Raw genomic sequence first — 144179 nt, forward strand, 5'->3', positions numbered from 1 at the left:
CCGTACACCACCCACACCACTCAAAAAAGTCTGTCGGGGTACCCCCTCATAATGACTCCGCACGAGATGATCCTCTAAATTTTTAGCGCGTCTGAAAGTTATGCATGGTTTTTCAGACACATATCTCGTTAGAATCGGGTCATTCATGAGCACCGGCCATGCTTTCTCCAGTGCTCTCCTCATAGCCGGTGCTTGAGTGTGGTACTTAGTGATGAACCTAACGATCTCAGTGTTGGTATCATCTCTTGACCCATATAAGAGATCATCTCGTGCAGAGTATTTAGCCCTATTAAAGGCCTTTTTCACAGATCTACGGCTATAACCACGGGCATAAAACCTCTCCATTAACTCCCTGGACTGAGTGAGAAAATCACTGTCCGTTGAGCAGAGCCGTCTTAAACGCAGAAATTGGCCCACCGGAACCGACCTTATGTGTTGTGGGTGGGATGACGATGCATGCAGCAATGTATTGGTGGATGTGGGTTTCCTGAATATATTGGTCTTAATGCTCTGATTCGCTTCTCTATTAAGAGTCACGTCCAGAAATTCAGCCCTGTTGGGATCACACTGATATGTAACGTGGATATTTACGTTATTGCAATTGAGTTTGTCCATAAATTCAATTAAGCATTGCTGTGAGCCCTGCCAGATCAGGAAGATGTCGTCGATGTAGCGTGCCCAAAAGAGGACACGGTCCATCGACGACCCTAGATCTGACAGGGAGAGGTCTCTCTCCCACAGCCCCAGGAAGAGGTTAGCGTATGAAGGGGCGAAAGCCGCCCCCATCGCTGTCCCCTGGAGCTGTAGGTAGAAAGACCCCTTGAAAATAAAAAAATTGTGCGTCAGTGTGAAATCCAACAATTCCACCAGTAAGGACCTCATTTCTTCTGACAGGTTAGACCCCCCCAGGAAGAAAGCCACAGCCCGTAAACCGTCAGCATGCTTGATATTGGTATACAGGGATTCAATATCCACTGTTACCATCATAGTGTCATGATCTAAATAAAGGCCATCAACTCTCCTAAGGAGATCACCCGTATCACGTAGAAATGATGGGAGGTTCTCTACCAAAGGCTGCAATTTGGAATCAATCCAGCGGCTAACATTCTCGAGAAAGTTACCCCTTCCCGAAATTATCGGACGCCCAGGTGGTTTATTAATGTTTTTATGTAATTTCGGGAGTAGGTACATTGTAGGGATGGTAGGCTAAGTCACTCTCAATGCTGACGCTAGTTCACGGGTGATCACCCCCTCTCCACTCGCCCTATCCAAAATAGATTCCAATTGTACACAGAATGCCGACAAGGGGTTGAACGTAAGCTTCTTGTAGCAATTTTTATTGTGAAGCTGGCGGAATGCTTCGCATTCATACATATCAAGAGGCCAGATAACAACGTTTCCCCCCTTGTCGGCAGGCTTAATTACTACTCCTGGAAGTTCCCTAAGTACCTTTAATCTCCTCCTTTCATTCTTGGTCAGATTGTCACCAGATATGTATTTAGGAATTTTATGAAATTCTTTGCTGACAATCTGAACAAACATGTCCACATTGGTACAGGAGGATAATGGAGGGAATTTCTTTGATCTAGGGCGGATGGAAGGGGGTATCTTACCGCTTTCAGATGTATTATGATCTACTGCCAGTTCCTCCAGTGCCTTTAATGCCATTTGTTCTTTTTCTGAAGGAAATAATTTACAGGTATTATCATTATGAAAATGGCGCTTGAACAGCAATGATCGTGCAAACATATGTAGGTCCTTCACCGCGGTGAACTCATCGAACCCAGCAGACGGCGAAAAGGAAAGGCCCCTGCTGAGAAGCGACAGGTCCTCCGCAGAGAGTAAATGACCACTAAGGTTAACCACCTTATTATCAGAATCACTGCCTATGCACGTATGATGTACAACAGCACTGGAGGAACTGTTTACCTTAGCATTCCCAGAATCAGATTGTTCAGGAGGTCCACCATTACGACGTTTATACGGATGAAAATTACGGTACTTTCTGGTATACGTCCCAGGTCCCGTTGTAATCGATGAGGTGGACCCATCAGAAATATCACTTAGGGAAGACGTAGAAGCCGCAATTGACATACGAGGTACATTGGATCGTGCACTAGGGGATGGTCTCCATTTATACACTTGCTTCATTTGATAATCACGTGTATCCCTCTTGAGTTTAGCAGCATGGTTTATTTGAATTTTTTTGACAAGGTCATCAATCATCTGATCAGTCGTGGTTTCAAACTTGGTCAATCTATCAGACTTAGGGTCCAATTTAATAGAGGCCTGAGAGGCATCAATCAGACTGTCCAATTTGTCGATCATGTGGGTATTTAAACCTATTAATAATTTCATAAATCCAATTGAACAACTGTTGCCTAATTCCTCCCACTTTGCTACAAATTCGTCATCCTCCACATGAAAGGCCGGCACCACTCGAACACGTAACCCCCTTGGAATCAATTTTCTCGATATATAGGTTTCCAGCAGGGCACGGTTCCACCATAATTTAGTACGTCTACATAGTAGCCCCTGTAGATTATTAGATTCATCATCCCACTTCGCATCTCCGAACTGCTGTGAACCACCAGACTCTGCCCCAAAAACCTGCTCCGCTTGTAAATGCCAAGTACGTTCTTTGGCTCTGTAGTCCATGGTCTCAGTAGCCAAACCTGTGCTGAACACAGTAGATATATATAGTGAGAGACAGAAACTCAGATGCAAACAACACAGTGAAGATAAATCTAATCCCAATGGACCCATGTTATTGCATATAGGACTAATAAAGAGAACGGGCCATCATCTTGTAACAGTAAAGAAAAGGGGGGATTGTTCCTCTGTGAAGCAGAGAAACAAAAAGATGGCCACACAAGTTCAAAATTGTAAAGAAGTAAGAAAATTCCTTTATTAACACATGTAGTAAACACAAATTACAAAGATAAATGCGGACGACAGAGTAGACACAGAGTGCTGGATCCACATGAATAAAACAATGTTAAAAACTGTGACACAGCGCCCGAAAGGTCAGCCTATATAGCAAGTGGAAATATAAGGGGGACAGCGACAGGGTCACATGTATTAATAAATATATACCACCCATCATGAATACCTTTTCCAAATAGTACCCCCAAAACAATAATATCCCATCACAATCAAAATACCCAGAAACAAAAGGGTTAAAACCCTTATACAGATGGAAGTAATACAACCAATTGGTCATAAATAAGCTAAAATAGCTATGTACCTGGGAAAGGCCACCAGACAGGCTCTGCTACCGTCACCCCGACGCACGTTTCAGTAGGAAAACCTTTTTCAAGGGGTAATACTGCACACCAACCATCCACCTTTTATACCCCCACATCCATATCTGCAGCGTGCACATGTTGCACAGTAAAGCGGAAGTGCATGTAACTGACTTCCTGCCTCACTCACAGCGTCTCCATGGAGAGGCGTCAACAGCCCTGTCATTGTGGCTCCAGGCTCCACCCCCTCGCTTCACATGATCAAGCCCAAGTAACTGACTTCCTGTCTCACTCACTGCTTGTAACTGACTTCCTGCCACATTCACTACGTCTCCATGGCGAGGCATAAACAGCCCTATCATGTGGCTCCAAGTTCCACCCCCTCACTTCACATGATCAAGCCCGAGTAACTGGCTTCCTGTCTCACTCATTGCATGTGACTAACTTCCTGCCACTTCAGGCTACCTCTGGCGGGCACATGGAGGGCAGTGCGGCCCTCCAAAGAAATGCCACCCCACACCATTACTGACCCACTGCCAAACTGGTCATGCTGAAGGATGTTGCAGGCAGCAGATCGCTTTCCACGGCATCTCCATACTCTGTCACGTCTGTCACATGTGCTCAGTGTGAACCTGCTTTCATCTGTGAAGAGCACAAGGCGCCAGTGGCGACTTTGCCAATCCTGGTGTCCTATGGCAAATGGCAAGCGTCCTGCACGGTGTTGAGCTGTGAGCACAACCCCCATCTGAGGACGTCGGGCCCTCATACCACCCTCATGGAGTCGGTTTCTAACCATTTGTGCAGACACATGCACATTTGTGGCCTGCTGGAGGTCATTTTGCAGGGCTCTGGCAATGCTCCTCCTGTTTCTCCTTGCACAAAGGCAGAGGTAGCGGTCCTGCTGCTTGGTTGTTGCCCTCCTACGGCCCCCTCCACATCTCCTGGTGTACTGGCTTGTCTCCTGGTAGTGCCTCCAGCCTCTGGACCCTACGTTGCCAGACACAGCAAACCTTCTTGCCCCAGCTCGCATTGATGTGCCATCCTGGATGAGCTGCACTACCTGAGCAACTTCTGTGGGTTGTAGAGTCCGTCTCATGCTACCACGAGTGTGAAAGCACAACCAACATTCAAAAGTGACCAAAACATCAGCCAGAAAGCATTGGTACTGAGATGTGGTGTGTGGTCCCCACCTGCAGAAATACTCCTTTATTGAAGGTGTCTTGATAATTGCCAATAATTTCCATCTATTGTCTATCCCATTTGCACAACAGCATGTGAAATTGATTGTCAATCAGTGTTGCTTCCTAAGTGGACAGTTTGATTTCACAGAAGTTTAATTTACTTGGAGTTATATTCTGTTGTTTAAGTGTTCCCTTTATTTTTTTGAGCAGTGTATAATAAATTGGGTACAGTAGTTTAATGCAGAATGTGCTGAATATTTTTTCATAGGAATTTGGGAAAGTTATGAAATGTCCTATAAATAGCTGTTCTATTCCTGATCTAAGGCTACATTCACACACAGCGTTTTTGCTGTGTTTTTTGAGGATTAGTTTTTCAGCTGCAAAAGCAGATCAGCCTTTTAAAAAACCGCATCACATGAAAGGTTTTTGAGCTCATAGATAATGTTTTCAATAGCAAAAGCAGATTAGAAAAACGCCGCACAAACTGACATGCTCATTCTGTGTGAGGATACGTTTTTGAGCCCAAAAACGGATCCTCACAAAATGATGTGTCTGAATGTCATATCTTGTAACCCATTGACTTAGCTGGGATGCCCAGAGTCACTGCATTTTACTGCAAAAAACGGATCTGCAAAAACGCTGTGTGATTCATGGGCGTAGCCAGCGAGGGGCAGGGGAGGCAGCTGCCCCCCCCTAGAAGCAGGGGCACGCACCTATCAAAACTCACTTGTATGCTGCAGTGCTCCTGTCCTGCACCGGCTGCAGACTGCAGGGGGCAATCTCCCCTCCTCTGGCCTGTCTTCTGCCGTCTTCACCAGAGAGAGGAGGGGGAGGGGTGCCTGCCCTGCACAGGATCTGATTCTTGAACCCCGAGCTGGAGAATGTGAAAGTACTACTGCTCATCTGTCACAGGAAGGTAACTAATGCTAATATTGTAGGTGATTATTATGTGCTCTCTGTAAAATGTATGAACTATATGTGCAATGTACTATTTGCTGTCTGTAGTTGTCATCTATCACACTCTATCTATCCCTCCATTTATTCATCTATCTATCTATCCTTTCATTTATCCCTCTATCTATTCATCCATCTATCCATCCATCCTTTCATCTATCCATCCATATGGCTATCTATCATCTAACTATCCATTTATTTATCCATCCATCCCTGTATCTATCTATCTCTCCATCCCTCTATTTACCTATCCATCCTTCTATTAATCTATCTATTCCTCCATCTATCCCTCCATCTATCTATGACTTTATCTATCTTATCTATCTATCCATCCTTTCATCTATCCCTCCATCTATCCATCCATATGGCTATCTATCATCTATCTATCCATATATATATATATCCCTCCATCCCTGTATCTATCCATCTCTCCATCCCTCTATTTACCTATCCATCCCTTTATTAATCTATCTATTCCTCCATCTATCCCACTATCTATCTATCCATCCCTCTATGACTTTATCTATCTATTTAAATATAAGAAATATATATGGGAGTCGGAGTCGTGGAGTTGGAGTTGGTGTAAGGGAAATTGAGGAATCGGAGGTTTGTCTTACCGACTCCACAGCCCTGATGCTGCCACCACCATGTTTCAGTGTGGGATGGTGTTCTTGGGGTGATGAGCTGTGTTGGTTTGGTGCCAGACATAGCATTTACCTTGGTGGCCAAAATGTAAAATTTTGGTCTCATCTGACCACAGCAACTTCCTCCATACATTGGGGGAGTCTCCCACATGTCTTTTGGCAAACTCAAAATGAGCCTTACCATTTTTGTGTGGAAGTAAATGCTTTTTTCTGCCCATTCTTTTATAAAAGCCACCTCTATGGAATGGTTGTATGGACAGATACTCCAGTCTCTGCTTGGGAACCCTGCAGCTCCTTAAGTGTTACGTTTAGTCTCTGTGCTGCCTCTCTGATTAATACCCTTCTTGCCCTGGCTGAGAGTTTTGGTGGGCGCCCCTCACTTGGCAGGTTTTGTTGTGGCACCATGTTCTTTCCAATTGATGATAATAAATTTGATGGTGCTCCGGGGGATTATCAGAGATTGGGATATTTTTTTTTTAGAACCCAACCCTGACTTGTACTTCTCAACAGCTTTGTCTCTGATTTGTTTGGAGATCTCCTTGGTCTTCATGGTGTTGTTTGGTTAGTGGTGCCTCTTGCTTAATGGTGTTGCAGCCTCTGTGGCCTTTCAGAAAAGGTAAAGTGTATATACAGACAGGCCATGTGACTTAGATTGCACACAGGCGGACTTCCTTTCACTAAGCATGTGACTTATGAAGGTAATGGCTTGCACAAAAATTTGAAGGGACTTCATAGCAAAAGGGGTGAATACAAATGCACATGTAAATTTTTAGTTATTTGATCAAATAAATTTAATTTATGCCTACCGCAGGTTTTAACCCCCCCAGCAGCTTCCAAGGAACCCTTTAGGAAGGTGTCTGCTTTTTTTATCCATGGGGTCTTTTAAGACGCCCATGTCCTCAAATGGGAGGGAGAACTTCTTTGAGGCTTTAGCAATTGCGACATCCAGTTTTGGCGTTTTCTCCCAAAAGGAACACACAGGGTCATCGAACAGGTACTTTCTTTTTGGGGAAAGGAGGCCCTTCCTTTCCGGTATTTTCCACTCTTTTTTAATTAAAGAGTGAACTTGCTCATTAAGTGGAAAAGACATCCTGGATAGATCTTTTGGGCCGAGGATCTGCCACCCCCATGGTGGATCTGACGGCCTTAATGAGACTATTTCCTCAATAGGAAAATAGCTCCGTCCCCGATCTGTAGATGAGGAAGAGGATGACGAAGAATCGGACATGTTCGAATCTCCGCAGTTCCTTGAACTGCTAGACCCGGACTCGGGAGATATGTTTTTGGTTTTTTTCATTCCCTCCCCTCCCCCCCCCCCCCGAAGAGACTTAATGGTATCTTCAACCTGCGATTTTATCAGGTATCTAAGTTCTGAGTCAAATTTCGGAGTTTCCTTGCATATGGTCTGCTCTATACAGGAACTGCAGAGTCTTTTATCCCAAGCAAGTAGCGGGTAAAACTTCCGTGCACAGGTCCTATTGTTAGTTTTGCCTGTACTCTTTCTTCCCTAATAAGAGAAAAAGAGAGGGGGGCCCTAGTTACAAGGTGGACTTTCACGAAGATCACTTACCAATCTGATGGAAGAGAGGGTACCGGTTCAGGTGGTGGAGCCATCTTTGTAGACGGGATCCTCCTGGTAGATGATGAAGTGAAGTCTTTGGTGCGCTCTGATGATCTGCCAGAGCGCCCGCTTCCACTGTTATCCCGTTCTCGGCGATCCTGGTGTCCCATCTCTTCCGGTTTCCTTTTTTGCTGAGCAGGGGGAGACTGAGGATGCAGCACCTGCACCTCAATTAACTCCTGGTCACTCATCCTCCAAGACAGCATGCCAGAGCTTCAGAGAAGCATTTACTGGCAATCCCAGCTGTCTTTTAAAGCTCTGGGAGTCCCTCCCATAGCGCCTGCGGTGCTCCGGTGCACCCCTCCTCCCCCGCACCTGCAGGGGGGTGCTCCCAGTCATGCGTTGCGGCGCTGCGTCATCTGGAGGCGCCCGGCGCACCCGTGCATGCGCGGTAGCACCCAGAAGTTCCCAGACTGCCGCCGGGCAGCGCCACGATGACGCCTGCCGCCACCAGGGGGTCCAGCGCAGAAAGATTCGGCAGGCCCCAACAGGTCAATATTTTTCTTTGGAAAAAAAAAAATTTTTTTTTCACTTTGGCAACTGTTGATGCTGAACTTTCTTCTACAACCCCAATTCTGAAAAAGCTGTGACGTGTAAAATACAAGAATGCAATTATTTGGAAATCTTTTATGGGCACATTTTATTCACAACAGAACATAGATCAGAGTTCAGAAAAGGAAAGTTAGACATTTTTCCATTTCAGTTGAAAACAAGAACTAATTTAGAAATTGATGGCAGCAATACATCTCAAAAAAGTTGGGACCGGACCACGTCTACCATTGTGTAGTATCCCGTTTTCTTTTTACAATAGTCTGTAAACGTCTCAGAAGTGAGACTAATTGCTGGCGTTTTTTTGAGAGGAATTTTGTCTTTGTCTGATGTAGGATTCACGCTGCTCAACAGTCCTATGTCTTCTCTGCCAGATTTCATAATGCGCCAAATGTTTTCTATTGAAAGGTCTTCACTGCCGGCAGGCAAAGCGTGGAAGCGTTTTCAAAAGAAGGAGGGGAACAAACCTGGGTGGCAAATATCACCCTGATTATAAAAGATTTGAGGACTTAAGTTTAAAGGGGTTATCCACTACTCAGACAACCCCTTCTCAATTACTATATTCCCAAATAAAATAAAAACTGTCTATACTCACCTCTAGTGCCGCTCCAGTGATCTCTAAGGACATTAGGTCACATGAGCCCTGTAGCCAATCAGGGGCTGCTACTATTCGACTTAACTCTTAATTTTGTGAGACAAAACTGACATCCAGAAGAAGTGAGAACTGCTGTCGCTCTTGACTACATTTGGATATAAGTTACGTCAGAAGAAAGTTAAAGTGAAGCGGACCATTATTGACCACTGATTGGCTGCATGGCTCACATGACATGTCACAATAGCTCCCACACCAGAGGTGAGTACAGGCTGTTTTTATTTTTCGTGTGGGATATATAGTAATTGAGAAGGGTTTGTTTAAGTAGTGGAGAACCCCATTAAGATTCCATACACATAAGATAGCCAGTTGATCCCACTAAAATTGCTGGGTTCGGCTAACTTTTGCTCTAATTTAGTTGGGTGCCAACACTGTTAACGGAAACCTGTTAAGTAAAAAAGTGCTATTAACCTGCAGATATGGGATTAATCTGCAAGTTAATTGCGTTGTTCTAAAGCCATGCAGCCGCTGAACTGAAAGCCCTGCTGCCAGGAGGAAATTAACTTTAATATTCCTGGCTGCATTAGGCTTTCAGTCATAGAGGTACGGCTTCAGGCACCATTGAGTACATAGTGAGTGGCGGCTGTAACCACGCCCCTGGCACTGACTGACAGCCAGCTCTGTACTTATGCACTGCTGAAGCGACCGTCCGTCATTGCCGGAACGTGGGTACAGCTGTCGCTCACTATATACTGAGCAGTGACGAAAGCCACACTGACCGTGCCTCTCTGACTGAAAGCTGGAGGCTGCCGGTAGGAATAAAGTTAATTTCCTCCCGGTAGCCATGCTTTCAATGCGGTGGCTGCACGGTTTCAGAACACCATTAACCTGCAGATTAACCCCATATCTGCAGGTTAAAAGTGTTTTTGAAACAAAAAAGAAAAAATCCAGGTCAGATTGACAAAAAGTCAACACAAGTCGATTGATTTTACTTTAAGTTTATTATGTAAGAATGTGGAAGAACAGCAAAATAAGACGACCTTCTTTGACACATGCAATGCAAAACAATAAAATAATATTAGCTTTGATCGTGTTTATAGTCTACTACAAATTAAATAGTGTAGGCGTCCCAGTTCACAGACATTATTGCTTTTGTACTGAAGAGCAACATTCTCTTCCAAGACCGCGTAACCATTAACCTATTTAATAAGTAATGAACTGTGCCAAAGCAAAGGTATAGTATATTCTTCATGCCTTTCTACCAAAAACTGCAACAAGTTTACAGTATTCCAATATAGAATCACTACCAAAATAAACAAGGCACAATAAACACTGCCTGGAGTTTATGAAGACTTTGCCTGAAGAATGCATTCAAATGGTTTCCTGCGTTTAGCGGATTTACTGCAATTTCTAAATCGCTACATACAGAGCAGGTACATTTGTAATTCACAGTGTGGCTGTAGTTACCGTTCTAAACACTAGGTGGAGCTATCCTGTGGCCTGAATCACAGTATTCATGTGAATGCAGAATTTCATTACTAGGATCCAGTGCCTTAGAATTGTCATGTAGTGTGCATTGACTCAGGCCACAAGATGTCTAACCTAAGTCACATGTTCCTTCTAAATTTAAGGGCAATTTAAAAAATAAAAAAAAATGTAATTAAAATTAGCGCAATAGAAAAACCAACAATACGTTCACTTGTAACTATTTTCTTCCCACAAATGGTTTAATTCCCTTAAAATTGTAAAAGGATTAGAAAAACATCGCTAAGTTTCCAAAAATAGCGCCACTCCTGTCTATGGGTGGTGTCTGGTATTGCAATCCAGCTTCACTGAAGTAAATAGAGCTGATCTGCAATACCACACGCAACCTGTGGTCAGGTGTGGCGCTGTTTATAGAAGAAAACCATTGTTTTCTAATTCTGGATAAACCACTTTAAGTAAGGAAATAATCTAGTATCACTGTAGAGTGTCTACCTGCATCAGGTCAAAGATAATAACAGTTCACAGTGTAAAAGGGGTGGACTAGAGATGTAAAATTGAAAGGGGTTCTCAGAGGCTGAAAATATAGTTTACTAATGGGAAAAAAACTGCTCAAAATGAAATCTGTAGCAATGCAGTCCAGGTAAAATAATAGGACGGCCAGACAAGAATAGGACCCACTGGGCTCTGTGTCAGCATTCCTCAGCAATGTAGGAGCAGTGTAACACAGTGATCATGCATCCACAGACTGAGGCCACACAGGCAGTAGATAAAAGAAAGCCTCTCTAAAGCAAGAATCTTCTACATTTTTTTTTTTACTTTATTTCTTTGCAATAAAACAAGTACCATTGGTAAAGAAATGGCCCTCCATGGTGGCATCAAAGAATGCTGTTGAAGGAACTGGTGCCAAGATACACCACCGAGGTCTGGACTGATAAATCACTTAGCTAATGTGGTTTACTTAAAGAAAGCCATGTACCTGCCACGGCTCCAAGGGGCAAGAGAGATAGAGATGTATAAACTAAAGATGTATAAACTACCACTGCTCTCCCATAGACTGTGAATGGTGCGATGGTCACACATGTGTTACCACTGCTCCCCCATAGACTGTGAATGGTGCGATGGTCACACATGTGTTACCACTGCTCCCCCATAGACTGTGAATGGTGCGATGGTCACACATGCGTTACCACTGCTCCCCCATAGACTGTGAATGGTGCGATGGTCACACATGTGTTACCACTGCTCTCCCATAGACTGTGAATGGTGCGATGGTCACACATGTTACCACTGCTCCCCCATAGACTGTGAATGGTGCGATGGTCACACATGCGTTACCACTGCTCCCCCATAGACTGTGAATGGTGCGATGGTCACACATGCGTTACCACTGCTCTCCCATAGACTGTGAATGGTGCGATGGTCACACATGTGTTACCACTGCTCTCCCATAGACTGTGAATGGTGCGATGGTCACACATGTGTTACCACTGCTCCCCCATAGACTGTGAATGGTGCGATGGTCACACATGCGTTACCACTGCTCTCCCATAGACTGTGAATGGTGCGATGGTCACACATGTGTTACCACTGCTCCCCCATAGACTGTGAATGGTGCGATGGTCACACATGCGTTACCACTGCTCCCCCATAGACTGTGAATGGTGCGATGGTCACACATGCGTTACCACTGCTCTCCCATAGACTGTGAATGGTGCGATGGTCACACATGCTTTACCACTGTACAGAGCAATAGGGTGATTGAGTAATCACTGCGCTTGTAAACTGTGAATGATGAGACGTCACACTTGCGCACTACCGCTCTATTTAAACAGGGAACATGAGACCTCGACATTAGCGGTCTGACCCCACCAGGCATACATTAATTACCTATTCTATATAATGATGTAAAAGAGATATAGGTTATTAGAGAAAAAAAATCTACTTTTTCCATGAGAAAGAGTGCCTCTCCTGTCCATGGATTGTGTCCGGTGCGGTGTAGCCATTTTTATTTGACATTAATACTGAACACAGCCCATAGACCGGAATGGTGCACTTTTTTGGAGAAAAAAATATATATTTTCTTCATTTCTTTTTGTTAAATTCTCATACAACCGCCTTCATGCAGATCATGGATACTGTGGCTACAGGCTCTTATTTGGAGGAATATAACCCTGTGTCAGGAGCTAATGTACCACATAAGGTTTACTAACAAATGGAGATCACAATATTGGAAATTCATTACATTTTATTTATTTGTTACTCCGCAGAAGACATTTTGTTCTACTACCAATAACAGCCCTGGACAATTTTATCAAAATACCAACATTCAGCTGGAAATGGTTTCTTAAACGGGAACCCGTCTCTTAATTCAGATTTCCAAAAACCCAGGCCGCATGGATCAGAGCCCGGAAGCACGACTGCAATCCGGTATATTCTTCCTATGAAACACTCGGCCGGGCATGTCAGACAAAATACAGCGGTCTGCAATCGTGCAGCCGAGCTCGGATCCATGCGGATTGTGGTTTAGGCAACATGACTCAGTGCCAGGTCCTCTTTAAGAACGTAACCTACATTTCATTGGGTCTAAGCACCTGAATGCAGCAAATTAACCCCTGCTGTACTCCAGACTTTAAAGCAGCGCTAGATCATATTCTGGCCGGCTCCGTTGGAATACAGTCCCATGGTTTTAAGTATTCCTCCTTACTTTATTCTAGAATACTATAAAGGCAATTTGTTTCGCATTCTTCAGCACAAAGTCACAAAAGATTTCTTTTCCGAACTTGTAAAATAAAGACACAGTGACTACAACAAAACTCATTTCCCTCCGAAAAATGGAGAATAAAACCCTTAAAAAAAAAAAAAATAATAATAATAATTGAGAATGATCTCTGGAGCAAATGGAGTTCTAGAAAAACATCACCAACACAATATGCCATTCTTCAAAGAACAACATATTTCGGCTCATTTTCAGTTTCACACAAAGTAATGTGCTGCAAATAAAAACATACAGTATATAAAAAAAATTAAAATAAATTAGCAACCTAAAAAACACATCACACACAAAAAAATAGATTCTTGGCATCGGCTCCCTGACATTTAACACAGTTGGCACAGATATTTTGACAACCTGTATGTATGTAATGATATGTAGCTTTTATGATATATTATACAATAGAGATGCCATAGAATAAATCATACATCTACAATGATAGCGGGAATAACTGTACATTCTGCCCCATGGTGGCCAAGGCTGCATTCAATTAACCCATCACAGGTCCCTTGTCTCTTAGCGGCAAATACAACCAGTGGGAAATGAACCCGCCGTAGCAGACTTGTCTAGAAGGCCTTAAGCTCACAAACCATTATAACAGTTTTCAGTCATAGCTGGCCATTAGTTAGAAACACCTCCTTCATATTACACAAAGCTCAAACAGATTTGTAAAATTCTAATATTTACATGTTCCGTTTTCATGCAAATAAAGACAAGTCGTATTAAAAAAAAAAAAAAAATTAAAAATAATAATATAATAGTACAGTTATACAATAAAGACATGCAAAGGTGTAAAACAGGAGTCATTAAAAACCTTGGAATAACTTTACATCAATCCATGTGTGTATACATAAATGTATCTACACATATATACACACAAATATAACCAATGTATTTACAACAACTCAAAATGATATATACAGAAACATGTACACCTGTGGAATACAAAAATAAAATAAAATATGCCTAAAAAGGGGAAAAAAAAAATAGTAACTCAAGAAGCAGTAGATTGGTGCAAATAGAATAATGATAAGGAATTGTGTTCTCGAACTGAAAATCACTGCACTGTGGACTGAACGGTGAAAATGTAGAGCATTTGGTGAGACAAGGCTTTTGTCATGAGCAGTCTTCTGCTGTAAACATTGATGTAGCAGCTGCTGGCTTCAGATGTAGGTATGTCCACACATTCAGAGAAGTGGAATTAGATATCAGTCACTAGTTAGAGGTGGTCCGTTCCTCCCATCCGGACAGTGTTCCTGCTGCTCTAGTCGGCATCACGTTGGTGAGCCCCCCACCCCACCGTTAATAGTCTTTCACTGGAGCCAGCTCTGGCACTAGATTAACTGTGATGTTTTTATACAACTTGTCTATGATGATATTTGGAGCATATATCAAATTGTTTAATCCATCTAGGAACTGACGTTCTTTAGAATATCGCAGCAATTTGTACCTGTTCAGGGAAAAGAAAGGATAATGTAGTATTACACGACGGCCTGAGCAGGGTAGGGTCTAAAACAGGCGATCATGATAAAAGAGGCAGCATGTATGTATATATATATATATATATATATATTATCTATAATAACACAAGCTAGCATGTGCCATAGCACCTAACACAAGACTAACAAGTGCCATGGTTATGTAATACATGGCATTTTACCCCCGTGGGCAGAGATCATCCCTTCTTCTGTAATTGGAGTGGACATACATCTGCATGAATTAGTTCCATGGCATAACATTAAAGCTTCACTGTTGTAAATTCCATGCATAGACAGATATAAAATGTAATATGTGGCCTCTATGGACAGGGGTGCAGGAGTGCACTGCATTAGATTTCATTACTCAGCTCGATGAATAAACACTGAGCTTTTTAGCTCCCTCTAGTGGTGGGAGCAGGACACCAAAAGTTTATCTTTTTACTCTTTATATCAGTTTTAGAAAAAGTGAGCTCCAACCAATATAACGATATACTGCGTAATCATCACCGAATTATCTCCTAGTTATAACGATACTGACCGGCCTAAGAACTGCACCTCTCCTCTATGATGATGAGGAATTGACTTGTATTTCCCAAGGTCTCCTTCTGGTCGGGAAACATTGAAGCCAGCATAATGCACCCTGGAATCATAAATACAAGCAAATCAACAGATCTGTCAGGAGATCGAGACCACAGACATCGTCATTATAGGTCAATAAAGACACATAAATCATCATAAAGACAAATACAACTTAGGTCATTTTTCTTGGGCAAACACTCCGAAAGTAACACCAAAACTTTATCCCATGTACTAAAGCCTGCATGGTGGCACAGCAGTGGCGCTCAGACACAGAGTCACAATTTGTTGAAGTGGTTTTCCAGGGCTTTGATACTACTGGTTAATCCTTAAAGGGGTTGTCCCCTTTTAGAAAACTTTTCCTGATATGTACAATGCTTTACTTACCCTCCTGGGGTACAGCACACTACAGCACAGGCTCTTCACCGCTGCACTGATCTCCATTGCTTGATTGCAGTGGTGACATCTCAGCAATATAGCTGCAGCCAATCACTGAGCGTCTCATGCCTGTTGGACAAATTCTGAGCTCAGTGATTGGCTGCAGCATTGCTTACAAACAACATAGACCAGAGCAGCAGCGGAGACATTGTGTGGGATTCCCAGAAAAGGTTAAGTAAAGCAAAGTTTGAACAGATCAGGAAAATATTTCTGAAAGGGGAGAAGCCCTTTAAGATGGGCCCTCAACATCAGACCAGTGGGGTCTGTCTCTTGGCACCTAAAGATCAACTAATTAAAGGGTCTGTCTCATGTCCTCTTTATTTTGTTGTGGCTGTTCCTGGTCAACTCAATCCCATTCATTTGAATAGGACTCAGCAGCAAAGAGCTGCAGTACCTTCCACAGCCACTATTCGGTGTAAAATAGGCACTCTGGAGCACCGCTGCCCCTTTAATCAGCTGGTCAGTGGAGGTGTCGAGAGTCATATTCTTAACACTCTGACATTGATGGCCATGAAAGACCCGGAATATTTGAGGAAATGTAATTATCTAATATGTAACTAACAGAACCACCATCTGATACAGAAAGCAAGGATCCATTGACAACCCTGCAGTAACCACATTTTTGAGCAGTCCACTGACTATACAGGTTGCCATAACTGGCAATTGTGTGGGGAACCTTTCTGTGGCCCAAGACGGCTACTATTGTTACATTATCATACCAATCGAAGTGGCTTAAATATAACACAGGGTGCTGCACAATCAATTCTATGCCGAGCGATGTGTGCTTCTGTTTAGACGCTACACTATGGTGACAGATCTGAAGAAAATGAGATTCATAGTAATATGGAGATCTGTACAATGGCGGCTTTGTTCCCCTCAATGACACATTGTATGAACTGAATGAACCTGCTTACAGTTCTCGTCCTTGTGGCTGTGTACGCACCTGTTCCATAAATCATCGTCTTCACCTCCCCAGCCCCAGAACGCATTGGGAAATCCATTGATCTTCCGAAATTGCTCCACTGTCAAACCACTCACACCACCAAAGAACTCATTGTATGGTAGACTGAAAGAGATAGGAAGACAAGACGGGTCACTGAGCGGTATCGTGTCTATGGAAAGTAAAGGCCCATTCACACGAGAATTATCATGGGATTGGATTATACATTCTTGACAGCACATCGTCCTGTGAACACATATGAGGTGCTGCCAATAACCTGATGTTATACGCGCACAGAACGATCATATTAACCATTGTTCTGCGCATGTATAATGTTTATCAGCCCCTCTAATAAGGCTATCAATGACGGCTGATTGGCTTGTATGTAACCAATCGTCCGTTGTTTAATGGCCATGGTGTGCCGGTGTAAGTGCACCTTATGATCTCCATTCAACCAACTATCCCTACTAATAGGCACTACCAAATAATGGCACCTTACCTTTAGGGAACCTCATAAGGAAACGAGAGAAACTCCTACCAATATGACTGATGTGGAAATCTGTGCAAAGTGCGCAACCTTCCTTCATACTTGCATTTCATTGACCTTCTGTAATCCGGACAAGACACCAGTGATGGCGTCATAGGGTTGTCCAAACATGAAGAGAAGGACTACTTTGTTTTGCACAAACAGCGCCGCCCTTCTCAGTAGGCCATGTCTGGAGCCTGTGTCTTAACCAAGGAAAGATATTCTTGACTCAGCCTTTCTGCTCTGGGCAGGTGGCCTTCCAATATACTAATTCTATATACATATCTGTACAATTAGTGTGTGTATATATGTATATATCTCATTAGTTCTACTAGTCTTCTACTATATTCCATCCCAATTGTTAATACTATTATGTTATTAGATGCAAGAAAATTTTTACTCCTTTAAAGTATAATTTTTACAACTGACTTACATAAATGAGCATGCTCCAATCGGATCTCATTGTCTTTGATTTCGAAAAGGTTCTAATTGTTGCACTATTTTTATGGTTCTGAATATTTTCATATACATTAAAAGGGATTGCCCATTACTTTTATATTGATGACCTACCCTTTTCTATTTTATGCACATTATTAATATTGTGGCAGCCACCTTGCCTGAGCTGCTGTTAAAGGGGGCTATCCGCTACTGAACCTACTGCACGAGCGCTGGTCCAGTGATGTCCATGCCATTGTTCCCAGAGGGTTGTATCACATGCAGGCTGCAGTCACTCTGTGGCCGATCGTCAGCTGCAGGCTTTACAATTTTGTGTAAGCGGACGTCTGCTTTGATAGAATATTGATGATTTGCAGCTGACAAAGGGCCACAGCCAACATGTGACACCGATATCACTGCAACAGCGTCTCTGCGGGAGCTAAGTATATACTGTTTTTACTTTAATTGAGGTCCTGAATTGATTAAAATGGGGTAGCCCCGTAGTGGACAACCCCTTTAACATCACATAGAGATCCGCTTTATAATGGCCACGCGGATCATAGCTGCATATGTTCACGGTCTTCTATGAGGCCATGTGCTGGGCATGCTCTGTGTTCAGTGCAGAGGTCATTGTACTGGGAGGGGAAGGAGGAGAGTTGTGACCATCACTTATTGCAAATGCTGGATCCTGTGTTCTCTACATAAAGCTGTTACCTGTCATTGTAATGCTGGCTGTGAGGATAATGAGACTGCTGAGAAGTGGTCTCTACAGGATAGGCATTATAAGTCTATTAAAAGGCCAGCGTAAAATCTACAAGATTTCAGAATTTTTTTTCATATAGATTGTTACTTAGGGAAAAAAACAAAAACTTTTGATTTACAATAGGTTATTTTCTGATAACACATTCCCTTTAAGCCAGCCGTACACAAGATAGCCTGCTGAAGTTGCTTAATTTGCTATTTCACCTATCTCCCACTAGGTCAGAGGATCAGATATATTATAATGCTATCCCTATTTACCCTAAAAGTGCTGTCAATGAAGTATCAGGAGACCCCCAAACACATAAGACAGAGGTGCTGAAATTAGCATGGTCTGTCAATTTGTATGTAATCTGTATGACCAGCTATAGACATGATGTCAATACAACTACAACCGGGTTTTTGAAGCAAACTTTACTAAGTTCATAATTTACTGGAATATTTTGGATAAACTTGAGAACTTAAGACAAAGCACAGGGAGAATCCAGGGCCCATTCACTGCATGGATCACTCACCTAAGCAGTGGCGCATCTGTTTACGTCGCTCGACAGCAGCACATGCGAGGAAGGGTTTTGCATAATGTGTATACTGATGAAAAGCTTTCTTTGTTATTAATCAAATAATGCTATTTTTGGATGAATGGACCCTCAGGAGAACCAACCGAGGACACAAGAATATACCGGCGACTCATGTGACATCTAATACAAAACATGTTTGGTTAGAGAGCTCTTTGCATGTAGCAGAGGCATTGGTGAGGCTGAAGATTACAGGCTGAGCGGCTACTCATGTTCCAGTGGTTCCCAGGCACCGTCCGTGGTCCAATGACTCTACATGTTCTTCTATTACGGCACAAGAAATGTCAGCAGCTCTCGTCTCGGCACCTAAAGTTCCCGTCATTCTGATGATTCTCCTAAACATACATTTTCCATCCTTCTTGGACTTCTTCCACCTACAGGCTTTTCCAATACACTTTAACAATAAGTTAGCGGGAGAGGTGTTTCATCCAAAAATGGCATTAAGCTATTAATTCTGTGTATTGCACACACTATGTATAATCGCTGTATGTTTATGGACACAGCTGTGCTATGCGGCCTTTTAGATAAAAAGGAACGGATTACAGTGTGAAAGAGAGGTCTGTTCTCCCGACATAATGAAGAATGGATCTCCAGTACGTATACATAAAACACGGGCGCCTGGGAACAACATTTGCCATTGTAGCACTACACAGTAGTATACATCCAAGTTTTCCATCAGAGGTAAAGCACAGGAAATACTCCCACCATATACTTCTGACAGAAGGCTCACACAGGGGAGCAAACTTTTTAGGAAAATAAAAGGCTTTGTTTTTGTTTATTTTCAACTGTATGGTTAAGTAATGAAAACTACTTACATGTACATATATTTGTCAAGTTTTGTAGCAAAGTGACGCGGCATTTCCCCACATCCATAGTAATTTCTATCGTTTTCAGGAATGTGATCCACATCATGGAAAATGACACAATCCCATTTTCGATCCTTCATGGCTTCCTTAAACCCAACATTAAATAACATGGCTCGATTGAACGTCTGAGTGCCGGCCTAGAAACAAACAAAGTACTTACAAAATGCTGAATGGGAAACCTGTGCATAGATGTTACGCTCATTAGTCCTCAACATACAGTAACGGCAGCTATTTATGTGGATATAAACCAACAAAAACAACCTCACTCTCAGCTTGCGAAAGCATAGGCGAACACTGAATATACGAACTCTGAACTGCATTACTGCTATGTACTTAGAAGTCAGAGGTATTGAGCGCACACATTTGTGGGATCCTACCTGCCCTTTAAATTTGTAGGTTTAAAAGGGATATTCCCATCTCCAAGATCCTATCCCAATATGTAGTAGGTGTAATAATAATAATATTAGCAAATACCTCCAATTAGACATGTAGTACTGTTCTTCTGATTCAGTATGTCGCTTACCACATGTGCAGGGCATTGCAGTAGCTTAGGTATCCATGGTTACAGTTACTAAGCTGCTGCAATGCCCTGCACATGGGGTAAGCAACATATTATTATTATATCTACTACATGTTAGGATAGGATCTTGGAGATGGGAATATCCCTTTAAGTCCCCCACATACTTTAGAGATCTGTAGGCTGAACGATTGTTGAGCGGATCATTCAGTCAGCAGTTTGGTTTTCTTTGCAGCACATCAATGCATCATTTAACTTATGCCTTAGCAAAAACTATACAAATAAGTAGCTTCAATGTATGCTTATAAATAAGGCATCACGTATATTTCTTTTACTAATTAAAACCAGATAATATGACTATTTTATTGTTTAGTTGTTGTTAATTTTAGATTTCACTATTTTCTTATTTAATCTTCTGTTTATGATTATGGGGGCAGCCATAATGCTTGAGCTGTGAATAACAGCATTCTGACATTTGCTTTACATAACTCCCTTTTGGTGTCCTGTACATGCAATATATAGCATATTGACCAGTAAGCAGAAGTAAATACTAAAATAGTACAGTATCGTCCCCTGCTTCTTAGTGTTGAAGTGGAGGAAGCTACTTGCTGCCACTGAACAGCCCTGATATACACGTGGCACCCTTCCAGCATGCTTCCTTCTTTAGGGCAGCACAGAGAGGGCTCAGATGTCACTTCCAGCAAAAGAGACTCTTCCTCTTCTAGCTCTAAAACAGGAGAAGGTATCTAGACTGGTGCCGACATGTGAGCGGGCAAGGTGCTGCCTAATGGGCACTAAAGCTTCTGGAGAAGTAATGAGCGATGTCCCCGAACTCTCTAGGGAGGAGAAATCAACGGAAAGGAACACGCAAAATGTCAGTGGGAAGTTTTTTTTAATAGTGACCATGCAAACATAGCACAAAAGACCATAAACATAAAATTTCATTCCCATTTCATGCAGAAAAAAAATTTTGTTTAGCAGTAATAACCACATTCCCACATCTGATCACGCAGACCACATCATTGCAAAATGATGAAACATGCATTTTCTAAGTAATAATCGCCAATGTACCGCAATGGAATCAGTGTATCAGTATGCTGCTTACTCCTGTTGTAGGACGAGCACTTTTTTTTTGTTGTTGTTTGGCTGCGTGCCCACTATGCGTTTTTCAAGCGTTTTTGCCACGGAATTTCCGCAGCGAAAACGCTTGAAAAAAAGCTTAGTAATACGTGCCCCATGGCCCCCAATGATAATCTGCATGTGCTGTGCACATGCTGCGGAAATTTCCGCTGCAGATTATCATTGCGGAAAAATACGCAGCATGGCCATTAATTTTGCGGACACACAGCGTAATTGCCGCCATTGACTGGCATTGAATCGCTTAATATCCGCATCACTATATGTGCACATGCGGATATTAAACGATTCAATGTGCGGATGGTACCCGGGTCTGGAGAAGAGAAGAGGAGACTCGCCTCCAGACCCAGGTATCATAGAACCTGTTAAAAAAAGAATTTAAAATAAATATTATACTTGCCTTCTGATGACCCTCGGTCTTTTCTCTGCTGCGTCCGGTCTGTTGTACGGCTCGTGGTGGTGTGAAAGGACCTGCCATGATGTCATTTAGTCATGTGACAGGTCACGCGACCACTGACGGCGGTCGCGTGACCCATCACATGACTAAATGATGTCATGAAAGGTCCTTTCACACCACCACGAGCCGTACAACAGACCGGATGCAGCGGAGAAAAGACCGGGGGCCATCAGAAGGTAAGTATAATATTTATTTTTTACCATTTTTATTCTTTTTTTAACTATTAACTTGGTCACACTATATAAATCCATGCCTGTTGCATGGGTTTATATAGTGTGAGCAAGTTGTCAAGCACTTTTCCAAGTGATGCTAAAATCGCTTGGAAAAGCGCTTGATAACCCGCATGCAGAAATGCATGCAAAACCGCTTGACAAACGCTTCTACCTGGCGGGAAAAACGCATGTAAAATCCGCATGCGTTTTTCCTGCCAGGGAGATGCGGAAATAATCTTCAGCATTTCTGCATCATGGGCACTTAGCCTTAGTGCAGTTTTTAAGATTATTTGGGTATTATATAAAAGTGATATTTGTATCTAAGGGATGCCATATTCCGTGCTTGGCATTTTTACATTTGTTTACCAGTAGATGGCAATGCAAAAGAAAACTTCACAGTAAAAAAAAATCAGGTATCCATGAGATCTAAGGGATAAGGTTTCTCCTTGTGGAGAGTGACAAGCCACGCCCATCATGCCAGGGTGAGGAGACTTAACCGCCTTGCATGCTGCCTACTAAAGCAACTATTCAAAAAATCCAAACCTATTGTGTTATTGGTAGCAGTACACAACAGTTGCATGTTCCCATTATACTTCACATTTCAAGAGGTGTACGTCTAACTCCGTCTGTGATTTGTCTTGTTTTTTTAACAGATAAATCAGTTTCTTGTGAGGCAGAAAATGGCAGCCATATTTTTGATTGGATGATTTTGCCAAGAATTGCTATGTAGACTAAGGCAATGTATGATAGTGCCTTTTGTGTCATTCCAAATGAGTCCAACAAACAGGACAAGTCAATTAAATGACCCAATTACAGGTGACATATGGGCTTAACTTAAAGGGGTCATCCGGTTCAATTAAACGGATGGCGTACCATTAGGACAGGTAAGCCATATATGATTATGGGTGACTCTCAGCACCACCACTGAACAACTGTTTGCAAGCGCCATGACTCCTTTGTTTGGATGGGGCAAAGCTTCAATACCAAGCAAAGCTAATTCTAGAAATCTGATGTGCTACAGGGTCATGCAAAGAACAAAGGAAGCACCAATTAAAAAAGTGTCTTAGGTATACAAGAATAAAAATGCACAAGTATTTGGAGTCTTCGTAATATCCAGCACAGCCATTACTAAGGGTACAATCTAAACAAAGAGACCACAATTCACAGCCAAGCACTGTGGACCTTCAAACAAGCTGATCAGTAGGGGGGCAGAGAGCGGATCCCCTACTGATCTGGCACTAGTGCCTGATCCCAGAAAAACCTCTTTATATGAAAGCTCTGTAGCGGTCCACTAGTTGTCCACATGGTTCCAAAATAGTGTAAAAAAATAAAAAATAAAAAACACCAATACTCACCGTCAGGACTCTGCACTACTGATTGACTGCAGTGGTGCAGCTCCAAATAATCCTGAAAAGGAACCTGGGATACAGTAGCAGGGCATAGGCAGGCAGCAGTACAGATGAACGAAATTGCTTTTTTTTTCTTCTTTTATTTCAGAGCCACCAATAATGGAAATCCCTTTTCAGAGGGAGTTGCAAAACTTTTATCGGTAATGAAGTAATGGATTTCATACAAAGGCTTTCCTTCCAGTAATTTTTTTTTTAAAGGAAGTCATAACTCCATAATGTCTGGAGGGCTCAAACCTCAAATTGGATGCAAAACCTGTCTTTCAGCTTAAACCAGTCTACACTCTGTATTAGGAGTGGTCTTTGCATAAGCATTTTACCTTTACAGTAAGTATCACTTCTCTTCCTTAACTTCCTGCTTTTAACTTATGTGTAACAAAAGCAGAAAATGTCAATGTTTGTACAAGACAAACAAATGAGAAGACAGGAGATAGCAAAAATGTACTGTTTGAGCCTGATGAGTGGGACCTCGTCACTATCTCCTCTGATGTGTTCAACAATATGAATTCCAACCAAATTTTCCCTCCCAGGTAGAACCCAGTAACGGGCTCTGCGGCTCCCCTCCTCATACTGTGGGTGCAAGCAGACGAACGGATAAATCGGATATCACATGGACATCACACTGACCTACCCCTTTGGAAGTGCATTGAGGTGAAGGGTGCATTGCTGGAAAAGGGAAAAAAAAAAAAAATACTCTTTAAATCTCTTAATTTGCGAGTGTGAATGAGCCGAGTGTGACCGGAGTGTAAGTGCGAACGAAAGTAAGTGTGTGACTTGTTTTTCAGTGACTTTGGATTCAGGGAGTTTGGAAGGGAGGACTTTGGACTGAATTGCTGTCTGTATTTCATTAATTCTTTACTTTTCTTTTTACTTAACATTCTGTCTATTGCAATCCCCATTAGGAAATGAGCTTCATTATTGACAATGCTATCCAGTGTACATCTTGCCACATGTATGCATTCCTTGAACAGCCGGTCGGGGTTGCTTACTGCTGCGCGAGATGTGTGCACGTTGTGCGTTTGGAAGCCCAGATACTGGATCTAAATGAGCAGCTGGCAACACTGAGATCCATTGACAACATGGAAAGGAGTCTGCTGCTCACTGAGCAGCAGCTCACTGGGGTAGATGTGGGGGATGGTGGTAGTCGGGAGCAGCAGGACAGTGAGGCCGTTAGTTGGGTGACAGAAGGGGGGGTAGAGGGAAGAGTGCCAGGGAGGCTAGTCCTGATCTGGCACACCCCAATAAGTTTGCAAAGTTGGCAGATGAGGGGAGTGACGGTACAGGGGTAGCACTGCTTCAGCAAGGCATGTCCCCTGAAAGCTGGAGGAGTGTCAGCTCCAGTAAAGAGGGAAATAGGAGAGTAGGGCAGGCCAGGCAGGTGCTGGTAGTGGGGGACTCAATTATTAGGGGAACAGATAGGGCAATCTGTCACAAAGACAGGGATAATCGAACAGTGTGCTGCCTACCTGGCGCTCGAGTCCGGCACATCGCTGATCGGGTGGACAGATTACTGGGAGGGGCTGGTGAGGACCCAGTGGTCATGGTGCACATTGGCACAAATGACAAAGTTAAAGGTAGGTGGAAGGTCCTTAAAGATGATTTCAGGGAATTAGGCTGCAAGCTGAAAGCAAGGACCTCCAAGGTGGTATTCTCTGAAATACTACCGGTACCACGTGCCACGCCAGAGAGGCAACGGGAGATTAGGGAGATAATTAAGTGGCTCAAGAACTGGTGTAGGAAGGAGGGATTTGGGTTCCTGGAGAACTGGGCCGACTTCTCAGTTGGCTACAGACTCTACGCTAGGGACCGGCTGCACCTTAATGGGGAGGGTGCAGCTGTGCTGGGGGAGAAAATGGCTAGAAGGTTGGATGAGTGTTTAAATTAGGGATTGGGGAGGAGGGTATTCATTTTATAGGTGGGGAAAATAGTGCAGATAGTGACCTGGGCACAAATAAAGAAATTGGGGGTGGGGTTAGAACAGTCAATAAAGTAAGAAGGAATAGAGGTACAGAGAGATACATAAAATGCATACACTAATGCCAGAAGCCTCACCAACAAAATGGAGGAATTATAATTAATTTTGTTGGAAAATAATTATGACATGGTAGGGATATCTGAGACGTGGCTGGACGAGAGCCATGACTGGGCAGTTAATTTACAGGGCTATAGTCTGTTCAGAAATGACCGTACAAACAAGCGAGGGGGAGGGGGGGGGTGTTTATATGTAAAATCATCTTTAAAACCTGTCTTGCGGGAGGATATATGTGAATCTAATGAAAATGTAGAGTCCCTGTGGGTGGAGATAAGGGGAGGGGGAAAAATAATAAATTACTGATAGGGATTTGTTATAAAAGTCTCCAAAAATAATGGAAGTAGAGGAGAATATCCTCGTAAAGCAAATATATGAAGCAGCGACTCAAGGAGAAGTCATTATTATGGGAGACTTCAACTACCCTGAAATACATTGGGGGACAGAAACATGTAGTTCAAGCAAAGGTAATAGGTTTTTGACAACTATGAGGGACAATTACCTTTCACAACTGGTTCAGGACCCAACATGAAGGGGGGCACTGCTAGACCTAATATTAACCAATAGGCCAGACCGCATATCAAATATACGAGTTGGGGGTCACTTGGGTAATAGTGATCACAAAATAATACGTTTTCATGTAACCTTTAATAAGATGTGTAGTAGAGGGGTTACAAGGACACTAAACTTCAGGAAGGCAAATTTCCAACGGTTGAGAGATGATCTTAGTGCAATAAACTGGGACGATATCCTGAGACATAAAGCTACACAAAGCAAATGGGAGACATTTATTAACATCCTGAATAGGACCTGTGCACAATATATACCCTAAGGGAATAAACATGCTAGGAATAGGAGGAAACCACTATGGCTAAATAGAGCTGTAAGGGGCGCAATAAGTGACAAAAAGAAAGCATTTAGAGAACTAAAGCAAGTAGGTAGTGATGAGGCATTAAATAAATATAGAAAATTAAATAAATTATGTAAAAAACAAATCAAGGCAGCAAAGATGGATGCAGAGAGAATCATTGCCAGAGAAAGTAAAAATAACCCCAAAATATTCTGTAACTACATAAATAGTAAAAAACTAAAAAATGATAGTGTTGGCCCCCTTAAAAATAGTCTGGGTGAAATGGTGGATGAGGAAAAAGCCAATATGCTAAATTATTTTTTTTCAACCGTATTTACACAAGAAAATCGCATGACAGAAAACGTGATTAGTGATAACAAAAATTCTCCAGTAAATGTCACTTGCTTAACCCAGCAGGAAGTACGGCGGCGTGTAAAAATCACTAAAGTTGACAAATCCCTGGGCCCGGATGGGATACACCCGCGAGTACTGCAGGAATTAAGTAATGTCATAGATAGACCATTATTTTTAATCTTTAAAGATTCCATAATAACAGGGTCTGTACCACAGGACTGGCGTATAGCAAATGTGTTGCAAATATTCAAAAAGGGGACAAAAACTGAACTTGGAAATTCTAGGCCAGTAAGCTGAACCTCTACTGTGGGTAAAATCCTGGAGGGTTTCCTAAGAGATGCTATACTAGAGTATATGAAGAAGAATAACCTCATGACCCAATATCAACATGGGTTTACGAGGGACCGTTCCTGTCAGACTAATCTGATCAGTTTTTAGGAGGAGCCAAGTTCGGGACTGGACCAAGGAAATGCAGTGGATGTTGTGTATATGGACTTTTCAAAAGCTTTTGATACGGTTCCACACAAAAGGTTGATACATAAAATGAGAACAATGGGGATAGGGGAAAATATATGTATGTGGGTTAAGAATTGGCTCAGTGATAGGAAACAAAGGGTGGTTATTAATGGAGAACACTCAGACTGGGTCTCAGTTAACAGTGGGGTACCACAGGGGTCAGTATTGGGCCCCCTTCTTTTTAACATATTTATTAATGACCTTGTAGGGGGAATACATAGTAATATTTCAATATTTGCAGATGACACTAAACTCTGCAGGGTAATCAATACAGAGGAGGACAATTTTATATTACAGGAGGATCTATGTAAACTAGAAGCTTGGGCTGATAAATGACAAATGAGCTTTAATGGGGATAAATGTAAGGTAATGCACTTGGACAGAGGAAATAAAATGTATAATTATATGCTTAATTGTAAAACACTGGGCAAAACTGTAACTGAAAAAGACCTGGGTGTATTGGTGGACGACAAGCTCACGTTTAGTGGCCAGTGTCAGGCAGCTGCTGCAAAGGCAAATAAAATAATGGGATGCATTAAAAGAGGCATAGATGACGAGAACATAATTTTACCTCTATACAAGTCATTAGTGCGACCACACGTAGAATACTGTGTACAGTTCTGGTTTCCGGTGTATAAGAAAGACATAGCTGAACTAGAGCGGGTGCAGAGAAGAGCGACCAAGGTTATTAGAGGACTGGGGGGTCTGCAATACCAAGACAGGTGATTACACTTGGGGTTATTTACTGTGGAAAAAAGAAGGCTTAGGGGTGATCTTATTACTATGTACAAGTATATGAGGGGACAATACAAAGACCTTTCTACTGATCTTTTTACTCTGAGGCCTGAGACGGGGACAAGGGGGCATCTTCTACGTCTGGAGGAAAGAAGGTTTAATCATAATCACAGACGGGGATTCTTTACTGTAAGAGCAGTGAGACTATGGAACTCTCTGCCGCATGATGTTGTAATGAGTGATTCACTGTTAAAATTTAAGAAGGGCATGGATGCCTTTCTTGAAAAGTATAATATTACAGGTAAATACTAGATTCCTTGATAGGGCGTTGATCCAGGGAACTAATCTGATTGTCGTATGGAGTCGGGAAGGAATTTTTTTCCCCAATGTGGAGCTTAGTGTTTGCCACATGGGTTTTTTTGCCTTCCTCTGGATCAACATGTTAGGCTATGGGTTGAACTAGATGGACTTAGTCTTCCTTCGACCTTAAAAACTATGTTACTATGTTATTTAATAGTGCAGTTCTCAGTCTGAATGTCCGTGAGACATAAAAATAAATAAAAATAAAATATTGCAGCATGCACTACTTTCATCAGTGTTTTAGATGAGACTCATCCATTCAAGTCTATGGGTGCGAGAAAAAAAAAAATCGTATCTCACACAGACTGGCATCTGATTTATACAGACAGATTTCTATTATAAACCTAGGAAACTGTATGTGATCATGTACATGTTTTAATGTAGTTGCATGAAAGGGGATTGCACACAGATAGCACATGGATGAAAATCTAAAGAAAATTAGAAAAAAAATCGTCCAAGTTTAGTGGATGAAACTCAGAATATTCTTCACACGCTCGTCTGCAGGCACCCTTTATGTCCTCTTAATTCCAGTAAGTACCGTAACTGAAATTGAGGTTTAGAGACCAAATACAGAACTCTGAATTTGGTAAACTAGAGCCTGCAATTCAAGTGCATGTTGTTTGCTTCAGACCTGCCCCATGTACTGAAAAAAAAAAATGACACCACTCCAGAGCGCTGTGTGCGCGCGTGTATGTAGCAGAACAGTGTGTGTGTGCGCGCACGTGTATGTAGCAGAACAGTGTGTGTGTGCGCGCACGTGTATGTAGCAGAACAGTGTGTGTGTGCGCGCGCGTGTATGTAGCAGAACAGTGTGTGTGTGCGCGCGCGTGTATGTAGCAGAACAGTGTGTGTGTGCGCGCGCGTGTATGTAGCAGAACAGTGTGTGTGTGCGCGCGCGTGTATGTAGCAGAACAGTGTGTGTGTGCGCGCGTGTATGTAGCAGAACAGTGTGTGTGTGTGAAAGTGTATGTAGCAGAACAGTGTGTGTGTGCGCGCGCGCGCGCGTGTATGTAGCAGAACAGTGTGTGTGTGCGCGCGCGTGTGTATGTAGCAGAACAGTGTGTGTGTGTGTGTGTGTGTGTGTGTGTGTGTGTGTGTGTGTGTGTGTGTGTGTGTGTGTGTGTGTGTGTGTGTGTGTGTGTGTGTGTGTGTAGCAGATCTGTGCGTGTATATATACAGCAGAGATGAATGTGCTTGCAGCACTGTCGTGCATGTGTGCACGCTGTAGAGGGTATATAAATGTGCAAGCTGTAAAGCTATATCTGTATAATTCACGTGCAGCAGACAAAACAATAAAAGATAGATTACCTCCCTTTTATGCACTAGTGCACTAAAATTAGTGCTATTCACCCCTCTCCACTTTACACCGCCTGGAAAGTTCTAATTAGTAGAAAAAGTATGGTACATATGCTCAAATACTTTCCTCAGACTGTTGTGACTGCTAGATGCAGAAAGATAATTTTTTCCTTTTTATATTGTCTTAAAATTACAGCGAGTCAGTGGAGCTAGTTGCAAATGGCGATTGGACATTAAATTCCTGTCACTACTTCCAAATGCATTGGTGGCTATTTTATTTGCCATGTGGAGCCCTGAATGAGGTGTCACCCATCAAAGCAAGATATCTAACCATGGATAGCCAGCTTTGCTTTATACCCGCATAAAGCTTCGCACCTTGATTCGCTGTCTAGTAGAATAGTTACTGAAAATACAATTGTTAAACTTACAGAAAACTGAAGATGGAGCTTACCTGCTCAATGACATAGAAGGAGAACTCTAAGCGCTGCCTCTGGAGCATGGGGATTAGATGCCTGAAGAAGATCGGCAGGTGTTCATGGCGATTTCGGAATGGAATAAGGATTGCCACCTGTAATCATTCAAGAGGTAGAAGAGCAAGAAGATTATCCACTGACTTACATAAAGTATGTGACGTATAATTCGGAGTTACTTGCTGGTACTGTAACTGAAAATGAAGAGGAATGTGTCGGGCTTTTGTCCTTGGGGTGTCACAAGGCACAAACCTCTACGGATGACGTTATCTGACATGCCTTGGTGAACCTTGTGACTGAAACCTGAAACCATAGTTTGCTTGTTATACACAAGACCACTGAATTGGTCTATACGCAAGTGCCAGCTTCTAGTATCGTTTACCCGCCTTTAAGGCAGACAACAAAAAGCAGCCACTTTATAGTAAGGAGACCTTGCTGTAATTCTTTGTCTTGTTTCCTCACCAAGCTCCTCTCTGAGGCAGGGGTTCCCCATGGTGGGAAGGCCAATAATCCCTATTCTAATAGCAGGAGCCTTACTTCGATACCACAGCCGGCAAACTCAGCATTAGTATGTGACAGTATGTCATGTGTGTGCCTTCAGGAGGACTCCTCGCACTTCCGTGTACATACCCAGTCTGCACAGGCTGAAATACGCAATGACCTGGATGACTGAAGGCAACAAGTACAATTTTTGAAGTGGATTACTGACATACAGCCATGGGCCAACAAAGGCTAAATAGGTAGTTGAAATATAGGTTTCCCATACATACAGCCCAATTTTACTTTTTACACACCTTTACCTTGCAAAGAGCCTATGTATATTTCCACCTTTGCTCAGAGTGTGGAGTAAACTTGGGCACCTTTTATCTTCTACACCCATGCCAGAAGATTAATGGTAATTTGGGGCAAATGACTGTATATTTCAAGCCACCATGTGGCCATCAGTCCCTGACAATCGGGTAACGCATCTACGATTCTTACACCCTAAAAACATTTCTTCTAACTGAACAGATATTCATAGGTGAGGTCCTGTGCCAGGCTAAAAGGACTACGGGCAAGTACTGGAACCAACTCCTCAACTCATCCGATATTCACACAATTTCGTCTCCATGCTCCTGAAGTTTTCATTTCTACTGTTGAGTAAATGGTCAGTATTGCTTGCCCACATGGGACTACTTCAGGTCTGTAGACAATGCATCGTCCTTCTAATCTTTCTTTACAATATTCTGCCTATAGTCATTAAATGCAATTATCCACATGTTCATTCAGTCTTCAACCCTCATCTGACTTCATTATAAACAATGAAAGACAAAAATCCCACAGACCGAGGTCATAGGGATTCAAACAGTGCAATTGCTACGTCACCATTTATTAAAAAATATTCTTTATTGAACATATATTAAAATATACACAATAGTAATAAAAAGCAATATGGCCTCAGGGGGCGTGATGAAGCAGGGTGAAACGCCAGTGGGGGCTTGGGACAGCACTAGGTAAGCCTTTCTCTTGCAGGTTTGCATGTATAATCTCTTTACACTTGTTTTCCATATATATATTTCTGCTCTGAATATGTTCAGCATTCTATGGTTATTCGCATTGTATACACAGTCCATGGTTCCACTTCAACTTCCCCCTTTATTTTGGTGGTGAGACCATACTGTGTTGTACTGGGACATTGGTCTGTATTTTGGGACATCTGATTTATGGATAAGCTATCTCCATGTATAGATATATTTTTCACTAACTTGATTAATACTTGTTTCAGTATACAAGGGGGTGCCATGGCATTCATTGTGATTCTAGACTATATCCTGGGGGAATATACCCTATGCACTTTGGAATTATTTCACATATGATTAGACCATAATATCGACAGCCGCTCCCGCATCTGTTTGGTAGAACTATTTATTGCTTATACTTGCATGACATTTGGATGTTACTAATTCTCTACCAAATGGCTCTTTACTTTGTGCATTCTCTGAGGCAATCTTGCGTTTTATATTAAAACATACATGATTGTAATATGTTCAATAACGAATATTTTTTTTTAAAAAAAATAGTGGTATAGCAATTGCACCGTTTGAATCCCTATGACCTCTGTCTGTGGGATTTCTGTTTTTCATAGTTAAGTGGGTGCATCCCAGAATTTTGATATAGGTTGGTTTAAGGAGTGTTGTAAACGTATTCATTATAAACATGCAAGCTCTGACCGGCTGACCATGAATGTTTAACTCAATGTGGAGAATTTAGCCCTTTTCAAATCTGCATTTTTCCCATTGAAATGAGACACCATAGTGGACCATTTTAAAAGTTAATGGGGTCTGAGTGGCACAGATATTGTGGCTTCTGTTACAAACTGAAGAAGCAATACAGAAGTGAACAGGCTCTTATTTCTTATATCCAACATGCTCCATTCTTCCATTCCTCAATAGAAGACATGTAGGGACTGACATAGGCATTAGATTGCCGTCTTTTCTGCCATAATCAGGCTCCAGCAGACTGAGGTTTATTGGATTCCTAACACTTGTGACCAGATGTATTTTCTGGTGGACAGATTTATTGGACTACTGCCGCTCCTTTAGTTGCACATTGTGTTCCTCTGATGCTTTACTGTATGGAGGGTAATTTATCTAGACTTTTGGAATTTGCATGCAGTATTTCTCAGATTAGTTGGGTAAAGATAAAATTGCAACTGAATTGAAGGCAAATAATGGATACAATGGTTTTATCAGAACATAAAATATGTCTTTTACCATCATATAAAGAAAACAATAATTCAGGGATTATTAATACGGAATTTTGGCTCAGAGGACCCAGATTACCAATCACACTTTGCTCAGGAAATGACCAGTTTTTACTACAGCCAAAACCACAAAGTAATATTTATTAAACATCAGCGGTAAAAAGCCACAAAATACAGACGTGCTTTATAAATAATTCATTTTATGACCGGGATTGTGACATCAAAAATCAGATTAATGCAAAGACGGATCAAATACTTATACTAAGACCTTCCCTGGATTATTAGAGGGGAATATGACAGATAAACGGTAAATTGTGTAAAGGCAATTTGTTCTCATAAAATGTGCAGTACGGCTGCGAGCAGCAACAACAGCGCTAAGTCCAGATATCTGTATGGTAACAGCTGATGGGAGCCGCTCTCATCTGGCCTGGTCCCATATTACGCACCGAGCCGTGGGTAAGGCCTCAGCCGTGAGTTGCACATCCATTTCCTCGTGCAACCTTGTATAAAAGCCAAGAGGGATATTAACGGATTTTCTACAAGCTCAGCATGCTTTCCGTCACCAAGTATAAGCTCAGTAAGAATGAAGCTGCAGTAAAATCTTGAGTGCCTCATTGTAATTACCATGCTCATTGGAAACATTTTCGGATTACATAATGACCACCATTTTCATCATTATGCTTGCTATGCAGTACATTTTACAGGACACAATTACACCTCTGCTTATGAATGGAGACTGCAGCTGGTGGGTGACGGATGCATAACGGTGAGCACACACTGGTAGGACTAATGGTATGCCACCATATGGGTCTACGCTCCAGGAGACTGAAAAAACATGTCCGTCTCCGTTTTACGGACTTTACATCAGCCCAATACATGGTTGTGAGGCTGAAGAAACCATCCACTACTGTTCAGTCGGCCATGGGAGACCAGGTACTGCGACCTCAGCGCTTTCAATGGATTCAATGGGGAACTGGCTCCGACCAACAGAGATCTAATGTGGACAGCAAAAGGGCAAACAAGAAATCAGCATGCCACTAAACCTCTGCTGCCAATGGGGGCTTCTCTATTAATACACAGTATGGGGGATCCCAGCAAATCTAATTTAACCCCTTAACACCATCAGCCATAATAGTAGGACACGAGAACTATGCAGTTTTCTGCGAGTTGCCGTACCATTACAGCACAGGAGCTGTGCCATCACTTGGGGGTGACAGTTTTATTATATAGCAACCACAGTACCTAAGTGGTTTGAAATAGTGAGGGGGTACCCTGCACCCACCCAATGGGGTACTGATAAGTTGCTAAGGCAAACCGTTCATCCAACAATTGCCCCAGACTTTGGCATGTATGGAAAATCTTTTAGGTTATGGCCATGTGCTGGCAGTGACACTGGGCATGATGACAGCCATCATACACAGCAACGCCGGTTTGTATAACTGGCAGTCCTTAAAAAGAGTTTTCCAGTTTCAGGAAACCGCTATCCCTCAACTGCAATTTTTATGTTTTAAACAAACTGTACTTTACTCACCCTCCTCGGGTCCAGCACTGAGTCTCTGCCGCTGCTCCTGGTGACTGTTATTGTCTGCAGCGCTGACACTATTGCAACCAAATGGGTGAGCTCAGCGGTTACTGAGCACGTCATGTCATCAACTCCAGTAGAGCCACTGAGCTCCGTTACTGGCCGCAACGTGCCGTCAGCTCTGCACACAATGGCACTCCCCGGGAGGAGCAGCAGGGACTAAGCGTTACACCTGGTGAGGGACAGTAAAGTTAGTTTGCTTTTGTTGTTTGTTAAAAAAAAATAAAAAATGCAGCAGAGATTGGGGTTTACTGAAACCAAAAACCTCTTTTAAAGACCTTTTTTGCATTATGTTTTCTTAGTCAAGTATACAGTGCAAAATTCTATTTTTGTGGAGTCTAGATCTACAAAAAAATAAAAAAAATAAATAAAAAAAGAAGAGGTCTTAATACCAAAACTATACTATGCAAGTAAAGGAGTTGTCCAAACGTTCCTCCAAAATCACACCACACACGTTCAAATTGGGTTTGGTATTGCAGCTCTGCCCCTGAACCTCAACGGGGCACAGTACCAACACCAGATGGAGCCAGTGAATAGGTGCGGGCTTGTTTTTTGGAAGTAGGCAGCCATATTTTTGTAACTCGGGAACAGAAGAGAATAATTCGAACATCACAATGAGGGGCGGTAAGTAACTAAAGGATTTCTTACTCCATACAGCTCCATGAACATCTGAGCTTTGTGAATTCCCCGTGTTAACAGTGAATTATAAACTCTCCATTTCGCACATGTTGGGCCAATATACGGATACTCGTGTGTGTGTGTGTGTAATATATATATATATATGGGGCAATTTCTCCACTTCATAAAAGCAGAATTTTCAGCAAGTGTCTTAGTGCAAAAGATAATGGGTTATTTATTAAATTTTATGCAAGGGAAAAACAGCTGTATTGGCCACAGCAATCAATCAGGAACCTATCGGTAATCTGTAACCGGCGCTAGGAAAATAAGACTTGTCTGATCAGAACCTCCACTAGGTGTATATAAAAGCCTTCTGTGCAGAAGATCACCTGTACTTTGCCCTTGATTATAACGTACTGCGTCACTCCTGCCTTATATTATCCAGATTTTGCACAAGTTTATTCTATCAGCTGAAAATGAGCAGCGTGCGACTACGCACACAGCAATAAACTGCGCTGCCAAACGTGAAGCTCTCTTTCTATTCCGCACTGCTGTCATAAGTGAAGCGATTCCCACTTATAACCCATGTGTAGGTGGGCAATCTGACAGCACATACTTAATGGCTCACATCGCACTGTAATTTGCTCATATGCCGTTTGTGTAGTTGCCAACTGGTATAATTTCTTTTGGCTGCGGAGCGGATATTGGGGAGTGATGAGCAGTCAGTTACAGAGCCGCCATCTTTCCACGTCATCTCACCTTCCAGCGAGGAGTGCAGTCTGTAGGTTTCCAATGCCCTCCTGGCCCAATATTCATGGCAGAGAATTGCTGGTGAATTTCTTCTAACGTGATCTCACTCATATTGATGTCCGTGGGGCCACCTGCAGTGAAGAACAATTGCAATGAGTAGTTGAGATTTCACAACGTTTTTGCCCGTCTTCATTTTATAGCATGGGTTTGTGCTCTTGATAAGGAGTTTACCTTAGGTGAGGCAAATAAAAGCCTATGCTTGTAAATTAGTCATTTTATTAGAAACTAATATTTTTATGAGCTGCTTTATAATAAGAGAGGGAAGCTACAGGGCACTGAAATTTGCAGCAGCCATCATTATAGCCACCAGAAGACAGCCGTCACAACGGACGGAAACTGGGCATGTAACTCACACCTCTACCTCACAACCTAGCGCTGCTCAATTAGGACATCCCTCCAATATGTAACTCACACCTCTACCTCACAACCTAGCGCTGCTCAATTAGGACATCCCTCCAATATGTAACTCACACCTCCACCTCACAACATGGCGCCGCTCAATTAGGACATCCCTCCAATATGTAACTCACACCTCCACCTCACAACCTAGCGCTGCTCAATTAGGACATCCCTCCAATATGTAACGCACACCTCTACCTCACAACCTAGCGCTGCTCAATTAGGACATCCCTCCAATATGCAACTCACACCTCCACCTCACAACATGGCGCCGCTCAATTAGGACATCCCTCCAATATGTAACTCACACCTCCACCTCACAACCTAGCGCTGCTCAATTAGGACATCCCTCCAATATGTAACGCACACCTCTACCTCACAACCTAGCGCTGCTCAATTAGGACATCCCTCCAATATGTAACTCACACCTCCACCTCACAACATGGCGCCGCTCAATTAGGACATCCCTCCAATATGTAACTCACACCTCCACCTCACAACCTAGCGCTGCTCAATTAGGACATCCCTCCAATATGTAACTCACACCTCCACCTCACAACATGGCGCCGCTCAATTAGGACATCCCTCCAATATGTAACTCACACCTCTACCTCACAACCTAGCGCTGCTCAATTAGGACATCCCTCCAATATGTAACTCACACCTCCACCTCACAACATGGCGCCGCTCAATTAGGACATCCCTCCAATATGTAACTCACACCTCTACCTCACAACCTAGCGCTGCTCAATTAGGACATCCCTCCAATATGCAACTCACACCTCCACCTCACAACATGGCGCCGCTCAATTAGGACATCCCTCCAATATGTAACTCACACCTCCACCTCACAACCTAGCGCTGCTCAATTAGGACATCCCTCCAATATGTAACTCACACCTCCACCTCACAACCTAGCGCTGCTCAATTAGGACATCCCTCCAATATGTAACGCACACCTCTACCTCACAACCTAGCGCTGCTCAATTAGGACATCCCTCCAATATGTAACTCACACCTCCACCTCACAACCTAGCGCTGCTCAATTAGGACATCCCTCCAATATGTAACTCACACCTCTACCTCACAACCTAGCGCTGCTCAATTAGGACATCCCTCCAATATGCAACTCACACCTCCACCTCACAACATGGCGCCGCTCAATTAGGACATCCCTCCAATATGTAACTCACACCTCCACCTCACAACCTAGCGCTGCTCAATTAGGACATCCCTCCAATATGTAACTCACACCTCCACCTCACAACCTAGCGCTGCTCAATTAGGACATCCCTCCAATATGTAACGCACACCTCTACCTCACAACCTAGCGCTGCTCAATTAGGACATCCCTCCAATATGTAACTCACACCTCCACCTCACAACATGGCGCCGCTCAATTAGGACATCCCTCCAATATGTAACTCACACCTCCACCTCACAACCTAGCGCTGCTCAATTAGGACATCCCTCCAATATGTAACTCACACCTCCACCTCACAACATGGCGCCGCTCAATTAGGACATCCCTCCAATATGTAACTCACACCTCTACCTCACAACCTAGCGCTGCTCAATTAGGACATCCCTCCAATATGTAACTCACACCTCCACCTCACAACATGGCGCCGCTCAATTAGGACATCCCTCCAATATGTAACTCACACCTCCACCTCACAACCTAGCACTGCTCAATTAGGACATCCCTCCAATATGTAACTCACACCTCCACCTCACAACCTAGCGCTGCTCAATTAGGACATCCCTCCAATATGTAACTCACACCTCTACCTCACAACCTAGCGCTGCTCAATTAGGACATCCCTCCAATATGTAACTCACACCTCCACCTCACAACCTAGCGCTGCTCAATTAGGACATCCCTCCAATATGTAACTCACACCTCCACCCTCACAACCTAGCGCTGCTCAATTAGGACATCCCTCCAATATGTAACTCACACCTCCACCTCACAACCTAGCGCTGCTCAATTAGGACATCCCTCCAATATGTAACTCACACCTCCACCTCACAACCTAGCGCTGCTCAATTAGGACATCCCTCCTATATGTAACTCACACCTCCACCTCACAACCTAGCGCTGCTCAATTAGGACATCCCTCCAATATGTAACTCACACCTCCACCCTCACAACCTAGCGCTGCTCAATTAGGACATCCCTCCAATATGTAACTCACACCTCCACCTCACAACATGGCGCCGCTCAATTAGGACATCCCTCCTATATGTAACTCACACCTCCACCTCACAACCTAGCGCTGCTCAATTAGGACATCCCTCCAATATGTAACTCACACCTCTACCTCACAACCTAGCGCTGCTCAATTAGGACATCCCTCCAATATGTAACTCACACCTCCACCTCACAACATGGCGCCGCTCAATTAGGACATCCCTCCTATATGTAACTCACACCTCCACCTCACAACCTAGCACTGCTCAATTAGGACATCCCTCCAATATGTAACTCACACCTCCACCCTCACAACCTAGCGCTGCTCAATTAGGACATCCCTCCAATATGTAACTCACACCTCCACCTCACAACATGGCGCCGCTCAATTAGGACATCCCTCCTATATGTAACTCACACCTCCACCTCACAACCTAGCGCTGCTCAATTAGGACATCCCTCCAATATGTAACTCACACCTCCACCCTCACAACCTAGCGCTGCTCAATTAGGACATCCCTCCAATATGTAACTCACACCTCCACCTCACAACATGGCGCCGCTCAATTAGGACATCCCTCCTATATGTAACTCACACCTCCACCTCACAACCTAGCGCTGCTCAATTAGGACATCCCTCCAATATGTAACTCACACCTCCACCCTCACAACCTAGCGCTGCTCAATTAGGACATCCCTCCAATATGTAACTCACATCTCCACCTCACAACCTAGCGCTGCTCAATTAGGACATCCCTCCAATATGTAACTCACACCTCCACCTCACAACCTAGCGCTGCTCAATTAGGACATCCCTCCAATATGTAACTCACACGTCCACCTCACAACCTAGCGCTGCTCAATTAGGACATCCCTCCAATATGTAACTCACACCTCCACCCTCACAACCTAGCGCTGCTCAATTAGGACATCCCTCCAATATGTAACTCACACCTCTACCTCACAACCTAGCGCTGCTCAATTAGGACATCCCTCCAATATGTAACTCACACCTCCACCCTCACAACCTAGCGCTGCTCAATTAGGACATCCCTCCAATATGTAACTCACACCTCTACCTCACAACCTAGCGCTGCTCAATTAGGACATCCCTCCAATATGAAAATGGAGAAATGATGGAAATAGATTGCATATGCAATTACTCCCAGCACTCATCAGTTTAATGAAGGTCCCATGAGGCACTGACAATTTCATTGCGCCGTACATTGCGTCATGGCCATGAATTGATATTGCAGGTTTTCAAATGTGAGAGCGTGCAGCGCCATTCATACTCTGTAGCTGTGCCACTTCAGTCAGCTTACCACTTTGGGGGTGGGGGATGTCGCGGAGTCTCATCCCCATTGTTCTGATATGGAGGACCGATCTGAAGATTAGGTTACTAACATTAAAATCTTGGAAAACCCTTTTAATCTATAGTTTTGGCATAAAGCACAAAATAAAATGCTCATGGCCTTGTCTAAATCTGGTGCATTGTGCTATTAGTGTGTAAGTGATTCATTTTCCCAGGCTCCATTGTCTTCTATAGGAACATTAAGGCCTGTAAGAGACATCCTCTTTAAGAGCCGTTTCTAAAGTAATTTTAGTGTTACTAGCATGAAAGAAAAATTCCTTGCATTGAAAAGAGGGATTGAGCATGGGTCCTTGCAGTATTCAGCTTACAGGGTGGAAGTGCACATTGCTATCCATTTTGAACTCTAGGTGGCACCATACTATGTAAGTAATTGTAAGCACTCTTCAGTGATTTGGGGGTGGAGGTGGGGGTTATTACAATGTAAAAGGAAAAGGTTCAATATGTTCTCATCTATACAATGAAAATGACATTTGACGGTGGGACCACCCCTATGACTATGTAAGTTTGCTTCTATCAGGAAGTAGGGAGTATATTTTGCAGTGGAAAAAAGAACAATTATATGAGAATAACTGCTTCTTACTGCAAGAATCCCAGACCTTGGACCTGAAACAGGTGTTGGGTCAATATGGAGTTGTGCGTACATATATATGCTACTCTCACCAGGGCAGAAGACTTTAGAATAACTGCAGTAACTGACGATGCGGCCTGTATCATGGTACACTGCTCAAAAAAATAAAGGGAACACTTAAACAACAGAATATAACTCCAAGTCAATAACACTTCTGTGAAATCAAACTGTCCACTTAGGAAGCAACACTGATTGACAATCAATTTCACATGCTGTTGTGCAAATGGAATAGACAATAGATGGAAATTATTGAAAATTATCAAGACACCCTCAATAAAGGAGTGGTTCTGCAGGTGGGGACCACAGACCACATCTCAGTACCAATGCTTTCTGGCTGATGTTTTGGTCACTTTTGAATGTTGGTTGTGCTTTCACACTCGTGGTAGCATGAGACAGACTCTACAACCCACAGAAGTTGCTCAGGTAGTGCAGCTCATCCAGGATAGCACATCAATGTGAGCTGTGGCAAGAAAGTTTGCTGTGTCTGTCAGTGTAGTGTCCGGAGGCTGGAGGCGCTTCCAGGAAACAGGCCAGTACACCAGGAGACGTGGAGGGGGCCGTAGGAGGGCAACAACCCAGCAGCAGGACCGTTACCTCCGCCTTTGTGCAAGGAGGAACAGGAGGAGCACTGCCAGAGCCCTGCAAAATGACCTCCAGCAGGCCACAAATGTGCATGTGTCTGCACAAATGGTTAGAAACAGACTCCATGAGGGTGGAAGGAGGGCCCGACGTCCACAGATGGGGGTTTTGCTCACAGCCCAACACCGTGCAGGACACTTGGCATTTGCCACAGAACACCAGGATTGGCAAAGTCGCCACTGGCGCCCTGTGCTCTTCACAGATGAAAGCAGGTTCACACTGAGCACATGTGACAGACGTGACAGAGTCTGGAGACGCCGTGGAGAGCGATCTGCTGCCTGCAACATCCTTCAGCATGACCGGTTTGGCAGTGGGTCAGTAATGGTGTGGGGTGGCATTTCTTTGGAGGGCCGCACAGCCCTCCATGTGCTCGCCGGAGGTAGCCTGACTGCCGTTAGGTACCGAGATGAGATCCTCAGACCCCTTGTGAGACCATATGCTGGTGCGGTTGGCCCTGGGTTCCTCCTAATGCAGGTCAATGCCAGACCTCATGTGGCTGGAGTGTGTCAGCAGTTCCTGCAAGATGAAGGCATTGAAGCTATGGACTGGCCCGCCTGTTCCCCAGACCTGAATATGATTGAGCACATCTGGGACATCATGTCTCGCTCCATCCACCGTTAAATTGCACCACAGACTGTCCAGGAGTTGGTGGATGCTTTAGTCCAGGTCTGGGAGGAGATCATCCGCAATCTCATCAGGAGCATGCCCAGGCGTTGTAGGGAGGTCATACAGGCACGTGGAGGCCACACACAATACTGAGCCTCATTTTGACTTGTTTTAAGGACATTACGTCAAAGTTGGATCAGAATGTATTGTGTGTTTTTCCACTTTAATTTTGGGGGTGACTCCAAATCCAGGCCTCTATTGGTTAATAAATTTGATTTCCATTGATTATTTTTGTGTGATTTTGTTGTCAGCACATTCAACTTTGTACAGAACCAAGTATTCAATGAGAATATTTGATTCGTTCAGATCTAGGATGTGTTATTTGCGTGTTCCCTTTATTTTTTTGAGCAGTGTATATAGCCAAGTACTTAAACCTTTTTTCACATTTTAAAAGTTTTTTTTAAAAGACTTGAAAAATAATTTCAAAGATTTTTCTGGAACCTCAGTAGCAGCTCACCAACCAGCACATCCAAAGGCCTGACAAAAATGTTCAACTGGAGGTCAGCAGCGGTTGTATACCTAGGTTTGGCAGCAGCCACACTGTAAGTACCCTGCATCTGCTGCAGAACCTCTTCTTCAGTTACTGGCATAGCAGAATGCACTTCTTAGAAAAGTGATCTGAGCTGTCTGCAGGAAGACATGAGCGGCACCTGGATAGCACAACGGATCTTTGTATAATGGTCATGGTGTGACATCAGTGTGTGAGGTGAATGCAACTAATTACAGCCATGTCGATGAAACGCTTACAATGACAAGTGTTATACGTGTATTTAGCAGCTCTATGGAAAGGCTTTACTTTGATAACTACATGTATTTATCACTTAATGCTCCTTTAAGAACAGAAGGACTTACAACAAAATAACACAAAATTCCGGATCCAGATTCCGGTGAGTCGTTTTGCCTAAGATTAGGGCAGGGGTGGGCAGAATACCGTACGCTGTAGTAGCCAGCCAGATGAATCTAGCAGCCGGTTTGTCTATTTTCCGGGCAGACCGCTTCATTTTCATGCAGCTCTCCTGACTCGTTTCATTGTCTGTGCTAATCTTATAAAATATTATTCAGCATTTTCCGCAGACTCCAGGCAGAAGGACGTTTAATGACTTCTACAGATGGACATGAAAAGTTCAATATTTCAGCCAGATGCAGCCATCAGGCCTAGGATTACACTGGGACACAAAGCTCAAACGGATGAGTGTAAGAGCTCACCACATCACGTGCTGAAAAATCACCTTTGTGGTGACTCGGATTCTTCCCTTTTCTTGTAGAAAATAAATGGGGAGCTTTAGAGGGGCTTCCTCATTTCATACTTTGGTGGTCTGCTGACTACAATAATCTCTGGCACAGCCTGGTTTGCTGGGAGAGCCCAGGGATTAGTGGACCAAAGGCAGGAATAGTCCAGGGAATAGACACGTTGCAGGATTAGTCCTGCCTCATTAGGCTATGGCAAGCAATAAACGTACATTTATGTTATTGTGTCAATATTCGTATTACACATAAAATTTGGCATCAGAAAAAAGGAATAATGATTGATAGCAGAAGTTGGGGACAGGAGGGAGGTCTGACAGGTTCCCTTTAAAGTCTTACTGAAGTTTTTGAAAAATAATAACATTTTGCAATTTGTAGAGTTAAAATGCACAAAGCCAAACCTTAGCATTGTAATACATACGCATAAAAGGCAGCTTCTCGGGGCACGGGAGGTGTGGAGAGATCGTAAAGTTTTCTGGCAGGTACATGGTAGACTGTGCAGTGAAGTCTGTAGAGTTTGTCCCATCTGGATAATCTGTGGAGGAAAAAAACAAAAACACAGATCCAAACCTGAGAAAACTGCAGAATACTTTTGACCAACAATGTGAAAATGTCCCAGTGTCTGTAAAAATGAAGTAACGTAAAAAAAATATAGAAAAGTGATACCAAGCAGCCAGACATTATACACCTACAGCAAATTGTGATGGACTTCAGGATATCCCCACACTGAACGACCCTCTGATGATTAAACATATCTGATCGATTTGCCCTGATGACAGTCCTAAAGTGTGTCGCAGTGGTTAACTGCCTTTTCATTAAGAACACATGCACGCTCAGCAAAACCACTGTGCATGTGTATGGAGAAGCTACCTAGCCACTTTACTGGTTATTTCTCACTAGTGGGGAGATTTCTTATCTATATGCCTCAGGTGAATGACCCTACACAACTAAATGCAAACCATTAATTGTCAGGGAAGTTTAAAGGGAGTCTGTCACCTCATAACGCACATAAAATTTTTTACACGGTTATATAAAGGACTTAGCTCCTATAAAAGTTATACCAGCAATATACTTAAGCATTTTACTGCCTGGAAAATTACTTATTTCATATGCAAATGAGGAAGCTTCTGTGCACCCAAGGCCTGGGAAGGGCTCAGTGCACAGTTATGCCCCCTTCATTCACATTTTGAGCACTGTTTCTGACCCGGACAGAACTCAATTGTCCACCTAAACTCAATCCACGACACACAGACAGTGAATGAGTCCAGCGGCGCTCACACTGTCAGAGCAGGGGCACACACACTGTAGGTGCCAGTACACACTCAACCCTAGATCCTTCCTGCTTCCACCAGGTCCATGGGGGTCATATCTTACCATCTCAAAATATGTATCCTAATTCTACCTAGGAGTTACCCACTACTTCTCCCAAATGTTAGAAAACTTAGCCTTGTTTTCTGCTTCTTCTCCCCTTCCTCCGCTTTTCTTTTACTTTCCTTAAATATAAAATTTGTCATGGTCCTTGTCTTAAGATTATATCATTTGACCAGATTAGGTTCCCTTAGACTAGATGTTTAGTGTCTCTTAAAAAAAAAAAAAAAAAAAAAGTAAAAAATATATGCCATAACGGGGGTTGGTCAACACAAATTACTGTTGAAATTAGGCTCCGGCACTCGGGAGCACCCGTAGCATGGCCGAATAGTTCAGCACCTCGTCCCACCTACTTTATTTTTTACGCTTTCTGTTCTTCTCTGGCTAATGAGGCAAGACTGTAAAGTCAGAGCTGTCAATCATGGAAGAGGGCGGCGGAGGTATGTGGAATACAAGCAGGCTGGAAGGTTCACTGAACTGCTAGGCCACTCCAACAGGGCATCAAACAACTGTACTTAGCATTACCATTTTTAGCTGACAGATTCCCTTTAAGTAGCTTCATCTATGGACCTCACAATAAGACACGGTGCCTGACTGATATTACTACACTGCAGGCCAAGACACACTAAAAAGCTCAGGCTGCATTGCCATTGCTGAGTGGGAATAATGGCTAAGAGACTTACTGAACCTACAAATACTGACAAAGGATCAGACAGCAAACCTATCAATAAGGGATTGCTAAAACGTAAGAAGCAATTCCCATCTTATAAAGGGATAGCATATGGCTAGAGTATGCCATCAGCATATAACCCGTGGTGGTCCAACCAATAGATTCATCAATAATCCAGACAATGAAGGGTACACAGCACAGATTTACAGTGTTGTATTCAATGATTTCCACTGCATCGTGCAACTACCCAGGTCAATGTGTGGCCCTGCTAACGCTCCCCGGTCAGCCAGGTGTCTAGGTGTGTGCTGTTTGGAGGACAGTACAAAAAAAAATCAGTTTTAAATCAGCACTCCGACCCCATTATTCTTAGGTCAGTGGGGGCCAGATTCCGACCGATCACAATGTGCTGGATTACCCTAGTAATGCGCCACTAAAAGATGGGAAAACCCGATAATAAAAAGGTTATCACTTATGGTTAATTCACTTTGAAATGTAGAGAATTATCCTAGAACTTCTACTGTTTTGAAGCATGCACATAGAGATGTCCACAGTGGAGTCCACAGGCTGGCCCCCAGTATTCCAACTACTGGGCTACAGCATTATAAAAGCAGCAGTGTGAGCATGCTTCACAGGGAATGCTCACTAAACCCATTACTAGCAGCTCCATGCTCAAGCACGTCCAAGAAAACAGAGAAATAATTGTAGAGATTGGCCAGCAGAATGCTGCCACGTGAACTATTCACAGTACATGGAAAAAGTTACTGTTAGATCTATATCTATGACACAGGTGCACATACTCTTTAAAACCACCATGATTCAATGTTATTACACTGTAAACCAAGACAAAGTCCAAAGGGCAAAGGCTTTTTTTTCCCCTTTGTAAACCCTTTATCAACGATTGATATTAAATTTATTTTTTATCAAAATATCATTAAACCTGAGACAATTGACAAGCTATAAAATATCACACACACGCATGCAGCCAATAGAGGACAATAAACTCAAAGTTCATTTGGCACTGCCAAAATATGCAGCTATCTGGCATATGAGGTGAGGAGCACCATGGAAAATTCCTCATCATTAAACAAAGCTCCAGTGAAAAATTAGATATTCATATTTTGATGGCATTGAAAGGGGTCCCCCACCTATTCCCTAATTTACATGTTCCTAACAAATTAAAGCTGCACTCTACAGTATGTAAACATTCAACATATGAAATTGGAATTGCATTTCTGCTGTAGAAAAGAAGTTACAAAACGAAGGTACTTCGTACATGAATTGGCCAATTCATGTGTGCCCAACAGCCAGCGACAAGGCGTACCCCCTTTTTTGGCACCCTAACCAGGAAGAGGCATCATGTATTTCATATATTCAATGTTTACATACCATATCGTTTCAGAATGCAGCTTTAATTTGTTAGTTACATATAGAGTGTCTCTCTTAGCTGGCACCTGTTCACATTTGCCTGTTTGGAAGGGACAGTCTTAATATTCGTACTACTTTGTATGTTCAGCATACCCACTGAGGATAAAAGCAGGGTCTATCCTTTAAACCTGGAGCTTCTTCCAACAACACCCAAACTTCTATCCAACATTGCTCTACTTCTTGAATCAACTCCAGTAAAAATACTAACATGATTTGGAGTCTATTTTTAGGGAATTTTATTACAAACCATAAAAACAATGGCTCCAAATTTGGGCTTCACTTTAAACCACTATGCAATGCAGCGTAAATGTACAGTGTTGGCAACCACGGATCTGTCAGCTAAATACTGTACTCTAGGTAAGAGTAACCCATTACAAGGCCAGGTGTGTACTCCTAGAAGTCTGGTACTTGCAGCCGTTCCTGCCGCTCCCCTGTGGTCACACAAATACAGGAGCCATGCTCACGTCTTAACCTGTTGAGTTGAAGTTTAGTGTGTTTTCAGCCCACCTTCAGCCTGACACTGGAATTTATAGGGCTACCTTGAGATAATGCCTGTACGACTAGCAATAGCCTGTACAAATAAGATTATTCATACACCTCATACAGCTGAAAGGGGACGGCCAGGATTTAAAAAAAAGAAATTAAAAAAAGCGAGAATATCTTATGATTTACCCTAATCACTCCTCTGTTCTAGGGCCGTGGCTCTGGATGTCCAGCTGATTCAGCAGCGACAGTGACACTTCTATAATTCTACTGCTGCAGCCAATCACTGTCTTCAGCAGCCACCTGCCATACAAGCAAACTCTCCACTAAAACCAATGATTGGCTCCAGTGGTCATGTGAATGAGGACCATCAGCGAGGAATACCTGAGCGGCGGTGCTAGAGTGGCAGGTAATTTATTGGAAAATAAATGGTTGACCCAGTTTCAGTGGTCAGATGTGATACTGCACCCGGAGGCTGAGCTTCTACAATAGAACAAGTAGACATGAAGAGGGCCATATTTATAGTGCCACCCTGAATGGGTTAAAGGGTTGCTCAGATATGACAGATGGCGTTGGGCCATACAGAAAGGTAAAAGGTAAAGAAGTCTATTAAATATAACTAGTGACCTAGTTTTCACACCAGTGTCTCCTTCAGTGATATGGTTGTATCCCTAGGACCAAGTTTTAGTAACGCCAACACCAGTGCACAATACTACCAGTGTCCCACCTGCGGGGGTCCATGGGCCAGTGGTTGGGCAACACCTTTCTTTCTAGGAGCACACCAGGGCAGCTCCCCATACAGAAAACAAGAGGTGTTCTTAACAGGGGTATTTTAAATGACAGTTTAAGCCTCAGTTGTGATGGGGAATGGAGCTGGCTTAGCCATTAATAGTCCCGTCTCAATCACGGGAGTAAAAGGAGAGAGTGTCTGGGACCTTGGATCGAGCTGCGAACTACACATGGAGAAAAACCTGGCCTTATAGAAGTATATTAGCAGGTTATTTAACTTGCCACATAAAGTACATTTACATTCACTTTTTTTTTTTTAAAGGGGGCTGAAAATTCTCTTTAATAAATTTTTAATACACAACTCTCCGTGTGGCTGTGAACCTCGATTTAAAGTTCTCACTGTTAGAGTATATTGGGAATTAGGAGAACCTGCTTAAGAGATCCCTGTGGATAATATGGAGAAGACCAATCAGATCATCAGGAATAGCGTTAAAGTTACAACACTTTTCTTACTAAGAGCTCGTTAGGTTACTAATCTACGGGCTTCATCATACAAACTCTTCAACACTGCAATTACAATATCAAGAAACAAAATTTATGACATTATGGAGATCAAAGGATGGAAAGATATGTTAATGATATGCAAATGATGAAAGATATCGAGTATGAGAACCACAAGCAGAACTACACGCACTTACACGCCTTAGCTCCTACCAGTCAGGTCATTCATGGTTGTCTGAGGAATGTTCTCCCACGCTGAGCGCACTTGGACAAATCATCAAGATGCCATGGCAGAAGATTCCTCAGATAACCATTAACGTCATTAACAGCAGCAATGTGTGTAAGTGCAGGGATTTTGTTGCCTATCATTATGTCTATCCATTATGTGATTTTCATAATGCCATGACTTTTCCTTCTTGTGGCAGCAATTTCACTGTTGAGGAGTGTTATATGAGGGCATTTTAGCAATTTAATTTTATTGCCAAAAAATAATTCAAGCAAAAGCGATAACGTTTCAGGGTATGTGCGCACGATCAGTATTTTGTGCAGAAATTTCTGCACCTCTTGGCAGGAAAAACGCTGCGGAAATTCCGCAAGTTTTTACCATGCGTTTTTGCCAATGCATTACATAGGAAAAACGCAGGCAAAAACACACAAAGAATGGACATGCTGCATATTTAACCACTTCGCAACCCTGGGATTTTCCGTTTTTTTGCATTTTCGTTTTTTGCTCCCCTTGTTCCCAGAGCCATAGCGTTTTTATTTTTTGGTCAATATGGCCATGTGAGGGCTTATTTTTTGCGGGACGAGTTGTACTTTTGAACGACATTACTGGTTTTACCATATCGTGTACGGGAAAAAAATTCCAAGTGCGGTGAAATTGCAAAAAAAAGTGCAATACCACAGATTTTTTTTTTTTTTTTTTTTTTTTTTTTTTAGCACGTTCACTGAATGCTAAAACTGACCTGCCATTATTATTCTCCAGGTCATTACGAGTTTGTGGACACCAAACATGAACAGGTTCTTTTTTATTTAAGTGGTGAAAAAAAATCCAAAGTTTGCTAAAAAAATAAATAAATAAATAAAAAAAATGGCGCCATTTTCCAAGACCTGTAGCGTCTCCATTTTTCGGGTTCTGGGGCTGGGTGAGGGCTTATTTTTTGCGTGCCAAGCTGAAGTTTTTATTGATACCATTTTGGGGTAGATCCGATGTTTTGATCGCCCGTTATTGCATTTTATTACAATGTTGCGGCGACCAAAAAACGTAATTCTGGCGTTTAGAATTTTTTTTCTCGTCACGCCGTTTACCGGATTAATTTTTTTTTTATATTGATAGATCGAGCGATTCTGAAAGCGGCAATACCAAATATGTGTATGTGGGGGTTTTTTTATTATTATTTTATTTTGAATGGGGCGAAAGAGGGGTGATTTAAACTTTTATATATTTTTAAAAACATTTTTTTTCACTTTTTGCTTGCTTCTATAGTCTCCATAGGAGACTAGAAGCAGCACTTGTCTGATCGCCTCTGCTACATACAGATGATCAGCAGATCACCTCTATGTAGCAGAAATGCTCCTGTGCTAGGAGTGCCGACCACTAGGTGGCGCTCATAGCGATCAGCTCATGACAACCACTGGGGTCTGCTGCAGACCCTGGGTTGTCATGCCCACCCATCGGTGACCCGCGATCACGTGAAGGGGTCACCGATGGGCGGGGTAAGTGACACGCTTCCGGCGCAGCGATGTTAAATGCCGCTGTCAGAGATTGACAGTGGCATTTAACATGTTAACAGCCGCGGGTGGATTGCGATTCCACCCGCGGCTGTTGCGGGCACATGTCAGCTGATTCTTACAGCTGACATGTGCCCGGTTCAGTGTGGGCTCAGCACCGGAGCCCTCAATGAACCGGGGGTTACAGCCAGGTGCGTACTAATACGTCCCAGGCTGTAAAGGGGTTAAACGCACATGAAATCTTGTCAGAAAAATTCCTGATCATGTGCACAGATCTTCAAAATTCTCATAGGCAATGGTGGTATAAGGATTAACATGCATTTTGGGGGCCAATTCCGCATGGGAAAGAAAAAAAGCATAAAAAACACACCATGTGCACATAGGCTCACAGTTCTCCGCTCTGGCTTAAAGGAGGGATCACAAGTGGGAGAACAACCTTTAAATGTTGTGCATTGGTTCTATACAAGCTAAAATGGACAAGGCATGTCTTCACAACACGAAGACTTTAATACATAAAGGGTATTCATACCAACGCAAATCATTAAGTTATTGCCCAGACCACATCTACAATGCACTATAATACAAATTGGTGTACATTTCTGTCATTGATATCATGTGGCGACCAAAAAATAAAGCAGCAAAGACAAGAAAACCAGAGTGTTACACCATGACTCTGCCATGTATGGGACCCCAGCAGGACAAAAATTTTATTGACGGGACATTTGGATTGGAGAAACATAGATGCGTATGACAAATATTAAAGACTAACCATCACAAACAAAGAACAGGTCTGGACATCTTCATACTAAGAATAGCCATCTCCATATATAACTAACAAATAAAGTTCCACTCTGTAGCGCTATAGCATGAAAACATGAAATTGGAATTGCATTACTACTCTAGAAAATAGGAAAAAACAAAGTTACTTAGCGCATAAATTGGCCAATCCATGTGTGCCCAGCAGCCACAACAAGGCGATCCTCTTTGCTGGGAACCTATAATAATGTCATTCCTCTCCTGAGCGGATATCCTACATTTATATGGGTAGTTAGGATCCTGCTGTGATTAAAACCGCCACAGGCTGATGGACAGAGTGCTCGGTCAGAGAGCCTATGTACATAAATATCAAAGACTGACCATCACTTCCAAACAAAGAACAGGTGTGAACAGGTGCATACTAAGAGTAGCAATCTCCATATAGAGCTAACAAATAAAGTTGTTGTGGCTGCTGGGCACACATGGATTGGCCAATTTATGTGCTAAGTATCTTCCTTTTTTCTAGAGTAGTAACGCAATTCCAATTTCATATATTTCATGTTTGCATGCTATAGTGTTACAGAGTGCAGCTTTATCTGTTAGTTACATAGATGCATATATGCCTCATCAACTGTACGATTTTATATTAGCAATATATTTTTTTTTTTTAAATGAAAGTTTAAAGGGCATTAAAGAAAACCCATGTAAAGTTTATTTTTTCAAATTAAATCTACAAGAAAAGTTGAATAAGTGCTAACAGTTTGCTTTAATGTTTCCTATCTATTTTGCCATAAGTTTTCCATTCATACTCCGAGCTTCTACTGGCAGTCTTGGAAGGAGACTGAAGACAAAGTCCATTTTGTTGTCAGACCTTACCGTTTTAGTGGCGGTGTCATTTAAAAATGAAAGGAAAAAAAAAAACCTGAAGGTTCTGCTGCAGTTTTTTTAACCAAATGCAAGAAAGGATCCAGCAAGGAGAAATGTTAGGGCTTTTGTATTTCCCATTTCTTTTCAAACCACTTCAAGCTTTGGCTCAAAAAAAAAAAAAGTGAAACCAGTGTGACGGATGGTTGTACATGGGCTCAGACAGGGAAAGCTGGGGGCACATTTTAAGTAATTAAAAGGGTATTGTGCAAGGCTTGTAATAAATGACATAGTAAAGTCCCTCGTGCTCCAGAGATAGAGCAGAGTCATTTGTAGTCAGATTTGTGTTTATGAGAAGGCATACAGCCAGCAAATTCCACCTTAAAGGCATGACCACAAATGCATCCACGCCACATTTCATTCATTCATTATTCTACAGGAAATAATGCACAGGAAGACACTACAGAAGGCAGGATCTCCCGGGTGATGCTCCTTCCATGTTCCTTTTATATGCCATTTACGGTGAAAGTTTAAAGGGGGTTTCCCAATCAAAAAAATATTCAGTTTGATGTAAAAAAACAATACCTGTGATTTATTTTCCCTGCCCAGGTTTGCAGAGCTGACATCACGCGGACAGCGCTGCAGACTACCACGGAGCTCAGCGGCTTGTACCATTTACAAAGGCAGATCTGCTCTGCTCAGCAATTGGCTGCAGCGCTGTCGTCATGTTATCAGCTCTGCAGACAAAACAATGACAGGAGCAGTGGCGGAGTTCCAATGCTGGACCTGGGGAGCGTAAGAAAAGCCAAGTTTGAATTTTATTTTTGCAATGAACTGTGCCTGGGGAATAAAGCCATAAAACTCCTTTAAGAAGTATTATATCATGATCACTGCTTTTTATACTAAAGCAGATGATTGACACAGGGTTCGACTTCAGAAATTGCTGATAACAGATATGAAAATTCAGGCGACCCATATACGTATTTCTCATGTAAGAACCACTAGAGGGGAAAATCAGTATTACACACTGTACAGGCCAAAAAGGCCACAGTTTAATAAAAACCATGGTCTACAGGGGTTGCCTTAATCTGACAGCATGGTAATTATCTATTAGTATAGATGGCCTTGGGTTGTTTGGTCAATGTGACACGTTGTCTTCTCTTATTCATCTGTTAGTTAAGGGGTCATATACTTTCAATGGCTGTTGGCTGCTTGTTCAACTGATAGCTATTCCTCAGACACCTCCATGCACAGGCCAAGCATATGTGTTTCTATCAAAAGATACTAAATTAGACCTCTGGTGACAGCTTGCCTACCATAAGAACCAAGGATCAAGCATGTTGAAACTCAACATGCCCAATCCATTTTCTCCCTAGAATCTGTCAAACAAACGACAGCAGAACAGCTAATAATTTCATGTCTAGCAACTAACAATGACATCAAATCTAATTACTTGGGAGTTTGAACACTTCATTCGGAGGACAGGGGTGAATGGACTGTTTACTGCAAACACTGGAAAATCAAGGATTCCTCTAAATGTTTTGTCTGCAGCACAAAGTTTTACGCGGAGATCATCATCACCCATTTAGTCATGTTATCATGTTCAGTAGGAAATCCCTTTCAGCCACAGGCACTTCTTAATTAACAGGATTCGTGTCTCATGAGCTACATGTAATTCGGGTAAACCGTCAGTCTTACCTGTCCCGTTGAGTGCACCAGTGCCGTTTTTGTTGGTATACTGTCTTATCATATTTCCAATGGTTCGAACATTGTCCCTTAGCATTATACCTTGGGCTTGCACCATGAAGAGGTAGGTGTTTGCTGAAAGACAAAAGAAAAACTGAATTGTTGATGTGTGTTAGAGAGATGAAATGCTGAAAAGCATAAAGACGGTGGAGAAAGATGCATAGAAAATATACTGCAAACTAACAGCAGATGGATTTCCTTTGGACCATCACCTATGAAAGTCTCCGCTTTTCTAGCAGAAGCAGTGGATTGTAGGACGCGTCGTGTCTACATTTTTCTGCCTCTGCTCATGGCAGATACATACCATTACTGACAAATACCCTCACACAATTGCAACAGCAAGGAGGAACCTCAAAACAGATCAAGTCTTGTGGGATGACTGTGTGATGCCCCCAGTTGGTCAATGTGCCAGTTATTGCCACTTGTCACAAACAGAGGGACAGAATCCTTGGACTAAAAGACCTTGGTTTATCACCTCAGCAGATCGCTACATACGTAGGCAGAGAGGTCATCATTGTTCAACGTTGCGTGTCCCAGTGGGTGAGAGAACGACGATGAACTGGAATGACAGCAAGAGGTGCACAGAGGCGATCCTCTGCGCGGCTTGGTTGTCAGATTCGAAGAATGGCGCATAGTGATCCTTTCGGTACTACAGGTGAAACTGAACGTCACATACCAAACCTAAGGCGCAAACAGCGGCAATGCAAACCAACAAAAGACGTTTCATTCACCTCACACCACAGCTCTCAAAGGCTACCATGGTGCATAGCAAGACAGCAACGGAGCCAGAATGGATGTCTAGCCTCTTCAGCGATGAGTCTAGCTTTGCTTTGGATCCAATGATAGCCAAAGATTGGACTGGTAACCACATGGGCAACGCCATGAAGAGGCCTTTAAGAGGGAAAAATCACACCAGTCCTACTCCCAGGATTATGGTGTGGGGTGGCATAATGTACGGTAGCCGGACCCCTATATTCTTCAATCCAGGTACACTAACAGCTCAGCGTTACATTGATTTGAGTGGTACAGCCATTTTCCCCTTCGTGTCCCAATATCCTTTTTTTTTCAACACGATAACACCAGGTCGTATGTTGCTCATGCTACTGTGATCAGCGTACACAGAGTAAACATGCTACAATGACCTGCAGCTTCTCCAGACTCTTCTCCCCTCAAGCACATTTAAACACATCATTGGTCGGCAACTGCAAAAGGAGCTGCCAGCAGTGGATGTTGACGATGTGCATGCCCAGGTGCATTCAGAGAGGCAGAACATTGCTCTGACAACCATTAACCTCATGGCGTGTATTTCTGCATGTGGCGCTCATACTTGATACTGAATGTACACAACCTTTTCAAAACAATTTTTTTTATTATTATTATTTGCAGATCATTAACGTGTCTATTGACTCTTATTTTCATAGCTCCACAACTTTTCCTCCTTGGTGCAACAATTTCAATATTGAGAAGTAAATTACAAATTATTCCACCTAATTGTAGTTCTGAACAACTATTATGTAGGCCATTACTTCACATTGCTCTACATAACATGTATTCACATTCTATCATGTTTCCAGCAACTGCACAGAATAATTCCTTCTATTAACAGGGAAGAAGGGGGAACCCAAAGTTACAATGTCTGTTATACATTATGAATCAACACTGAATGAGCAATCACCACGCTAACACTAACAAACACACCAATTTAAAATAACAGATATGTGATGCATGCGACTGTGACTACCATTACCTTAGCCTACCATTTATGCCGTGGTAGCCATAACACACACTTAATGTTATTGGGTCTTTTTAACGATTTGCTGCAATATTCTGAGCCAGGTGCTCAAACCAAACTGCACAATATTGTTTGCGTGGTATTAGCCCACGGTACCGTGGTCCCATCACTCTCCTTATGTTGCCCATCACTGTAGTATGACGTCTGGCTCCAGCCATCACCGGCAAACTGCATATTCCGCAATAGTGGACGCCATGGCTGGCCATACATTTCTGCAAAATGTAGCATGACATGGTGGATCTTCTGCTGGTCTTGTACGGTGCACAGGAGTGCTGAGGAGTCCTCAGTATTCATGAGCTGTGAGCCAACACCTCCCATCCCCGCCCTCCTGCACTGATTGACAGCTTGCACTCTATGCAGAGTAATAAGGAGAAAGAGCCCTCACATTACGAGTACCAGGACTCCTACCTCACACGGCAAAGAGAGCGTCTGAGCTAACAGACAGCTGACTGCTGATTTCAGCATTGTCTATAGAAGGTGTATGGCCAATGGCCACCTTAAGTGAAAGGATGTTATCCAGTCTTGTTGACTTCTATTAGTACAAGCCAAGCTATAAGGGAAATGCAGTCAAACTCCTTAGAGATCATAGATACAAGTGAGAAAATTACACCTAAAAGCACTTAAACCCTATAACACTGCGCAGAGATTTCAGTTACTGAAAATCCAATACAACAATCTAAGCAAAGGCACGTTCACATCAATAGTGGAGAGCGGAGACTGCGCCAGGTTTCCACTACAAAGCTGAGCAGTGCGATGCAGAACTACACATAGGTAGATTACCATCGCATATACATTTTTATATTCTTTCAATCTAAAATGAAAAATAAAGTATCTTGACAAATTTCATTGTTCTGCGTCTACGGCTCTGATATGGGACTATATATTTCCATGGTAACAGAAAAACAAATCCTGTGTTATCTGATCCTGCAGTCACATTGTGCCGGGGCTTCGTTCCACATGCCAAAATATTTGAGTAGAAGACCCTTAAAAATCACATTAAAAAAAGTACATGGGTGCATCAAGCACTATCTATGTCCGTTGTGTGATGGATCCAGCCCTTCTTTTACTATGTAAAAAATATGTTTGTAGCCAAAGTTTGTGGCCCAGTGACCAGGATACAGTTACAGTCCTCATACACACAACTGAAAGGAGGCCAAACCCACCAAGTTCGGTAGGAGAGGCCGACCAGGTGATGTGTATGGAGACCTCCTGATAGATGATGTCAGGGAAGAGAAGGATCGGACAGGTGGCATCCAATCCTTTATTCAGGGGAGATAGGCCGCTGCCAAGCTAGTGGCAGATGTCACCTCCCTCCCTGTTGGAAATACATGAACACTGGGACCAATAAAGCCCTCACATGTATTGGGGAGTCAGGAGATATAGCTGCCTGCCGAATAAATGTTCGTCCAACAGGTATCTTGTACAGTCATGGCCAAAAGTTTTGAGAATGACACCAAAATTATATTTTCACATGATCTGCTGGCCTCTGGTTTTTATTAGTGTTTGCCTGATGTTTATATCACATACAGAAATATAATTGCAATCATATTATGAGTACCAATAGGTTATATTGACAGTTAGAATGAGTTAATGCAGCAAGTCAATATTTGCAGTGTTGCCCCTTCTTCTTCAAGACCTCTGTAATTCTCCCTGGCATGCTCTCAATCAACTTTTGGACCAAATCCTGACTGATAGCAGTCCATTCTTGCATAATCAATGCTTGCATTTTGCCAGAATTTGTTGGTTTTTGTTTGTCCACCCATCTCTTGATGATTGACCACAAGTTCTCAATGGGATTAAGATCTGGGGAGTTTCCAGGCCATGGACCCAAAATCTCTATGTTTTGTTCCATGAGCCATTTAGTTATCACCTTTGCTTTATGGCAAGGTGCTCCATCATGCTGGAAAAGGCATTGTTGGGCGCCAAACTGCTCTTGGACGGTTGGGAGAAGTTGCTCTTGGAGGACATTCTGGTACCATTCTTTATTCATGGCTGTGTTTTTAGGCAAGACTGTGAGTCAGCCGATTCCCTTGGCTGAGAAGCAACCCCACACATGAATGGTTTCAGGATGCTTTACAGTTGGCATGAGACAAGACTGGTGGTAGCGCTCACCTCTTCTTCTCCGAATAAGCTGTTTTCCAGATGTCCCAAACAATCGAAAAGGGGATTCATCAGAGAAAATGACTTTGCCCCAGTCCTCAGCAGTCCACTCCCTGTACCTTTTGCAGAATATCAGTCGTTCCCTGATGTTTTTTCTGGAGAGAAGTGGCTTCTTTGCTGCCCTCCTTGAAACCAGCCCTTGCTCAAAGAGTCTCCGCCTCACAGTGCGTGCAGAAGCACTCACACCAGCCTGCTGCCATTCCTGAGCAAGCTCGGCACTGCTGGTAGTCCGATCCCGCAGCTGAAACAGTTTTAAGATACGGTCCTGGCACTTGCTGGTCTTTCTTGGGCGCCCTGGAGCCTTTTTGACAACAATGGAAGCTCTCTCCTTGAAGTTCTTGATGATGCGATAGATTGTTGACTGAGGTGCAATCTTTGTAGCTGCGATACTCTTCCCTGTTAGGCCATTTTTGTGCAGTGCAATGATGGCTGCACGTGTTTCTTTAGAGATAACCATGGTTAACTGAAGAGAAACAATGATACCAAGAACCAGCCTCCTTTTAAAGTGTCCAGTGATGTCATTCTTACTTAATCATGACTGATTGATCACCAGCCCTGTCCTCATCAACACCCACACCTGTGTTAATGGATCAATCACTAAAACGATGTTAGCTGCTCCTTTTAAGGCAGGACTGCAATGATGTTGAAATGTGTTTTGGGGGTTAAAGTTCATTTTCTGGGCAAATATTGACTTTGCAAGTACAGTAATTGCTGTTAATCTGATCACTCTGACATTCAGGAGTATATGCAAATTGCCATTACAAAAAATGAAGCAGTAAACTTTGGAAAAATTACTATTTGTCTCATTCTCAATACTTTTGGCCATGACTGTATATGTCCAGCTATCCAGACGTTATATGCCATCAGCCTACAAAAATGGTTGCTAGTCTCCTCGGACAAAACTGCGATTTGACGTAGGCTTTACTTCCTGGATATTCTCTTAGACAAATGATGTTACTGCTCAGCTTCAGCCTCACCTCCCCTGGCTACTATTAGTTAGTACCTCAGAGACCATTGTTATTCGGAACAGGAAACCTTGGCATATGGCCCAGAAAAACAGAACTAACTCAATTACACGTCTCCCAAGGTGACCGATTCCATCCTAGCATAGAGAGAAACATAGAAGACTACTGTGTGTCAACGCAACTCCATACTTCCTACCATGGATGCCCTCACGTCAAAAGTATACTCCACAGATGAATCACACCGATAAAAATCTACTGATGGGGGAATATCAAACCCTTCACGTCACGTTCTCTGGAGAATCAGGCTCAGGTCTGATGGTTACTTCTTCTGGACTTATTGTATATCTTTGTATGGAATAGTGTAGTCTAGTACATTATTCCATCAGCATCTATCAGCCCCATGAATATGTTCAGAGTATACACTGGGACTTTTTAATGCATATATACCAAATGTAATGTGAACACAGCCTAAAGGAGCTTTTACTGCACTGGAACAAATAATTCTTGAATTATATAGTATAATAGATACGGGGCAGTAGAAATGGCTGCTCTGGTCTAGGATTATCTGATCGTCACAGCATCTCCTATATTAAAAAGGGTTATTTACACCTGTAAACAGTCAGACATTATATGTAAATCGGCTGTTCAGCCTGACCATCTGATGTGTATTGGGGCCTCCCAATTTTCTTCTCTCGACAATCATTTCCAGAGATGAGAAATGGATGGTTGTACTGGCCAATTCCTTTGTTCTCAGGGACATACAGAGATATCTGTCAGGCACTTACTCCCCTTGTCCTACTGTGAATACATGCACGCTTGTCTGAATCATGGGGAGAAAGAGGTCAGCCAAATGCTTTTTTGTTTTTTTACCAACAACTCAAGTCTTCTAACTCCTAAAAGGAAGTCGGTCAGCACATAACTGTTCAAACCAAGCACAGGCGTTTGGTGCACCTTTGGAGTGGACAAAAAAAAAAAAACAGTGCACTTCCCCACCTACTTGTTTTCCAGCCATCTCCAATCCTTCTCTGTCAATCAAGGTCAGAGCTGTCAATCGAGGAAGCGAAGAGTTAAATTCAATACAAGTAGATGGGAAGGTACTACACGGCCATACCAAGACAGCACTGAGCGCATGGGCTTGGTTTAAATAGTCATTTTATGCTGCCAGACTCCCTTACAAGGGAAGCAGTTGAATATTAGTATATGTTTTCAGTTCCTCAAAGAAATATTCAAGTGACTAGACAGCCAACATGAGCCTGTCCCGGGAGGGTATTCTGACACTAGTTTATGCAATGTTAACCACATAAAAGATTGTATCCAATACAGAGTCACTGCTTGGGGAACATGGCTGCAGCTGAATAGAAGACCCTATAACATTGCTTTGAGCAGGCTTACTAACCATGGGACTGTGACACTGAACAGTATAATAAATGAGAACTCATTCCTGTCTCACGCCATGTGCAAACCGTATTAAAAGCAACTTCTACAGACCGTGAACAGGAAGTCCATGACCAAACACATTCAGCTCTAAAGTGCTAACGTCAAAGAGAAGAAAGTGCTTATTGTTCAGGAGGCGAGGGAGAAGGTAATGTGCCCGCCAATACTTTATGGTGTCTAATGTAAAAACAGCAACACAACAACAGAAAAGATGCAGATGAAACGGTCTCAGAATAACAAAATATTATTTATTTCCATCTAAAAAATAATAAGTTACACAACAGCCACACATATAACCTTGGCATTACTATATAATATGCCGATGTGTTTTGAAGGTAATGGCTGCGTTTATTACATTTTACTACATCATTCCAAAAAAAAAAAAAAAAAAAAAAAGAGGCTGACCTCTATAAATTTGGAACAAAAATAAGTAAATTAGTTGATGCAATACCTAGTAGCTAACTGGGGGTAGAAAATCTACCCCATGGAAATAGTACATCATTCATGACTGCTAGGGTAAGTGCACACGGTAAGCAAACGCAAAGACTTGCAAATTTATACAAATCCCATACCCACTATGCGTTCCCGTTCTCCGTTCTCCTGCGGATCACCCGCGGAGACGGACATGCGGCGCGTCTTCACAGACCGCAGCACGTCAATTTCTCCTGCGGAGACGCTGGTCTCAAGAGAAATGCTATAGTGCAAAGGATAGGATGTGGTGAAGCCACGTGTTCAATGAACACATGCGGATTCACCTGTGTGCAGCGCTTTGGACGCAGCACAAGTATGCTGCGTTCAAAGCGCTGCCAAAAAAGGATCATGTGCACATACCCTTAGGGTATGATCAAACAATGTGTTCAATACAAAATTTCCAAGATTGCGGTAACACCAGCTCGATTTTGATGTGATTTTTGGAGAGAGAAAAATATCCTACAGTATGTAAATTGCAAGAAGCGAGCCATGTGGGTGGTCTGAGGCTACTGAGGAGTCATGCAGGCTTGATTGTCAGCTCACAGGTCGGGACACTTCAGCTCTGATCCAGGCATGTGCAGACGCGGTCATTTCAGCAGTATAGGGTGCATATGCTGGTTAATAGGACTGAACCGTTCTGGTGACATGTGGCCTGTACTTTAACAAACATTTTATCCAAATAAGGAACAGTGAGAGAAATAAATATTGTACAGGATTATCACGAGCAAAAGAATAAAAAGCTAGATAAATAAAGCTACGAGTAAATAATAAAACGCTAGTGTCAGAAGTCTATCCCAAGACACCAGAGGCACACCTTGGAAGCACCTGAAGCTTCCCTTGCACAAACATGTAGAATTTAGCTCAGTGGAAAAGATAATTACGCGCCACTGTGGGCAGAGGGTTTCCAAGCCCTTCAGAGCGGCATTTAATGCCTTTCTCCACTCTCTTTCCTTACAACCTCCATTACGGATATTACTACCTCCATTACTAATATTGCAGATATTTGTTTGGATACTGCCACATTTAATAACTGCACTGTCAGTGCTCTTATATTATGGGTCACCTGTCCTAAAATGTTATTTCCTTGACCAATTAGTATATTATTCTATATTCATCGACTATGTGGCATGGAGCATACCCATAAACAGGCCTTCCAAGCACATAGAACAGTACATTTACATAGGCAAGTTTCTGCCCAAGGAGCAAGGATCAATGATCTAAAGCGTCGATCTGATCCTGTGTCAACAGGTCTTTAAACAAGCACCTATCAACATATATACTGTAGATGGGCTCAATATAGGCTGGTCAGGAAGTGTCCCCTGGTGGGAACCACAGTAATTAGCTATAATCAGTGGGGAAACCTGCCAGTAATTGTTTAATTCTTCTACAGCATCACCTCGAGGGAAATCAAAAGGGGCTTCCCACTATAGACATCCTATAGATAGCTAGGCACAGATATGTATAATCTTTTTCAGTCCCAGTGCTCATGCTCTGTTCTAGTAAATGGTGGGAGCTCCAGCCCTGCAGCCCCCAATGATCAGATATTTATCAATTATCCTGTGAATAATGTCACCTGTAGAAATACACCTGTCAGACCCCCTTACTGCTTCTATAGTAGCATGGGTGAGAATTTCTTTAGTCTGATCAGGTCTTTTATGTAACTTACTAATGATGCACGGTTTGAAGAATTCACTTTTATTGCGAAGTGCCACATAAACTAAGGAGGCAGGACTAGCCCAGAGGGGAATCTCTTGCTTTATTCACGCCTTCCTGGCTGTGATTGACAGCTTCCATAAAGGCGCTATCAGAACCAGTATTATATGCAAGCAGCCTATTACACCCAGCCGGCAGAAGATTCATGCCAGGAGTAGTGTGGGGGGTGGGGGAGAAACCCCACCGGTCTAGTCCCACCTCATTAGCATATGCAGTGTAAGTGAGTTACATACATCACATGTTAAGACTAAAGGAATCTGCACCCATACTGGTATAACAGCGGATGGCAGCAGTCAGGGGGCCGGTCAGGTTACCGTATTACACAGTATCAATTCAAATCAATGGACTGTCCACGTAATGCACGGCAGGTCTGTAAAAAAAAAAAAAAAAGCCATGTTCATTGCAAATGCTCTCCACCTCGACTAAGCATAAAGGATTCTGGACAGGGGACCCTGATTCCCCCTATTTAGTGTTTCCTAAAATGGCAATATGAAAATTGGTTTTCTAAACCAGGCAAACGCTTTAAAGGGAATCTGAAAGCAGGTCTTTGCTATCCCATCTGAGAGCAGCATGATACTGGGGCAGAAACCCTTATTCCAGTGATGTGTCACTTGCTGAGCTGATTGCTGTCATTTTGATAAAATAACTGTTTTAATCCGCTGCAGATCTAGCAGTTCTCTGAATGCTGAGCTCTGTATAACCCTGCCCACACCACTGATTGCCAGCTTTATGCCCATGTACAATGTACACAGAAAGCTGCCAATCAGTGGTGGGGGCGGGGTTATACAGAGTTCATTAATATACTGGACCACCTGGCAGCAGGTTTACTAGTCCTCTAATAATAATCTCCTGCTAATAAAACTGATTTTATAAAACCTACAAAAATCAGCCCAGTAAGTGGCACAGAGCTGGAATGAGGGTCACTGCCCCCTCTTTATGCTGCTCTCAGACTAGGAGGCAAAAACTTGGTGATAGATTGCCTTTAGACATGAAGCCTGAAAGAGCAGCTCTCCATTTGGCTCATAGAGGGGAGTCCTGAGTGTGTGCCCATATGATTTTCATATACATATGGACAAGGAACGTCATTGTAAACCAACCCATTTTGTCACTGAATCTCAGATTTTTCTGGCCATTAAAAAAAAAAAAAAAAAACACATGAGCCCTTGGACTGTTTCCTAGACAATTTGCAGTATTTCTCCCATACCTGCTCTGTATAAGAACAAGATTAACATTCGTTAGATTCTACCAGGTAAATGGCTGGAGTGAAGATACGGTGCGGCAGCTGAAACTTTATACCCCACAAGCCATATAATAGAGCCGCAGCCTGCTAGCAGAGATGGATTAGACTACTTGGATGCCTGTAGATTCCTAAATAAACGCTTTTGGGTACATAATACTTACTTTCATAGTTGTATTGTATAAAGCAGGAACTGTAGATTCATCCATTTACAAAGCTGTACTGTCGACGTGCAGATACAGACATGCAAATATGGCTGTATGCAAAGGGAAGTGAAACACTGTATTACAGAGGACAGACACTGGAGATAAATCCATGATCGATGTAATTAAAGCAAGGCGCTTTTTACCTTTGGAGAATACCCCATTTGGAGAGATGGCTACCCCTCCCTCCCCTCCACCTTCTCTCGATCTGATCAGGGTTCTAATATTTTAGGTATACATGGAATAGTCTGACTATGGATCTGTATGACTGAAGTCATTACACTGGGTGGGGTCCGATTACCAGAGCAAAAGTTCATTTGTGCGTCGTTGGTATAGTTTACGCAACCGTTCCTGTGCTTTGTCACACACCTAACACTACGATCTCTACCTTATCAACCATTGTTGATGGTGCATGCAGAACAGGTTCAGCATGTCCACTCTAGCAAATAAAAAACATGTCTTCTCTAAAGGAAAACTGGATACATGAAAGTAGATACTATCACTTTTCCCTATAGGCTGATTATTTACATCGTCCCAACATTGACCTGGCTGACGGATTGGAGGAAGATGTCAGAAATTATTTACTGCATGACCAATCACTGAGCTAGAGGGGTAAGATGGACAGGAAAGGAAGGAGAAATGTCTGTGAAGGTTATAGGCATGGACTACCTGACAACATACGGTCACCTGTAGCCAAAGGGGCAGCAGAAGATGTTGCGGCGCTGTATTACAACACTGCGCATTTGCTGGACAGTCAAATGCAACTTACCCACTTCCACAGAGTTGTGGTGGCACGGAATATGGCAAGTAATGCCAGGATACGATACCCTTTAAGAGTTTTTATTGCCTTTGGAAAATCAGCCAAGAACCTTTCACCAGTTTGAGCATGTAAAACTGGCCACATCATGGAATAGTGGCTGCAGTAAAACGTAGTCATATTGTTAATTTCTTCTCTCTGTTGTGGAGAGAATAGCTTGTAAATGTGAGTGTTGCCAAAGAGTTGTCTCTGAGGGCGTGTACTTTTTCCCCTGTATGAGACTGACCAATCATAATCAGGCAGCAACATACAGGGGGGGGGGGGGGGGAGACATGCCCCCCTCTCCTCACTGATCTCTATAGCTCCTGTGTAGATATGGCAGAGCTTACTTATGTCACAGTAATAACACTTCCAGATATCATCTCACAGCAGTCAGTATGGTGGGAGGATAAAAGCTTAAAGCACTGTGAGCTGACATCTTGAAGTGTTTATAATGATACATACCTCTGCAGCTAATGTGTAGATATACAGCAGAGCTGTATGCAGTATATATTTAAATTGTAGTATACTATTTTATTGTCTTCAATAGAATCTGGTGAAAAAAAAATACTGGACAGTGTACGTTTATAAGATTTTAGAAAAATGGCAGCCTAAGGGGCGTCCGTTATGGTTTCAGTTAAACATATAAGCTGAGCTTTTTTGGCGTATATGTTAAAAGGATGTCATTACTACATTGTGAAAACTGCCCTTTTTGCGTAGCTATTAATAGGAAGTTGATTTTTCTTTTTACTAGCATTTCTAATAAAATATGCCTGGTGTGTAAGTAGCATGCGTTTTTATCAAACAAAACTCCAAGACAGTGGACTGGTATCCATGTGGCAAGGGTAAAAAAGCCAGAAAACACACACAAACATCAGCTATTCGGAACATATAAAAGAATCAGAAAAAGAGAACCAGAAGAGATAGCAGATACTTATAAATTTATGCACAAGGAACGCGCATGCAAATCGGTACTAGAACGCTTAATAAGCAGCATAAAAATAGTGCTAGGGACCACATTTTTTTTGTCTCCACCAGTTAGGCTGCGTGCCCACTATGCGTTTTTGCTGCAAAGTTTCCACAGCGAAAACGCTTAAAAAACGCTTAATACATGCCCCATGGCCCCCAATGATAATCCGCCTGTGCTGTGCACATGCTGTGGAAATTTCCGCTGTGGATTATCATTGCGGAAAAATACACAGCATGGCCATTAATTTTGCGGACACGTAGCATAATCGCCGCCATTGACTTGCATTGAATCGCTTAATATCCGCATCACTACATGTGCACATGCGGATATTAAGCGATTCAATGTGCGGATGATACCCGGGTCTGGAGAAGAGGAGACTCTCCTCCAGACCCGGGTACCATAGTACCTGTTAAAAAAAGAATTTAGAATAAAAAATATACATTATGCTCATCTTCCGATGTCCCCCGGTCTCCTCTCTGGTGCGTCCTGGCTCCCTGGTGGCTCGCGATGGTGTAAAAGGACCTTCCATGACGTCATTTAGTCAAGTGACAGGTCACGCGAACGCTGACGTCGGCGGTCGCGTGACCTGTCACATGACTAACTGATGTCATGGAAGGTCTTTTTACATCACCACGAGTTGTACAAGAGACTGGACGCACCAGAGAGAAGACCGCGGGCCATCAGAAAGCGGGTATAATGTTTATTTTTTACCATTTTTATTATTTTTTTTAACTATTAACTTGGTCACACTATACAAATCCATGCCGGTTGCATGGATTTATATAGTGTGACAAAGTTGTCAAGCACTTTTCCAAGTGATGCTAAAATCGCTTTGAAAAGCGCTTGATAACCCGCATGCAGAAATGCATGCAAAACCGCTTGACAAACGCTTCTACCTGGCAGGAAAAATGCATGTAAAAACCACAAGGATATGCGGAAAAAAATTGCAGCATTTCTGCATCGTGGGCACATAGCCTTATTTGTACAGAAACTGCAAGGGACCAAATGTGACATTTCCTCTACACTGAGTGAATCCAGAGTAGATCTGTGTATCTAGATGGCAGTTGAGTAACCGGTCCCCAACAAATCTTTTCCTCATAACTCTGTATTAGTCATGGCTCCGCAATAGTGATCAGTAATCCTACCCATCCAGGTCAGTCATCATGTGAACCGATTCTAAAATAGCCCAAATTCTCCTATGCAAATCCCACGTACTGTGGCAACGCCTGCACGGCAGCTCTCCTAGGTCACCAGCATTATCTAAGATCAATCGCTATTATTCACCAGGACATGCAAATATACAGATACAATTACATTATCAGACGTTCAGAGAAAACTGCTTAGAAAAAGGACATTGATAAAGTAAAATACTTGTATTGCCCATGAAATACCAATTTAGGATGACTGCATAATGCTTTGCCTTTGATATTCTTCCTGGAAATTCCCCTGGTCAATAGGACAGATCACCATTCTTGCATTGTCCCATCAGTACTGACAGTATAGGACTGTGTAGGTACATACAGTGGTGTGAAAAAGTGTTTAACCCCTTCCTGATTTTTAATTCTTTTGCAGGTTTGTCACGTTTAAATGTTTCAGATCACAAAACAAATTTAGATACAGGAAAAATATATATCTTTGCACAGTGTTAGCCAGTAGATAGAAAAATATTAAGATTTGCGAGTCCTCAGTAATTGATACCTTTTAATGGCTAACTGAAAAGATGGCAACAAATTGCAAGTTTTCGAGACTACTAGGGTCTCTTCATCAGTCATAGAATAAACACAAAATCTGAAGAGTCACATTTATACACATCAGGCCAAAGAATAATGCAATAGATGAGACAAGTGACGTGAAGCAGAACTATTAGCATGGGAGGGTGAGAAAGAGTTGTGGCCATAAATATTGGAGTGGTTCATAAATAAGGAGTGTGAAAGTTTTATTGTTCGGTGATTGAGGTCTGGTCCATGGTTGTGATGCCCCCACAGGTCTGAGGAGCACATTCCTTAGTTGATGTAAAATGACATAAATCCATGTGACACTTTCATTCCTGCTCTGAAGGTGTCAAAGGTTGACATAAGTTTGTATTCCCAAATTCTTCTCTCTCTCTGAGATTTGATACCAGTAACTTCAGGTCCATGATGCAGTGACAGAAATACAAAAATGTTTGGCCATAGGTATATCTATTCCCTTTTCTTTTATTGTGTGGCGATGAGTATTCATCCTTGTTCTAAGTTTTAGCCCTGTCTCCCCTACATACAGACCCCCAGCTGGACAAACAAATTTAAATATTAAAACAGCCCCAGACCATCACACATGATAGTATCATATTTTACTGTTGGTATTATGTTCCTTTTTTGAAATGCTGTGTTACTTCTACGCCAGATGTAATGGGACATACACCTTCCAAAAAGTTAAACTTTTGTCTCATCAGTCCACAGAGTATTCTTCCAAAAGTTTTGGCGATCATCAAGATGTTTTCTGGCAAAACTGAGACAAGCCTTTATGTTCTTTTTGCTCAGCAGTGGTTTTCGTCTTGGAGCTCTGCCATGCATGTCATTTTTGCCCAGTCTCTTTCTTATAGTAGAGTCATGAACACTGACCTTAACTGAGGCAAGTGAGGATTGCAGTTCTTTGGATGTTGTTTTGGGGGCTTTTGTGACCTCAAGGATGAGTCGTCGCTCCACTATTGGGGTAATTTTATTCAGCCAGCCACTCCTGGGAAAGGTCACCACTGTTTCATGTTTTCGCCATTTGTGGGTAATGGCTCTTACTGTGGTTCGCTGGAGTCCCAAAGCCTTTGAGGATCTTTCTGTCTACTTCACTTTGTCGGGCAGGTCCTATTTAAGTGATTTCTTGAGAACAGGTGTGGCAGTAATCAGGCCTGTGTGTGGCTAAGGAAATTTAACTCAGCTTCCCAAATATGTGATAAACCACAGTTAATTTACAGTTATATGAAAAAGTTTGGGCACCCCTATTAATCTTAAGCTTAATGCTTTTTTAAAAATTGGTGTTTTTGCAACAGCTATTTCAGTTTGATATATGTAATAACTGTTGGACACAGTAAATGTTTCTGCCTTGAAATGAGGTTTATTGTACTAACAGAAAATGTGCAATCTGCATTCAAACAAAATTTGACAGGTGCATAAGTATGGGCACCTCACCAGAAAAGTGACATTAATATTTAGTAGATCCTCCTTTTGCAAAAATAACGGCCTCTAGTCGCTTCCTGTAGCTTTTAATGAGTTCCTGGATCCTGGATGAAGGTATTTTTGACCATTCCTCTTTACAAAACAATTCCAGTTCAGTTAAGTTTGATGGTCGCCGAGCATGGACAGCCCTCTTCAAATGATTCCACAGATGTTCAATGATATTCAGGTCTGGGGACTGGGATGGCCATTCCAGAACATTGTAATTGTTCCTCTGCATGAATGCCTGAGTAGATTTGGAGCGGTGTTTTGGATCATTGTCTTGCTGAAAGATCCATCCCCTGCGTAACTTCAACTTTGTCACTGATTCTTGAACATTATTGTCAAGAATCTGCTGATACTGAGTGGAATCCATGCGTCCCTCAACTTTAACAAGATTCCCGGTGCCGGCATTGGCCACACAGCCCCAAAGCATGATGTAACCTCCACCAAATTTTACTGTGGATAGCAAGTGTTTTTCTTGGAATGCTGTGTTTTTTTGCCGCCATGCATAATGCCTTTTTGTATGACCAAACAACTCAATCTTGGTTTCATCAGTCCACAGGACCTTATTCCAAAAAGAAATTGGCTTCTCCAAATGTGCTTTTGCATACCTCAGCCGACTCTGTTTGTGGCGTGCTTGCAGAAACGGCTTCTTTCGCATCACTCTCCCATACAGCTTCTCCTTGTGCAAAGTGCGTTGTTTCGTTGACCGATGCACAGTGACACCATCTGCAGCAAGTTGATGCTGCAGCTCTCTGGAGGTGGTCTGAGGATTGTCCTTGACTGATCTCACCATTCTTCTTCTCTGCCTTTCTGATGTTTTTCTTGGCCTGCCACTTCTGGCCTTAACAAGAACTGTCCCGGTGTTCTTCCATTTCCTTACTATGTTCCTCACAGTGGAAACTGACAGGTTAAATCTCTGAGACAGCTTTTTGTATCCTTCCCCTGAACAACTATGTTGAATAATCTTTGTTTTCAGATCATTTGACAGTTGTTTTGAGGAGCCCATGATGCCACTCTTCAGAGGAGATTCAAACAGGTGAACAACTTGCAAGTGGCCACTTTAAGAAGTTTTTCTCGTGATTGCATACACCTGGCTATGAAGTTCAAAGCTCAATGAGGTTACAAAACCAAAAAAAGTGCTTTAGTAAGTCAGTAAAAAGTAGGTAGGAGTATTTAAAACAAGAAAATGATAAGGGTGCCCATGCTTATGCACCTGTCAAATTTTGTCTGAATGCAGATTGCACATTTTCTGTTAGTACAATAAACCTCATTTCAAGGCAGAAACATTACTGTGTCCAACAGTTATTACATATATCAAACTGAAATAGCTGTTGCAAAAACACCAATTTTTAAAAAACATTAAGCTTAAGATTAATAGGGGTGCCCAAACTTTTTCATATAACTGTATGTTTGGGGAGGGTGGCAGTCACTTTTTCACACAAGACCCTGTAAGTTTGGATTTCTTTTTCCCTTAATAATAAAGGCCTGCATTTAAAAACTGCATTTTGTGTTTACTTGTGTTATCTTGTCTAATATTAAATATTTCAGATCACAAAATAAATTTAAAGTGTGACAAACATGCAAAAGAATAAGAAATCAGGAAGGGGGCAAACAGTTTTTCACACCACTGTATCCTGGTGACAAGAAGCCCAATTGTCAACACAGTTATAGAGCATATATAAAAGTCTACACACCCCTGTTAAAATGCCAGCCATTTGTCATATATAACATACCAAGTCTTACCAAGAATTATCATTTAAGAACCTTTTCTACCTTTAATGTCCCATAATCTGTACAAATCGATTGAGAAACAAACAAATTATTTTAGGTTTATTTACCCCATCAAAATCATGTGGTTGCATAAGTATAAAAACCCTCTTATAATTGAGGATGTGGTTGTATTCAGAATTAGCCAATCACACTTAAAAAACTCATGTTAAAATAATAGTCAGTACATAGATGCCATCATTTACAGGGATTCTGATTAACTTGACAAAGTGTAGCTGTTCTTTAATGATATTCCTGACATTTTCTTAGTTGTATTTTACAGTTAAAGCCATGGTCTGTAAACATCTTACTACACAGCAAAGGGATCTCATTCCTAAAAATTATCAGTCAGGAGCAAGGGTACAATTTTTTTCCCCAAGGTAATCGATATAAAATGGAATACTGAAAATGGTCAACAAGAAGTGGCTTAAATTCGGCATAACATTGACATTACCTAGAACTGGACGTCCTTCAAAAATTGAGGAGACCAAGGTATTTTGTCCATAATTCCAAAAGGTATGTTTGGTGCAAAGCCAACACTGCACATCACCAAAAGAACACCATACACACACTGAAGCATGGTGGAGGTAGAATTGTGCTTTGAGGCTGTTTTTCAGTAGTTGGAATAGGGTCTCTTTTCAAGGTAGAGGGAATTAAGAACAATTCCAAATATCAGTCAATTTTGCAACAAGACCTTAAGGCCTTTGCTAAAAAGCTGAAATTGAAGAGAAATAGATATTTCACCTTTTAGCTCAACAATGACCCCAAGCATACCTCCAAATCCAAAAAAAATAATGGCTTCGCCAAAAGATGATCAGGGGTTTGGAATGGCCCAGCCAGAGCCCAGACCGGAATCCCAAGGAAGAGTCAGCCAAGTATGCCAATTCTAGATGTTCCATCCTGAAAGACTCCTACCCAAAAACACTGATAGCTGTCAAATTGGAAAGGGTACTTCACCAAAGTATTAGCTTAAGGATGTACATATTTATACAACCACATTACTAAAGATCTTTAAATTTTCCACCCCAAAAAAAAACGGTCTATTTTTCAGTGGATTTGTACAGATTATGGTTGACATTAAAGGTGGAAGAAGTTCTGAAATCATTCTTATTAGTATGACTTTTTTTTACATGATAAAAACCTGGCATTTTAATAGGGATGTGTTGACTTTTTATATACACCGTTTATTTCCAAGAGGAAGAAAGGAGGAACAGATGTTTTCTTTGAACTCTATCTCATGAGAAATTCAAAATACCTGTATTGATTATAATGGTATGTCAGGAGGGATGATCACTTTTACTTTTTTTTTTTTTTTTTAATTTGCCATGAGCTATAAAGCTGCTAAAGCAATTACAGCGTCGGGGATGCTAGAAAAAAGATGCAAATCCCAAAAAATGAACTTGCATCCAATATGCTAATGAGATGGCGACGGCCATCTCAGTCCTTGCAAGCAGTCCAGCTCTTCTCACTAAATCCTGCCTGACGCTTTCTCCTGGACCTTAATTGATGGTTCTTCCCTTTTGGTGGGTCACTTTGTTCTTCACTGAAACCTTGCGCATGTGCTTTCCACTCCTGGCCTGGCATATGCTTAGCATGCTAGTAGTCAGTTTGGCCACTGCTCACAGAGTAGAGAGTACCATCATGCATACGCCATGCCAAAAATGCACAGAGTACACAGGACGCTTCTCAGCAGAAGACAGTGACTTAACAGAGTGCTAAATCTATCAATTAAGGCCAAAGAGTAGACATTGGGTGGGGTGTAGAGAGTCCTTGCCGGGACTGGTACGGGTTGTTGACTCCTAGCCAGCTCAATTGTATACTGAATCAAAGTTCATTTTCTCAGCAATGCAATGTGTTTAAGAGTGTGGTAAGGTAAGTTTCAACTGGTGATTTACTTCCCCTCCCCTGTGCTGTAATCGCTATAGAGGTAATAAAGCTCAGGACAGACTCCATTACAAGGTAGATAACTTTTTTATATTGGATCAGAAGTTTCATAATGTTTATGCCTGCTCAGTCTTCATCATCTGGTTTGGTAAAATTCCAGATCATATTTCCATTGAACACCACTTTATCACAATTTCTCAATTATCAAATGCCAGATTAAATGAATTATACAGCACAATCATTTTTTTAATATCAGCAATATAAATGCCTGAGGAACACCTAATTACTAAAGAGACTAACTATATGAAATTCTCTGAAGACGTGTTTTTTCTAGGCAGAAAGCTGAATAAGCACTGCGGGCCGATGAAGATAGTAATTTCCCATGACACAGTACCACCTTGTAAATTGATTCAAAGAACAAACTTGTAGCAAAAACAGAAAATATAAAACTCAAAAAAAATGTGCTTCTATATGACAAGCTAATCCATCAAGTAGTAAAAAGGCAACCAGCTAGATTAATATGAAGGGTAACTGTGTCCACATGTAGTCCTGTCTATATACAGCAGGAGAGGCTGAGAAGACCGATATATCGTTTTGGAGGAAAACATTCAGTAAAACTTGTATTTTATTCATTGAAATCCCTGCTAGGCCGATGCTTAGGAGTCCATGGGGCGGTCTTTTTCAATGACTGACAGCCATATCTGTATGCACAGTCACAGGAGGCTGTCAGTCACCGAGTAGGAACACCTGCTGGACCCCTAAGCACAGAAAAACCGGGATTGCAATTAATAAAATATAACCTAGATTGAATCTTTTCTTACAAATCTAACTTTATATCTGCTCAGTTCATATCACATGTTCTCTGGGAATAGAAAAAAAGCTGAAGTACTATAGTACATTAAAATGGATGCTGCCTTGTTATATTGACAGGAGTCTGTCCTAAAATGGCAGGTGCCTGTGAGCATGTGCTGTAGTTGAGAAAAAAAACTTTCTTGGGAGTGCTTCTTTTTAATGGAGATCAATACTTATGAACAGTGCGTCCTTTGATTGCCTTTCTTGCTGTGCTTGAAGCAAATCAGCCACACAGGGTTTAAAAATGATCTACCTGCAGATTTGCCTTATATCTGGAAGTAAATACATTTTTTTTTTCACGGAGACAGGTTCCCTTTAAGGCACTTTACACAGACCAATGCTTGACAGAGTTAATGTTCATGCCCAAATATTACCCAGTGTAAAAAAGGAGCAGATATCAAACGATAAAACACAAACTACTGCTAGTCAGCAGGACCTCCGCTTGTCTAAAGGGGGTGTGCTGCTGACATGAATGGAACGAATGATTGCCCAAAATGGTCACTGATACCAACCTCCCAATAACTGCAGGATGTAAACGGTAGCAAGTACCCCGATAACAGATAACTGCTGGCAGTGCCCAGTTTTCAACATGATCAGCTAACAATCGAGTATCCCCCATAGATTTTAATCTGCCAAATACTCTACAATGTTCACACTTGGGAGGAAATGATGTGATGGGTGGTCTTACTTTTCATGTCCCATTCATGCCAGCAGTTCTTCTCCACTATTCATTTACCATCCTGCAAAATGACTTCAGGGCAAATAAAGTGAAAATGTGAATAGCAGCGGCTGCTCATACGCCTCAAAAATTTCTTGGGCAACTCTCAAAAAGAGCATGTAAGCAGCTGTAATGTTAATTACACACGGACACTGAAGAAAGTATGACTCATTCTTGAAACCCATGACACCTGACATTGACTGCACTTTCAATATTATACGTTTAGATCCTCAATTACCTAAAAGAACCCAATTATCTAGAATGTACTAAATATATTCAAAAACACCACAATACAAAGATATTTTCATAGTTCATAAATTTGTGCGAGGAAACCCAACCATTAGGGGGTGTATGATTACCAGTAAAATGCAGACAAAAATGTAGGTACACTTCTCTTAAAGAAGCGCTCCTCCCATCAAAGCTTTTATCCTCTTAACATACTGCAGTCATTATATTATCTAGCCCTGTGTACTTAACAAGTGCTCATTTTTCCCTTCTACCCCCAGCTAATTCTTCTGTTTTCCATTAGGTCTATGACATGACATGACTAAAAACTGACTAGCCGAGTCCTTCTTGGCTCTATGTAGAAACTCTATGATTATGGCTTACAGTCTATGAAAACACAAACGTCATCATCTCAGTATATTAGAATACTTTATAACAACAGCTTGAAAAATGTTTTTAAAATCCAAAATGTTGGTCTACTGGAATGTATGTTCAGTAAATGCCCTCAATATTTGGTTGGGGCTCCTTTTGCATCAATGCGGCGTGGCATGGAGGCGATCAGCCTGTGGCACTGCTGAGGTGTTAGGCTATGTGCCCACGATGCAGAAATGCTGCATATTTTTTCCGCATCTCCCTAGCAGGAAAAACGCATGCGGATTTTACATGCGTTTTTTCTGCCAGGTAGAAGCGTTTGTCAAGGGTTTTTGCATGTATTTCTGCATGCGGGTTATCAAGCGCCTTTCCAAGCGATTTTAGCATCACTTGGAAAAGTGCTTGACAACTTGGTCACACTATATAAATCCATGCAACCGGAATGGATTTATATAGTGTGACCAAGAAATAGTTTAAAAAAAAAAAAAAAAAAGTATAAAAATGGTAAAAAATAAAAAATAAAGATTATACTTACCTTCTGATGGCCCTGGTCTCCTTCTCCGCTCTCCCCGGTGTCTCGCGGTGGTGTGAAGGACCTGCGATGACGTCATTGAGTCATGTGACAGGTCAAGCGAAAGGAGACGTCAGCGGTCGCGTGACCAGTCACATGACTCAATGACGTCAGGTCCTCACACCACCGCGAGCCGCCCAACACCCCGCACGCTGAGGAGGCCAGGGGCCATCGGCAGATAAGTATAGTCTTTTTTTTTTTTTTTATTCTTTTTTTTACAGTTTCTATGGTACCCAGGTCTGGATGAGAGTCTCCTCTTCTCCAGGCCTGGGTGCCATCCGAACATTGAATCGTTTCATATCCGCGTGTGAACATGTAGTGATGCGGATATCAAGCGTTTCAATGCAAGTCAATGGCGGCAATTACGCTGCGTGTCCGCAAAATTAATGGAGATACTGCGGTTTTTTTCGCAAAGATAATCCACAGCGGAAATCTCCGCAGCATGTGCACAGCACATGCAGATCATCATTGGGGACCATGGGTCACGTATTACCAAGCGTTTTTTAAGCGTTTTCGCTGCGGAAATTCCGCTGCAAAAACGCTTGAAAAACGCATAGTGGGCACGCAGCCTTATGGAAGCCCAGGTTGCTTTGATAGCAGCCTTCAGCTCGTCTGCATTGTTGGGTCTGGTGTCTCATCTTCCTCTTGACAATACCCCATAGATTCTCTATGGGGTTAAGGTCAGGCGAGTTTGCTGGCCAATCAAGCACAGTGATACTGTTGTTTTTAAACCAGGTATTGGTACTTTTGGCAGTGTGGACAGGTGCCAAGTCCTGCTAGAGAATGAAATTTCCACCTCCAAAAATGCCAAGAGTGTGCAAAGCAGTCATCAAAGCAAAAGGTGGCTACATTGAAGAACTTAGAATATAAGACATATTTTCAGTTGTTTCACACTTTTTTGTTAAGTATATAATTCCACATGTGTTAATTCATAGTTAGTTACATATACATAGTTAGTTACATATACATAGTTATATGTACTTATTTTTCCTACTGTACATATGCACGCAGACATATACAGTACAGACCAAAAGTTTGGACACACCTTCTCATTTAAAGCTTTTTCTTTATTTTCATGAAAATTGTACATTCACACTGAAGGCATCAAAACTATGAATTAACACATGTGGAATTATATACTTAACAAAAAAGTGTGAAACAACTGAAAATATGTCTTATATTCTAGGTTCTTCAAAGTAGCCACCTTTTGCTTTGATGACGGCTTTGCACACTCTTGGCATTCTCTTGATGAGCTTCAAGAGGTAGTCACCGGAAATGGTCTTCCAACAATCTTGAAGCAGTTCCCAGAAATTCTTAGAATTTGTTAGCCCTTTTGCCTTCACTCTGTGGTCCAGCTCATCCCAAACCATCTCGATTGAGTTCAGGTCTGGTGACTGTGGAGGCCAGGTCATCTGGCGTAGCACCCCATCATCACTCTCTTTCTTGGTCAAATAGCCCTTACACAGCCTGGAGGTGTGTTTGGGGTCATTGTCCTGTTGAAAAATAAATGATGGTCCAACTAAACGCACACCGGATGGAATAGCATGCTGCTGCAAGATGCTGTGGTAGCCATGCTGGTTCAGTATGCCTTCAATTTTGAATAAATCCCCAACAGTGTCACCAGCAAAGCTCCCCCACACCATCACACCTCCTCCTCCATGCTTCACGGTGGGAACCAGGCATGTAGAGTCCATCCGTTCACCTTTTCTGCGTGGCACAAAGACACGGTGGTTGGAACCAAAGATCTCAAATTTGGACTCATCAGACCAAAGCACAGATTTACACTGGTCTAATGTCCATTCCTTGTGTTCTTTAGCCCAAACAAGTCTCTTCTGCTTGTGGCCTGTCCTTAGCTGTGGTTTCCTAGCAGCTATTTTACCATGAAGGCCTGCTGCACAAAGTCTCCTCTTAATTGTTGTTGTAGAGATGTGTCTGCTGCTAGAACTCTGTGTGGCATTGACCTGGTCTCTAATCTGAGCTGCTGTTAACCTGCGATTTCTGAGGCTGGTGACTCAGATAAACTTATCCTCAGAAGCAGAGGTGACTCTTGGTCTTCCTTTCCTGGGGCAGTCCTCATGTGAGCCAGTTTCTTTGTAGCGCTTTACTTAGAATTTGTATTATGGCAAGAAAAAAGCAGCTAACAGTCTATTCAGTAGGACTATCAGCTGTGTATCCACCAGACTTCTGCACAACACAACTGATGGTCCCAACCCCATTTATAAGGCAAGAAATCCCACTTATTAAACCTGACAGGGCACACCTGTGAAGTGAAAACCATTTCCGGTGACTACCTCTTGAAGCTCATCAAGAGAATGCCAAGAGTGTTCAAAGCAGTCATTAAAGCAAAAGGTGGCTACTTTGAAGAACCTAGAATAGAAGACGTATTTTCAGTTGTTTCACACTTTTTTGTTAAGCATATAATTCCACATGTGTTAATTCATAGTTTTGATGCCTTCAGTGTGAATGTACAATTTTCATAGTCATGAAAATACAGAAAAATCTTTAAATGAGAAGGTGTGTCCAAACTTTTGGTCTGTACTGTATATTAACCTATAATCCGCCAAAGCAGTCCTATACAGAGCTAATAACATTGAATTTGTAGATTAAGGTTTCCAATCTTTAGGTGCAATATTAAAAAGTAAGCATATTGTTTCTTAATCCATACAATACATGCATACTGGTGTACAGACGACCCCCACAAGACAAACTACCATAACTCCTAAAAAAAAACAAAGATCCGAATTACTCTGGCCCAGTGTCCAGTTCAGCCCTCTTCCACCAGCCATTCTCTGCCCAGCATCCAGGGCACCTCTGCAGCTCACTAGGCTCCCATAGCATAATTACATGTGGGATCCTAGACCAGGACTCACCAGTAATCGGCAAAGGTGCCCAGGATGCCGAGCATGGAAATGCTGATGCAGGAGAACCGAACTACACGCCAGACCCGGGTAGTTCGAATCTTTTTGCTCATCTCTATTTAACACTCTGACATGATCCAGGAAGAAAAAAAAAACAATCAGCAGCATGCTCCTAATGCAGATCAGGGCTGTGGAGTCGGGGCGTCTGAGTCGGTGTCTATTTTGGTGGAGTCTGAGTCGATATAAAGTGGACCAACTCTTAAAATATATAATAAATTGGGTACAGTAGTACAATGCAGTATGTGCTGTAAATGTTTTTATAAGAATTTGGGAGTTATGAAAAGTCCTATAAATGTCTCTTCTTGATCTAAGGGTCTTGGCTTTTAGTTGAGATGAATCTGTGCTGCACTTTATGTACATGCTGAGTAGTGAGATGAATCTGTGCTGCACTTTATGTACATGCTCAGTAGTGAGATGAATCTGTGCTGCACTTTATGTACATGCTCAGTAGTGAGATGAATCTGTGCTGCACTTTATGTACATGCTCAGTAGTGAGATGAATCTGTGCTGCACTTTATGTACATGCTCAGTAGTGAGATGAATCTGTGCTGCACTTTATGTACATGCTCAGTAGTGAGAGGAATCTGTGCTGCACTTTATGTACATGCTCAGTAGTGAGATGAATCTGTGCTGCACTTTATGTACATGCTCAGTAGGGAGATGAATCTGTGCTGCACTTTATGTACATGCTCAGTAGTGAGATGAATCTGTGCTGCACTTTATGTACATGCTCAGTAGTGAGATGAATCTGTGCTGCACTTTATGTACATGCTCAGTAGTGAGATGAATCTGTGCTGCACTTTATGTACATGCTCAGTAGTGAGAGGAATCTGTGCTGCACTTTATGTACATGCTCAGTAGTGAGATGAATCTGTGCTGCACTTTATGTACATGCTCAGTAGTGAGATGAATCTGTGCTGCACTTTATGTACATGCTCAGTAGTGAGGCAGTGAGATGAATCTGTGCTGCACTTTATGTACATGCTCAGTAGTGAGGCAGTGAGATGAATCTGTGCTGCACTTTATGTACATGCTCAGTAGTGAGATGAATCTGTGCTGCACTTTATGTACATGCTCAGTAGTGAGATGAATCTGTGCTGCACTTTATGTACATGCTCAGTAGTGAGATGAATCTGTGCTGCACTTTATGTACATGCTCAGTAGTGAGGCAGTGAGATGAATCTGTGCTGCACTTTATGTACATGCTCAGTAGTGAGATGAATCTGTGCTGCACTTTATGTACATGCTCAGTAGTGAGATGAATCTGTGCTGCACTTTATGTACATGCTCAGTAGTGAGATGAATCTGTGCTGCACTTTATGTACATGCTCAGTAGTGAGATGAATCTGTGCTGCACTTTATGTACATGCTCAGTAGTGAGATGAATCTGTGCTGCACTTTATGTACATGCTCAGTAGTGAGATGAATCTGTGCTGCACTTTATGTACATGCTCAGTAGTGAGATGAATCTGTGCTGCACTTTATGTACATGCTCAGTAGTGAGGCAGTGAGATGAATCTGTGCTGCACTTTATGTACATGCTCAGTAGTGAGATGAATCTGTGCTGCACTTTATGTACATGCTCAGTAGTGAGATGAATCTGTGCTGCACTTTATGTACATGCTCAGTAGTGAGATGAATCTGTGCTGCACTTTATGTACATGCTCAGTAGTGAGATGAATCTGTGCTGCACTTTATGTACATGCTCAGTAGTGAGATGAATCTGTGCTGCACTTTATGTACATGCTCAGTAGTGAGAGGAATCTGTGCTGCACTTTATGTACATGCTCAGTAGTGAGATGAATCTGTGCTGCACTTTATGTACATGCTCAGTAGTGAGATGAATCTGTGCTGCACTTTATGTACATGCTCAGTAGTGAGATGAATCTGTGCTGCACTTTATGTACATGCTCAGTAGTGAGATGAATCTGTGCTGCACTTTATGTACATGCTCAGTAGTGAGGCAGTGAGATGAATCTGTGCTGCACTTTATGTACATGCTCAGTAGTGAGGCAGTGAGATGAATCTGTGCTGCACTTTATGTACATGCTCAGTAGTGAGATGAATCTGTGCTGCACTTTATGTACATGCTCAGTAGTGAGATGAATCTGTGCTGCACTTTATGTACATGCTCAGTAGTGAGATGAATCTGTGCTGCACTTTATGTACATGCTCAGTAGTGAGATGAATCTGTGCTGCACTTTATGTACATGCTCAGTAGTGAGGCAGTGAGATGAATCTGTGCTGCACTTTATGTACATGCTCAGTAGTGAGATGAATCTGTGCTGCACTTTATGTACATGCTCAGTAGTGAGATGAATCTGTGCTGCACTTTATGTACATGCTCAGTAGTGAGATGAATCTGTGCTGCACTTTATGTACATGCTCAGTAGTGAGATGAATCTGTGCTGCACTTTATGTATATGCTCAGTAATGAGGCAGTGAGATGAATCTGTGCTGCACTTTATGTACATGCTCAGTAGTGAGGCAGTGAGATGAATCTGTGCTGCACTTTATGTACATGCTCAGTAGTGAGGCAGTGAGATGAATCTGTGCTGCACTTTATGTACATGCTCAGTAGTGAGATGAACCTGTGCTGCACTTTATGTACATGCTCAGTAGCGAGGCAGGGCTGTGGAGTAGATAGTCGGAAGTCAGGGAAATTGAGGAGTCAGAGGTTTGGCTACCGACGCCACAGCCCTGATGCAAATAGTCTTATATTCCTTAAATGTCTACATGCATATGTAGCGCCCCGAGGGTTCGGTTGCTACAGGGGTATTGCACCTCAACCAGAGGTGTGATATTCCACTCCCAGGTAAGGATGGAGTGTGGACCAGGGCTCAGTTAGCTGCACACACACATACACACTCCCCATTTCCGGGGGACAGCTCGACGGTGCTCCCATTTTATTGCAGGCACAACTGACCATGTCCCTGGCTGGAGTGGGCAGGGGGAAGAGAACCCAGTGGTGTGGGAGCAGAAGGGGACGGTTTCTGAAGCATTGGAAGGAGCTCATTGGGTGCAGGTCACCTGAGCTCAGCACAGAGAAGTAGATAAAAGGTGGGAGCCATCTTAAGTGAGGGTTGTTGAAAGAGAGCTGACAGGGAGCTGAGGCTCAGCCTGAGCTCAGCTCCACGAGGCAGGCCTAGAGAGAAGGCCGGGGCCAGAGAGGAGAAGAGGAGGAGGAGAAGAGACAGAGGAGTGGAAGGGCTCCAGGAACAAGAAGGCAGAAGGGACCCTAAGAGAGCAGAACGGACAGTAACCGTTGCAAACCCCATTATACCGGGTGAAAGGGTTAGGCCGTGGAAAGGTACCGGATCCCTAAATTGGTGGAAGCGAATCTACCCCCTCAGTCAAGAACCGGAGGTTGTGACCATTTATTGGTGCGACCCCCCCGCTAAACCTGCTAGGAAGGCACCATATAGGATAGCGGGAAGTGAAGGCCAACGCTTACCCGACATGGTCCGCGGTAGCTGGACAGAAGTCAGGACACTGGTGGGGCACGAGAGGCCAGAGAAAGGACAGAAGGGGGTCCTGTGCCATACTCCTGAATTGCCTGGGGGTTGACGGAGCTCCTCACCAGGTGGACGCAGCACGGCTCGGGCAGTCCTTGCTGACAGAAGTGACTTGGATATCAACTGTGAGTAAAAGACCCTGGACTGCACCATTGGACTCTGTGTGCTTTATGCTGCGCATGCACCATCACCCCCAGCATCCACCTACATTGCCCTGAGGCTACACTCTTCCCGTGGGGAGTTATCCTACCCCTGTGCTGCACACTAACACCAGCCTCAGCGGTCTGCCTTGCAGCGGCGGTTATCTCTGACCACAATCCATGGGTGGCGTAGTCGGACATTCAAAACACTGATAAATAGACTGCCACACACAATTTGGTCTGACCACCCTGAGCCACGGGATCGGGTTGCCACTACTACCCCCAGGGGGCGAGTCACATAAACACGACCTCTAGAAAGTTGGGATAATGGCTCCTTATTCTTATGTGATTTCAGAATACGATGGGAGAGATCGCAGTAAACTGAATGCGCTAGAAAGACACTTCCTGGCCTATGAATGATGATTTTCCATTGTGAGAATGGTTCACCAATACGTCTGTGTATGCCCCGGTCCTGATGTAAGAAATATCAGGTTTGTGCACTAGTTCCCCCATTTTAGATGCTGGAGAATAAAGACTTTCTGCAATGTACACGCTACATTTTACTTAAACAAAGAGCGAAAGAAGCCGCATCGTCCTGCGTGGGAGAAAAGAGCGGAGGATTTCTATAGCAACAGAAGCTCAGCACTATTAAAAAGTAAAGTAAAAGAGCAACACAGCGCTGACTGCAGCCTGACGTCCCGGGAGGCCGTGCATTGCCGTGGTTTCATGACAGTGTAAATACCGGCTCAGCTAGACAATACTACAGAGGAACAAACAGTACAGTGTTACAGCAACACGGCGGCACAGAACTCGCCTGACAACTTTCCATTATCTGAAGCAGGAAACACAACATAAACCAAAATTATGAGGGCTGCTAAAATAAAATGTACAACTAATGTATAAATATATGAAAGTTGTATCTTAATACAAGATGGCTGGAGCCAAGACACTCCCACAAGATATAATGTGACACCCTGGGCAATCAGGAGACATGTGCTGCTCCGTGCTTCCAACAGTGACAACATGTATAAATGAAGAGGTTTCCCAAAAATTTAAATTATTCCCCATCCATAAAATGGGTGATAATGTCCTGGACTCCCAGTGACCAGAGGCTCTGCAGAGGTGCGCATGCTCAGCCTCGACTCCATTCATTGTCAATGGGACTGCAAGGAGACAGTCGAGTGGTGTACGCAGCTATGCCAGCAGTCTGGATTGCAGAGCTCCAGTCTCGTAATCACTGGCAATGTCAGCAGTCAGATCCCCAGCAATCAGCACTTTATCCAGTCTTGCAATTTTGGTAAACCCTTTTAACTAGGCTCACATCATGTTTGTACAGCATGATGACCCCAAAATATCGCCTTGCAGCAAGAATACAGCACCATGTATGTGCTGGTCAATCAGGTAAAGATGTACACCTACATAGGATTACGACCACTCAGAGGCAATCAGAGAAGGAAAATGTAGAACGTTTCAGCACTTTTCACGTTCAAATGAAAAGTGGAGGTTTTCTGAGTCCAGAACAGCCTTGTCAATCGAACAATCTGCAGATCCGCTGACTGGTACAGTATGTACGAAGCGTCAATTTGTGATGAAAAAGGAGGTCGCAGGGGGCAAAAAAAGCGCTTTACCATAACCTGGCCACACTGTGTAGCATAATGCTTTCCGTACCCACCAAACTTTCCCTGGCAGGGGATGCCAAATAAGAGAAGAATCAGCAGTTGTTCAATATTTTAGTTCTCATGTAAGATGAGCCATCTCTTGCCGAGAGACGATCCTTTACATGTTAGGTCACAGAAGAGTTCTGCCTAATGTGTATGAGCACCATTATTTTTACCATGATGGCAGATAAGTAGTTGTATGGCATACTTTATAAGGGAGGTCAAACTGGAAAGAAAATCCAGCTCGATCCTTGCCTTTTTCAAACAGGAAACACTGCGAGGCCGAGGATTTCACCAAAGACACGACATTGTTGGCGAATGATGCAGAATCGTTATGTCTATGACCAGCTTAAAAGGTTCACAAGATTTATTTTCAAATAAGCCCTTCTCCTAAATTGTAGAGTAATTACAGAGCTTGTCTTCCTCTGGATAATCGGCATGTCCATCCATCCAGTCAATGTATTTCAGTGTGCACCATGTAGTTCTCCATTTCCCAAGTATCATTGATGGAGGGAAATCGAATACTAAATAAATAGAAATATCAGATTACAGATGAGGTTGGGGGTTCCAGCAGCAGATTTTTCGGGGGGAGAAGTGGGGGATTTTTCTTTAGTTGCAGATATTGCTGCTACTCCGTCTACATTATTTGGCACACCGCTGAGGCATTGGAGTGGTATTATTAGGGAGAACCTGTCAGAGTGCCGAGTGCCTCAGCTTATGACACAGAACGGGATAACTGCTTTCAATCTGAACCACGTCAAGCATTATGATCGCCCCTGGCCATTGCTGTCCTACGCAAGAGAGAAGCAGATTGAAGGCATAAACCACGTGTTCAGAAACCCGGCACTACACCACAAATAAATGCTGTTTCTGCGCTCTTTATAGTACAGACATCATATGTTCTGTAGCTGGCACGTCTTCATCACTTACAATATAATTAACCCTTACCATCTACATCTCTGTTTTAAATCAGTCCTACCCAAATGACCATCCTTCTTACTACTACTGCTGTTCCTTTTTTGGCAGAATTATTAAACCTGATAGAAAAGATGGAAAAGCTTGGCCGATGAGATATAAGGCCATCAGGTTATATTTAGCCATTTTACGCTCTAAAGAAGTCACTTAGGCGAAGTCGACAGAGCAACGTAAAGGGCTGTTCCACAATGTGAATTTAAAATTAAATGAAAGGGGTATTTTGGTCTACAAAAATTATTGGCTATCCACTGAATAGATAACTGTTAGATCACAATGGGTAACAACTAGTGATGAGCGAGCATTTTCGGGTGTTTTCCAAGTATCTTCAGCGTGCTCGGTGTTATGTTTTAGTCACTCCGTGCTCATGATTTGCGACTGTTTGACAGCTTTAATACATGTGAGGAATGCATGTTTCTTAGGCACTCCTCACATGTATTAAAGCTGTCAAACAGTCGCAAATCATGAGCACAGGAGTGACTAAAACACCCGAGAACTCTGAAGATACTCGGTGAGCACCCGAGCATGCTCACCGAATGGGTTAATAGAACATACTCGCTCATCACTAGTAATAACCTATCCAATCCACACAGGCAAAGAAATCATACCATAGATTTCCATACAATAAAGTTATGTGATTATATTAATGAGAAATAACACAGGGAAAAGTATTGAACACATGAAGAAAGAGGTTCAAAAAGCCATGGAAAGTCATGTCACCAGCTGAAATCTATCAGTAGTTAGAAAGCAATCCTGCCACTTAGTGAAAAACAATATCAGATGGTTCAATTGATGGCCTATAAAAAGGTGTCTCATTACCAAGGTGCCACACAAGAAACATCTCATGATGGGTAAAACCTGTAAGCTGTCTCAATACCTTTGCAAACTTATTGTTGCAAAACATGGCATTGGTTACAGAAAAATTTCTAAACTATTAAAGGCTCCAGTGAGCACTGTTGGGGCCATAATCCGGAAGTGGAAATAACAAAATTTCGCAATAAATCAACCACGACCAGATGCAAGATTTCAGACAGAGGAGTGAAAATAATCAGAAGAGTTGTCCATGGACCAACTGTGAAGAGCTACAGAAAGATAGTTAGTCAGTCAGCAGGTACAATTGTTTAAAAAAAAAACAATTAAGTAATGCACTCAACCTCCATGGCCTTCATGCATGCTCACCACGCAAGACTCCATTGCTGAACAAAAAGCATGTTCAAGTGCGTTTAAAATTTGCTCAAAAACATTTAGACAAGCCTGTGAAATACTGGGAGAATACAGTCTGGTCAGAGACCAAAGTTGAACTCTTTGGATGCCATGTTTGGAGGCCAAAAGGCACTGCATATCACCCCAAAATCACCATGTCAACAGTGAAGTTTTTAGGTGGGAACATTATGGTGTGGGGCTGTCTTTCAGCATATGGCACTGTCAAACTTCATATGATTGAAGGAAGGATGAATTGACAAATGGACCGAAACATATAAATATCTGCAGCCATCTACCAAGATGATGAAGATGAAACAAGGGTGGATATTTCAGTAAGACAATGATCCCAAATACACAGCCAAGGAAACGATCAATTGTTTCAGAGAAAAAAATAAATAAAGCTGGGTGAATGGTCTTGCTAATCACCGGACCTGAATCCAGTAGAAAATTTATGGAAGGAACTAAAGCTCAAAAGTTCATAGAATGAGTCCACAGACCTTCAGGATTTGAAGAGTGTTTGTGTGGAAGAATGGGCCAAAATCACCCCTGAGCAATGCATGCGACTAGTTTCTCCGTACAGGAGATGTCTTGAAGAGGTTATCACCAACAAAGGCTTTTGTACGAAGTATTAAATAAATTTCAGTAAGCGTGTTCAATACTTTTTCCTTGTGTCATTTCTTATTATTACACGTAATTGTTTTGTTTTTGTTTTTTTTTAAAGCAAATGTTTATTCATTTTTATAAAAGATTTTCACAAAGGTAAAAAAACAACAACAAAAAAAAAAACAGATAAACATTGGAGAAACACCATTCTCCTTCCCCCCAACCTTAAGAAGTATTAAACATGAGTTATTTATGCATCCTGGCTCTGCAAAACCAGAATAATTAGATGAACAAATATTTGAACATAGTAACAATAGTCAATCCAATTGCATATAACTTGTGGAAGTACTAATAACTTTTTTTTAATATATAATATGTTTTATGAAAATACCAATAAATAAGAACAAACCAGATTAAAGACGATAATCAGATAACCGTATGCAGACTGGGTATATAATGACATTGCTCATAGGATTGACTGGTAATACAAACAATACAAGAACTAAGAACCATATAAAACTTTATAACTTACATCAACTAAGCTGACATAGAATATCAAATAGATTTTATCTTACTGAAGCCATCGTGATGAAGCAATCCTCCTATTCTCATACTATAAACCCTTACCTAATGATTTCTCTACCCTTCTTTAATTTAAGCGTAGTGGTCCCAGGCTATTTTTAAGATCCTCCAATATTTAATAACATTTTTATTAATTTTCAAAGAATTTTAATTTGAGGAATCATATAAACATAACTCAAAGCAAGCCAAGGCAAAATCTCCTCAGTTGCCTAGATGTCAAGCCAGAGCCATCAATCCATTGACCCAATATCTTGTCAAATTTAGAGATAGCATCTCTTTTTAGGTATATACCTTTTTACAAATTTACTAGCCAGTTAACTTTATCAATAAATTCTGATATCATAGCCTCCTGATCTGCTATCCATTTTTGGGCTATCAATTTTCTTGCCATATATAAACATAGGTGCCGCCGCAATTTTGCCGTACTCCTCAATAGTCAGATCTTCAACATATCCCAGTATACATACTAATGGTGAAAGCTCTATGTCAATTGAATTATTACACATAACTTAATTTATGGACATTTACCAACATCTGGTGAGAATTTCATGTCAAGACCATCTTTAAAAATGGTGAACATTGGAGATAATTTAAAAAAATATCACAGTAAAAGATAATGCCTTACCAATGCACTGCAGGATGCAGCAAGCCTCCATGATAAAGGCGGGGGCAGCACATGTGCAAAATACTGACGCAGACAGCCACTCACTAACCTACCAATTCATGGAGGGGGTGGCTGTGTATCCTTTATCATGGAGGCTTGCTGCATCCTGCAGTGCATTGGTAATCTGAACTGGTGTTGATAAGGCAAGACCACCTTTAGAAATATATTTACGTAGAAAATTGGTGACGTGTTCAATACTCACTTCACCTGCTGTAGATAGAAAGATGAATTGTATATGTATATAGACTATTATCACACAATAAGCACAGAAACAATTCTTGTAGGTTCACTGCAACCCGACTTTTTTGGACTTCCATGATGGATCTTTGGGCAAGTACATTCAAACAGAGATAAAGGCAGAGGCCTCCCTAAGTGCTGCTGACCACAGCAAAGAAGATCAGGAGCCCTTGCAGTTTTTTTTCGCTTATTTTCCATCTGTTTCACTGAGTCGCTACCACTGATGCTACCGCCATGTACTCCAACAACAATGATTTCTGTGCTTCTCATTTGAACCAGTGATGTACGAGGACATTGTGCTCGTGTTAGGGGAAACCGCAGCACAAATTGGATAACCAGTTAACCTGTCCAATGTGAGCACGGGACCCCAAATCGTCAAAAAACATATGGTTTATTTTGCATCCATAAAATCGGTAACAAGGATAGTCAAAAAAGGGTCACAGACTAAAAATAGTCAAAAATGTGTATCGTATTCTAAACCAATTCACCAAATATACACTATTAGGCCACGGCCCCACTATCAGTATTTGGATGGTATTTTTTCTCAGGAGTGGGAGACAAAACCAGGAGTGGGTGATAAATGCAGAATTGGTGACTTGTTTCTATTATATCTTTTCTCTGATTGTTCCTCACCTGGTTTTGGCTCCCACTTCTGAAAAAAATACTTAGCGAATACTGACCAAATACAGATAGTGGGCCCGTGGCCTTAATGTCAAACAAGGGGTCCAAGAGAAGAATTATAAGTTCCATAGGAGAAATAAACGGTTGACGCGTTTCGAACTGCACTTCTTTTTACTCATAACCCAAGTAATGAGTAAGAAGTGGCGTGCACCAACCATTTATTTCTCCTATGGGACATAGTTCTTCTCTTGGACCTCTTTTTGAAATACTATCCTTGTTCCTGCTTTTGAGCAGTGTTGAGCAGTGAAAGAAATGTAAATCTCTTGACAAAAAAAAAAAAACACAGTGAGGGCGTTGGATCTTTTATGCAGTGATCAGTGGCACCAATAGAGGCGTCTGCCTTTACCCTTATTTGAACATCCCAGCTCAAGTCTATGGCACCAACACAGTTAGCTCAGCCCAGAACTAAGCAGCACTGTCTTTGTATATTCAGTGTCATAGACTTTAGAGCGGATAAGCAGGGCACATACACAACCATAGATGCTCCATCCAAGCACTCCTAGCTGTCGTGAGGCCAGTAAAGAATCAGGGGCTAATGTCTGGTTTGTGCTCTCAGCAGATTAGTCGAACTCCTCTAACACCAGACCTCTGAACTGTTTCTGCATCCATAGGATCTCTAGTCCTGTTTAGCCCTGTGGTCCTAGATTCAAATCCGTGAGTAATGACAAGCTGTGCAGCGCTGCGGAATATGTTGGTACCATATAAGCAACATACATAAAGAGATGAATGTACAAAAATAATACTGCTCTGCTTCTCCTAGTATTATGGCAGTTCCAGTATTTCTTTAGATCTTGCATTTCATGTTTTAGCTCAGGAAAAAAAAACAATTTTGGAAAAAAGCAGGTAATCCATCACTAAGCAATGAGGAAAGGAAACCATTTCTCAAATAATAGTAGTGTGGGTGAATATTACAGCCTGTGGAATACATCCGTAATTTACTATGTACAAATATTGCAGTCAATTACAAACAAGAAGCCAACAAAATACCTCATACCAGCGCCACACAACAGAAGTGGAGGACGGATAAAATGCATCACATATACTAGAGTTATCAGAAAATTATGTATGTTTGTTAGGCTGTGATTACACTGTATATGGCCTCATTCAGCTGTCAGTGATTTCTCTGGAACAACAACAAAAAAAAAAAAAAGTCCAATTTTTATCAGTGTTTCAGTTTTTACCAGGGCTGTGGAGTCGAAGTCAGTGTCCATTTTGGTGGAGTCTTTATAAAATGGACCGACTCCTAAAATATATAATAAATTGGGTACAGTAGCTCAATGCAGTTTGTGGAGAATATTTTTTTCATAATTTGGGAAAGTTATGAAATGTCCTATAAATGTCTGTCCTATTCCTGATCTAAGGGTCTAGACTTTTAGCTGAGATGAATCTGTGCTACAGTAAATTTATCACTTAAACATGAGCCGTGTATGAGGGAGTCGGAGTCAGAGTTGGAGTCGGAGTCATGGAAATTGAGGAGTCGGAGTTGGAGGTTTGGCTTACCGACTCCACAGCCCTGGTTTTTACCATCATTGTCTTATCAGTGGTTAAAGGGAACCTGTCATATAAAAAACATAAAAAGCACCATTAACCTGCAGATATAGGATTAATTTACAGGTTAACAGTGTTCCTAAGATGCCCGGCGCCCGTACTTAGAGTCCCGGTGCTTGAAGGTAATGAACTTTATTCCTTCCGGCAGTCTTGGGCATTAGTGAGAGGCGGCTGTAACCAATCACCATACCCCTGCACTGACCGCAGACTCAGCATGGACAAAACCAATGTAATCTAAGTGAAATTCATGTTCCAGAGAAACGTACGTCTGAATAAAGCCTAAGGCCAAGTGCCCACGATGCGGAAATGCTCCGAATTTTTCCTAAACGTTTCTGCATCTCCCCTAGCAGAAGAAACGCATGCGGATTGTACATGCGTTTTTCCTGCCAGGGACAAGCGTTTGTCACACGTTTTACACATGCGATTTCGCATGCGGGTTGTCAAGCGCTTTCCAAGCGATTTTAGCATCACTTGGAAAGTGCTTGACAACCTGGTCACACTATACAAATCCATGCAACCGGAATGGATTTACATAGTGTGACCAAGGTAATAGTTAAAAAAAAGAATAAAATAAAAAAAAAAATCATCATACTCCCCCCTTCCGATGGCCCCCGGTCTCCTTCTCCGGTCTCCCCGGTGGCTCGCAGTGGTGTTAAAGGACCTTCCATGACGTCATTTAGTCACGTCACAGGTCACGCGACCGCCGACGTCAACGGTCGCGTGACCTGTCACATGACTAAATGACGTCATGGAAGGTCCTTTTACCACCGCGAGCAGCCGAAGAGCCAGTAGCACCGTCGGGAGCAGACAGGGGGCCATCAGAAGGTAAGTATATGTACCTGTAGTTAAAAAAATAATTAAAATAAAAAAAACATATACTTACCTTCTGATGGCCCCCTGTCTGCTCCCGGCAGTGCTACTGGCTCTTCGGCTGCTCGCGGTGGTAAAAGGACCTTCCATGACGTCATTTAGTCATTTGTAAAGAGAGGAGAGAACAAGGCGCAATGGGTGACTCAGTATTGCAATTGTTAGAAGGGTGTGGGGATGGCTACTAACCTAATGAAGTTGTGCACCTCTGCACAACCCCAGTGTAAAGCTCCACAAGCTCCGCTCTGTTGGTGGCTGTCATCTATTTCCAGCGGCGTTCACAGATCCTGATCTCTCGGTGGTGGATCACGTGGTCAGGTTAGTTGCATGTAACGCCGAGATGGACGCCCAGCTTCACCAACACCCCTGGCAGCGCTCCGGAGGGGTTAGGGCAGCGCAGCTTGGAAAACCAGGGTAACACCTGATGAAGGTGGCTGTGTCCACCGAAACGCGTTGTGTATATTAATAAATTAGTCCTTTTAATATTTTTGCCCTGTTATTGGCGCTCTGGTACAGCTATTCATATTCACCGATTGTCATTTAGTCATGTGACAGGTCATGAAACAGTTGACGTCGGCGGTCGGGGGACCGGTCACATGACTAAATGACATCATGGAAGGTCCTTTTACACCACCGCAAGCCGTCAAAGACACCGGACGCACCGGAGAAGGAGATCGGGGGCCATCGGAAGGTGAGTAATGTTTTTTTTTTTTTTTAACTATTGATGCTGTTTGCTATTTGCAGCATTGTAACTTGGTCACACAACATAAATCCATGCCGGTTGCATGGATTTATATAGTGTGACCAAGTTGTCAAGCACTTTCCAAGTGATGCTAAAATCGCTTGGAAAAGAGCTTGACAACCCGCATGCGAAATGGCATGTTCAAAACGCTTCTACCTGGCAGAAAAAGACGCATGTAAAATCCACATGTGTTTTTTCTGCCAGGGAGATGCAGAAACGCTCAGGAAAAATCCGGAGCATTTCTGCATCGTGGGCACATAGCCTGACTCTTTGTGTCACTTTTCCAAATGAAAGAATAAATTGTAAAGCATCTTCTAACCATTGTAATGTTAATCATAGATAGTACACAGACTGCACACGGACGCCATGCATGTGCTGTTCACGGTTTCACGAACCCATAGATTTGTATGTGTAATTTAGATCCAATCAAAACAGCATTATCCTGCTGAAACAGGAACCTGATATTAGCGATATTAGGGAATACCAGTGCTATGAAGCAGTGCACTTTGTTACAAAGTCCAGGTAGTTAGCAACAAAGTAACACAGTCACAAGAATGCCAGGATCAAATGTTTCTCAGCAGAACATTGATTGCTTTCCTCTCATACCATAGTCCGGTGCCACCTCTTACCAAGCGTAACACATGCACCCGGACATATAATTCTTCAACCCAAACCACCTCTTCTCCTTGCCTCATTATCCAGTTGTGATGCTCGTGTGCCCATTGTACGCGCTTTTGGAGATGGTCAGGGATTAGTTTGGGCACTCTGAGCGGTCTGCATCTACAGAGCCCCACCCACAGCAAGAGGTTATACAATGTTGTATTCAGATTAACTCTTTAATAAATCTGTGCTACAGAAGCCATTCAGAGGATCTGACAAGACAGGCTAGTCTTAGTCCGCACACGCATTGTGGAGTCTTGGGTGCCCATCATCCATTCACTAGTTCGCCCACGGAGCACTTTTGGAAGGTACTAAGCACTTCATACCAGGAACACCCCACAACACTCACTGTTTTCAAGATGCTTTGACAAAGTCTTCTAGCAATTAGGATTTGGGCCTTGTCAGTTTCTTAGATCATTATGATTTCCCATTTTTCCTACTTCCAACACTTAATTGCTTATTATATCCCACCCCTTGACCAATGTCTTTCTCTTCACCTGTCAGTGGTTTTAATGCTCTAGCTGATTTGTGTAAAGACAAAAAACAGGCAACAGTCAGGAATACATGGCCTCTTTGTGTGTGTTATATCCCATGCTGTGTGGGTCTAGCCTCTTAAAAAACATAAAAGAAGTGCTGACCAGGTCTATGGACGCCGTGCACACAATACATGGTTTGCAGCCAGTAATAAGAAAATGCAAATCAGCACCCAAGGAAAAAAATATCAATAAATCACCAGGCCGTGCCATTCAGTCCAGAGAGCCAGCTTTTACATGAAATAAAGAAATGCATTTCCAAATCTCTGTCGACTTGGGGGAGCTGAGGAACACAAGGCGTACGTTTCCAGGGTCACGTGCTCTCAAGATCATATGTTAATTTTCTAATTATAACAGAAGGAACATGACAACTAAATCGATAAAGACACTGCCCTGCTTTCAACATGGAAACACTATTAATATCATATGCATTGTGGAGCCAAAAAACCCCTTTAGAAGCCATTATGTTAGATCTTTGGCAGTATACAACCGATGCTATATAAGCAACAGGAAGGATATAAATAATTAATGGCCAAGAACATTATGAAGGCAATACAAATGCTAAGTCAGAAAGAAGCCATGTCACAGATCCCAAGTGACAGAAGGTGCACGTCATCAAGACAGAATAGCTGTGCACCACACAATAGTGTAATGAAGGCTATCAGCTTTCCTGTGAGACATACGTGGAGGTGGCCGCTTCATAGGGCAGAGCAAAGCCAAAAGATGCAATGCCAGCTGGACAACGTGAAACAAAAGAAATCTAATAATGCAGGAATGTGAGACATGTCCTGTATATCGCCACCGTCTCTGTACTATGAAAGGCCTTCATGTGTATACCTAGCACTAGATCGTAAGACCTTTCGGTATAAGACTCCATTCACTAATTCATTTTCCCCATCCTTAGGATACATGCACACAGCTTATGCCATAAAAATGTCCTTTTGGCACACTTTTTTGATAGGGTGTAGCAGTAGCAGAGAATCTCTCCGTGATGGTCCATCAATTACCGTGCATGGGCAGCCATTCATCTGAATGTATACTGATTGTTGTAGAGATAGCAGGTGAGTGTCACAGCAGAAAGTTGGTTGTTAAGGGAAACCTTTTATTTGCACATTGGAGAGGTTGAATACACGCTCTGAGTTACCACACGTCGAAAACTAAGAAACGTGTGGAGCGATAGCACATCTGATGAAGGAGCAGGGTTGTTTCCAAAGCCTTCTATTAAGCCAATGAAAGGGATCTACAAGGAGTACGTGAATTACACCAGGGGTGGGGAACCTCAGACCCTCGAGCCTTTTATCGCCAGCGATGATCTTTTATCCGGCAGATTCCCAGGGACCGCAGGGCTTGGGCCAGCAGCTATGTTTTGACAGCCGCCGGCCCCTTAGTGTCTTCTTGCTCTGTGAACACCGGCACGCAGTGTTACTGATCGCTGAGGCGCATGCAGTGAAAGATTACGTCCTGACACCAGTGCCAGCGTCTGGATGTACTTAGTGGGCAGAGTTAGCGAAGGATGGATAAAGATCCAAATGGCACTTAGCAAAAAGAAGGTTCTTCACCCCTGAATTACACAGATAAAAAGAAAAGCATCTCTGGGTGAGAAGCAGAGATCCCCAATAATATAGCCATAAACTCATTGCTGGATGTCTCACAGGTTACGCTTGACACCCCATCTGTGACAGAAGCTTCTGGTACAAGATCCACTTCTTTTGTACATTTCTACTTATTTATTTACCAATATTGTGGCACATTATTGAGCGGGCTATCCCTACTTTTTAAAATGGGGACTGGGCCAACTAAAGCTCGACTGCCACCGACGTCAGCAACACTACCCAGCTATCTAACGACTATCAAGATGTCAGGGAAATGAAGGGTCAGATATTACATTTTTATATGATCAATCCTTATGGTATCACAGTAGATAAGCCTCCACTAGATACGTCTGGCAGTGGTTTAGTCCCTGCTGTGCATGGGGGGTCTGCACCATTTATATTTAATTTCTCGTACAAAAAAAAAAAGGATCATGTAAACCATAAATCACCCACTAGTCTTGCAGGGACAGAGCATATGGCTGGGCTGAATGCCATCTAGGGTGTATGGCCATCCTAATAGGCTCTTCTCTCCATTGATCCCATAAGAGCCAGATGGATTGCCCCTGAGAGTATTGGTGCTGGTACTACTTTGGTAATTAGATGATCGTATAGTAGTACTGGGCAAAAATGCTGATTCAAGCAACAAACAAAACAATTCATTTTAGCGCTGTAAGAATAATCGTTGATAACGGAAGACAATACAATGTTAGGCTCCAAGAAAATTACTATGATCAATGCCTCATTGGCCACAAGGTTCATTGCCAAGAAGAGTAAAAGTTTCTCCATTTAGATAAGGGTCAGTATTGCTCACTAATGACTCCATAAATTAGTTTGGTCATTAAACCATGGTCAGATTCATCAACTGCTTAAGGAAATGTGGGCAACATTGCAGAGGAGAAATGAAGGAAGGACATGGACAGCTTCCGTAAGAGCAATACCGTGTTTTACCAACACCATCACATCAGCCAGTAATTTCCCAGTATCGCTCAAATACATCTCTCACCCATGGTCTCCTAAGGTTCACTGAGCTTAGAAGACTAGGAGAGGACTAGGACACCATAGGAGAATGCTCTGACTCGCTGCGGACAGTTTCAGGAGAATGCTTCATTACTATGTGGAATTTCTGTGTACAGTGATAAAAATGAATGCAATGTGATTAATAAGGAGGAAGTAATGTGACTCAGATACCTGTTCTCTCATAGTATAACATTGTGATCCCACTCAATGGACCCCAATAATAGATGTCCAAAGGGGCTGTATCCTTGTAATATACCTGCACTACTTAGGCCTTTATAAAGCTAACTTCTGAAACAGCAATGATTCAGAAAATCCATGTTATTCTTTGAGGTGAACCCCAAAGGCTCTATTATTAAGGATACCATCAAGTCTATGCTGGATGAAGATAGTAGAACACACTGTAAGGACTTATGGGAGCCACGTAGCTTAATGCGTCTTAGTGCCAGCCTGTAACAATAAGGCTACAGGTCCCAATGGCAGGAGCAATATCTGCAAGGAGCGTCCATGTTCTCATCAGTTTATGGTATCAGAAGAAAGTCTAGTAAAATATGGTATATTCAAACTGCCCATATACATGAGAGCAAAGTTCGGCGAACCAGCATTTTTTGAATGGAACAGCGAACAATATTATGATGGCCTCCCGAAAGATGATTTTGGTGGGGGGGAGGGAGGATAGGGCATGCTGAACTTTAAAAGGTCCCATACTTTTGTTCTCCTGCTAGATAAAATACCGTCAGAGGTGAATCTATCCCACTCTCCTCATTGAGTATTCCTGAACACTCATCTGAAAATATCATGTGTGTATACAGGGTGGTCCAAAAGTAGGTGGACAGAAAGTATAATAAGGTTATGAAGGGGGAGATTTATCAAACACTAAATTGCAGCCGCCTGTCTGGATCATCCTGCAATAACCCATGAATTAGATGTGGACGATAAGCTTTCCACCCAATAGATTTCAGGATTCGCATGATAGAAGCTCGTGAAATTCCCAATTCCAAAGAGGCTCTTCTGGTGGACTTTTTTGGACTCTGAACAAATGTTTCAGCAACAAGTTGTTTATTATCTTCTGTACAGACTGTTTTGGGTCGACCAGTTTTTGGAGCATTAAGGATTGAGCCAGTGGCATTGAATTTGTCACGAATGCGGTAAATGGTTTGTCTCTTCGGGGCTTGAGTACCAAATGTTTCAACCCAATTTGCTCTAACGGTTTCAGCATTTTGAGATTTCCAATACTCTGTTAAAATCCATTTTCTTTGATCTGTATTTAAATTATTTGCCATTATGTGTTATCTGAAAACAGATTTGGGGGAGATCTATCTGTGAAAACTAGATCTGTGAAACTGGCTCAGTTGCCCTTAGCAACCAATCAGGTTCCACCTTTCATTTTCCAAAGAGTCTGTGAGGAATGAAAAGTGGAATCCGATTGGTTGCTAATGGCAACTGAGCCAGTTTCACTTTCCCCCTTCATAACCTTATTACACTTTCTGTCCACCTACTTTTGGACCAACCTGTATATAGCGGGGTTAGGAGGAATAAAAGGTGAATGGGCACTTTCACACAAGAGAATATACAGGAATGAGCACATTCCCTGTACAGCAATGTATAATATGCTACGTAAATAATGAATAATAAATGAGTGTAATAAACTAAGGAATGTTTCTCTGATAAGCCATCATTTCCAAAAGAGGTTGGAGGCTGCACTTCCTGCAACTCTTACATTTCATTTCCCATTGAGAAGGGAAATATAAACCATTAGTCACCCACAAGTCTTGCAGGGACAGAGCAAATTACTCACATTTTTAGAGAATCCCACAGACATTTATGTATCACACAGGAAGTTCTTACTCCACATCCTGCACGAGCACAGGCACTTGGGTCACTGAATGTACCCAATGTCTAAGTCAAAAACTAGATGCAACTGCAGAAAACTACAGTAAGCAGAAGAGACCTGTCCTCTACAATACAACCAGTCACCACTTTCCAAAGATTATTTTGATAGGAAGTAATATCAAAATTAAAAATTACCCAACCAAAACAGTGATTATATGAAGCAGTTCATGTATGCCACGTACAGCCAATAATCAGGATAATGGAAGACGTCATTTCCATCCATAGAAAACTTGATGATGGCTGGTGAACATTTAGGTGGTACACTGGACTAGTATGAACGGATAACTCCACCATTACATGCTACATGCAAATTGCTCCACGCTCATTTAATAGGCTCTTTAGACATGCTGACCACACTAAGGGTACGTGCACACTATCAGTAATCGCTGCGGATTGGACGCAACGCACTTGAGCTCCGTGCAATCCGTAGCGGCCACGTTACAGCATAGTGGATGGGATTTCAAGAAATCCCATGCCCATTATGCGCCTCTGTGAACATGGTCATGCAGAGCGTCTTTACAGACCGCAGCATGTCAATTTCTCTTGCGGAGACGGTAGTCTCCGCAAGAGGAATTATATACAGTGCAATGTATAGGATGCTGTGAATCCGCGTGGTTCAATGAACACATGCGGAGTCACCAGCGTGCAGAGCTTTGGACGCAGCATAAAGTACACTGCGTTCAAAGAATTGACAGTACCGACCATGTGCACATACACTTACATACACAGAATGATCGTTAATGCATTTGTTCTGTGCACAGAGTTTTATTGTTCTCGGCAGCACATCAGATTTACATTAGACGATGTGATACCGAGAACAATGATTTTTAAGCAAGCATAGAAATCTCACCTGACGAGCGAGCATTCGTTTTTTGGGTGTGAAAAAGAATTCTCTTAGGAATGCTAGTTCCCAATAATTGTCCAGTATAAATGATGGTACTGGGGTTGGTAGTACTTTGGTCATTAGAGATAACCACATTGTATGACCGAATGCTACGAATTTTTCTGAGGTGCTCAAAGATGGCAAGTTTTCTAGTAGAAATCACTTCAGGAAATGCTCCTTAACCCCTTAGTGACCGGGCCAGTTTTTTTAAAATCTGACCAGTGTCACTTTATGTAGTAATAACTCTGGAACGCTTCAACATATCCCACTGATTTCGAGACTGTTTTTTTGTGACACATGATACTTTATAATAATGGTAAATTTAGGTTGATATGTTTTACGTATATTTATAATATCAGAAATTTGACAAAAATGTTTTAAAAATTGCAATTTTCAAACTTTGAATGACTATCCCTTTAATCCTAATAGAAAAAACATTAATAACAAAAACATTAATAAATAACATTTCCCTCACGTCTGCTTTATATCAGCACCATTTGTAAAGTGTTTTATTTTGTTAGGATTTTAGAAGGTTTAAAAATGTAGCAGTAATTTTTCATTTTTTCAAGGAAATTTACAAAAAACTAATTTTCTAGGGACCTGTTCAGTTTTGAAGTGACTTTGGGCATCCTATATGTTGGAAACCACAAAAAAGTGATACCATTTTAAAAACTGCACCCCTCTATGTATTTAAAATTTTCTTTCAGGCAGTTCGTTAACCCTTCTGGTTCTTTTCAGGAAGTAATGGAAAATGGCATGACAATAATGAAAAAGTTTATTTTCACCACCTAAATGTTGATAACTTCTGTACAGGCCGCTATAGCCGGCAGACTAAGGCCGTTACCTGCCATGGCAAACATCAGGACCACACAATCAAGATCCCAGGGTGCCAATGAGGTTAAAGAGGGGGCCCCCCACACACTCTGTTAACCATTTAGATTCTGTAGTCACTAGTGACAGCAGAATCTAAGGGGTTAAACATCCATGGTCGGTGCCAACACTGATCGTGGCTGATGCAGCAAGTTGTCAGCTATAGTGTACAGATGACAGCTACAGGATTGTCACCTGTCGGGGAACGCTAGTCTCTTATATCGCAGGTCAGTAAAAAAAAGTCTATTGGTCACTAAGTGGTTAATAAGGGAGTTTTAGGAGAAATTTGATTCCTCATCTAGATTTTTGTTTTTCTTACTTGATAAAGACGACCAGTATGATGTGAATAACCTTTTTATCATACATTATTGAAGAATCGATTTACTCCAGCAGCACAGCCCACATTACATGGGTCATCCAACTATTACCATGTTTTCTACACTGTGTTCTGAATTATTAGGCAAATGAGTATTTTGTTCACATGATACTTTTTATACATGTTGTCCTACTCCAAGCTGCATAGGCTTGAGAGCCAACTACCAATTAAGTAAATCTGGTGATGAACATCTCTGTATGAGGAGGGGTGTTGACTAATGACATCAACACCCTATATAAGGTGTGCTTAATTATTAGGCAACTTCCTTTCCCAAAATGGGTCAGAAGAGATTTGACGGGCTCTGAGAAGTCCAAAATTGTGAGATGTCTTGCAGAGGGCTGCAGCAGTCTTGAAATTTCCAAACTTTTGAAGCGTGATCACCGAACAATCAAGCGTTTCATTGCAAATAGCCAACAGGGTCGCAAAAAGTGTGTTGGCCAAAAAAGGCACAAAATAACTGCCCATGAATTGAGGAAAATCAAGCGTGAAGCTGCCAAGATGCCATTCGCCACCAGTTTTGCTATATTTCAGAGCTGCAACGTTACTGGAGTATCTAAAAGCACAAGGTGTGCGAGACTCAGGGACATGGCCAAGGTAAGGAAGGCTGAAAAACGACCACCTTTGAACAAGAAACATAAGATAAAACGTCAAGAATGGGCCAAGAAATATCTTAAGACTGATTTTTCAAAGGTTTTATGGACTGATGAAATGAGAGTGACTCTTGGTGGGCCAGATGGCTGGATCAGTAAAGGGCAGAGAGCTCCACTCCGACTCAGATGCCAGCAAGGTGGAGGTGGGGTACTGGTATGGGCTGGTATCATCAAAGATGAACTTGTGGGACCTTTTCGGGTTGAGGATGGAGTGAAGCTCAACTCCCAGACCTACTGCCAGTTTCTGGAAGACAACTTCTTCAAGCAGTGGTACAGGAAGAAGTCGGTATTGTTCAAGAAAAACATGATTTTCATGCAGGACAATGCTCCATCACATGCATCCAACTACTCCACAGCATGGCTGGCCAGTAAAGGTCTAAAAGAAGAAAAAATAATGACATGGCCCCCTTGTTCACCTGATCTGAACCCCATAGAGAACCTGTGGTCCTTCGTAAAATATGAGATCTACAGGGAGGGAAAACAGTACACCTCTCGGAACAGTGTCTGGGAGGCTGTGGTGGCTTCTGCTTGCAATGTTAACTGAAAACAGATCAAGCAACTGACAGAATCTAAGGATGGAAGGCTGTTGAGTGTCATCATAAAGAAACGTGGCTATATTGATCACTAATTTTTTGTTTTTGCATGTCAAATGTTTATTTCTAAATTTTGTGCACTGATATTGGTTTACCTGGTGAAAATAAACAAGTGAGATGGGATTATATTTGGTTTTTATTAAGTTGCCTAATAATTCTGCACAGTAATAGTTACCTGCACAAACAGATATCCTCCTAAGATAGCCAAATCTAAAAAAAAAAAAAACACTCCAACTTCCAAAAATATTAAGCTTTATGAGTCTTTTGGGTTGATTGAGAACATAGTTGTTGATCAATAATAAAAATAATCCTCTAAAATACAACTTGCCTAATAATTCTGCACACAGTGTAGTAGAAATCACGTATGGAAATGTAGCTTCTTGGGGGAGTTTTAGGAGGATTTTTTTCATTACCTGAAGTGGTTTTCAAGAGTTTTTGAAACCTTTTGGAATGGTGGTTTTTTTCGCAATCTTTTGATTTGATAGTTTCTAGTATGGAGCAGAATTCATCAGGAGACTCATGAAAACCACATGACATGCACTCTCTTTTTTCCACACCAGATGTTTTTCAAAACTTGAAGCGGCAAAACCACTGAAATGGCTGAACATATGAACAGCACAAAGCGGTTTTACAATAGAAAATAGGAAGAGCATTTCAAGCCTTTTTGAAGCTGATCTGTTAAAAAAAACCCTCCTAAAGAAACTCTGTATACATATGAAGGTTGGTGCACACAGATTTTTTAAGTTTTTTTCAAGAGAATTCACTCCAAAAACGCCATTTAAAAAAAGGCTTACTATTTAAATATATTGAAAAACAAATTGCTGTTCATAGGTTCAGGCAACACCAAATTTTTAAAAGAAGCGACACATCAATGCTCCAGGCTGATCCATACTTTTACAACAGAAATAGAAGTCAATAGGAAGGCTACAATAACACCATAAAGACATCTTTTCGAGCGTTTTTGTAAGTCTTTTTGCCTTATAAAACTGTAGTGTTTTATTTGGTGCTTAATGGATTTTAAAAAATGTGAGTAAAATGGCCACAGAAAATATAAAAATGTTAACAAAATTATGACAAATGCCACCTGGAAGGATCAATTTACGCTTGAAAAACACGTTATTTTTGACAGACTCAAAAATGAAAACTTCTGTGTGCACATAGCTCAAAAATGATGGCTGTTCTCTGTACCAATGACCTTTCATAATTCTTCTTTATTTTAGAGAAAGCGCAACGCACCCAGGTGGCAGTGTACACGCTGGTGGTCCTCCTGTATAAAGTTCTTTACTTTGGGACATTCAAAAAAAAAAAAAAGAGCCCCCCCCCCCCCGCCCCAAGTAGAAATCGCTTCTGAAGGCGACACTTTTTCAAGCAGTTTTTGGAGGAACTTTCTTTCCCTGAAGTCGTTTTGGAAGAGTCTTTTGTACCTTTTGATTGGACAGTCCCTAGTGCCAGATTCCATCTGTATCTGCATGCTCTTTTTTTTTTTTTATCCACAACATCTTCAGGAAAAAAGAAAATAAAAAAAAAAAAACTCCTTAAACAGCAAAGTGAATTTCCAATACAAATGAACAGAAGGGTTTTCTTGTTTTTGAGGAAGATTTTGGAGAACATCTGCTCCAAAAACAAAAATACACTTCAAAAATGTTGACGTTTGAACATAGCGTAAAATTTGTATGGCCTGAGAGGACATTAGGACAAGGTGAAATTTACCAGGAAACGTGTAACCTAAATAGAGACTGCACCCTCCTCAGGGAGCTTTACCACACAATACGACAGCGTGCGCACTCACCTGACAGGAATCCACAATGTCTCGGTGTCGGTGACCTCGCTCGCAGCGGTTACTAATGGGCACATAGTTACCTCCTGACAGAAATATATTTGCATTGACTTCAGTCCTAATTAAAATTACTTAACTACCGCACATAGACGTCAAGAGACACCTAGAACTATATTCATATATTCACGGATTTATCGCGTTTATGTTCATAGGACGCATGTCTAAATCACTCTAAAAAAAAAGTAATATTATGGCCGGGTTCACACTAGCGTAAGCAACATTGGCCCTTTCACGTCCAGAAAAAAAAGACGATTTTTCATCTGCATTGTCACCCATCTGCGGTCTGTATAACATCCCCGTGTCCATTTTTTCCCATCCGCATGGCATCTGGTTTTCACATGAACAATTTAGTAAAAGGTCAAATACAGTTTCTGATCTTTATAATTGTAATGTGAAAGACGCATGTTATCAACATGGTGACCCTCATTGTGATCTGGGGGTTTTTACGCCCCCTCTGACATAATGTGCGAGTCTGATCTGAAGCAGGGCATGCTGCGATTTTATACATACAAGCCATTGTTGTGTGTGTAAAAACCTTCATGTGACCTACCATTGACCTGCATTGGTCAGTGCGCTTGTCTGTACGCTAACAGCTTTGCACACGGATGTTTAATGTGTTTTGTATGAACAAGCCCCAAAGTTGAACAGAAATGATTTGCGCTGCCCTGGTCCAGCGTCCAGTCCGGTCCTCTATGGCAGCTGGGCCGGGGTAGTCTTCACTTCTGTGACCCGCATCCTGGGTGCCTCATGCGCTAACTAAGCCCAGCGCTGTCATGATTGTCGCTCGATGCCCAACATGATGTCGCATGATGGATGCCTAGTGACACCACCATGATTTTGGGTACCATAGAAAATGAAAGATGGCCAGGGATCCAGGTGCAAAAGTGAAGACTGGCCAGACCCAGCTGCCTTGGAGGATCAGGACAAACGCCCGACCGGGCCATGCAAATTTTTTCCTCAAGTAATAATCATCCGCCATTTCCAGGTGGTAACAAACTAGTTCATTGACTATGGTACGACCATAGCAGCACACCACCCTTACTCACTGCTCTGGAGGAGGCCATTTACTACCAGATCCAGCCAGGTAGACCATTATCAACACCAGTTTTATAATAACATCACAGCATGGGCAAGAGGAAATGAGGCGCTGCCCAAGTACATTTCCAATCTCATTATTAGGCCTCATTCACATGTCAGTATTTTTCATCAGTGTTTGTATGCCAAAGCCTGAAGTGGAACTCACAGAGAAAAACTATAATGGGAAGATTGACACCTGTTCTGTGTTTTGGAGACACTCTTGGTTTTGGCATACAAACACTGATGTGTGAATGAGGCCTTAGAGATCCTTCTAAAAACACTATGAGCAATCTTGCCAACAGCATTTGTGGCCCACATTCACACATCTTCTCCATTCTACCTGGTTTCTGGGATATGTCCACAATCGCAGAAATTTTCATCACTGGTCACTTATGCACGTGGCCTAACATACACCATAAAAAGCTCCTAGTATATAATATAACACCAAAAGTGTGTTCTCTGGCAGGCGGGCACCCGTGTGCCATTGACTGAGCTTTCCTACACACAGGATCAGTCCTTCTGCTGGATGGATACACGGCAACCATCCAGACTGGGCCACGTCCGGCATCTGCCTCATGAATGTATGTCACCATGAGAGAAGTGTGCACGGAGCATAGGGCACGCTGCCACTCCTGCCCAGGAGCATGGCGAGACGGCACACGCCGCGGCCGTGAATTATACCATTATTAGCTACAGAAAGAAACAAATACAATATGTGTAGTCCTGACATGATGGGGAATGTTTTCTTAACCCCGCCACAGAATGTGATATTTTCCCCCGAAATCTATATGTGCACCAGATATTTAGAAAAAAAGTTGCTCATATTTCTAAATAACTCTTAAAAAAAAAAAAACAAGTAGCCTTGTGGTCATCAGGTGACTCCTATGTATGGGCTGCAGCCCACGGCTCTGGTCACAAGATGGGCAACTAACTAATCATCTGACCCTGCAATCATCTCGTCCCATTACGTGAATTAATGTACCGCATCGTGGTGCACTATACTTATGTACTATGGCAATTAGAAAAATGACTGTAGTGACAGCAAAAACTGCACATGCCATCCGGTGTGGGAGCCATCAGTATAGACACATGCCCCCTCCCCATGTGCAATACATTATATGACCATCAAGGTTATTACAATAGTCCTAGAAGGACGTTACACCCGTCACAGACAATATACGGATCGGAGAGTGCCCACCGAAGCGCTGCCCAGCACTGATGACCCTACAGGTAATCAAAGGGCACAATCATCAATGGGAAATGACAAAGTACATGGGCACCGGCAGCAATAATAAAAGTGAGGTCCTCGGTGCCATCAGCTGCCACTATGGTGCCAGGTCCAGGCAGGGGAATGGGCAGCCCACTAGCTACAAACAGGTGTCTATGGATGAAATGCCAGTCATTAATAGGAGCAGCCACCCATCATGGCATTCCCGCTGCTCCAGAAAGGAGTGGCAGGGCCCTGTACCCGCACAATAGTGTCCCCATGCCCCCAGCCCGCCCCCGGCCACACTGCCACTCACCTATGCCGGGGGCCACATACACGAAGTACAGGCAGGACGAGGACAGCGAGAAGAAGAAGATAAAGGCGAAGATGGATCGGTTGGAAACCCGCAGGAGCCTCCGGAAGAGCGGCCTCATGCTGCCGGAGTCGGGGGCGGCTCTCAGAGGAGCTCGCTGGCGGACCGGCTACTGATACTGGACGACAAGCCCATCGGGTGACAGCGGGACGAGCAGGACCACACCACCGGGAGGAAGGAGCCGGAGATCACGGCGGCTGCACACAAGCTGCACCAACCCCCAGGGGGAGGGGAGAGGAATCAGATAGCAGCAGCGGCGGCAGCGGGGAGGAGGCAGGAGGAGGAGGAGGAGGAGGATGATGGGGGTTACCGGCTATAGGAGGGGACTGCTCATCAGGAGGTATCCTACATGGTAATGTGCGAGGATTCCCGTGTGCTGTCAGTGTCTGCCTCGTGTACCCCCCGGTGTACGATAATAGGGGGCTGATTATCAGGAGATGCCCCCATACATAATAATCAGGGGGCACAGATATAGGGGATGATTATCAGGAGATGCCCCCATACATAATAATCAGGGGGCACAGATATAGGGGCTGATTATCAGGAGATACCCCCAGATATAATAATCAGGGGGCACAGATATAGCAGCTGATTATCAGGAGATACCCCCATATATAATAATCAGGGGGCACAGATATAGGGGCTGATTATCAGGAGATACCCCCATATATAATAATCAGGGGGCACAGATATAGGGGCTGATTATCAGGAGACACCCCCAGATATAATAATCAGGAGGCACAGATATAGGGGCTGATTATCAGGAGACACCCCCAGATATAATAATCAGGGGGCACAGATCTAGGGGCTGATTATCAGTATATACCCCTATATATAATAATCAGGGGGCACAGATATAGGGGCTGATTATCAGGAGATACCCCCAGATATAATAATCAGGGGGCACAGATATAGCAGCTGATTATCAGGAGATACCCCCATATATAATAATCAGGGGGCACAGATATAGGGGCTGATTATCAGGAGATACCCCCATATATAATAATCAGGGGGCACAGATATAGGGGCTGATTATCAGGAGACACCCCCAGATATAATAATCAGGAGGCACAGATATAGGGGCTGATTATCAGGAGACACCCCCAGATATAATAATCAGGGGGCACAGATCTAGGGGCTGATTATCAGTATATACCCCTATATATAATAATCAGGGGGCACAGATATAGGGGCTGATTATCAGGAGATACCCCACATATAATAATCAGGAGGCACATATATAGGGGCTGATTATCAGGTTATACCCCCATATATAATAATCAGGGGGCACAGATATAGGGACTGACTATCAGGTTATACCCCCTATATATAATAGTCAGGGGGCACAGATATAGGCACTGATTATCAGGAGATACCCCCATATATAATAATCAGGAGGCACAGATATAGGGGCTGATTATCTGGTTATACCCCCATATATAATAATCAGGGGGCTCAGATATAGGGGCTGATTATCAGGAGATACCCCCAGATATAATAATCAGGGGGCACAGATATAGGGACTGATTATCAGGAGATACCCCTATATATAATAGGGGGCACAGATATAGGGGCTGATTATCTGGAGATGCCCCCATATATAAATAATCAGGGGGCACAGATATAGGGGCTGATTATCAGGAGATGCCCCCACATATAATAATCAGGAGGCACACATATAGGGGCTGATTATCAGGTTATACCCCCATATATAATAATCAGGGGGCACAGATATAGGGACTGACTATCAGGAGATACCCCCATATATAATAATCAGGGGGCACAGATATAGGGACTGACTATCAGGAGATACCCCCATATATAATAATCAGGGGACACAGATATAGGGACTGATTATCAGGAGATGCCCCCATACATAATAATCAGGGGGCACAGATATAGGGGCTGATTATCAGGTTATACCCCCATATATAATAATCAGGGGGCACAGATATAGGGGCTGATTATCAGGAGATACCCCCCAGATATAATAATCAGGGGGCACAGATATAGGGGCTGATTGTCAGGAGATACCCCCAGATATAATAATCAGGGGGCACAGATATAGGGGCTGATTGTCAGGAGATACCCCCAGATATAATAGGGGGCACAGATATAGGGTCTGATTATCTGGAGATGCCCCCATATATAAATAATCAGGGGGCACAGATATAGGGGCTGATTATCAGGAGATACCCCCATATATAATAATCAGGGGGCACAGATATAGGGGCTGATTATCAGGAGATACCCCCATATATAATAATCAGGGGGCACAGATATAGGGGCTGATTATCAGGAGATACCCCCAGATATAATAATCAGGGGGCACAGATATAGCAGCTGATTATCAGGAGATACCCCCATATATAATAATCAGGGGGCACAGATATAGGGGCTGATTATCAGGAGATACCCCCATATATAATAATCAGGGGGCACAGATATAGGGGCTGATTATCAGGAGACACCCCCAGATATAATAATCAGGAGGCACAGATATAGGGGCTGATTATCAGGAGACACCCCCAGATATAATAATCAGGGGGCACAGATCTAGGGGCTGATTATCAGTATATACCCCTATATATAATAATCAGGGGGCACAGATATAGGGGCTGATTATCAGGAGATACCCCACATATAATAATCAGGAGGCACATATATAGGGGCTGATTATCAGGTTATACCCCCATATATAATAATCAGGGGGCACAGATATAGGGACTGACTATCAGGTTATACCCCCTATATATAATAGTCAGGGGGCACAGATATAGGCACTGATTATCAGGAGATACCCCCATATATAATAATCAGGAGGCACAGATATAGGGGCTGATTATCTGGTTATACCCCCATATATAATAATCAGGGGGCTCAGATATAGGGGCTGATTATCAGGAGATACCCCCAGATATAATAATCAGGGGGCACAGATATAGGGACTGATTATCAGGAGATACCCCTATATATAATAGGGGGCACAGATATAGGGGCTGATTATCTGGAGATGCCCCCATATATAAATAATCAGGGGGCACAGATATAGGGGCTGATTATCAGGAGATGCCCCCACATATAATAATCAGGAGGCACACATATAGGGGCTGATTATCAGGTTATACCCCCATATATAATAATCAGGGGGCACAGATATAGGGACTGACTATCAGGAGATACCCCCATATATAATAATCAGGGGGCACAGATATAGGGACTGACTATCAGGAGATACCCCCATATATAATAATCAGGGGACACAGATATAGGGACTGATTATCAGGAGATGCCCCCATACATAATAATCAGGGGGCACAGATATAGGGGCTGATTATCAGGTTATACCCCCATATATAATAATCAGGGGGCACAGATATAGGGGCTGATTATCAGGAGATACCCCCCAGATATAATAATCAGGGGGCACAGATATAGGGGCTGATTGTCAGGAGATACCCCCAGATATAATAATCAGGGGGCACAGATATAGGGGCTGATTGTCAGGAGATACCCCCAGATATAATAGGGGGCACAGATATAGGGTCTGATTATCTGGAGATGCCCCCATATATAAATAATCAGGGGGCACAGATATAGGGGCTGATTATCAGGAGATACCCCCATATATAATAATCAGGGGGCACAGATATAGGGGCTGATTATCAGGAGATACCCCCATATATAATAATCAGGGGGCACAGATATAGGGGCTGATTATCAGGAGATACCCCCAGATATAATAATCAGGGGGCACAGATATAGCAGCTGATTATCAGGAGATACCCCCATATATAATAATCAGGGGGCACAGATATAGGGGCTGATTATCAGGAGATACCCCCATATATAATAATCAGGGGGCACAGATATAGGGGCTGATTATCAGGAGACACCCCCAGATATAATAATCAGGAGGCACAGATATAGGGGCTGATTATCAGGAGACACCCCCAGATATAATAATCAGGGGGCACAGATCTAGGGGCTGATTATCAGTATATACCCCTATATATAATAATCAGGGGGCACAGATATAGGGGCTGATTATCAGGAGATACCCCACATATAATAATCAGGAGGCACATATATAGGGGCTGATTATCAGGTTATACCCCCATATATAATAATCAGGGGGCACAGATATAGGGACTGACTATCAGGTTATACCCCCTATATATAATAGTCAGGGGGCACAGATATAGGCACTGATTATCAGGAGATACCCCCATATATAATAATCAGGAGGCACAGATATAGGGGCTGATTATCTGGTTATACCCCCATATATAATAATCAGGGGGCTCAGATATAGGGGCTGATTATCAGGAGATACCCCCAGATATAATAATCAGGGGGCACAGATATAGGGACTGATTATCAGGAGATACCCCTATATATAATAGGGGGCACAGATATAGGGGCTGATTATCTGGAGATGCCCCCATATATAAATAATCAGGGGGCACAGATATAGGGGCTGATTATCAGGAGATGCCCCCACATATAATAATCAGGAGGCACACATATAGGGGCTGATTATCAGGTTATACCCCCATATATAATAATCAGGGGGCACAGATATAGGGACTGACTATCAGGAGATACCCCCATATATAATAATCAGGGGGCACAGATATAGGGACTGACTATCAGGAGATACCCCCATATATAATAATCAGGGGACACGGATATAGGGACTGATTATCAGGAGATGCCCCCATACATAATAATCAGGGGGCACAGATATAGGGGCTGATTATCAGGTTATACCCCCATATATAATAATCAGGGGGCACAGATATAGGGGCTGATTATCAGGAGATACCCCCCAGATATAATAATCAGGGGGCACAGATATAGGGGCTGATTGTCAGGAGATACCCCCAGATATAATAATCAGGGGGCACAGATATAGGGGCTGATTGTCAGGAGATACCCCCAGATATAATAGGGGGCACAGATATAGGGTCTGATTATCTGGAGATGCCCCCATATATAAATAATCAGGGGGCACAGATATAGGGGCTGATTATCAGGAGATACCCCCATATATAATAATCAGGGGGCACAGATATAGGGGCTGATTATCAGGAGATACCCCCATATATAATAATCAGGGGGCACAGATATAGGGGCTGATTATCAGGAGATACCCCCAGATATAATAATCAGGGGGCACAGATATAGGGGCTGATTATCAGTATATACTCCCATATATAATAATCAGGGGGCACAGTTATAGGGGCTGATTATCAGGATATACCCCCATATATAATAATCAGAGGGCACAGATATAGGGGCCGATTATCAGGAGATACCCCCATATATAATAATCAGGGGGCACAGATATAGGGGCTGATTATCAGGAGATACCCCCATATATAATAATCAGGGGGCACAGATATAGGGGCTGATTATCAGTATATACTCCCATATATAATAATCAGGGGGCACAGATATAGGGGCTGATTATCAGGAGATACCCCCATATATAATAATCATGGGGCACAGATATAGGGGCTGATTATCAGGAGATACCCCCATATATAATAATCAGGGGGCACAGATATAGGGGCTGATTATCAGGAGATACCCCCATATATAATAATTAGGGGGCACAGATATAGGGGCTGTTTATCAGTATATACCCCCATATATAATGATCAGATAGTGTAAAGGTGTAGGAGCTGCTAATCAGTATATACCCTGTATACCTCCATATATAACTGTGTGCAGAATTTTTAGGCAGGAGAGTATTTTGACCATATCATCATTTTCATGCAGATTTCCCAACTCCAAGCTGTATAAACGTGAATGCTTATTGGATGAAGCAGATCAGGTGATGTGTATCTGAGTAATGAGGGAGGTGAGGCCTAAGGATACAACACCCTTTATCAAGAGGTGCAGAATTATTAGGCAGCTCATGCAAAAAAAGAGATTTAACTGACTCTGAAAAGTCAAAAAATGTTACATGTCTTACAGAGGATGCAGCGCTCTGGAAGTTGCAAAAATATTGGGATGCAATCACAGAACTATCAATATCTTTGTTGCAAAAAGTCAACAGGATTACAAACAAAACGTGTTGAGAAAAAAAGACGCACAATAACCATCAAAGATTTGAGAAGAATCAACCGTGAAGCGACCAGGAAGCCATTATCCTCCAGTGCTGTCATATTCCAGAACTGCAGCCTACCTGGAGGCCCAGAAGTACAAGGTGTTCTGTGCTCCGAGACATGGCGGATATAAGGAGCAAGACACAGAAGAGGAAATGTCAAGACTGGACCAAGGAATATCTGAAGACTGATTTATCAACACCATAAAAAAAAATAAGAAAGTGGCAAAGAAAACTATGCTTTTTCATCATACTGCCAAACAAAAAGTGGAATAAAATGCGATCAAAAGAACAACCGGGCAGGCACCCGGAGGAAGGCACCGTGGAAGCTTCTGGCCTGTGATCTGGTGGTGACCGTCTTTTTAAGCGTGCATAAAAGTGCCGTCGGCCACAGTTTTGTGCACCTCTGGAAAAAAATTACACCGCTGAACAGAGGCCAGACGGAGTCCAGAGTAACTCTGCTGCATCATTATAGTGAATGGATCCCTCAGTGGTTTCATCTGAATCACGTTACTTGGAGATTTCGATGAAAACCTGATATAAGTGCGCAGTGTAGAGCACAGGATAAATGTTATGTAAAATGTTCCCAATAAAAGCTTCAACTTATTCCAAAAAAAAGCAAGTCCTCACTCAGGTCCATCATCTGTCAATGGAAATATAGGGGGCTTCCAGATTACTGGTAATACAAAGGCTCTGGAAAAGTGCTATGGCTCCCCCCCCAAAAAAAAAATAATAAAATCCAGCAAATCCTGTGCTCCCAAATGCCCTCCTTCCTTCTGAGCACAACAGTGTGCCTAAACTACATTTAGCGTCCACATGTTTGGCATTTCTGTAGCGATGAGAGCCCGCTTAATTTACGGGTGCATGTCTCCAGAAACATGAGGTGGGCTCAATATACAGGCACTACAATGTACTGGGCACTACACTAAACCTGAATTGAACCTGAAGGGAACCGAAGGAAACTGGATACCGAAGCAAAGTAAACAATGTTTCTGTTTGTTTTCACTCTCTCCCCTATAGTCCTCCACTTTCTACTAACCCCGCTAATCCCTACTCCTAGTAAGGAACTAGTCATCTCTCCCTCCATCCTCCCCATTCATCTCACCTCCTCCTTGGAACTATTACTCAATATTCACTCCTGTGTCTCCAAACACAGACAGCCACCTCATGCCCTCTCCTGCTCCCACCTGCTAACACTTTCCCTGCTCCTTCTGACTGCCAGCTATATCTCTCCAAATCCTGGCCCTCTTCACCACATCCCCACAGTCACTTCCGCCTCCTCTCCACGATCTGTCACAAACTCTCGCAACCTTTCAAACCTTATACCCATCCGCCCAGCCCCCTCTTCCCCAGTCCCACTAACAGGAGCTCTATGGAACGCTCACTCTGTCTGCAACAAACTTACCTACATCCAAGACCTTTTCATTACTAACAAACTTTCCTTCCTCGGCATCACTGGAACCTGGTTCACCCCCCCCCACCCTGATACAGCCTCTCCAGCTGCACTTTCGTACGGTGGATTCTATCTTTCTCACAGACCCCACTTCAACGGCAAGAATCGTGGAGGAGTAGGTTTTCTCCTGTCAGACAACGGCTCCTTCACCCTTATGCCACTGCCAACCTCCGTTGCTCTCCCCTCTTTTGAGGTGCATTCTGTGTACATCTATTCCCCCTCCAACCTCCAACTGGCTGTCATCTACCACCCCCCTGGACCAGCCACCACTTTTTTCGACCACTTCACCACCTGGCTGCTTCACTTCCTTTCTGCTGACATCCCCACTATCATCATGGCCGACCTCAACATCCCCATTGACACTTCCCACTCATCTGTCTCTAAGCTCCTATCCCTCACTTCCTCCTTCAGTCTTGCTCAATGGTCTTCTGCCCCCACTCACAAAGATGGCCACACACTGGACCTCATCTTCACCCGCCTCTGTTCCCTATATAACTTCTCAAACTCTCCTCTCCCCCTATCTGACCACAACCTACTCACATTCTCTTCCCTCTCCTCTCCCAGTGCACAATCCCCACTCCACAAACTTGCACACCCTCGCAGAAATCTCTTACACCTTGACCTACACTCACTCTCTGAATCCCTCCTCCCTCTTACAGACATAAATTCCTTGCATGATGCAGATGCTGCTGCCATTTTATATAACACCACAACAACTGCAGCTCTCAAATTGGTTGCCCCCCTCACACATACCCAAGCTCGCACAATCAACAGGCAACCCTGGCACACCAACCTGACTAAAGAACTGCAAAGGGCCTCCACGGTTGCTGAGCGGAGATGGATAAGGTCCCACTCAAATGAGTATTTCATCTCATTCAAACAGTCCCTCACTTCTTTCAGGTCCACACTTACTGCAGCAAAAAAACCTACTTCTCATCTCTCATATCCTCTCTGTCTCACAACCCTAAACAGCTATTCAACACTTTGAATTCTCTCCTCCATCCACCAGCGCCTCCTCCATCTCAACTGAAGACTTTGCCTCATTCTTCAAGCAAAAGATTGACACCATCAGACAAAGCCTTAAGTCCCCACAGCCCCTTCTCATATCTACTCAACCTTCCTCCTCCAAAACCAGCTTCTCCACTATTACGGACGATCAAGTTTCCTCTTTACTCTCCAAATCACACCTCACCACCTGCGAACTTGACCCAGTCCCGTCCCACCTCATCCCTAACCTCACCACAGTCTTCATCCCAACCCTAACCCGCCTTTTCAACCTGTCACTAACAACTGGTGTCTTCCCCTCATGCTTCAAACATGCCTCGATCATACCCATCCTCAAAAAGCCCTCCCTTAACCCATCCTCTTTGACTAGCTATCGCCCCCTATCACTTCTCCCGTATGCCTTAAAACTACTGGAACAACACGTCCATTCTGAACTGTCCTCCCATCTCTCCTCCTGATCCCTCTTTGACCGCTTACAATCTGGCTTCTGACCACACCATTCCACTGAAACTTCCCTGACTAAAGTCACCAACGACCTACTAACTGCCAAATCCAAGTGACACTACTCTGTCCTCCTCCTCCTGGACCTGTCATCTGCCTTTGAGGCCATGTGCCCACGTAGCGTTTTTAAAGCCGCGAAAACGCTTGTAAAACCGTCTGCCATGCAAAGCAATGTGAATTTGGATGTGCTGTGCACATGATACGCTAAGTAGCGCGCCGAATTCGCATTGCGTTGCAAAACGCAGCATGACCATTTCTACCGCGATTACGCTGCAAATTCGCGGCCATTGAGGAACATTGAAACGCTGCAAACCCGCAGGTATATGTGGATTTGCTGCGTTTCAATTAAATTCAATGGCCGCGAATTTGCAGCGTAATCGCGGTGCGTGTGGTACCCAGGATGAAGAGGAGACTACAACTAAAAAAAGAAATAAAAAAAGTTAAAAATAAAAAAACCTGTATACTCACCTCTCCGGTCTGCTCCCGGCGGCGTCCTCTCTCCTCGGTGGCTCGCAGTGTACTTGCAGGACCTGCGGTGACGTCATTTAGTCAGCTGATGGTCACACGACCGCTGACGTCAGCGGTCAGGTGATGGTCGCGTGACCATCAGCTGACTAAATGACATCAACGCAGGTCCTGCAAGTACACCGCGGGCCGTCAGGAGCAGACTGGAGAGGTGAGTATACAGGTTTTTTTATTTTTAACTTTTTATTTGTTTATTTTTTTTTTACTATAGATGCAGCATTTAAAGCATCTAAGAAGGTCACACAATATAAATCCATGCCGGTTGCATGGATTTATATTGTGTGACCAACTTGTCAAGTGATGCTCAAAATCGCTTGGAAAAGTGCTTGAAAAAACGCATGCGAAAACGTATGTAAAAACGCTTCTCTCTGGCAGAAAAAATGCATGTGTGACACCCCAGGGGTCTGGTTGCCACAGTAATAGAGATATTATGTCTGAGAGCAAGTGGGAGGTTTCTCTGGTCAGGAGCCCTAAGCATGCAACACGGCCCACCCAGACCTGGGAGGGGAGGAATCTGCCCTTTTAAACTGGGTCTGGGGCGGGATTAGGGAGTGAAGCTGCAGACGGAGACAGAGCCTGCAGAACAAGCAGAGCAGTCAGAGCCTGGAGAGGGAAAGTGACAACAGGAGCTCTGTAGGAGCAGCAGCTGAAGGCCAGGGGCTGTGAGCAGAGATATAGGTCGCCCTGGCTGAAGTTACTAAAACCGGACACAGGAGTCCGAGGCTGTGGGGACTGATATATACCCAGCAGCAGAAACCAACCGGCAGGGGATTCCAGGTCCTCTGGCCATAGAAGCCCGGAGGCTCAGTCGCAAAGAAGGGACCAGCGCCGCCATCCAGGAGCGGAGGCTAACAGAAGGCCCCAAGTCACCAGCCATACGGGTGAGCACCACACGGTATACTCAGGGACGTGGGCTACTTGTAACCGCTGACAGCAAGGTAGCCAGGAAGAGTGCAGATAAACGGGGAGGCCTACAACTCCACCTGGCCAGGGGAACTCCTGCTTGCTCGCAGACTGACCAGGCCCCTTATACTAGCCAGTACTCCCGAGAGGGTCTGCCTTGTACCATCAGTAAAGACCCTGAACTGCACCTCACGTCTCTGTGATTCCTTGCCGCACCAGCACCATTAGCACTGGGACCCTCACACCATCACTCCCATCATCTCTCACATTAGCTGCCCTGAGGCAATACTTCTCCCGTGGGGAGTTATCCCTTACTCGGCTGCGCAAACAACATCAGCCTCAGCGGTCGGCAGCGCAGCGGCGGTCCCCACTGACCGCAATCCACGGGTGGCATAGTCGGACATTTGCTATACATTAAGACTGCCACTGGTTTGACCACCCTGGGCACGGACCGGGTCACCGCCACACGGAGACTACAACCCCCAGCATTCTACAACAGGCCCGGTTCCGGGTTCCCCTGCACAACACAGGCCCAAGGGGCGCGTCAACTTTGGCGTAGTCGGCAGGATTTCGTGCCCGCAACCACCGGGTACTGCGTGCCTGAAAAAGAGACTTTTATACTTACCTGTGGTGAAGTTTCCCGCCATCCGGAGCCGATTCCCGCCATCAGACGCCATCTTGGACCGTTTCCCGCCGTCTTCTGCCTTCTTCCCGCCATCCGCAGCTGCTTCCCGCCTTCGGACGCCATCTTCGGGACGCCGCACGGGAAGAAGGGCGTGGACGCCGAAAGAGCGCAAGATCCGAAGCTCCGCCCCACGCTCCGCCCCACGCTCTGACGCTGCGCAAGGTCCTAGAAGGGAGGAAGAGCGACGCTGACGTCATCGGAGCGCGACGCCAGGTCCTCAACCCCGACGATCGACTGCGGAGCCGCGGCCTACGGAAGAAGAGCATCGCAAGGTAGGCCACGGTCCACTAGGGGGGAAGGAGGATGTCGGACACCGAGGGGAGCTCCACTGCCACAGCCACCGCCAGCGCAACCGCTGCAGCAGTCATGCCATTCACCATGCCCTATATCCCGGGGGCAACCTGGCTACCCCAGTACTCAGGGGAGTCACATACTCTAAATGACTTTAGAGAAAGACTGGATAGCCTCTTCCAGGTGTACCCCCTCACAGAAGAGCAAAAAGTGAGCATCCTGGTGGCCCAATTAATCGGGGCAGCCCAAAGGGAGGTAAAGTCCTGGCCACCTGGGAGGAAGAGGACTGTCAGAGAAATACTAGCCCGGCTGAAAGACACATTTGATACCCGCACCTCAGCCGAAATAAAGCTCAGATTTTACGGGTGTAAACAGCGGGCACATGAGAGTATAAGAGACTATGCTCTAAACCTACAAGAGGCCCTGAGAGCCATTAAGCAGGCAGACCCTGACAGCGTGGGAAATGAAGATAAGCTGTTGACTGAACAATTTATTGAGGGTCTACTGTGCAATGCCCACCGAACCCAGTTGCGGGCAATGGCCTTACAGGACCCTGACCTGGACTTTGCACAGTTCAAGGACAGAGCCATCCGGGTGCTCCGAGAACCGGCACCAGGTGGCGCTGTGACCCACAGGCCCCCTGCTATCACTTACCACCAGGAGACGGCGCCCTTGTCTGCAGGGCCTGTGGGAGCTGATGCGCAGGCTTTAAACAGTGACCCGGCTACAGACCTGCACCATCAGGTCCAAGAGCTGACTAAGAGCGTTGCCGCGCTAACCAGAACTGTGCAGTCTTTACAGGTCTCTTCTCCAGGAAAGATCCAGCTGGCATCCGGACCGGAGGACGTCCCGTGGCGCCGACTGAGGAGGACCCCACCGGCCAGAGGAAGACCCAGCGACAGATACAACGAGGACGGACGACCCATCTGCCGCCGCTGCAATCAACCCGGACATGTGGCAAGGTACTGTCATTTAAACGGGCACAACCTGGGGTAGAGGGCCAACCCCCAGGCATAAGACCATCAGGCCCATCAAACTGGCGTGATAAATACGTAGGGGGACGTCCAATCTTGCCTGTGGTACTGGATGGCATTCCTATGAGTGCCCTACTAGACACTGGGTCACAGGTGACCACCATCCCGTACGTGCTCTTTAAACAGTACTGGAATGACTCGGACATAACCCGCTACCCAGATGACGACCTGAGTATAATCGCCAGCAATGGTCAGCCTGTGCCGCAGGTGGGATTCAAAGAGGTGACCATTAAGATCGGTAAAGTCAAACTGGCGGCACAAGGACTGATTATAGTGGACATAGACCGTCATGAGAGTCACCCTAGAATAACCTTGGGAACTAATGTGATTGAAAATTGTCTTGCAGAGGTGATTCTCATTTTACAGCAGGTTGCCAAGAACGCCAGTTCCGGCCAGCAGCGTGTGCTCCAAAAAGAGATCCGGGCACTGATGAAGCAGCAACAGGTGGAACTATCTGGTGGTGAGATAGGTAGCGTGAGAATGTGTGACCCGTTCCCTATTGCCATGCCCCCAAAGAGTGAGATGATGATTTGGTGCCGGGCAGCTATTGGTCTAAGAGGTAGAGACTACCAAGCAATGGTAGAACCCGTCTACTCAGACAGTAGGCCCACCATTTTGACAGCACGGGGGGTGGTCGATGTACGCCATGGGAGGGTGCCCGTTCGCATCATAAATATCGGGGAGAGAGAAGTATACCTGCCCCGGTATGCCACGCTAGCCAAATTGTTCACCATAAACCAGAATTCTGTACAGGCCGTGGAACCCTTGCCTCCATCTCAACCAGAGGAAGGTAACGGCTCTAAGAAGCCAATGGAGGACTGGTGTCAGCAACTGCATTTGGGTACTGACTCCACTCCCTCACACCAGAAACAGGGAGTCTATCGGGTGGTTCGAGAGTACGAGAGAGTGTTTAGTAAACACCCGCTAGACTTCGGGCGAGTAAAGGGGGTAGAACACCACATCCCCACGGGAGACCATCCTCCCATAAAGGAGAGATACCGACCCGTACCCCCGGCACACTACCAACACGCCAAGGGGATGCTTAGAGACATGAAGGAGGCTGGGGTAATCAGGAACAGCTGTAGCCCCTGGGCAGCTCCACTAGTCTTAGTGAAAATGAAAGACAACACCATGAGAATGTGTGTAGACTACAGGAAGGTCAACCGTATCACACACAAAGATGCGTACCCGTTACCAAGGATAGAAGAGTCCTTAGCTGCATTAAAATCTGCTAACTTCTTCTCTACTTTGGATCTCACTAGCGGGTACTGGCAGGTTCCTGTAGCAGAGGCGGACCGGGAGAAGACCGCATTCACCACCCCGATGGGTCTCAGCGAATTTAACTGTATGCCGTTCGGGCTCTGCAACGCACCAGGAACCTTCCAACGGTTGATGGAATGCTGTCTGGGACACCGGAACTTCGAGACGGTCCTGTTATATCTGGACGATGTCATCGTCTATTCCAAGACCTACGAGGACCACCTGAAACACCTGGCAGAAGTGTTCGAAGCTCTGGCAAACTACGGCCTAAAGGTGAAACGCTCCAAGTGTCATCTCCTGAAACCAAAGGTGCAATACCTGGGACACGTGGTGAGTGCTGACGGAGTGGCTCCCGACCCTGATAAGATCACCGTGATTAAGGACTGGCCAAGACCCTCCAGCATAAAGGAAGTGCGGCAGTTCCTCGGGTTGGTAGGCTACTACCGAAGATTCATTCCCGGTTTCACCAAAATGGCAGCCCCTATGCAGGACCTCCTGATAGGTCAATCTCGGAAAGCCAAAAACCAGAAGCCGCCCTTTAGGTGGGAAAAGCTGGAAGAGGAGTCCTTCTGCCAGCTGAAGATGGCCCTCACGGGGGATGAAATCCTGGCATATCCAGACTACAGCCAGCCCTTTATCCTCCACACGGACGCAAGCAACATCGGGCTAGGAGCCGTACTGTCCCAGATCCAGCAAGGGAAAGAACGGGTAATCGCTTACGCCAGCCGAAAGCTACGGCCCACGGAGAGGAACCCTGAGAATTATAGCTCATTCAAGCTGGAGTTCCTGGCAGTAGTGTGGGCAGTGACCGAACGTTTCAAGCATTACCTTGCCTCCTCCAAATTCACCGTGTACACGGATAACAACCCATTGACACACCTGGACACTGCAAGGCTCGGTGCCCTGGAACAGAGATGGATGGCCCGCCTGTCCAACTTTGAATTCACCATCAAATACCGGGCAGGACGCTCAAATGCCAACGCGGATGCCCTGTCTAGAATGCCGAACTTACCGGACGTGGGGGAAGATCCAGAAGATCTGGAAGAAGTTGAGCTCCCTGCGTTCCACCGTCATGGGATTACCCTGTATTCCCACCGTGTGAAGGACAGGCGCTCCGTGACGTTCAATCCCTTGCCCCACTACAACTGGGCGGAGACGCAAGACAGTGATCCCGCAGTCCATTTGGTGAAGGAAATGCTGACCCAAGCCGATGCCAGTCTTGACCCAGACACTCCGGAGGAGACCAAGCAACTGTGGAAGGAGAAAAGTAAGCTGTTCCTCTACAGGGAGAAGCTGTGCCGGAGAATGGTTAACTCTCGAACACATGAGTTCACCTGGCAGGTAGTGGTCCCAAGACGAGACGCGGCTATGGTTCTGGAGGCATACCACAACGGAGCAGGGCATTTCGGATGGAAGAAGCTGGAGTTCTTGTTGCGTGAACGGTTCTACTGGGTAGGCATGAGAGGAGCCATCGAGAGGTGGTGCAGAGACTGTGGCCCGTGCCACCTGAGAAGAAAAGACCGAGCCAGCCAGAAGACTCCCCTGCAGCCCATCATCACCAGACAGCCACTGGAACTGGTAGCCCTGGACCATGTGAAACTGGCTCCAAGCAGATCTGGGTATGTCTACGCCCTCACAATCGTAGATCATTACTCCCGGTTCCTGGTGGTGGTCCCGGTCAAGGACTTAACGGCTCAAACAGCAGCTAGAGCCTTCCAGCAGCACTTCTGCCGTCCACACGGGTACCCGGACCAAGTGTTGACAGACCAAGGACCAGCCTTCGAAGCGGAGGTCTTCCAGGAATTCTGCAACCTGTATGGCTGCAAGAAGATAAGAACAACGCCCTATCACCCTCAAACCAATGGACTCTGCGAGAAGATGAACCAGGTGGTGATAGATCTGCTAAAAACATTGCCCCTGGAAGAACGCAGTCTGTGGCCTGAGAAACTGCCCGATCTGGTGGACCTGTATAACCACATCCCTGTAGGTTCCACCAACTGTACCCCGGCTTACCTAATGAGAGCAAGACCTGGTAAGCTGCCTATTGACCTGTATATGGGAGTCCTGAGGACACCTCGCCAGAGGCAGACTGGGATACAGAACGGCAGCAGCAGTATCGGAAAGTACAGGAGAGCGTCGAGCGAAGTCTGTCTCAAGCTAGAGAAAGGCAAGAGAAGGCTTATAACCAGTATGCTCCCGCTGTTCCCCTGGTACCTGGAGAGCAGGTCTTGAAGAGGAAGAGGCGGCTCCACAAGTTGGACGACCAGTGGGAGAAGGACCCGTACACCGTACTGCCATCAAGCCATGAGAACCCAAAAATCTGCGTAATCAGTAAGGATGGAGGAGAAACCACAGCCATTGTCTCCAGAGACCACCTGAAGAAGTGTCCCGAGCAGCTGCAAAGCCCTGAAGAAGATCAAGAAAACCCTCAACCCGCAGAGGAAAGGGAAAAAATGATCAGTACCGTACTCGGAGACTTCCCCCGGTCTTGGACACAAGTAAACGGCGCTGTCGTGGTACCCGTCCTCACCTTTCTCCAGCCAGCCCTGCAAGTGCCTACAGAGGAACCGGTAGAGCTGGAAGAGCAGCCGGCCCAAGAGGCAGAAGAGTCCACACCAGCAGTACAGGAGGATCAACCCTCTGCTAGTAGTGAGCCTGCCGTGCCCCTAGTGAGCCAAAGAGTGCGCAGACAGCTGCCCAGCTTACCCATAACACCTCCTACACCCTGTAGTGCAGAACCAGTTAGTGAGCTCCGTAGGTCCACTAGAGTCACTAGAGGTCAGATGCCCGCTCGCTGGAGAATCTAAACTAATGCACTGTGAATTTATCTGTTAAATGTTTATGGTTTATGTTTGTTGCCTGTTATTAATTATGTTTCTCAGTTACCCTGCAGATTTTTATGGACGCTGGATAACCGGAACAGTTTTGTAGATAGTTACACCTTGGTGCCTCTTGCGAAGACGGCCGCGGAAGAGAAAACCTGTCTGGCGTGGCCTCCTTGCGGCCCAAAGTAGTTAGTCTACCCTTGCAGCCACGCCCAAGGACAACGCAAGGGGTTTGCTTTGGACAGGTCCCCTACTTCGCTTAAAGCTTCACCTTGGGTGATATGGACACCCGGTTGCGGACATGCCGTGACCTTTAAAGAACTAAAGCTTCTTGTAAATATGTTATCGTATTATTGTTTATACCCTGTTATTATGTTTTAAAAATGTGTTTAGTCCCGGAGTACTAAAATTTACTAGGGGGGAATGTGACACCCCAGGGGTCTGGTTGCCACAGTAATAGAGATATTATGTCTGAGAGCAAGTGGGAGGTTTCTCTGGTCAGGAGCCCTAAGCATGCAACACGGCCCACCCAGACCTGGGAGGGGAGGAATCTGCCCTTTTAAACTGGGTCTGGGGCGGGATTAGGGAGTGAAGCTGCAGACGGAGACAGAGCCTGCAGAACAAGCAGAGCAGTCAGAGCCTGGAGAGGGAAAGTGACAACAGGAGCTCTGTAGGAGCAGCAGCTGAAGGCCAGGGGCTGTGAGCAGAGATATAGCTCGCCCTGGCTGAAGTTACTAAAACCGGACACAGGAGTCCGAGGCTGTGGGGACTGATATATACCCAGCAGCAGAAACCAACTGGCAGGGGATTCCAGGTCCTCTGGCCATAGAAGCCCGGAGGCTCAGTCGCAAAGAAGGGACCAGCGCCGCCATCCAGGAGCGGAGGCTAACAGAAGGCCCCAAGTCACCAGCCATACGGGTGACCACCACACGGTATACTCAGGGACGTGGGCTACTTGTAACCGCTGACAGCAAGGTAGCCAGGAAGAGTGCAGATAAACGGGGAGGCCTACAACTCCACCTGGCCAGGGGAACTCCTGCTTGCTCGCAGACTGACCAGGCCCCTTATACTAGCCAGTACTCCCGAGAGGGTCTGCCTTGTACCATCAGTAAAGACCCTGAACTGCACCTCACGTCTCTGTGATTCCTTGCCGCACCAGCACCATTAGCACTGGGACCCTCACACCATCACTCCCATCATCTCTCACATTAGCTGCCCTGAGGCAATACTTCTCCCGTGGGGAGTTATCCCTTACTCGGCTGCGCAAACAACATCAGCCTCAGCGGTCGGCAGCGCAGCGGCGGTCCCCACTGACCGCAATCCACGGGTGGCGTAGTCGGACATTTGCTATACATTAAGACTGCCACTGGTTTGACCACCCTGGGCACGGACCGGGTCACCGCCACACGGAGACTACAACCCCCAGCATTCTACAACAGGCCCGGTTCCGGGTTCCCCTGCACAACACAGGCCCAGGGGCGCGTCACATGTAAATCTGCATGCGTTTTTTTATGCCAGAGAGAGGCAAAAGCGCACTGCATCAAATCTGCTACGTGGGCACATAGCCTGACACAGTGGACCATTCCCTCTTACTACAGACTCTCTCATCTCTTGGCATCACAGACCTGGCCCTATCTTGGATCTCTTCATACCTAACAGACCGGACATTCGGAGTCTCCCACTCACACACCACCTCCTCATCTCGCCCCCTATCTGTCGGTGTCCCCCAAGGTTCAGTCCTAGGGACCCTCATCGTCTCCATCTACACCTTTGGCTTGTGACAGCTCATAGAGTCCCAAGGCTTTCAGTATCACCTCTATGCTGATAACACACAGATCTACCTCTCTGGACCAGATATCTCCTCCCTACTAACCAAAATCCGACAATGTCTGTCCGCTATTTCATCTTTCTTCTCTGCTAGATTTCTAAAACTTAACATGGATAAAACTGAATTCATCATCTTTCCACCGTCTCACTCAACCCACCCAACTGACCTATCCATTATAGTCAGTGGCTGCCCAATCTCCCCAGTCCCTCAAGCCCGCTGCCTCGGGGTAACCCTGGACACTGATCTCTCCTTCAAACCACATATCCAAACCCTTTCCACTTCCTGCCGACTCCAACTTAAAAATGTCTCCCGGATCCGCACATTTCTCAACCACTGCAAAAACGCTAGTGCACGCCCTCATCATCTCCCACCTCGACTACTGCAACCTCCTGCTCTGTGGCCTCCATTCTACCACTCTGGCACCCCTCCATTCTATCCTAAACTCTGCAGCTTGACTGATCCACCTGTCCCCCCGCTATTCCCAGGCCTCTCCTCTCTGTCAATCTCTTCACTGGCTTCCCATTACCCAGAGACTCTAGTTCAAAACCCTAACCATGGCATACAAAGCCATCCACAACCTGTCTCCTCCATACATCTGTCACCTAGTCTCCCGGTACTTACCTGCACGCAACCTCCGATCCTCACAAGATCTCCTTCTCTACTCCCCTCTTATCTCCTCTTCCAACAAACGCATACAAGATTTCTCCCATGCATCCCCCCTATTCTGGAACTCTCTACCCCAACATATCAGATTCTCACCTACCTTGGAAACCTTCAAAATAAACCTGAAGACCCACCTCTTTCAACAAACCTACAACCTGCAGTAACCCTCGCTCTACCATACCGCTGCAGGACCAGTATGTCACTCTCCACAAGGAGAAACGCTACCCCTTACACCTGTAGATAAATTCCCAGAAGGGTGCAATTTCCAGGGGCATGATAACATGCTAGGTGGGCCTACTAGTCTGGGGACACTAACGCCCCATCGACTAATCAAAGGCCTCATTTACATATCATAAAGGGACTTTAAAGATACTTTTTCTAAAGATCTGTTTATGTGTGTAATGTAATACAGGGATTATTAGGCAGGGTGTTTCCATATGCAGACAACTGTTGGTGGTTCTGGGGGCACCGGGGACCTGACAGGTTCCCTTTTATGAAGGCTATTAGAATGTTTTGTGGATGGATGAGACCAAAAATATAGCTTTTAAGATTAAAGGAGACATGTCATCTTTTTTTAAAAAAAATTACATTGAATACGTTGTAAAAATCCCTGATTCCCCCTTATTCCTATGCTTTTTTGCTTTACAAACTTTTTGCCTTTTCAATAAACCAATGAAACAAGAACAATTTACATGGCTCAACGCAACTAATATAACAAGAGGTTTCTCCAAATTCTACACAAAATGACACTGTTAATGACTACTGAAGTCTCGAGATTTATTTAACCCCTGTTTAACTCCAGTTTATGATCTGTAGTTGCAGTGCCAAGTTTACATGTGCTGCTAATTGGGAATTGGCCTTGATATGACTATATAATAGTCAGTGCATGGATTATTTAGTATAAATGGGAGCACTAAATGACACCGCATTCCTAACGGTGGTGTGAGAAGAGAGAACAGAGCATTACATATCTACTGGAAGGATTCAGTGGTATCCCACAGATTGATGGACTCTGGTTGCTTAGACTTTAGATTCACAAATACTGGTTTTGCAGTACCAGCATGGACTACAATACATGGACTGGCAGCAGCTCCCCTGCCCCAATCTCATCAGGCATATACAGGCTGTTCTGTTTAGGTTAGGAGACCTGTATTACGTCTTGCATTGTGGTCTGTACTGGCACTGCGAAACTCGAATGTGTGAAAACTAGTCACAAATCCCGGGCTTCTTACGGACTGAAGAGTCTGCCCCAAATCATGGAGATGTGGCCTATTTTGATCCAAGTCATGGATCAAACTGGCCAATGCAAGTCTATGGGTCTGTGAAAAAAAAAGAGTCAGCACTGGGATGCCTTCATTTTTTGTTGCATACGAATAAACTGACGAAACGCTGATGAAATTTGGTCAGGTTTTTTTTGCATACTAGAAAAATCTGAATTTATTTAATAGAGAAATGTAAAAGCCCATTACAGCGGTGATAGTGTCCATTTACCAGAACTGCACAGCGATGAACTGTCTGAACTGTCACGTAAGCAGTATCGCACAACCCCTAGCAGCCGGGAGCGCTGTGATCCCACTGAAGATCTCGAGTGTGGGGCTGTTGAGGAACACGACTTTTTGGGTGGTGGGATTGTAACACTTTAGTCTGCTGAGGAAGATTTATGGGCCACACCACGCGCACAATTAGCCGTGTGGAGATGTGCGACAGGTCCCCCTGTGGATGGATCAGTCTTGTGGCGCTTAGAGGCCACCATCATGGTGCAGACGCCCTAATCCTGGGCTGCGGAGACTCTGGGGTGCAGTGTGGTGGTGAGGTGCTGGGATCAGTCACCCCTGATCACTTGTGTATACAGAGCTCCTCTCACACGCCCTGCACATTGCACGATCATGTTACCTTGTGCCCATGTGCAGACTGTATGCGGCATGTCCTGCGATCACAGCTGTAATAAGCCCCGGGCAGTGAACTGCAGCAGCCCCAGGATGAGGACAGGCAGACAGGCGATCACATGCCCAGAGCTCGGTTACTCACTGTACACACATGACTGAATGAGCTGAGTGCACAGAGGCGTCAGGCTGCGCACACGAGTATACAGCCCAGCTGCGCAGTGATGATCAGCTGTTCCACCTGTCACTCAGAGCCCTGCACCATGACCTGGCCGGCAGGTGCAGAGCCCTGCCATACATTGCCTGTACAGCTGAAGGAGTGAAGAGGCAGCACAGCCGGGACTGAGGTGTAACCCGGGTGAGATCACTGTTAGTGTCAATGGGATAGGCGGGGCTTAGCCAATCACAGGCGGGGCTTAGCCAATCACAGGCGGGATTATCAGAAGGTTCCTCACCGCCCACATTCAAGGCTCATTTCCCCACGCTGAATCCTTCACAGCAGCCAATCACAGCCCAGATAATAATCTCCGGTCGTGCTGATTGGTCGCGCCTCTTCGCAGCTCCGCCTTGAGCAGAATAGAGACTTGTGATTGGGTGGCGCACTGACTCGCTTGTGTAGGGTGCTAATTGTAATTGGGTGCGGTCTCACGTTAGAGAAGCCGCTTCTTTTTCCTTTGTGAAGCAGTGACGGCAGATGACATGGGATGGGACATTCCAGTGCACACGTGATCAGGCTGCTGAGGATTGGAGTGACGTAATGAGTCAGAAGGGTGCAGCGCTGTGAGGTGGGGATTGTGGGAAGGGTGGCGCACGCGATGTGATTGCTCAGCTGCGGGTCAGGTCTCCTGCACATAGTGCTGCAGCAATAGCAATCACCTGTAATATAGGGCTGTGGGATGTAGTGACGTCATGAGCAGGGGGCTGGCTGCACCGCATGGTAGTCTGTCCTCAGGGGCTGCTGGAGACTAGTGCTTCTGTTGGGCTCTGGTCACACCCGCGGTTCTGGGTGTGGGGGCTGAGCCTAGCAGAACAGGCAGTATCCATTCACTTCAATGAAAAAGAAGAAAAGCTTCCATAACTGTGCCAGCACAAGCCCCTTCATACGCTGTAATTTGCCCTCAATAACCAGTACTGCCGGCAAAGTGCCAAAAACAGCAGTGGTGCCCGGGGCAAGCGCACCAAATCCCCAACTCAGCAGCTATTACGCTTCTCACACCCCAGATTTTTCATTTATTTTCAAACAGCTGCCAAAGTTCTAAAATGACAAAATAAGTACACAACCCCCTGCCAGGCCTGTGCCCATCCTCCCCTGGTCCCCAGTAGACCATCTGCAGCTATGATGTGGCATGTAGTCCCCTCAGACTTCATCCCTGTGGCCAGTGATTGGCTGCAGTGGTCACATGATGTGTCAAAAATCATCTCTAGAACTGAGTGAACCCATGGAAAACCAGGGAAGTTTGGGCACCAGAAGGGTAGTAAATTGGTGAGTACTGCTTCTTTTATTGTAGACCATTGTAGCTGTTACTGAACACTTGTATGTGGGTGAGGCACCCTGTAACCCACTACAGCACTGACAATCTGACCGCTCTGCACACAAGGCTGTTAACAGATTGCTTAAAAAAAAAAACCTGAAACCTGGACGACTTATTGCAGGAAATCCTCAACAATCACCAGGAAACCTGGGGGTGGTCACTTATTACTGTGCAGTAACCAATGACCATTAAACAGTTAAACCTCAGAACAAGTCTACCAGCATAAGAGCAGCTCTTTGGCTAATAGAGGGGGGGATAACACGTGGAGATCCGTCACCTCTGTCTTATTTAAAAAGTTAACGAGCAATTACATGTGTCCAATACATGGGTGAAAAGAGCTCTCTTCACCTGTGACTCTTCGGGAGGATTGAGATCATTTTCTTTTTGGCATACTTGCAACCACTGCCTAAATATAATTTTTTTTTGTGGTGAGGTGCTGCCCTTCACTTGCTATTTTTCTGTTTATACACATGTATATGCATGTGTCTGTATGAATGTGATTTGCTTATGCATTTAACTATATGTATGTGCTCTGTGCATGCATTTAACTATATGTATGTGCTCTGTGTATGCATGTGTCTGTATGTATGTGCTCTGTGTATGCATGTGTCTGTATGTATGTACTCTGTGCCGAGGTGTATCTAGATTTTCCGGCACCCAATGCAAAAATATAGTTTGGCACCCCCCCATCATGCTGTTTAAGTAGTTGCCATGTGACTACTCATTCATATGCAATTTGCCTACTTACAGACATGTGCCGACAAGCTACTCTTCCTATTTCTCTCAATGTTCAGTGAAAAACTGAGAGAAAAGCTTGTTGTCACATGACCATAAGTATGAAAACCACATATGAGTGAAGAGGCCATGTGATAACTGCTGGAACTAGCAAGCAGAGCTGAATCCTGACAGTGAGTATATTACACGCAGTTAGGATTGGGCATGATACAGGGCTTAATTATATAATTAAATAGCTTGTCCAAGTCTGTGATGAAAGTCTGTAGCCACTCTAGGTAAGTGGTGGCGAACCTATGGCACACCAGCCCTCTCGGTGGGCACCCGCAACATCTCCTCAGCACTGCTGCCACCACTCTAAGCCCACATGCTATCCCCCTTCACTAGCGCCGCGGCCACTCTCCTCTGCACTCGCGCCCTCCCATCAGATGGTGTGTGGGCTGAGCTGATGGCGTGCATGCCTACAATGTGGGGCCATTATACAGTATGGAGCATCATGTGGAGCCATTAGACAGTATGGAGCATCATGGTGGGGCCATTATACAGTGTGGAGCATCATGGTGGGGCCATTATACAGTGTGGAGCATCATGGTGGGGCCATTATACAGTGTGGAGCATCATGGGGGTGCATTATACAGTATAGAGCATCATGTGGGGCTGTTATACAGTACTAGATGGTGGCCCGATTCTAACACATCGGGTATTCTAGAATATGTATGCAGCCAACCGGGCGCAATCAGCAGAAGGTTGTTTAAATTTGGCGCCAAAATCGCTGATTAGTCGCGGCCGGCGGTCGCGACCAATCAGCAGAGCGGGGTTTAAATTTGGCGCCAATAATGCTGATTGGTTGCGGTCGCCGGCCGCGACCAATCAGCAAAGCAGTGTTTAAATTTGGCGCACATAATGCTAATTGGTCGTGGCCGGCGACCACGACCAATCAGCAGAGCGTTGTTTTAATTTGGCGCCAATCTCGCTGATTGGTAGCGGCCGGCGACCAATCAGAGGGGTGTCTAAATTTGGCGCCAATAATGCTGATTGGTCACGGCCGGCGACCGCGACCAATCAGCAGAGCGTTGTTTAAATTTGGCGCCAAGATTACTGATTGGTCGTGGCCGCTGTTTAAATGTGGCGCCAAAATCGCTGATTGGTCGCGGGCAGCGGCCGCGACCAGTCAGCACAGCGATGTTTAAATTTTGCGCCAAGATCAATGATTGGTGAAGACCGGGGAGTGGAATCGTATTGGTCAGGACCAGGGAGCGTCGCTGCCTGTGTGGCTACTTCCGCTGCGAGAAGCCGGGAGATGAGCGGCTGCTCGCAGCAGAAGTATCCCGACCGGCAGCGATGCTCCCCGGTCCTCCCTTGACACCCTAGCCGCATGGAGGTCAGCAGCGCCGCCGCCGGTCGGGATACTTCTGCTGCCAGCAGCGGGGAGATGAGCGCCGAGCGCCCCCTCATCTCCCGGCTGCATCGCCGCTGACCTCCGTCCTGCAGATGAGCCGCTAACAGCCGCCATCTTTTTCTCAAATCCCACGTCGCTGATTGGCCGCGGCCGGACCAATGAGCGACGCGAGATTTCCTAGACAGACAGACAGACGGGATAAGACAATTATATATATAGATGGAGCATCATGTGGGGCCGTTATACAGTATGGAGCATCATGTGGGGCCCATTACACTGTATGGAGGACTATGTGGGACCCATTATACTGTATGGAGGAATATGTGGGGCCCATTACACTATATGGAGGACTATGTGGGGTCCATTATACTGTATGGAGGGCTGTGTGGAGATTACAGCTGGAGAATCATACTGTGATGAGGTCACCATTTTTTGTTGGGTGGATTGAGGGAGAGGGGTACAGTAGGGTCATCAAGCTGTGCGTGTGGAGGTTTTTTAACCTTTGTTATTACATATTTAAATTAGGGCATGGGGCCATATGCGTTTTACTGCTCTTACATAATGTATTATTCCACTATAATTCCAAAAGTTAATCGTTATATTTGATAAGGAAAAACTTCCTCAATTATAGACATTTTTTTTAACAAATATCAAGGTTGGCCCCGACTTTGTCCAAGCTTTTAACGTGGCCCTCTGTGTATTTGAGTTTGACATCCCTGGTTTAAAGGGTTATTCTCATCATGATAAAGGGTTATGATTTCAAAAAGGTTGTAAAAACAAACAACTTTGCAATTTTACTTATGATTAAAAATCCTCAACATTCTCAAGAACGGACCTCCACTGCAATCGGTGGCTAGTATCTTAGGCATGGAGTGCAGTGCTTACAAGCTCTTTGCTATAGACTCTATAATGTGCTAATTTATGAGTTGTTTTTATAAACTAAAACGTCAGTATTCTGGTTAAGTTGTCGTGTTGACACTTTGTGATAACTAAGTGGGCTTTGGATTGCAGATTGGGCACTCGGTCTCTAAAAGGTTCGCCATCACTGCTGTAGGTGATTGCAAGCTTTTGAGTTCTCGCAGCACATGCACTGCTCACTTTTCGGATCCTCCCATAACAGCGGCAAGAGTGGATGGTCATGTGAGCGCAAGTATGCCATTTGAAAACTTCTGGCCACATTTCGGAGGAATGGGAAAGGAGCCCCGACCAAGTATTACGAGCATTTACTGAACATACATTTCAGTAGGCCAACGTTTCGGATTTTAAAAACATTTTTCAAGATGTTGTTATAAAGTATTCTAATTTACTGAGAAAATGACTTTTGTGTTTTTCATTGGCAGTAAGCCATAATCATCAACATTAACAGAAATAAACACCTGAAATAGATCACTCTGTCTGTAATGACTATATAATGAGTTTCACTTTTTGTATTGAAGAACTGAAATAAATTAACTTTTTGATGATATTCTAATTTAGTGAGATGCACCTGTATATGATTGCATACAGTGAAGGAAATAAGTATTTGATCCCTTGCTGTTTTTGTAAGTTTACCCACTGACAAAGACATGAAAAGTCTATAATTTTAAGGGTAGGTTAATTTTAACATTGTGAGATAGAATATCCAAAAAAAAACAAGAAAATCACATTGTATTAATTACATAAATAACACTGCGTTTTTTCACGCACTTATGCATGCTTTTTTTTTTCAAGCGTTTTTTCCTAGCGATTTTGAGCATCAGTTGGAAAAGGGCTTGACAAGTTTGTCACACAATAGAAATCCATGGAACTGGCATGGATTTATATTGTATGACCAACTTATGATGAGATTTCTGCTTCAAATCGTGCATCTAGTGTAAATAAAAGGAATTAACCCCTTAATAACATCTGACGTACTAATACGCGTCTGTGCCCTGGGACTTAAGAGCCAGACCCTTATTAGTACGTCATCGCGATCGCGCGCGCACACAGGCTGTGCGGGCGCGATCGCCGCCGGGTGTCAGCTGATTGTCACAGCTGACACCCGGTACTATGTGCAGGGAGCGGTCCTGCACCGCTCCCAGCACATTAACCCCCGCGATGCTGCGATCGAAGTCGATCGCGGCATTGCGGGGGCAAGGGGAGGTGATCGGCGATACTCACCTCCTCTTCCGGCTTCCAGCGCAGTCTGCAAAGGCTTCCCGGGTGTTGCCATGACGACCCGATGTCGTCATGACAACATCCGGGTCACCAGAGAGCAGGAAGATTGCTTGGACATGCGCAGTGCATCTCCAAGCAATCTTCACACTGTGCATTTCTGACAGCCTTCATGGCATAGGGATGGTGCTCCATTCCTGTGCCATGCAGGCGATCAGAAAAAAAAAAGTGAAAGTCCCAGAGTGGGACAAAGTAATAAAGTGTATAAACTGTGTGAAAGTGGGAAAAAAAAAAAAATGTGCAAAAATATTATAAAAAAATTAAAAAAAATAATACACCAAAAATAAAAATATAATGTACCCATCAATAAATATTATTATAAAAAAAAAACAATAAAAGTACACATATTTGGTATCGCCGTGTCCGGAAAAACCTGACCTATAAAACTGTCCCACTAGTTAACCCCTTCAGTGAACACGGTAAAAAAAAAAAAAAAAAAAAAACAAAGCAAAAAACAATGCTTTATCACCATACCGCCAAACAAAAAGTGGAATAACACGCGATCAAAAAGACGCATATAAATAAAAATGATACCGCTGAAAACGTCATCTCGTCCCGCAAAAAACAAGCCGCCATACAGCTCCATCAGCCGAAAAATAAAAAAGTTATAGCTCTCAGAATAAAGCGATACTAAAAAATATTTTTTTCTATAAAATAGCTTTTATTGTGTATAAGTGCCAAAACATAGAAAAATGATACAAATGTGGTACCGCTGTAAACGTACTGACCCGAAGAATAAAGCTACCTCATCAATTTTACCACACGCGGAACAGAATAAAAAAAAAAAAAACAATTCCTGAATTGTTGGTTTTTGTTTATTCTGCCTCCCAAAAATCGGAATAGAAAGCCATCAAAAAATGTCACGTGCCTGAAAATGGCACCAATAACAACGTCAAGTCATCCCGCAAAAAACGAGCCGTCACATGACTGTCTGCCAAAATCTGGAAAAATTATAGCTCTCAAAATATGGCGATGCAAAAACTAGATTAAAAAAAAAATGCGTCTTTTAGTGTGTGACAGCTGTCAGTCATAAAAACCCCATATGATTCTGGCATTGCTGTAATCACACCGACCCGAAGAATAAAGTCGTCTAATCACTTATACTGCACAAGGAACGGCGTCAAAAATAAACTCTTGGGTTAGGGCTGGGTTTGGGGCTAGGGTTGTGCTGGGGCTAGGGTTGTGCTAGGGTTAGGGCTGGGGTTGGGATTTTTTTCAAAAGTAAGAAAAAAAGATGACGATATGGCGACTAGTGTTGAGAGCAAGTGCTCGCTACTTGAGTTTGCATCGGGTGCTCTGGTATGCATTGAGTATCGTGGGTATTTGAGTGACATGCTCGAGTCTCTGCCCCATATGCTTCGCGGCCAAAAAACTTTACGGGGATTGCCTGCCATGCACGAGCGATCCCCGCATGTTTTTTTTGGGGTGTCTAATAACCGTGAAACATGCGGAGCAGGGACTCGAGCATGTCACTCGAGCACACGCTGTACATGGTGCATACCTGAGTTCCCGATGCAAACTCAAGTAGCGAGCACTTGCGCTCAAGAATAATGACAACTTATTCAATATGATGACCTAATGTAAACAAATTCTGTGCCGTACCTCTGGGTTCAAAATGTTCACTATACACCTTAATAAAATCCTTGAGGGGTATAGTTTCCAAAATGGGGAGGGGCTCTCCAAACGCAATGTGGTGTCCGCTAACAATTTGAGCCGATTTTCCATTCAATTTGTTAGCGGATACCATGTTGCATTTAGAGAGTCTCTGTGTGCCCAAACATTGGAGCTCCCCCACAAGTGACCCCATTTTGGAAACTAGACCCCCCAAGGCACCTATCTAGATGCATAGTGAGCACTTGGAACCCCTAGGTGCTTCACAAATTGATTCGTAAAAATGAAAAAGTGTTTTTTTCACTTTTTCATTATTACGAATCAATTTGTGAAGCACCTGGGGGTTCCAAGTGCTCACTATGCATCTAGAAAGGTGCCTTGGGGGGTCTAGTTTCCAAAATGGGGTCACTTGTGGGGGAGCTCCAAAGTTTGGGCACAGAGGGGCTCTCCAAACGCAATGTGGTGTCCGCTAACAATTTGAGCCGATTTTCCATTCAATTTGTTAGCGGATACCATGTTGCATTTAGAGAGTCCCTGTGTGCCCAAACATTGGAGCTCCCCCACAAGTGACCCCATTTTGGAAACTAGACCCCCCAAGGCACCTATCTAGATGCATAGTGAGCACTTGGAACCCCTAGGTGCTTCACAAATTGATTCGTAATAATGAAAAAGTGTTTTTTTTTTCACTTTTTCATTATTACGAATCAATTTGTGAAGCACCTGGGGGTTCCAAGTGCTCACTATGCATCTAGAAAGGTGCCTTGGGGGGTCTAGTTTCCAGAATGGGGTCACTTGTGGGGGAGCTCCTAAGTTTGGGCACAGAGGGGCTCTCCAAACGCAATGTGGTGTCCGCTAACAATTTGAGCCGATTTTCCATTCAATTTGTTAGCGGATACCATGTTGCATTTAGAGAGTCCCTGTGTGCCCAAACATTGGAGCTCCCCCACAAGTGACCCCATTTTGGAAACTAGACCCCCCAAGGCACCTATCTAGATGCATAGTGAGCAGTTGGAACCCCCAGGTGCTTCACAAATTGATTCGTAACAATGAAAAAGTGTTTTTTTTTTCACTTTTTCATTATTACGAATCAATTTGTGAAGCACCTGGGGGTTGCAACAGCTCACTATGCATCTAGATAGGTGCCTTGGGGGTCTAGTTTCCAAAATGGGGTCACTTGTGGGGTAGCTCCAATATTTGGGCACACAGGGGCTCTCTAAACGCAACATGGTGTCCGCTAATTATTCAAGCAAATTTTACAATCAAAAAGTCAAATGGCGCTCCTTTCCTTCCGAGCCCTACAGTGCGCCCAAACAGTGTTTTTTCCCCAAATATTGGGTATCTGCGTGCCCAGGGGAAATTGCACAACAAATTTTGCGGTCCATTTTTTCTTGTTACCCCTGTGAAAATAAAAAAAATTGGGTCTAAAGTAACATTTTTGTGAAAAAAAGTTAAATGTTCATTTTTTTCTTCTACATTCAAAAAATTCCTATGAAGCACCTGAAGGGTTAATAAAGTTCTTGAATGTGGTTTTGAGCACCTTGAGGGGTGCAGTTTTTAGAGTGGTGTCACTTTTGGGTATTTTCTGTCATAAAGACCTCTCAAAGTGACTTCAAATATGATGTGGTCCCTAAAAAAATGGTTTTGTAAATTTTGTTGGAAAAATGAGAAATCGCTGGTCAACTTTTAACCCTTATAGCTCCCTAACAAAAAAAAAATTTGGTTCCAAAATTGTGCTGATGTAAAGTAGACATGTGGGAAATGTTATTTATTAACTCTTTTGTGTGACATATCGCTCTGATTTCAGGGCTTAAAAATTCAAATTTTGAAAATTGCAAAATTTTCAAAATTTTCGCCAAATTTCCGTTTTTTTTCACAAATAAACGCAAGTGATATCGAAGAAATTTTTCCACAATCATGAAGTACAATATGTCACGAAAAAACAATCTCAGAATCAGGGGGATCCGTTGAAGCGTTCCAGAGTAATTACCTCATAAAGTGACAGTGGTCAGAATTGTAAAAATTGGCCCGGTCATTAACGTGCAAACCACCCGCGGGGCTTAAGGGGTTAAAAAGAAAAAAAAACTTATACTCACCTCTCTGGCGGCCCCCTCTCTCCTCCCGTCGGCGATCCTCTCTCCTCGGCGGCCTGCGGTGCACTGGCAGGACCTGCGGTGATGTAATTTAGTCAGCAGATGGTCGCGTGATCTCAAGCGCACAGTTCATGCTAGACAGCCCAGGAATTTACTGGAACTGGAGGCTTTTTGTCAAAAAGAATGGGCAGCTTTACCATCTGAGAAAATAAAGAACCTCATCCACAACTACCACAAAAGACTTCAAGCTGTCACTGATGTTAGAGGGGGCAATACATGGTATTAAGTATGGGGTACTGTGGTATGTGAACTTTTGATCAGGGTCATTTGGATGTTTTTGGTTGTCATTAAGATTTAAAAAGAGAAAACACAGTAGTTTGACAATAAATGGCTTCACCAAACCAATAACCATGAGTGGAGAAAAAGTTTTTTTTGCTATCATTCATATTCTCTGAAACAAGGCCAAGAAAGCAAAAATTCTGCTGGGGTAAGTAAACTTTTGAGCACAAGTGTGCTGCATGGTAGCATTTGTTTGCTGGTAAGACCCCGACATCACCAAGGATTGGGTGGTAATGCCCAAGTAGAAAAGTTCTACGAATCCCCTGGACTATATAAAATCCTTTGTCTCCATTTTTTGCCCACCTCATGGATGGGATTTTTCTGATTGGGACGATTTTGAGGATAAAACACTGTGGTGATTGCCAGGACACATGAGCAGTGGAGTTGAAGCTATAGCGGTAGGTAATGGTAACAGGAGGATTCAGAAGTCAGGACCAAGTGATGCACTGGAAGCAGGCCAGGAGGCTCATCCATGCCAGACATATTGTTTGCTATGGCAGTGTAAGAGTGGTGGACTGTACTGTCGCGTTCCTGCCCCTGAAGACAACAATCGCATTATGTAAATGATGTCATGCGTTTTATACATACATTGTCTTGTGAACTGTGTATTACGGTTTTAGGTGTATACGTTGGTATGGTAATGTATAATGCATAAGTAATGTTTAGTGTAATGTATAGAGTAAGACATAGGTTAGTGACTATAGGGTAAGATAGACTTTGGTAAGCATTATAGGTGTAACCTGGTTAATGTACCGTGTGGGACAAGTATTGTTAGTATAATAGGCATAGTGTGCAGTAGGAATATAAGGAATGTGAAGTATAAGGTGATATATTACATAGTGCTGTGAGGGTGATCTGCCCAGTTACATATAGTAGGGACAGACATAGTTAAAGTTGGGACTAGCCCATAGTGGGAGGGGAAAGTTTCAGTAAAAGGGACTGCTTCCTGATAGATGTTCAGATAGGGAAGTACAGTAATGAAGGTCAAGTTCAAGTTGCAGTGGGCAAGCATCTATCGTTCGGGGCAGTGGGAGGCCTTACTGGGATCCCTTGCAGACATTCCTGCAATGTCCGGAGCTCAAGGCTCGATAGAGGTACTACGAAGAGTACTCTGGCGTACAAAGGATGAAGGTAACGGATCCCGGGTACACTGCGGAACCGGACGGAAAATCCCTGGGGCTGACAGAGCCCATAAACGTAGGGATAGTGCAGGAGGAACAGATAGTAATGCTGGAAAAATACTGTATTAAGGAATAAGAAGTGTTGTGCCCGATACTGCATGTTACAATCTGATGAACTTGAACTGTCCAGTAAACTTTCGGTTGTTAAAACTAACTGGGTGTCCACTGAGTTATGTGCGGTGGCTCCTGAAGATGGAGGCAGCTGAGACATGCGGCTTACAAGTGAGTGTGATGCACCCCACACCTGATTGCATATTGGTACTGGAACACGATTTTCCTATAAAGTGCCAGGGCGTTATGGAGCAGCAGCTCGTCCATGGCTACCGCCTGCGGTTACTTTACAGCGACACAGAGCTACTACAGGTGAGAGGCAAAAGCAGCACTAGAACAAGGGAAAATGAGCGACGTGTGGCAAGATGCCAGTTGCTAATGATATTGGGACCGAGGGTCACAAGGAAAGCTAATTAGAGTGCTAGATGTCTTATATTAGGATAGCACATAGTAGTTCTCTATGACTGCTCCCTTTATTCAGAAAATCACATGAGGTTGATTTCTATGGACTTTCGAAAATGTAAGTCACATGGGCTTCTAGGAGTCCATTGCAAAATGATCTCTGAATACAAGAACTTTGTGCGTCTGCACATTGTAGCCCTGGCAACTTGGCATTTACACGCTCTATTTATCTGCACATAATTATTGGAGGAAATGCCAAGTTTCTGTCACATGAGCTCCCATTGAACAATTCTGCAGCATTCATAAAATGTGTTACTGATACCGTTCCAAAATCCCAGCAAAAATGTTGGCTTTACAAAACTGTATCCTAAATTTCCAAGTTTCAGGGCTTAGAAAAAAAATGTATAGAAGCAAAAGACATTCACCCAGGATTATTATCGTAGAATTCTTAACCCCTAGGACTTGGCTGATTTGGACTTCAAGATCAAGGTAAATAACATCTTAATTTTCATTATTTTTTTATTCATTTATGGAATACCTAACAGATGCATTTGTATACTTTATAACTTTTGAGTAATATTTTTATTTATGCATGTATTTTATAGCTAACAATGGTTTTACTGGTTCATTTTAATGCTTCATTTTTTATTTATCAAGATATTTTGCATGTATTTTTTGTAAAAATTTAAGTTATTGATTTAATTAGCATTCCCTGACCTTTGATCTGAGAGTACTGCAATTTTTAATTTAAATGTTCAAACTGACCCATCACCATCTATGTATTTATTACCTGATGAAAAAACTAGTTCAGGTCAGAAAAACAGGTTCGTGCTGTAAACACAGTTTTACACTGCTGGAAATACATGAAATTACAAAAAAATATTCACCATCTCCAAGTACTTTTTATGTATTTATTTTACTTCTTTATATAGCACCATTAATACTGCAGCACCTAACAGACATCAAGCATCACTGTCCCCATTGGGGCTCACAATCTAAATTCTCTATCAGCATGTCTTTGGAGTGTGGGAGGAAACCCGAGAACCCGGAGGAAACCCAAACAAACTCCTTGCAGATGTTGGTGGGATTTGAACCCAGGACCCTAGCTCTGAAAAACTACAGCGCTAACCACTGAGCTTCTTCTACCAAACCAATGGCAGCAGATTCACAATCTGACTTTCTGCTTGCCTTAAAGCCTACAATTTATCTCAGAAATCCTCTTTGAGGACCTGTGATGGAGGAACAGCTGCAGTCATTTCTAAACAACTGGTGTGTAACACTTAGGTGTGGACCCACTGTGCCACAGGCATGGCTTACCCTGGAGGGGCGAGACTAAGCGACTACCTGATTCTCGATAGAGCCTCTGGTGGTGAGACTAGGCTTGGCAGCAGGTAGTCGCCAGGTACAACTGCAGGACAGTCCCCAGAACTGCAGCAGCTGACTGGAGGGTAAGAGGCATGGCTACTGATGGTCCGAGGTTGGGGCAGACAGCACAAGTTCAATACACGTAGCCAAGGTCTGGAGCAGAGATGTCAGACAGGACTGGTAAACAGGCTGGGTCGTTAGCGAGATACAGATAATGGAGAAACACATGAACAGGTGCTATAGCAATAGGTATCAACGTTCAGGCATGGAGTGGTAGGTAGAGCCGCCTAATATAGATCCTGCTTGCACGGGATAGTCTAGGGAACCTAATCTCTGCAGAACAAAACAGGTTAAATTCCTGTAGAGACTGGCCACGCCCCCTAAGTCAAAATGTAGACCACCCTAAGATGCAGCAGTGCTGCAAGAGGCAAAAGTCAGCGAGCCATGTGATAACCACGGTGAGTAGGGCGGCGCTGAGGAGACATACAGAGGAGACATACGGGATACCGACGTGACCTACAGGATACGACGTGACATGGTGCTATCAGTGAATCAAGGGGAATGCCAATCATTGAAATGACTGCGACACCTTGTTTCCCAGACGGTGCTAATTAGAGAGAGCTTCTTGTCTTTTCTATTTTTATAACTTCTTCTCAATACGACCTGTCACAAAGTTTACTATATCTTCTAAAAGAGAAGTGCTAAAATAACATGAAAACTTTGCATTAATTAAAAATATACTGCTATTCTGTATATACAGCTCCTACAGTACAGACCAAAAGTTTGGACACACCTCATTTAAAGATTTTTCTGTATTTTCATGACTATCAAAATTGTACATTCACACTGAAGGCATCAAAACTATGAATTAACACATGTGGAATTATATACTTAACAAAAAAGTGTGAAACAACTGAAAATATGTCTTATATTCTAGGTTCTTCAAAGTAGCCACCTTTTGCTTTGATGACTGCTTTGCACACTCTTGGTATTTTCTTGATGAGCTGCAAGAGGTAGTCACCGGAAATGGTCTTCCAACAATCTTGAAGGAGTTCCCAGAGATGCTTAGCACTTGTTGGCCCTTTTGCCTTCACTCTGCGGTCCAGCTCACCCCAAACCATCTCGATTGGGTTCAGGTCTGGTGACTGTGGAGGCCAGGTCATCTGGCATAGCACCCCATCACTCTCCGTCTTGGTCAAATAGCCCTTACACAGCCTGGAGGTGTGTTTGAGGTCATTGTCCTGTTGAAAAATAAATGATGGTCCAACTAAACGCAAACCGGATGGAATAGCATGCTGCTGCAAGATGCTGTGGTAGCCATGCTGGTTCAGTATGCCTTAAATTTTGAATAAATCCCCAACAATGTCACCAGCAAAGCACCATCACACCTCCTCCTCCATGCTTCACGGTGGGAACCAGGCATGTAGAGTCCATCCGTTCACCTTTTCTGCGTGGCACAAAGACACGGTGGTTGGAACCAAAGATCTCAAATTGGACTCATCAGACCAAAGCACAGATTTCCACTGGTCTAATGTCCATTCCTTGTGTTCTTTAGCCCAAACAATTCTCTTCTGCTTGTTGCCTGTCCTTAGCAGTGGTTTCCTAGCAGCTATTTTACCATGAAGGCCTGCTGCACAAAGTTTCCTCTTAACAGTTGTTGTAGAGATGTGTCTGCTGCTAGAACTCTGTGTGGCATTGACCTGGTCTCTAATCTGAGCTGCTTTTAACCTGCGATTTCTGAGGCTGGTGACTCGGATAAACTTATCCTCAGAAGTAGAGGTGACTCTTTGTCTTCCTTTCCTGGGGCGGTCCTCATGTAAGCCAGTTTCTTTGTAGCGCTTGATGGTTTTTGCAACTGCACTTGTGGACACTTTCAAAGTTTGCTCAATTTTTCGGACTGACTGACCTTCATTTCTTAAAGTAATGATGGCCACTCGTTTTTCTTTACTTAGCTTCTTTTTTCTTGCCATAATACATATTCTAACAGTCTATTCAGTAGGACTATCAGCTGTGTATCCACCAGACTTCTGCACAACACAACTGATGGTCCCAACCCCATTTATAAGGCAAGAAATCCCACTTATTAAACCTGACAGGGCACACCTGTGAAGTGAAAACCATTTCCGGTGACTACCTCTTGAAGCTCATCAAGAGAATGCCAAGAGTGTGCAAAGGAGTCATCAAAGCAAAAGGCTACTTTGAAGAACCTAGAATATAAGACATATTTTCAGTTGTTTCACACTTTTTTGTTAAGTATATAATTCCACATGTGTTAATTCATAGTTTTGATGCCTTCAGTATGAATGTACAATTTTCAAAGTCATGAAAATACAGAAAAATCTTTAAATGAGAAGGTGTGTCCAAACTTTTGGTCTGTACTGTATGTAGACCTATGTGTTCCGTAAGTACAAACGAAGCCTGTGTATTGTTTGATCCTGTTGTGAATCACTTGTGACTCTCTCATCTGTTTTCTCCTATTGATAACTTTTCATATAGTAGAAGAGGGGAGATGGAAAACTGGACTGCAGAAATATACCAGACACATAGTATGTTTGTTAATTGATACTGTTATATAATACTTTTTGCTATGTTGCATCATTTTTAGGTGCAAAATTGAACAAAGTGGACCATAAAGTTTTTATAAGGGTTGTCTGATCTTGTGATAAAAGTCTGCAGTCACTCTGTGACTGGCACAGGATTTTTATATCAAAACAGAAAAAAGTTTATTGTCTTTTATAAACTTTTCAGCTCCAAAATAAAACAGTCCTTTCTTCAGCACAAATGAATAACAAAACAGTCCTTTCTCTGGGTAAGGCAAAGTAAATCAAATGGTATCCCCAATTTGGTATTACAAGTACTGCTCTAGCATAGGCTATCCACCATGAACGGTCTTTCTCCAGCTCCCAACACAACACACTCTGCTGAGCTATTCCCAGCAGCCTGTTAGGCCTGTAAGACCCGGACTACAGTATGGGAGCAACCTTTCCAATCCAGGCTCTTTTTGTCACCCCAAAATCCAGTAAGAATTAAAATCATATCAGTAACACATACCTTCCATCCAAGACCTTACCTCCTACTTTTTTACAGTACTCATTTGTAGTATAGATGATGGCATTGAAAGGGTCAACTCAGTCTCTGTGTCTCCCTAACTCTGGGGATAAACTATAGCAAGAGATTGTTCTGAAAAGCACAACACTCAGAGTAGGAAACAGGTGCTGACCCTTTCACTGCCATCATCTGTACTCCATTTGAGTATGTTCTGATATCATTGCAGTTGAAGACAGGCAAATAGACTATGTAAAATTAGTTTGCAAGCCACTTGCATACATTTTTTTTTACAGAAATGAAGACAAATGCCTTAATAAAATGATTTGCAGAGCTTCATGACTTTCCTCGTTGGGCAAAATTCTTTAAAAAAAAGTTTAATTACTTTTATAGGTATTTCTGTTATGATCTGCTACAAGCACTAAGGAAAGAAAGGAGATCTGTCCCTACAATAGAACTAAGCTAGATCCCTATGATGTAACGGGGAACCTGATCCTGCGATCAGACCCACTAAAGTCCTCAGCTAGTCTGTACGAAGGCCTATAGATGCAAGGGAGGGATCCCTACAAGAACTAGGGACTGGGATAAAGTTGGACACCTCCTAGCAGAAATTGTAGCAGTAAAAGACAAACACACAGCATAGAACATAGCTAAACTGACTGAGAAAGGTAACTAAGCACCAGGCTAACTTAAGAGTAGAAATTACAATGAAGTCCAGCAAGGCCAGGAGGGCGGAGCAGGATTAAATAGGCAAAAAAGTCATGTGACCAGCAAGATAGAAAAAACCTAACAGGAGAGTTCTAACAGTACCCTATCTTCTATGAGGATCCTCCGGATCCCCTAGGCCCAGGCTTATCAGGAAACCTCTTGTGAAACCCTCTGACAAGTCTGGAAGCAGAAACATCATCCGCCTTCACCCATGAGTTATCCTCGGGTCCGAAACCCTTCCAAGCGACGAGATACTGCAAACTCCCTCTATACCGTCTAGAATTTAGGATGCGGGAAATTTCGTATTCCCTGTCCTCCACCACCGGAGGAACAGTGGCAGAGGCGTCTCCATCTGACACATAAGCTCTTTTCAACAGAGAAACATGAAACACCGGATTAATCTTCCAGGAGGTAGGAACCTCCAACCTAACAGCAGATTGGTTAACTACCTGAAGCACCTTAATGGGCCCTACAAACTTGGGACCCAATTTTTAAGAAGGAATCCTCAACCGCAGATTCTTAGAGGACAACCAAACCATGTCACCAATAGCAAACAAAACCTCTTGCCGTTTCCTATCAAAATACCTCTTAGATTTTTTGTTAGCCTCCTGAAGATTACCACGCACATCCATCCAAACTCTCTTCAAATCACCGGAAAAACTCTCCTCCTCAGGCACAGCCAATACCAATTTGGAGAATGACCCAAAAGACTGATGTCTCCCAGAACAACAAAAAAAAGCCGAGCAACCAGCAGAAGAGGATGTATGGTTGTTAAGAGCAAACTCAGCAAGTGGCAGAAACTCAGACCACCCCTCCTGATTGTCTGCCACAAAACAACGCAAGAACTGCTCAACATCCTGATTCTTCCTTTCTGTCTGGCCATTAGACTCAGGATGATATCTGGATGAAAACGACAAATGAACTCCCAACCTGTCACAAAAGCACGCCAAAAACGAGCCACGAACTGAGGTCCCCTATCCGAAACAATGTCCGTAGGAACGCCATGTAGTCTGACAATTTCCTTGACAAAGGCCTTAGCGAGTGTCTTAGCGCAGGGCAGTTTGATGAAAGGAACCAAGTGACACATCTTGCTAAAACGGTCCACAACCACCCAGATGACTGTGAGACCCTCAGAGGGGGGAAGGTCAGTAATAAAGTCCATAGCCAGATGTGTCCAAGGTGCACTAGGAACCTCCAGAGGGCAAAGCAACCCCGCTGCAGGAGTATGTGAAGACTTAGATCTAGCACACACCGTACATTGACGCACCCACTTAATGACTTCCTTCTGCCATCCAGGCCACCAAAAACTGCGACCCACAAGTCTCTTGGTCTCAGAATTTCCTGGATGACCTGCCAACCGAGACTCATGACACTCAACAAACAAACCTCTCCTAAAGGTCCTAGGCACAAACAACCTCCCATGGGGAGTGTTAGATGGGGCATTCTCCTGTGCTTTAAGAATCTCATCTTCCAAAATGGAGTCCAATGCAGCAATCACAACACCTTCTTGTAAAATGCTCCCCTCCTCCTCAGCACTGACCTTGGGAGAAAAGTTGCGAGACAAAGCATCAGCTTTAACATTCTTGGTACCCGGGATGTAAGTAACGGAAAAATTAAACCGCGAGAAAAAAAGTGCCCACCTAGCCTGACGGGCATTCAAGCTCTTGGCAGCATCAAGATAGATCAGATTTTTATGATCAGTGAAAACCTGAATGGGAAATTCAGCACCTTCCAAGAGATGACGCCAGTGTTCAAATGCGAGTTTAATAGCCAGCAATTCCCGATTACCAATATCGTAATTAAGTTCAGTCTCAGAAAATGTTTTTGAAAAAAAAGCACAGAGATGTACTCCATCCTTGTTTTTCTGAGACAACACCGCACCGACCCCCACCGAAGAAGCATCAACCTCAACCAAAAACGGCTTAGTCACATCAGGCTGCATAAGGATGGGAGCAGAGCTGAACCTCTCCTTTAGAAACACAAAAGCTTCAATGGCCTCAGTAGTCCACTGAACCGCATTAGCACCTTTCCTGGTGAGATCGGTCAGTGGTTTGACAATAATAGAAAAATTTTTAATGAATTTTCTGTAATAATTGGCGAAACCCAAAAACCTTTGTATCGATTTCAAACCAATAGGCCTAGGCCATTCCTGAACCGCCTGAACCTTCACAAGGTCCATCTCAAAGCCCTCGCTGGAGATAATGTAGCC

General features: G+C 43.6%; 1 protein-coding gene across 1 annotated transcript; it reads right to left on the minus strand.

Annotated features, from left to right (window-relative positions):
• Positions 1 to 9768: 9768 nt before the first annotated feature.
• Positions 9769 to 104622, minus strand: B4GALT6 (beta-1,4-galactosyltransferase 6). Its single transcript, XM_073679204.1, has 9 exons — positions 104295 to 104622; positions 53095 to 53217; positions 43291 to 43404; positions 35676 to 35797; positions 29955 to 30071; positions 19584 to 19771; positions 16477 to 16599; positions 15058 to 15159; positions 9769 to 14491 (listed from the first exon to the last, which is right to left on the minus strand). Exons 1-9 carry the CDS (start codon positions 104410 to 104412, stop codon positions 14344 to 14346), a joined length of 1155 nt encoding a protein of 384 aa, XP_073535305.1. The 5' UTR covers positions 104413 to 104622; the 3' UTR covers positions 9769 to 14343.
• Between the last annotated feature and the right edge of the window lie 39557 nt (positions 104623 to 144179).

The sequence above is a fragment of the Phyllobates terribilis genome, unplaced genomic scaffold (genome assembly GCF_046119375.1).
Source record: "Phyllobates terribilis strain yellow unplaced genomic scaffold, ASM4611937v1 Scaffold_4__5_contigs__length_816908805, whole genome shotgun sequence".
NCBI lineage: Eukaryota > Metazoa > Chordata > Amphibia > Anura > Dendrobatidae > Phyllobates > Phyllobates terribilis.

What these genes read in the sequence shown, in the direction of transcription:
- B4GALT6 (XM_073679204.1), bottom strand. Translation starts at nt 104,412, where the DNA reads ATGAGGCCGCTCTTCCGGAGGCTCCTGCGGGTTTCCAACCGATCCATC. An exon ending in ACTGCACTCCTCGCTGGAAG is followed by an intron (nt 30,072 to 35,675) that starts GTGAGATGACGT and finishes GAATGATTACAG; the next exon opens with GTGGCAATCCTTATTCCATT. An exon ending in GAGGTGCAGTTCTTAGGCCG is followed by an intron (nt 14,492 to 15,057) that starts GTCAGTATCGTT and finishes TTCCCTGAACAG; the next exon opens with GTACAAATTGCTGCGATATT.